General features: G+C 47.1%; 1 protein-coding gene across 1 annotated transcript; it reads left to right on the plus strand.

Moving 5' to 3' along the window:
• Positions 1 to 23,773: 23,773 nt before the first annotated feature.
• LOC119437266 (zinc finger protein Gfi-1) lies at positions 23,774 to 105,580 on the plus strand. Its single transcript, XM_037704305.2, has 5 exons — positions 23,774 to 24,008; positions 50,084 to 50,245; positions 65,659 to 66,032; positions 67,174 to 67,639; positions 100,588 to 105,580. The coding sequence occupies exons 1-5, from the start codon at positions 23,831 to 23,833 to the stop codon at positions 100,773 to 100,775; spliced, it is 1,368 nt and encodes a 455-aa protein (XP_037560233.2). The 5' UTR covers positions 23,774 to 23,830; the 3' UTR covers positions 100,776 to 105,580.
• Positions 105,581 to 144,179: the final 38,599 nt, after the last annotated feature.

Genomic DNA, 144,179 nt, shown 5'->3' on the forward strand with positions numbered 1-144,179 from the left:
TGAGCTGCGAAAGTGGCAGGGACACGGAAATGGGACCAAGTTGATGAGCACACATATACACACGTAGGCTGATGGAAGCCTTTTTCCTTGTTTCCGCCACTTATTGGCGGTGGCGTTTTCTTTTAGTTCTCCTTTCCTCAGGGTGATTCGCAGTGGTGCTAACACGGCTGTGCTTTCTTCGCACGACTGTTATTGCGTTAATGAGGAAAGGGCGGCCTCATCAAGCCCGTCACGGTCAGAGTGACTGTGCGAATGTTTGTACGCCAAAAGACTGGGTTTACTTATAGTGTACGTGTATAAGGAACTCCGTCGGTATTTTAATTTTAAGGCGAAGCTGTGCTTGGGAACCCTCCCGAAACCTCCTCAAAAAAAAAAAGGAAAAAAAAGAACGAAAGAATTAATCACGTGCTTAACAATCGAATCGAACCTCAGTCCCCCAGCCTGGGAGCCCGATATCTATACATTAGGCCACAGTGGCACGTATACTGGCGTCTTTGCCAACACTAACTAGCTCCTTGAGATGATCGCCGCGTACGTGTGTCGCATTAATTGTGTATCATACGCATGAGTGCGCGAGAGCACATGCGTGACTGTCAGTTTCCTTTACGCCAGAGACGCCGGAATGAAATGGCCAATTTTACAACATTTAAATAACCGCTGCACAAGAACATCGCCCCACATACAGATTCCAAGATGTGCACAGTAGGTCCGCATAATGTTTTTTTTTTTTTCTTTTTCTTTTTTTTTTTTTTTTGTAGCGCCTGCGATCTGCCTCTGCAGTCAGTCGCATTAAGGTGCTCGATAAGTTGATGTCCGACGCAGATCGCCGGTGTCATATCGCGAAACAATAATTAGTTCAGTCCAGGTTTTTCGACATCACCACATGGTGCTACGGGCGCTCTGTAATGATGTTGCTAATGAAATGAACATGCTATAAGGCGTTGTGTGAGCTGCAACACCATATCGCGAGCATAAATTTGATTTACAGCAGAAATTTCATTTTGGCAAATCAGTTCTGCAGAAGCCCGCAAGGTGCAGGAAAGTTCGTGAATGAGATAAATTGCGAAACCCGTATGGGCTTCACAAAGCAGACGAAATGCAAAAATGCTCGAGCACTTCGATTTAGGGGCACGTTAACAAATCCATGCGGTCAAAAGTATTCTGCAGTCCTCTACTATGGCCTGCCTCATAATCAGAATAAATTGTGGGGTTTTACGTAAGACCCCAGAATTTATTTGGCCTTCTTTTCTTCCTTTCTCTCTCTCACTCTCTCTTAAATTTTGTGGTCGCGAGCCACAGACACCGCACCGTTTTGTGTCTCTCTACACTTCTGTTTTCGCGCTGTTTTGGAGTAATATTAAAGAGAGACGGCGAAATTAGACATTTTTTTTGTGTGGTTCTTGGTTCGTTTGTTTTCGCAGAGAGGCAGGAAACAATTATTCGAGTTCTGAACCCAGTACGCAATACAAGTGCCCAATAATGGCTGTTAAGCAGCGCTAATGTCAAGCCGCGATGAAGGTTGTTGGTGTTACCGAAGCAGACGTGATTTCGTTTACCGTACTCTCGGTGCCCATTGTCTCTGGGTGCAGAAATTCGAATCAATCTTAAAGCTTGCTTGGTGTCTTTATTACTTTGTGAGCTCTCTACCTTAATTCATCGTCGTACCAGCTCTAAGTTTTGAGCAAGCCCGTGCGTCCAATAAAGTAGTAGGACGCGCTATTTAAAGATATAGCCCAAACTTTCAATTACGAACGAATTCTGTCTTAAGCGTCACAAATGGCCAAACGTACTGCAGCTTCACCCGCCTTTCTTCATCTTCATAGATCAGATAATGCTTAATAACTTAATGCTCACAAGGAGAGTAACTGTTGCTGCATATTACGCGAGGCGCTCTGGAGAACTTCTTGAACGCGGTGAGATAACGCTCCCAATTTGTGCGCAATGCTACCGTGAACATGAGAGTCAGATTTTATTACGCTGCATGCAGCAGGATACGTATACACTATCGCGTAATAGATCGCTTGCTCTATACTGCAGCTTTTGAAAAAAATGCTCCAACCGTTAATTAACTTTTCGCCCACTGCGACATCAGCGATAACGTTAAAGCGGGTACGACGGCCCATGGAGGCCAGCCATTCAGCTCACGTTTATCACCAAAGAATTACTCGCGCGTACAAAAGCTCGCGCACACGGGATCACCTTTCCACATCTCCCATAGAAAACGGGGAAGTGGCGGTTGGTTAACACGGGAGGGGGTCTCACCCATGCTGTCAACGCTTTTATGTCGCTACCGGGTACCCTTCGTCAGACGACACCCTCGAAAGGCTAACATCAATGCCCTGCAGAAAGAAAAAAAAATGAAAAAGTAGCGATAGGTGAGGCATTGCTATCTGTGTCCCCCAGCTTAGAGGAACCGATGAGTTGAGGAGGAATGGAAAAGTAACATTGCGCTTTTTATATCTCCAATGAAGTTACATACCTTTAAAAAATCTTTTGGAAAGGAAGGAAAATAAGAGGTGAAAGGCAGAGAGGTTAACCAGGTTAAGTGTCCGGTTGGCTACTCTTCACAGGGGGATGGGGTAAGTAATGTATTCCTTGAACGGCGTGGTACTCATTACGTGAGACTAGTAGTGCGAAATAGACACGACAAAGAGAAGAGACGGACAGCGTGGTCGTGTTTTTTAAAGCGAAGCTTTCTTTGTCTTTGTATTATCTTTTTCTTTGTCTATGTATTTTCACGAAATTTCTCTTGAATACGTGCACAGAGTCGGCAATACAGAAAGCTGGACAAGAAGGCGTGGATCCTCTAAAGTCTGCGTCGTCGTCGTCATTTTTGTTGTTGTTGTTGCTCCTCTGCACGTACGGCACATGCCCAGCGTGGGGGATCGGCCAAGAATTTGGCAGCTTAGCGAAAATGGCGTACTCAGTCTAAACTTCTTCTTTATCAGTGCCTGCAATCTTCCAGAGCGCGCGTCCCAGTCTTAACTTCTTACTTAGCGCTGGCTCGCAACACCTCGTGGCATTATTACCCGGCCAAAAGAAAGGCATCGTCCTATGCTCACTAAATTAGAAAGCACAGAAGAAGAAAGCAGTGCGCGCACAGGAAGCGCCGGATAACACGGAACTTTCTGCGAAGTGAAACTGGAGAACTCGCGTGAAGTCAGGATAGCGCCACATTAAGGCGCGAAATATGGTTTGAGGCCAACAACGCGGACTATCTCTCAGTGGTGCTGTCGACGCCGAGGCGATGCGGCATGGTCTGGAATAACTTCGTAGCTGACTTCAATAATGAGGAGTAGCACTTTGTGAGGTCGAAAGTGTCGACTGAGCATCTTCCTGAGCGCGCGTCCCCGCAGTCTCAACTCTTTGCTGAGAGCTGGCTCGTGACACATTTAGTGCCAATATCCCACCCCGGTTTCGCGTCCGTCGGTTGATCGGTGTCTCGCAGGATAATATACGGGGCGTTCAAAATCAAGCTTTACGGAATTTTTAAAAGTCGCCTGTGGCAGGTAGCATAATTCTTATCGTTCAGCTGGGTTATTCGAAGAGGCGGACATTAGTAGCACGAGAAATCGTAACACATATTCAACTAATTAACAAAAATTGACTAAATAACTTCCTTCTTTGTTAATTACTGTACGACACATATTGTAATTTACGAATTGCAGCCGGTGAGTTTGCGAGACGCATCCACGTGAAATGAATTTCCACAATGACACCAGTTTCATATTATTTGCCAAAGTGTGTGACGAAATACATGGGTGTTCCGGTTACTTTTGTGCTTCAATGCATATAACCGAATTTTGGTAAATAAAGTAAGTGGAACAACAGTGCATTTTTACAGTAAGTTTGATGGCGCATATCTCCAAACTGGTGTCATTCTGGAAATTAATTCCAAGTGGATACGCCTGCTCCCTGCCACAGGCGATTTCTAAAAATTCCGTAAAACTTAAAAATGAACACCCTGTATATGCGTGTGTGTGTGTGAGAGAGAGAGAGAGAGAGAGAGAGCGTAAGCGTACATGCGCACCAAGTACAAGTTCCAGCAAACCGGCCTATATAAGCACTAGTAAGCTGACATACGAAGTAGCGCCAGCGATCGAGCACAGGTGTGTTGCGCGTACACAAACTATAAATCACGACATAAAACCTGTACACCTAATGCGACCTCATAGCTATATTTAATCCAAACAGACCTCTTAGTAGAATAGCGCATATTTTTAACAGCTTCTTTGAAATTTCTTACAGTTGGCCTACTCCCATTCAAGGGCCACTGCGTATTTGCCCATTCTTGGCCGCTTCCGCAGAATTAATATGTGAGGGTTATATCACGCATGTGTCATTCTTCTCACTGCCCTCCCCTCCTCCTCTCCCCCCTCCCCGTATGCCTCTTCTCACCACATCGCTACGTCGTCGTCTCAGAGTGTTTAACCACCTGATCTGGTGTTTATATTTCAGCATAGCTTGTGAACGGTGTAGTGAATAAAATGAAGCATTGCACTCATGGCGTTTATTTGCAGTGTCCAAATATTAAATGAGGTTAGACGTTGTATAAAATCAGAATAAAGATAAATCTACGCATCCCATTTAGTTGTACACCACTTGATTAACTGCATGCAAGATAGCTTCGCCCAAACTACATTCCAATATGCGCGTTCAATCAGCATAACTCTCGTTTATTTATTTATTTATTTATTTATTTATTTATTTATTTATTTATTTATTTATTTATTTATTTATTTATTTATTTATTTGTTTTTCGCGCTGCTTGACTCAAGAATGAAATATCAACTCGCCCAGCAAACCACCCTTCTGAAACAATCGTTGCAGCATCTTGCTGGGAATTCAAGAAAAGTTATTTCAGGGGACCTTTTGAGAAACCATGTGGTATATTTTTTACTCAGGGAAAGCGTCGAGCTAAGTGGCGAAGCCATCGAAACTATGGCTGAATTCCAATACTCACCCTAGAGGGCTAAATAGACAGCTAAGCGGACAGCGGCTATCTGAAATCTCGTTCTAATGTTACAAATCTGATGAAGCCAGCAAAAGAGACAGCTTCACGAAGACAGCATGATATTCGTAGATGTAGACGTAGACGTAGATATACCTTTTAGGTTGCCTCTGCCTTGATGATAGCACCTACCCTCGTAGCTGCGTGGTTCACTCGGAAAGGCACAGACCTCTAAACTTCACGAGAAGTTCTGAATTTGTTCGTGTGTACTGGACCGCTGCCTCTTAATGACGCTTGTGATCGCTTGACAAAATCATTTTGTTTCTGCCATTCGACTTTGGTCCAGTATGGTCGACTTCACGTACACGCTGTAGTCAAAATACACTATTTATCCTGACTGCGTCTCGAATATACTGTTGACTATATATAACGGGAAATTAAAACGTTGCTCTCCACGAGCTCATGTGCTGACGCATAGAAGCAAGAATGTGCTGTTGGGATAGTTGATTTGACTTAGGGCTATTTCCCACCGCATAAACGGGACAACGTAAACACTAGACAAGACAAAGCGCTAAGTATCAACACACAAGTTGATAAGCAACGCCGCCCCCCCCCCCCCCTCCACCCATAGCCCCATGGAAGCATCAATCTTCACTTTGTAACGATGGGGGTGTGCGAACATTAAAAATATTTAATGCGAATCGAATATTTCTTGATATCCGATTCGGTTTACATTCGAGTATTCACTATTCGAAATTCTCAAATGTTTGTTTCTTTCGAATATTTAAGGGACAGACAACAACACTCACTGAAGTCTCAAAGGGGAGAGAACGATGAAAGTGCGGACTGTTCCGAATGATTGCGCTGCAGGAGAGCTGCGGACGCTGCGCAGAGGCACGAGTTCCTGAGCCAACGCACGGGGGAACATAAATCATGCTCAATTATTTTCGGCCATTAATTATGAATGACGTACGTTCAGACAGCTTTTAGGCGAAATTATGGTCTCGTTTTAGGCAAAGCAATTTGTTATTCGGCCATTCGCACCATGTTTCCATTCCTTCCAAACAATATGCGGGGCTGTAGTAATCAACTTCTTTCCTTGAACGAACTCAACATTCTACGTGCATCTGGTGACATGCTATTTGCTTTTTTTATTATTCTCATTGTCATGGTGCACTAGATTACTGAAAGCAGTTGTTTCTCATTTACAAGCTCCTCAGTTGACCGGACGTCAATTTGTGAACAGTATTACACGTATTTAAATGTGTCTGTAAATAAGCAAATCTCAATACGCTTTATCTTGCAAGATGATTACACGAAAACTTTACACTTAAATGTGTTTAGAAATTAAATATTCTAGATTTGATATTCAGAGGTTGTTTATCTCGAATATTCGTATGCGATTTGATTCAGAAACTTCACTATTTGAACACGTACTTACTGAAAACATTAAAACGTTCTTTCTTTATGAAATTTTATACTTTCATATGCCAATACCGATCGGCACTTTAAAAAACACGAAATATCTCCAATAAAATATTTATTCGCACACACACTCTTTCAAAAGTGTTTGGACAGAGAAGAGCCAACTTCCAAAGCTTTGAGGACACATATCACAAAAAAGAAACTCCTTATAATCTTGGACTTGGCTTAATTGAAACACCTATAGAGTGTGGACATATATAGTGAAACTGCGATACCAACTGGTTTCTTTGATTCCGGGATTGCTCTGTCCGTTTTATGTCAGTGTGTTGGATGTGTTCAATGATGCATTAGGCTTGCAATGTATACGTCTTCCACAATACAAATACGAAAAATGTCATTTCTTGTTTAGTCAAGTGGTATGGAGTGTCCAAGTGTTTTTTTTTTCTCGACTTACTATATGGCATGTAATGGCATAGTGGTTTATGATTTCACTATATTTAATCTGTGTAATTGTTTCGTTTCATACAATGCCTGTGGTTGCTGCCTTTGGTGCTACCACCTGATACCTAATCTCACCTTTTCTCCCACACAAAGAGACCTTACGAAGTCAGCTTTCATCGGCAAGAACACAAATGAAGGCTTCCTGTGGCATCAGATGCGAAGAACTGCGAGGAACTGAAACACAGATGAGCAAAAAGAAATGTACTACCCGAGACTATTTCTTAATAACTGCGCTTTCTTTACACCAATGAAAGAAGAAAGAAAGAAAACACCTCCTCATTAGATTTTTGTGATTGCAAACGGTGTACGTCAGCAACCGAATACGCGCGCAAAAGACGTTAGCGCTGTTCTCTCAAGATTGAAACCACAGCTGTGGTGACCCACGCCGGGCGCGAAGACGTCGAACGACGATGCCGCGGCGCCAAGCACGAGGAGGCGCTTTGAAACCGACCGGGCGAGACGACGCTGCTGGCGGCAAGGGAAACACCTGAAAGGGCGCTTTCTCGGCAGTGCGCCGCCGTGATTGGGGAAAGTGGCGCTTAAGGCGGGACGCGATCCGCCGATGGCGCAGCGGGCGCCGACGCCCATGCAATCCATAGGCGGGGTCCCCGTGCCGCAGGCGTCAATGGCCTGGCAACTCCACCACTTCCGTCCCCCACCACCTCCTTGTCGAAGCGGAGATGCGCGCACTTGTCGCGCGCTAAAAGCAGTCGCAGGAGAAACAGAGCGAGGGATGGGTTATCTCCCGTTTGAACAACCATTGCTTTCGGCTCCGATTTATTAAGAGCGTTGTGTGTAGCGGGACGTACTATATGTAATGAACCCCCCCCCCCCCCCCCTTCCTCCCTAGCTTAGGCACCTGCTTAGCGTCAGTCGACCGTAAGACCGCTGGGCTGCCTCTGGGTTTCCTAGGCCTGTGGGAGGGATGTAGATTTACGATTGATTTTTTTTATTGTCATGTAAATTTGTTCTTAAGGCACCTTTTTGAAAACGGCGCGAGGAGTAACACAACCGATGTACTCAATTTAATCCACGTGTGCACTCTGCAAAATGAATGCCTTAAAACCCACGGCACCGCTTTCAAGAGGACAAATTGGCCATTAATTTTCTTTAAGAGAGCAAACGTCAGCCGCAGAACTGACTCAAGCTGTAGAAATGGTATTCCAGTGAGTCCTGGTACATACCGGCACAGAATGAAAAGAAATCGCGGATTAGCTGGCAAACGCGGGTAATCAAAGTTAAGAGCGTATCCTCGTTCCCTTATCACCACATGGTATACAGGGCACGTCCTGGAACGCATCGACAAGGTGGTTGTGTACATGAACCTGATTCACAAACTGAACGAAAGTGTCGATTCTTAACTAAGTGGGCCCACACCTGGACTTACCTTTAGGTCTTGAGATACCCAGAGGCGCTGACAGTCTCTTTACAGCTTGCATAAATCACTCACTGTACAGCGTCGAGATGGTCTCCTCCCCCCTTCTTATTCCTGCGCTCACGACGACGATGAGATATGTCATCTGTACTGCTCAACTCCTATGTAGTCCTCGCACTGGCGACGACCACAAAACATCAACTTGACGTCCGCCATCCACGTTGGCTTTCGACTGCTTCCAACCTACTTGGCCTATGGATATTGCAACCACCATGGCCGAAATGCTGCGCACGTGTTTGAATGTTTTTTTTTCTTCGAACAGCGGTTAAAGTCAATCCACTTTAATGTACCTATGCAATGTACCTATGTATATTTAGCGTAACAATAAATAATAAATAAATAAATAAATAAATAATAAATAAATAAATAAATAAATAAATAAATGACCGCAGCTGTGTAAGTAATCCGCATTTAGTGAGTTCATAAATGCAGTGATGTACATGGCGACTTTAGATTTGTTATTTTTTTTCTTGTAAAGTCCTTTCGTCTGGTACTCTCGGCATTTATGTATGTAAGGACGTGTGCTTGTATTGTGTTTTCTGGCCATGCAAAGTTTGGAACACATTTGGACTCACTATGTGCTTCCTTTCGTCTCCTTGAGTTCGATCAAGACTTGCTCAGCAAGGCCACGTGGTGCGGGTTTGCATTTTCTCTCTTTCTCATGTTTTCTCCCTTTTATCTTTTCATACTCTTACTTTGTATGCCTATATAGGAAAGGCGTAGCTGTCTCTACTTCAAAGTGATTACGTCTCGTTGTTACGTTCATTTTATATTTTTTAAATGATCGGTAATTTCGTCACTCGCATTCGAAAATATGGCGAAAAAGTAAATACTACAATATTGTAGCGGTGTTCAAGGCTATTCTTTACAGTGGCGCATAATGTAGAATGACGCCATTTATTTGGAGCAGCTGTGCGCACATGCTTCTTATTTGCTTCAGCTTGTTAACGAACAGTGCCATGTAATCGGGCCACATCACAATATTTCCGCAGCGATTTTCAAGCAGTGGCAGCGGTCCCTCAACTCTGCTGTACCGTGTATATTTTATTGCATAAAACGACGTTTTTTTCATCTTGAAGCCAGCATGGCCTTTGGTATGAGTGGCACTGGCTAAAGCTGCCTTGTACATATATGCAAGTACCCAAGAAAGTGTCTGGAAGGACGGCCACCGTGGTAGCTTAATTGGTAAAGCACAGCAATCGTAATGCGGAAGGTGTGGGTTCGGCTCGTAACTATACAGCATGTTATCTTTGCGTCCATTTTCATTTTCCGTTACGTTATTATTTCTACACTTCAGCTAAAAGTAACAATTAAATTGCCCTTATGCTTTCTATGATTTCACTGCCTGCTTCGTCGCATGGCTGTGACTAACAGAAAATTGAGCCCCTTGGATCCCGTTGGTCTTCTTGCGCCTTCCACCTTTTTGCGTTTACCCGGGAGTCAATGTCTGCATACGACATATCAATCAATGAACAAGTGATATCGTTCAGCAGGAGTCACAGGTTCTTGGGAGTTGTGATTGACAGAGATCTGTCCTGGACTCCTCACGTTCACCATGTGAGAAAGCGCCTGATGCTACTTGTCATCTGATCAAGTTCCTTGCAGAAAAGAACTGGGGGGTGTCCACACATTCCATGTTACAGCTATACAGGGTGTTGTTTGTTGGGTTCCTCCGGTACAGCCTGCCTGTTATATCCAAAACCTGCAAAACTAATTTGCGTACAATTCAGAGCGTTCAGGCACAAGCTCTTATGATATGACTTGGAGTACCACGCAGTGCGTCAACGGCTGAAACTATCAGCATTGCTCAAGACTATTCAATCACGACGTATATCGCCGTCGAGACAATGCGTGCAGATGTCAGGCACATTGCCCGGACCCCTTGCCACCACCTCGCCGCACTCACCGTGGAAAGACCACGCACGTCATATAGCACAACTATCAGTGCATATCGTGACTCGCTTACGTCGAGGTACGCACCTGCGGCCAGGCCGGTGGCTCCTCCATGGTGTTTGTGCCGTCCTGAAGTGCAGATCAGAATTCCAGGACTTCCGAAAAAGTCAGATCTATCACCGTCTGCAATAAAACAATTGAGCTTACTCCTATTGTACGAGATATACAGTACCCACGTGCACGTCTATACGGACGTGCATGTATACATCGACCAGTTCTGGCGGTGCTGTGTTTATACTGACGAGAGGAGTAACACTGCGATTCAAGACGTGACATGTCGTGACGTCCACGGCTGCAGAGTTCACGGCTCTGCGCAGTGCACTTCAGTTTATTGACGCAGAGAGTTCTCGTGCAGGGGCAGTGTTTTCCGACTCTAGACCAGCTTTACACAGTCTGCAGTCAGCTTCACAACGTGGAACTCACGAACAGCTAACGTACGAAATTATCAAACTTCACCACGACGTCAAACAGAAAGGCCACGAAATTATTTTCGTGCGGCTACCTGGCCATTGCGGGATCAGCGAAAATGATCACGCAGACAAAGCTGCCTGAGAGTCACATCAAGAAGAACACACTGCAGCGTTCCGATTCCTCTTTCTAGGACAGACGCTCAAGTCAGCTTCGTCACCTGACACGCAAGCTCTATTTAACAGAGTGGAACACACCAAATATAAGGCGCACCAGGCTACACGAACTGAACCCTTCGCTTCAACTCCGACCTCCACCCGGGATTCACCGACGTGAGGCATCGCTTCTATACCGACTGCGGTTGGGAGTGGCTTTCACGAAGGCGTACTCTGCTTCGATTGGAATGACCTAAAGTGCTGCGTGCGACGTCTGCGGCAGCGAAGAGAAAATCGAGCATTTATTGTGTCACTGCGATCGATTTCATTCGGAAAAACAAACATTATCGAACGCATGGCGACGACTGGATGATCGGCCGTTGTGCGTGCAGGTGCGATTGGAGACCGTCCCCATCGGTCGTCGGCCCACAAAGCTGTTAAGGCACTGTGGTCTTTCTTGAGGGCGACTGGCCTATGCGAACCCCTTTGACTTGCTCAGGCCCTACGCGCGCGTGCGCGAGCTCACCGTGTCCTTCCTCCCCGCCCTCCTCTCTATATCTCATCTTTCTATTACCACGTTCGCGTCCCCCAGAGTAGGGTAGCCAACCAGACGCATTTCTGGTTAACATCCCTGCCTTCTCTCTTTCTCTCCTCCACCACCACCTTGGTTATTACAAATGAATCACTTTCTTTAATACCCCCCGCCCTTACTGTTTTTAACCAGTAATTTCATATTTACAGCATGTGTAATCAACTTATTCTCACCCTTGAGGAACGTCAGCCGCTATCCTCTGTGAAAAATATGAGATGAACACGCTTGCATGAATCTGTCCTGAAAGACCAAAGAAAAATGAAAATAGAGAGAACGAGACAAAAGCTACAATGAACGGCACAGAACCATGAAGGCATGCTCGGGCATGGTGCAATAAAGTGCCGACTCTCCATGCATTTAAAAACAGATTCAATGGTTTGATTTGGAGCGGCGTATTTTTTTTAAAATGGTCATAAGCAAGAACCTATACGTTCCAAACTTTTTATCCTATCTACCCGACATCAAGTTCCTGCTTAATTACTTCTTTGTTTCTATCTCCTACCATATCTCAGGCCCACGTTGGCCTTGTTTTCGACGCAAGCTCACAAGATTTTGATTTTATGCAGACAATCATTGCCTGGCAGAGCCTTGCCACCATTACAGTGCAGTATAATTAAATCAGTGTTTTGCTGAGTACAAAGACATTGCTGGAACGTAGCCGGAAATTTCAGACTAAGTGCCGCTAATGCGTATGTTACCAGAAGGATGTACCCTCTCGACGTTGCTAACCGAAAGTTGTTGAAGTACGGCTGATCTTTTGAAATATTTCATTTTAAAAGTGCTGCCAATTGTGTTATCGTGATGCATTGCGGTGGCGTTCAACAAATTTCCGAAGGCGCAATGTCCAGAACTCCTGGACATGACTGAGGCTGAGTACTCTCAGAGGTTATTTACTGCACCACACAGAACGACCGTTATCTTCGCTTCCAAATCTACAGCATTTGATAAAGCAACAGCCGATCTCGCGGTATCTTGGAACAGTCTATATATCTGCATGGCATCCCGGCAGCAGCAGCAGCAGCAGCAGCAGAGCGAGAGCCCTCACACTGCCCCCGTGGTTCGCGGCCATGCCTGGAGGGGGAGCGACTGCTTCCCTGCACGGCAGTTTCGATCGAGCCGCGAGGCGTGCGCAGGGGGCGCCAGGCCGTGGCGAATTGAGTGCGCACGCCCTCTCGTTGGCGCGTGTTGCACGTGCGGAGACTACGAGTCGCGCTGCACGTGCCTGCCACGCGATCTCCGTGCGCTGCGTGCAGCCAAAGTTACACCGCTGCGCCCCCCTCTTCCCCACCTTTAGGGGTACACACCTGCAGCCCAGCAGGCGTCAGCAGTTGCTCTCTGTGGCTGCCCTCTAACCTATGCGCCAGTGGCGACAAGGGGCACATGACTGCGCATACGACATCGCGTTGTTACCGACCGAGGGCCCTGTTGCTATAGCTGACGCAAAGCAGTGTCGAGAAAAAAAGAAAAATATGCCCGCAGCGGTTGCGTATCGGTTCGTACAAGGTTATGCTTTTCGATTTGATATAACAATATGCTGTTTTTTTATCTTTATTCATTGTGTTTAACGTCCCAAATCAAAATTGGGGCAATGTTTGACGCGTATACAGCGCAGGGGTTGAACTGTGATCATCTGGTATTCCTTAACGTCAACCTTAATCTAAGTACATGAGCATTTTTTCCCTTCGCCGCCATCAAAATCTGGCCGCTGGGACCGGGAATCGAACCCACGACCTCGTTCTTAGCAAGTGTTTTTTTAATCAGAACTGATTTTTTAAAAATACTGGAGGAGGCGTACAATATATGGATCAGATGTCACTGTAAATAGTCTGAGAGTTAAGGAAGTTTGAGTATTTATTCCCTTTAGAGTACATGTTCCGAATGACGACTTGAAGTCAGTGAGTTCTCAAACACATTCACCGTTGGATCCAGTTTTCAAACTATAGAACCAGTTTGCGGGAAAATTCAATTTGTTTTAGTAACTTTTTATTTAACAATCAGTTCAAAGCTAATCAGTTCAAAGCAAACTTAACTTGAACATGAATGCATTTTTCTCCCTCAATTTGGAAGCAGCATATCTTCTCAGCCTTATAATCCTTTGAGTGTGAATGTTGTCTTGTAAACAACTAACCGACTCCAATTGGTAAATTGGTATACATGTGTGGCCAAAGTGATTAATTGAAAGTGCAGTGAAAATTCGTGAAACTTTCCTGATTAGGCAATGACGCATTATGGTTGTTCGTGTGAGTATAATGTCTCTTCGGGTAATCAAGCTCAAGGATGCTATCTGCCTCAGGGTTGCCAGTAAACTTTCCAGTAAATTGTCAGTAAATTTAGCCACTACAAAAGCTGCCGGCGATTGCTCCGCCCGAACGCCACTTATTAAAGACAGTTTTAGCTGTACAACGCTTATCCTGCGCTCCAGTCAATTTCACGTGCTGAGACGCCGCAGGGAACTGCGTAGATTTCGCATTTGATAAGCGCTTCTTGCCGAGACGCGAGCGACCCACTATCAGCTCGGCTGCAAAACGACCGAGAAGCCAAGCGAACGCGCGCTCGCGCTCCGTTCAATCGGTTTTTTTATAAGTGTTGCGAGAGAAGCGATCTTCGTATATCGCTGCCGGGATGAGCGTTGTGCGCAAGCGGACTATAGCGTTCCCGCTAAGCGCGCTTGTGGGGAAATTGCTATTCCTATCTGAGCGTAGCTGACCATAAACGGTCAGCTATTAAGCGCTGCTAAATAGCGTCTGAAGCCCGTCACAATGCATCGGCAGCACAACGCATATACATATGTGGCCATGAGCGAGATGAATGCGGGGGTCACAGGGTCTCGACGTTTTTTTGTTATTCACGATCACACGCAATGAAGCCAGGGAAACTGCAGGGGAAATGAAATACTATGCTTAATTTTAAAAGAGAAATAATGAAGTAAATGGGAAATTAAGTGCACGGAAAGATCACTTGCAGCAGGTGGGAGCCGAACGCACATAATTAATCCGCTTTACGCCGTGTGGTGCTTCACCTATCAAGCTACTGAGGTGACCATTCGCCCGTTCACTTTCGTGGGCACTTGTAGAAGATTAGCGCTGAGATGTGAAACGTCTTTAGCCGCAAGCGTCACCTATAGTACGTGAGCTTATACTGTACAGCAGGAAATTGGGCCAATAAACCCTCGTATTCTGTATACCTCATGGCAACAAGACCGCCAAATTCGAGACTCTCAAATTAAGAATCTGGTAAGTAATACAGGAAACGAGTACTGGAGACCTGCCACCTTAGCTCAGTGGATATAACTTTGCGCTGCTGAGCACTGTAGGTCGCGGGATCGATCCAGGCCGCAGCGACCGCATTTCGATGGGGGCGCAATAAAAAAACGCTCGTGTACCGAGCATTGGGTGCACGGTAAAAAAACCTCAGGCCACCAAAATTAATTTGGGAGTACCCCACTGCTGCGTGCCTCATAATCTGATTAGCGGTTATAGCACGCAAAACCCCAAAATGTAGTTATAAATTGTAAGATTAATGGGCGAGGGCAGATTTCTGTCTGGGAACAACAGACCGCGCCGTCCGTACCACGTTGCGCTGATATCCCCCCCCCCCCCCTCATACCCACACACACCCACACACGATACACCATTCACATTGCAGCTCAGGATCAGGAAGAAATTTGCGGACAAGTTCTTGGAAACGTAAACCATTATTTGTTGATTGTCCAGAGTTTCACCAAAAGCATTTCATCACTCCAGCGTTAGCACAGCCTATGCTTAACAAGATAATTTCCAATAGAATCAGGGCAACACTTGACTTCAGCCAATCAAGAGAACAGGCTGGCTTCAGGAAGGGATATTCTACGATGGATCATATCCATGCCATCAATCAGGTAATCCAGAAACCTGCGGAGTACAGTCAACCTCTCTATATGAAAGAGCGTCAGTTTGGGCATGTTGCTATTCCATGACTTTTACTTTTTAGCGCACGAAAAGGGACGAGAGACAGAGGTATGACGTGGACACAGCGCTAACTTCCAACAATTTTTTTATTCTACGAAGCGGTGTACATATACGTATATAGGAACAGACAGCAGCGCACGCATGCGCATATGTACTGGTTTTGAAGAAATAAGACAGCAACGTGGCACGTGTAATGGAAAGTTAAGATGATATCGAAGATAAATAAGGCAACCATAAATAGCCAAAAGATTTTGTAGCTGCAAGATTAAGATGCTATCTCCATCACGCCACTGCCACTGTGCCACGTTTAAAAAATTGATTTTTTTTAAAGATCAATTGAAGGCGCGCTAATACAAGCGTTTCCCAAACTAGCGATCGCTTTCATAGATTAGGAAAAGGCATTTCATTCAGTAGAGATACCAGCAGTCATAGAGGCATTGCGTAATCAAGGAGTACAGGAGGCATACGTGAATATCTTGGCAAATATCTACAAGGCTTCCACAGCTAACTTGGTTCTCCACAATAAAAGTAGAAAGTTACCTATCAAGAAGGGGTCAGGCAAGGAGACACAATCTCTCCAATGCTATTCACTGCATGCTTAGAAGACGTATTCAAGCTCTAGACTGCGAAGGATTAGGAGTGAGGATCAACGTCGAATGTCTCAGCAACCTCCGGTCTGCAGATGACATTGTCCTATTCAGCAACAATGGGGACGAATTACAGCAAATGATTGAGGACCTTAACCGAGAAAGTGTAAGAGTGGAGTTGAAGATTAATATGCAGAAGACAAAGATAATGTTAAATGGCCTGGCAATGGAACAAGAATTCAGGATCGACAGTCAGCCTCTAGAGTCTGTAAAGGAGTATGTTTACTTAGGTCAATTACTCACAGGAGACCCTGATCATGAGAAGTAAATTTACAGAAGAATAAAATTATGTTGTAGTGCATACGGCAAGTACGACCAAATCCTGACTGGGAGCTTACCACTGTCATTGAAAAGAAAAGTGTAAAATCATTGCATTCTACCGGTGCTAACATATGGGCCAGAAACTTGGAGGTTAACAAAGAAGCTCGAGAACAAGTTAAGGACTGCACAAATAGCGATGGAACGAAAAATGTTAGGCCTAACGTTAAGAGACTGGAAGAGAGCGGTGTGGATCAGAGAACAAACATGGATAACCGATAATCTAGTTGACATGAAGAGGAAAATGTGAAGCTGGCTAGACAATCAGCTAGCGCAAGACAGGGGTAATTGGAGATCGCAGGAAGAGGTCTTTGTCCTGCAGTGGACATAAATATAGGCTGATGATGATGGTGATGGTGATGACGATGATGATGCTGAACATCTGGATGCCGCGCGTGCGTTTTATTCAATACACTTTATTGATGTATGACGCGTCCGCAAAATAACTGCTAAGACGAGAAAAAAGGCAGCAGGGCAGCCTGCGAGTAATTTGTGTATGTACAGATGCGTGTCCTTCCGTGGCGTGATCCGAGCATATGAGTGCATTTATCGCACAGAACTCTGCCTGTACCTAACGTGTGCAAAAAGAAACATGGTGTGCATGTTAAATAAAAGTAATCTGAGGAAAAAAAAACAACAATATTGCAATGAAGCAAACGGGTAGCTTTGGGTTTGAGTATTTAAACTCCAGCTCATATAATGATAGACAATATGCACGTTACACGTGTGCTCAGCGTGTACGGCTGGAAGATAATTTAAACGCTTCAAGTATAGGGGTTATTGTTGGTTGCCGGCTGACACACAAAAAAGTAATTTATAGTGGCACTTAAGTGACATGGTAGGAAATCAAGTTTATCGACGACAACACGACGGACCATAAGGGCGGCAGGCGATGATTGTTTCCATATGCCATTGCTTTCTCAATTAGACAATTTGGGGCTCTTGAAGTTATTAAGATGCGCGAAAGGAACACACACACACACACACACACACACACACACACACACACACACACACACACACACACACACACACACACACACACACACACACACACACACACACACACACACACACACACACACACACACACACACACACACACACACACACGCACGCACGCACGCACGCACGCACGCACGCACGCACGCACGCACGCACGCACGCACGCACGCACGCACGCACGCACGCACGCACGCACGCACGCACGCACGCACACAACACACACACACACACACACACACACACACACACACACACACACACACACACACACACACACACACACACGCACGCACGCACGCACGCACGCACGCACGCACGCACGCACACACGCACGCACACACACACACACACACACACACACGCGCGCGCACAGACACAACGCGGACGTATGCGAGAGTCCGCACTTTCTGCAAAGCTTCGTTATGCTTCTGATCTGTTCTCCACCGTATATAGCGTCTCCTCCAACATCTTCAACGGCCGACTCCGATGCAGCCCCGATGGTGAAGCCCATCATGGTACATAAAGGTGCCATGATGGTGCGTGCATAGAACGGGAGGCACCTGAGTGGTACTGCCTTGCAAACCAGAACGAGACGTATATATGTATGCGTATGGAGCCATCAGCCTCGCGCCTCTTGCTCTTATTGTGGTTCTTTTTCTTCTTATTTTCTCGCGCCTATAGGTGAGAGAGAGAGCGTGAGTGAAAGGTGTTGCCCGTTGCCACTAAGCGACGGCCGGTGACTTTATTCGGACGCGCGGCCGAAAGGTGCCGGCGGGATTCCGACCGGAGTCTGTTGATTGACGACTCTATTGATCGGTAATCTGCTCGCGGAACTGCGAGCCGGGCTTCTTTTTCCCCGGGGGATGACCCGAAAGCCTGCGAGAGAAAACACACGGCGAGAATGAAAATAGCACGAAGAAAAGAAAAAAAAAACAACGTTAAAGGCAACGAAGGGTGGCGCAGGAATAAATGAAGGAAGGGCGAAGAACAAAGGGCCGCTGCTTGCTCTCCAATCTCCCGTTTTCCTTCACTGATCTCAAGGCGCACAGGCTCGGGCGCTTTCGCCTTTCTTGTCTTTCCTTTCCTTTTCTTCTACTTCCTCTTTCTTTTGTTCACTTCCACTGCACTCTACGGCTCTCATGACAAGATTTTTAAGACGCACGCCCGATTGGAGCTCAGCTTTCTCGCGGGGAGCTCCACGCTCGCTGTATAATGTACATCCCACATTGCACGCACGCAGACGAACTTACCACCGCTTCCTATGTATAGACAATGTATGCAAAATTCTTTAAGCGTCTTTTCTTTTTTGTTTGTATCTGGTTCGCCAGGGAAATGCAAATCCGAGCACCTTCTGGCGCTGGTCGCAGGCAGGCGCTCCTCGTGATTTCATTGTTATCATCATAAGAGGCTAAAAGGTTAAAGTTTGAACCTGCATGCAGCGCAGCGTGTCGCGGATGGTGTGAGGTGAGAAAACGCCTGCCTCATTTCATTTACGCTCCTTGGGGAGACTCAGTATATACCGGGTGTATCGCCGATGACTTTGAGTAATGCTTTAAAAAGCATCGCAGTGAAGGTAAAGGATCTATTTGTTCGGCTGAACATTATTTGTGCCCGCGTACATCAGGAATTGTGCGATAATCTCTACCTCAAATCGAAGAATTCAGTTTTTTACTTATTACTGCAAGAAACATGCTGCGAGCCAGTCATGGATGAAGACGTGTGCGCTTAGCAGGAATCCTGAGTTTTGAGATATCCGTAGGCGAGCTTTAGGCCAGAATATGTTGGCTTCCAAATTACTGTGTTCAAAGAAAGCCGCCCCTTTGCACGGCAGTGCGCCAGAACAGTGCGGATTGCCAACGGGCTTCGAGGCAGATTTTGAAGGCTAATGTCAGGAAACTGGTGGTCGTTTCAAGATCCTTTCTGTGTGCACGTTCGAGTGCAGCATGTGCTGTAAATGGCATTATTTGAACAGATAATGAAACAATGAAAGTTACCACTTTACACAGCGGTATGTTGAACTCCTTCATTCCTTTTCGTTTTCATCTCTCCATTTTAGGTGGAAACATAGACATCATCACGCATTTGTATACCTGTTAGGAAGCAGATGCTTGTAAATAAGAAACCGAGGAAGGTATGCATTCATATCTGGACTATCATGGAGTCCAGATATGCATATTACAGTAAGGAAATAAAGTAATGAAATTACAGTATTATGAAATAAAGTAAGAGCACGTCACCAGATCCATGTAGTACAGTATGTAAAAAATAATTTATTGGGTTTTACGTGCCAAAACCACCATATGATTATGAGGCACGCCGTAGTGGGGGACTCCGGAATAAATTGGAGCAACTGGGGTTCTTTAACGTGCGTAGCACAGTGTGTAGAGCTCGTCGATTGAGTTAAGAATATCTACTACAGCCTCGTGCATCGTTTCGAAGGAATTCAAACAAAGTGAAATTGGCGAAATAATAAATTCGTTTGCTGAAATCAAGAAAGTGAGTTGGTAGGCTGCCTAAGGTAAGAAATGCTTACTTAACGGCTAATTATTGTGCACAAGTGACCTCCATGCGTTCGCCTGCTCAACAATCACGGTTCTCCGGATGCAGAATCATCAGGAAGAGCACTTGCATCAGTATTGATCTCTGTACACTGCAAGAACTGTTGTTGTTCCTTCTAGTGTTCGAACAAAACGAATTTCGGCAACTACGAATAGTAAATTCTTGAATCGAAAAGCGAACACTATTCGATCCGTATTCGAAATTTCGAACATTGTTACAGCCTTACGTATAAGTCAATGCTCTTAGCATAAATAATACGTTTAGGAAATAACAATATCGTGCAAGTAATAAAAGTAAATTACTGTTTTTATATCTTACCACTTGCGACGGATAAGCTGGGCTACTAGATATAGATAGATAATGTAGAAAAGATAAAATAGATAAGATATAAACAGATATTTTGCCATTAAAGCCTGAGAAGGTAACAGTATCATAAATTTTTAAAAACTTGCAGGACGGTTACGAGTGCGTAACGCGAATGTTTAAACGTTAGCTGTGGTGTGGGCTAGACGTTTTCGCACCCGATCTTGACAGTGAGGGAGAACATGTTAATGTGAGAAAAGCAGAGAGGTTGGCTGAAGCAGCTATGTCTTTGGCCTGCTACTCGGTGTAAGGGAAAGGGAGAAGGAGAGAGAGATAGAGCTACTTGCCATTGACGATGATAGTATACGCTGAAGTACGTACACGTGCGATATGCACGTTCTGCGAACGCGCCTCACCCGCGTCACAATGCGCATTGTGACCCGATCTGAAGGTTCTGAAGGTTCTGCTGCCTCCATGATATTTCAGTGTAAAAGTTGTTTAACAGCGTACCGGTTTAAACGAATATACATTCCTCTCTCCGGCTTTCCATGCATACAAGGAGGCGCACCCGAAAGTGGTATATGACGACGGCATGACGAATATGGGATGACGACGAGTGTATGACGACGACGACAGCATAAATAGAATCAGATGACGGAGCTGGAATTATCGTGACGCTTTGACAACAAATTCATGCCCACGATTGCACGACGAAGGCGCAATGATGACTACGACATGACAACGACGTCGTAATCCAGATGGAATAACGACAACATGTTTACGATGTTATGACGGAAAAAGGAATGACGTTGATGGAACGGTGCTTCTGCGTCTGGAACCGATGAATAATCTATAGCTTACGTCGTCTTACTGCTGCGTCCACGGCACGCAAGGCAGATCTGTTTTGGTGGGCTCAGCGTTTCTGCTTCGCAATCTCGATCGAGCTCATCGGATCGCTTAGGGGTCTGAAGGTCCTGCTTCCTCATGACATTCCTCGATACTGTGGCCGCAATCGGTTGGTTTCCGCCGCCCTTGAAGAGATGAGGGCAAGACGATCTGGCGGTGCTCACGGGAACCGAGCGTCGCGCCACCTTCGCCGAACTGTCCTCTCTCATTGGTGGAAGCGCACGCTTCACCGCATGCGCTTCAATAAATGGAAGCACCTTCTGGTGCACTAACAAGGTCTCCGCCTGCGAACGGTGCGAAACTGGGCAACGCAGCGTCGCATGCTCTCTCTCGCGCGCACGATCTCACAGCATGCAGAGGGCGCCTACAGCGCGAAAGTGAGCAGCGAGCTAAGAAAAAAATAACGGGACGGGGAAGGAAACCCGGCCATGGCGGTTTCAAATCATACGTATTATTCCCGTTTCTTTCGCGAATTCGTAGAGGGCCAGGATTAGTAACTGGGTTTGCGGAGTTATCCATTCGTCCAGCGTTGGTATTGTCCCCGCGCTGTTCGATCGACAGGATGGTTGCTGATGGATTCACTTGGCTTGGACATTTTAATAAAGCTGAAAACTGGGCTAGTTGGTTTACATTAAGCATGACGGCATAAGTATAGCGCGACGAAACGGCACGCAAGAACGAAGACGAGACACACACAAAGCGCTTTGTGTGTATCTCGCCTTTCACGAGGTTTTCACATGTTTTTCACGAGGCACCAGACGGCACCCTATCTTCTAACGTCTTCTTTACCCCCGTTTCCGTTCCCGTACCTTAAACTAAAAGTCTTCAACTGATGCCCAGTAGCATCCCGCAAGGATCTTGAGTTTAACAGATACGTAAGGTGCTATAGACACTATTGTAAAACTGCCTAATATGGGGACGTAGAAAATGAAGTAATTCAGGAAGAATAATGCACTCTGCACTGAAAGGCATTTTACTAGGCGACTAGCGCTATAGTCATTGTCGCGTACCTTTAAGCGCTGTTTACTGAGGCTTCGGCTATTGCATGCGTTACGGAAGATGACAGTAATACAAGTTTCTTTTTCTCTTAATGCGATTAGGATTCTTGTGATACTTCACTTTCCGGTATCTATACTTGTCTGTCTCTAACCTCTTTGATGCCAACTTGGGTCACGGTGTATATGTGCCGCAGTTCAATGAAAAAAAGAAGGAAGTGCGAGAGAAGAGCCCGGCCACTCCCTGTGCCTCGTCAATCTCATGAATAGACACCCCACACTTCTGCTTCTCTCCATCTACAACTCTCTCCATCATTCCATATATTCGTCACAATAATCCTCGTGACATATAAAACATATCGTCACTGTTTAGACACCCTTGATAATACACACATATTGGCGACCTGTGTTTAAGTTTTCTTCATTCAACCTCCCTGCCTTCTGTCTTTCTCTTTCCTCCTCCTCCTCTTGCTTGCGACCTTAAGCGAAACATCTTTATTTCCATTCTGCAGCCAATTCCGCTCATGCATTAACGCCAGATCTCTATACGGGTGTAAGTGCCAGTTCTACCAATAACAACACGACGAAAGGGCATCGGACCCGTGCTCAAAAAAACAACAGCCTGAGCAAGCCGCACTAACACCAGTCGGGGAAAATGTGAATTTGTGTAATTCGAGTTTCCTTTACAAGCATTCAATTTACTGTCCGACCCCTCCGTATCATTATGGTAGCTGAATCGTCAAGGTCCGTGTGCGTTGCAGGTCCCTGTGTACTTGGTCTTCTTATGAGAGTTTCAAGCAACCGATCTGCAATCTTCTTCGGCCTTGAATACAGACTCCTCTGCAGGACAGCATACATAAAGAGCAAGCTGCGGGAAGTCCTGGCGCCTAACGTATTGTGACCGTGATGTGTGTGACATGCTTTGTGTTTCCGAAATGCACGCATAAAGGCATTCGTTTCCCCCTATAACTTCTCATCACGCATTTCTCTCTAACTTGCACACGGATAAGGGCCGAAAGCGAAACAGCCCCATAACGAGCTTCGCCCTGCGAGTAAACACGCAGATCTCTGACGCCTGGAGAGAAAAGCAAAGCTCAAGACCGTGAAGCATGAAAGTAAAGACCGAGCCTTGGCCGCAGCCAAATCCACCACGCGCCTGGCCACACACGGAACGAAGAAAGGGGAGAAAATCAGGGCGTCGTTTGCACGGCGGAGAAAAAAAAAAAAAAAAAGAGCGGTGGGTGTTGGGTGGGGGGGACGAGACGGGGAAGGTATAGAGAAGGGGGAAGGCGAACGAAATCGCGGGCGCGCCTAAACAAAAACAGGCAGAGCTGAAATGGCGCCTGGCCGCCGCCAAGAGCGAAGGCGCGCAATGAAGGACGGACACGGGAGGAATCGATCCCTTTGCCGCCCCCCTCCACCCCCCCTGGCCCGCGTGGTGTTCCTTTTTCCTTTCGATCTTATTAACATTCGCGTCCGCCATTGGCCCGCTTTGAGCGGCCCTGATTGGCGTGGGCGGGGCTTCGTGCGCGGAGCGGCGGGGCCATGCGGCGGCGCGCTGTTCCCCCCTTCCGGTGGACCCCCCACCAGCGCCGCTCGACCAGCAAGCACGGCCGGAGTTTTGGAAAGAGGAAGGCGTGTGTGTGCACGCGCCGTGCCACTCGAACGCGCGTGCGGCTCGGCAGCAGCTGCGCGTGTTGGCCGCCGTGCTTGTTCCTCTTCTTCCTTACATGGCCAAGTCTCCCGAGAGGATGACGGCCGCTGCCAAGGAGGACGGCGGCTCCTGTCAGGCCACAGCCGCGCTCGAAGCCGCGGCCGGCTTCGGCAGCGCCGGCCACCGCGGCAGCATGCCCCGCGAACTGGGAGGCTCGGCCTTCCGGGTGGTCACCCCCAAGCACAGCTTCACCGGTGAGCACAGCTCTTTTGAACAACGACTACGCAGTCTCTTGGCGTGCTCCATGCGCGAGGGAAAGTTGCACGCGCGCCACTTGGCCAGAATCACTTGGAATTTCAGCACTGCCGCTGCTCGTTCGTTTATTTCGGGGGCGGGGGGGACGGTGGGGCCGTTCTCACCGCTGCCTCGAAAGCTAACTGATGAAGCTCATCATGTAGCTTCGAGACAGTGCTCCGAGCATGCCGCGCACTGCCTAAAAGACAGACGGGAAGTGTAACTTTTTGGTCACACGTGGTCTGCGCAAAAGAAATGTTGATTTCTTTCTTTTTTTAATTATGCGGTGATTGCATTAGTTTGATTGCTTCGAACGTATACCTCTAAGAATAGCGAATTCAGATTTGTATGGGTAAGCACCCGTTTTCAAAAGCGCGAATCTGACGGGAAGTATCGGTATAGTATCGGTGCTATTCCTTGGTGCCTGCGCTTGCGAGGCAACTTCACTAACAGTGTGTTAAGAATTTTCTTGCCAGACTCATTAAAGACATGTTGACGAAACAAAGTGAATAAATAAGCCCGGAGGAGATCTAGTGAAATGGAGTTTCTGAATATATATGTTTCTGTCATGGTCGCGCAAATATTACGAACAGTAAGGATTCCTCTCATTGATGTTCAGCAGGGATGCCGTACAGACATTTACGCCACTCGAAAGCGATTGACGAGTGACAGCGGCTAATCAGTTTTATTGACTCCCACGCGTTATACGTTTGTAAATTCAGCAGTGCAAAAAAAATCTATGGCCAGATTCACAAATTTTGTCGTTCGTAAGTAATGTTTGTAATTCGCCAGCCGTCTTCGCTGATAATATATCCACCGTAACAATTGCCTGGCATTTGCTCTTACGAACAATTTTAGCGTTAGAATATTTTTGTGAATGCGAGCCCCGACCGTTCGATTGAATTTGCTCCCACTTAGTGTATTTACCCTTGGCACAAGCAACACATTCTGGGGAAAAAAATTAACCTCTATTTCTTTGCATCCTTCGCACATCCGGCAAATTGAGTGTCTAAAGGGATTTCTTTTTTTTAATCTTTCAAATGAGAGCTCCGACGCACGTTATCTCAGCTGTCAGCACTATAACGCCGCCCGAGGCAGCGAGTTCAGCGGGCCGGTATTCACAGAAACAAAAAAAAATGTTATTAAGCTGGAATTATTTGTAGGAGTACATGGGCCAATAAATCTTGATCTTTGATATAGAATTTCTGAAGACCGCCAACCAATGGTAAACAGCGCACAGCGATAAAGTTTGTGTATTCGGCCTCGCAACGTGAATCGCTGATATGAAAGTATTTTAAAAATTCGGAGTGATAAAATAATGACGAGGCATCACAGTCTCGTCAGATAGTTCCAGTGTACACTGTGGCGCCGTCCGATTTAATTTGCTCCCACTTATCAACAACGGTTCACATAAGTTTGTCAGGGACCAATTTTACGACGCTGTGTGATCCCCACAGTGTTGTCCAAACGTCACTCTCGCGAAAAAATGTTTGCCCAACACTGTGTTACGTCAGTTAGAAGACAAGAAAGTCTATTTCTTGTTTGATAAGTTGACATTTTTCGTACAGGCGCACATCCAAAATGTTTGGTTCGGCACATTTCACTCCCACCTGTTTGGGTGCGCGAGCGCGTTATAGGCAGAGGTTATAAGCGTGTTCTGATACGTGTGTTCGCGTATCAGTTTCTTGCAGGTGGATGATTTCGTGATAGACAATGCCTTTTTTATTTAACAGTCGGCGAAAGAGCCGTCATGGATACGAAATCTAAATTTTTACTGCTCAAGCTGAGTTGAGCGATCTGTAGTGTTTCTGCAATTCTTTTTTAAAGTCACTACGAAATCGTCGCACTAATCGAAGAAGAATAAAAGCGGCAGTCGACGTAAGCACCATGTACCATTATCGAAGAAATGCAACAGCTCTCGAGAGCTTTTAATAAATGGGGTACAAACCAGTGTGCCTATAGTTCATAATTCTCGGAGTGAAGCGATCGGAAATTGGATAAGGAGATTCAAAAGAGAAAGCCAAACACGACTGAACTTAATTCTACCAAGCCCATACGTTGCGCGCTGCAGAACCAAATTAGAGCGTCAGATGCAGTAGACGATTTGCATGCACAGTTTTCTTATTTTTGTTTTTCAGCTTTAAGTGTTGTATATTTCTCGCCTAGGCTTTGAACGACTTTGAATGCGACTGAAATAAGTCGGTCAGGTTTGTGCAGGAAGGAAGTGGTGTTATAAGGGTTTTTATGAAAGCATATTTATAACATTATTGATGAGCTCATCGAAAAATTTCCAGTGTTACTGCAAAAGATATAAGGTCTGATAAGGTACAAGAGCTATCTCAACGTACTGTGTGTGCATTCACGCAGGACGGCAGGTGTTTCTTTCTTCCTTTCTTTCTTTCTTTCTGTCTGTCTTTTTTTTCCGTAAGTGCGAGTTTTATAGCCAATAATTTATTCACTGCAAGATGTGATTATTTGATTGACACTTATCACTATTGATTAGTGGGAAGGAAAAGAAATACATCCTTACGTTAGGCTTCTTAGAGCGGCATGGATGACGACTGCACTCTTATTTAGTGGCTAACCAAAATACGAGAGGAAGGGGGTGGATGGGTGGGGAGGCGTAGTGTAATTAACAATTTATTTATTTATTTATTTATTTATTTATTTATTTATTTATTTATTTATTTATTTATTTATTTATTTATTTATTTATTTAGCTATCTTGATAAACGACCACCTGACTAAATAGTAGTGCACAGTCGAAAAGGCACGTGTCCTCCGCTAAACGGGCCGTTCGCGCCGCGCATTGGACCACGCACGTTCGCCCCCTTGTTAACGTTTGTCTTTCTCTTCGCGTACACACGGCCGTTTTTAGTGCGGCAACAGTTCAACTTCACTAGAGCAATTAACGAACTGATATATGACGCGCGCAATGTGGACTATGGTGCACGTTGGTCTGAAAGCGATCCCATTAACATTCTGTCAAACAGAAGTAAGGCCGGTCTGCTCAACGCACTTCTGTTTACTTCTCTCGTGTTTATGCGATGGTGAGAATATCGCGCTCTCGCAGTTCTAGCTCTGGATCCTCCGTTCTGCGCTGGTACTTTCACATACGTTGACGCTTCAGGAGCAACTTCTGGAAAGATGCGGCCGGCCACCTTGAAAACGCTTCAGGCTTTATTGCTATCGTGTATATGCTTTCCCTCCGAAACAGGAAACGCTTCTTTGAAACAGGCAGATTCGTGTTTATGGGTTGCCTTGTCATTATTATTACCGTATTCTGACTTAAAACAATAACATTGAAAAAAGATTCAGTTGGAGAGGAGTGGCGAAACGCCTGCCTGCAATGAAAAAAGGTGCATTGAAAAAATGAGAGTAAGCGAAGAATAGGAGGAGCAGATCAAAAGAATAAAAAAGGAGGATGATATTAAGTGAAAAAGAGGAGAAGAAGTGGAAGAAAAAAAAAAAAAGAGGTGGGAAATGCTTTGTGGGAAAGCAGGCATTTCAATCTACAGTATGTACACTTCCGTTAAAACGAACTCGAAGGGACCATGAAAATCTGGGCAGTCCGCTCACCATCATTATGAGCCTGCAGAGGCAGCTAGAACACCTTATGATTTACTGTTTCCTTTGTGTCAGCACTGCATGCTTCCACGCAGACCAGCGGTTATGTGTTCTACGCATTGCATAACCGGCCCAACTTCACCTCGTCATCTTAACCTCTACTATAATATCGTACATATTTGATCTGAGGTTCGTACAGCCGTCTTCAAGCTGTCTATTAGCGTTACGCGTAGAACATTTTGGTTCACATGGTTAATTCTTAGCTTCTTCATAGGTTTCTTCGTCATTGTCGAAATTCTGCCCCGTAGATTAGTACTGACAAGATAGACTGATTATATGTATATACTCTTCCATCAGCGGTATCGGCAATCTGGGCATTCATTCTGTTGGCCTCACCCATGTTCCATAACCTCCATAATATTGAGCATCAGTTTTCTTTCTGACAAATAACCTTGAAACCTACATGTAGGCTTTGCTGGTTTAGGTTGTCAACGATTTGTCGTAAGTCATTTGCACTGGTGCTGAACCTGACAATGTTATCGGCAAACTGGAAACTCACGCTGTACGCCATTATTATTTATCGGGCTTTGCTTCGAGCTTACACTATAATGCTGCAGCCCTTGTTGAAGTTACTTCCCCAAATAAATATCATTCGCAGCAGATGTGGCAAATCTTGACGCCAGAAGTCTCCCAAGTGAGCGTAAATATCGCGTCAGATTTAGGCTTGTATAAAGGCTTAAATCCCAAGAGGTGAATATCTTTCATGTGCTTATGACGGCCAGCTTACTTGTAAATGTTTTTGCCGCTATTTCTTTTGTTTTTAACTTTTCTTACGGTTATGACACGTACTACATGCGCAATTTGGCGTACGGTGCGATGCTGACAATTTTGAAGCTGGCTTCTCCGCTACATCACAGTAAGTGCGGAGAAGCCCACTTCTGTAATCCCTATCATTAGTGATTATATCACCGCTACATCCAGTACTTCGGAAAACAACACAATGCTTCGCAACGCAGAAGTGTGAAGAGCGCCGAGTGCTGAACGCTCATAAGCATTACCGCTCCATTAGCATGGTAAGAAGCGGGGTTGACGAAAGGGCGTATCAGGACATCAGAGGCAAAGTGAAGACTTGTAAGGCATCGCGGGGTCTAGTGTGAAGTGTGCCGGGAGTATTAGGGCAAACCCACAATCCACCCCCCTTCCCCATAAAAAAAAGACGTGTCAATTGTAGCCGGGGAGAGAAATGTGCGGGACGCTTCGGAAGTGGGCGCTCCGATGGTGCGTAGGACAGGCTCGGCATAGGACCGGATCGGCGTTGGACAGGATACGTTACAGGCGTAGGTAACAATACAATGTAGAAATAGAGATTTCAAGGCAGACATAAAAGACTAAGGAGACATAGACAACATTCTAGACTGAAATATATATATATATATATATATATATATATATATATATATATATATATATATATATATATAGATATATATATATACATTACTTGATTAGCTCAAGCAGACTAGGTGACTATTTGTCGCCACCCCGTTTCGAAGGGGATGTCCATAAAGCAGCATCGTCGAACTTTCTTAAGAGTGTTCACTGTCGCCTATCCAATAATCGTCATTGTAGAGTGAGGAAGGTGTGCATATTTATTTGCACAGTCGGTATGAACATAGTTTCCTTAAAATTAAGCATCAACATCGGGGACTGCTGACTGCTCTTCACAGTATCCGTTTGTTCGCGCCTTTGAGGAAGTAAATCACGCTTCAGTGACATGGTTGCGCTGCGCCTACAGTTATCGTTCGTTTTTTTTTTAATCTAGACAGTTCCGTAGATTTCTCGGTGCCGAAAAGCACGCCTTTGTATTGCGGCGGCCTGCGGCTGCCTGAGGCTTATATGCAATAAAATAGCGGGCACGTTTGTGTTTACCGTGCCTGAAAGATGAGATAAGGGGACGCCGAGAGCGTAGCCGAGGCATGTACCTTGTGTACCTTGTTCAGACTACGTTGGTACTGATAAGTTTGCGCCACTGCCAGCATTATTGGCCGCGGCTCTCGCTGCACGAGATATATAACGTACATCATAGAAAGCCGCACGCGCTCCTTGACAGCACTGAAGCGGTGGAGGGGCAGTCTGCTTTGGGACTTTAATCAGTGCCCTCGGCCATTGCACTCGAGTGCGTAAGCGCTGCTCAATGCTTCAGCGGCGTCTGTTCTGGTGCTCTGTGTTGTAACAACGGCTCGCGTGCCCGAACCAGTGTCATATGTGGGATGCAACTTTCAGCTACTTACACCGTCCGTCGCATCTCCTGCGGATTTTCGGGCATGGGTGGCGCTTGTTGTCTGTGATTCCCTGCAAGGAACCAACAGGATTCGAAAGCCGAAACAATTTAACGCGCAAGAACAGCTTGACACTTGGTTGTTTCTTAGTTGCCTTCTCGTTCGCCGTCACGACTGGATCCCACTGGTTCTCACGACTCGATTTGCGTTGTTGTTTTTTTTTTGTTATTTATAATGCGAAGCATTATTGGGTTCGTTGCTTGAGTTTCTTCGTATACGGTGATCCGGGCAGTATGGTTTAATTCAGCCGACTAGGTAGTGCCATTACGCGCAACTGTGATACTATTTCTCCGCAGGGGGACAACAAATCAGCCATCGTGCCATCACCATCATACAATATCGTCGTCACCGTCGTCGTCGTGTTGCTGCTGTCACCACACTCACAATTTTTCGCCATACACAAGCCATGCTCGATAACCAGCTATCTGCAAAATGGCTCGCATAGCATTGATTCGATCTACAACACTTTGTTTTTTTCGGTGTAACCGATTGTCTCGTGAATGGGAGCTCCACAGCGGAGATACGCAAGAACTTCGTCGTACGTACGGTTCATGAAACCGGATGCAGGCAAATTGTAGTATAGAAATAATTCACAGAGAAGACGACTGATAGCGACAAATTGTTCTTCTCAGCAAAAGTACTGGCCCCATTATGTATTGGCATTGTTTCCGTTCGCTTACGCTGATGGAGATTGATCAGAGAACGATCGTGGAGCAAAAGTAATGAATGATTAAACAGAAGTGACGTGCACGGTATACAGAGCTTATGTTTGTAGTCAACGGAAATTTGCAAGTCAATGTTCGGATAAGTTCGCTGTCTGCCACGATCGTATCGCACCTACATGAAGTATCGACATGGATTGCTTTTCTTAGAACTCTTAACCCCCCGAGGTTTCGATTGACTCCTATAAGTCATTTAGAGCAACGTAGCTTTACCAGAGGCACGTCCAAGATTCACCAGGCACCTTAATAAATGATATACAAGCGGCGAATAAAAAACGAAAAAAAAAAAATACGACACTGACCTTCAATAGACAACCGTTACAAAAAAACTTTCGCATCGCTGTACCATGCACTGATCGACATTATTTTGCTTTGGGCCGAGAAAACACTTGCACCACTCAAATGGAAGTATAAAAATGTGAGAGAAACAGTTTCCTGTGGCTTTTTTAAAGCTTCACAGTTGGGGACCTGCACAATGATGGCGACAAAAAGGACAATAATTCTAAAAAAAAAAAGCTTTAGGAACAGTTCTGCGTGCTGATTTCGCGCACTTTTAAAATGAAGTTTGCGTTGTGGAAACAGAGGCGAACATTAGCACAGCCTACCCTTCGGAAGACTCATTATGCGTTATTTTTTCGTGTCAAATTATATTTGGAATCAGAATAAAATGCAATTAAAGCCAGAAGACGCCATCGTTTAGGAGAGGTTGCTTCATCAAATGTAGGTCCCATTTTAACGCATTTTTAAATATAGCCCCTGCCCAGCCGGAAGCCATATACGACAGTTTGCTGCGATACCTGTTGAGGAACCTAATCCACACTCAAATAGAGACGTATGATGAGTTATACTGGCTTTCCTGTACCTCAGTTGTTGTGTACCTAAGTGGCAGCCGAGACAGGTGAGCTTGTGCCGTTCCGAGCAGTGACTCGGAAAGGCACAAGCGTATTACGGCTGTTTTAGAAAATACAGAAATAAGACCGGACCTAAATAATATTGCTTTCAATATCATTTCGGTATAAGCTACAGAGGATGGGGAGGAATTTTTTGGTAGCGATGCCACGGCACGAAAGTAAAACTATATAGGTGCAATATGATTATGATGATTTGATTTCAATTGTCCTATAGGAGTAGGCAGGCGTTGTGCCCCTCTCGGTGGCAGTTGTCAGCTTGCTCCCTCCTTAATCCCTTTGTGTCCTTGTGTGTATATGTGTATAAATCAAATAATAATAATAATAATAATTTCGCCTTTCGCCAGTGGTCTTTACTACGCTTCGGCTACATTATCACCAGGATCAGTCGGTCGTAACCAGTGGACAACAAGAAAGGAATGGAATCGAGCGAGAGGAATCGCTACATTATGCCGGCATAGCTTTGCAACAATAAATGACGGCTTTTGAGCTCCAGAAGTCGTGATCTGTGAGGGTCGCCATAGTGAGGTACTGTGGTTCAATGTGGGCCACCAAGGTTTGTTAAACACCTAAATATAAGTACACGTGAGCTTTTTTTTTTTTTGCATTTCACTCCCGTCGTAGCACCATCGACATATGGTCCGAATTCGTGCCTGTGACTGCGTGCTTAGCAGCAGAACATAATTACTGCCCGGAAACGTATACCCTCTCGTTCAAGAGTGACAGGCACCACATGTTTTGACCAACCCCCTCCCCCCAACCCACCATTGTTCTTTTTTTTTTTTCGAGTGCCGTAGAGAAAAAGAAGGTGGTGTTGCCCTTTTTCTATTCAGCAAGGCCGCTACTCTACAAGCAACACCGAAAAAGATGGCGGACGATTATAGGCGTACTTGAGGAAGTAAAAGGGTGTTCTCTTATTTTATATTTTTTAAAGAAGGAAGAAGACGACATGCTAGTTTAAACAGGCACAATTCTCGTTGGCAGCCTTACACGATGAAACAATGAAAGAAGACACGCATGAACTATATTAGGGCCTCCTATATTAGAAGGTCCTAATTGCAGTTTTGACTTTTGGGCCTCCTTCTGTATATACACTATGAACAATGTAATGCAAACATGAAATAAACAACTTGATTGATTGATTGATTGAAGGAGACGGTACGGTGTTGTACATTACTGTATGATAGGTGAGGGCGCGCATCATTCAGTGAAGAACGATAACCTAAACCGAGTCACCTAACCTAATCGGATCGTCACTGAAACGTTCATGACTACTGCGAAAACGTAACCTTCCCTAGAAATGCAGTTCCCATTTGTTAGCTTACTTCCCCCCCCCCTTTTTTTTTTCTCCTGTTCACAAAATTTCCTCGGAGCACTTGACGCTTAATCGATACTCCGAAAAAGAGACATTTTCAATTACAAGGACGGGAACGTCGGTATAAGGGGTATACTTGAACTTCGAGGAACGCCTCAAACCAAAACGCTATGTGGTACCTCAAGGAAAGCCCCCTCGTACAAGCGGGTGATGCAGCTAAAAAAAAATTAAGACAACAAAACAACGCCGCCAAATGAGAACCAACCCATACGTTCTTCGCAGACAATAATAATGCTGCCTGACAGGATAGCGCGTACGCACATAGCATGCAGCCTACAATCCCGCTTCACTTGGCTTCGTGTACGTAACTGCGGTGGGGTCTCTTCGATCGGCCTCTGGCTCTTTCGCCCCGAGTTGTTTATGGGCTGCCAAAGGACAACGTTGTGGCCATATACCTCCGTTCATTCTCGCGTTCTTGCTCTTGCTTTTCTTTTTTTTACCGCGTGAGTGCCTCTCAAGCCTCTGAATTGAGTGATTACAAATCGACGCCACGCGGACAACAGCAGCGACGCAGAGGCGGGGATGACTCTGGCTGCACCGTCGATCCGTGGAGTATAGGGGTGAAAGCGGGGCCGCAGGGGGCGAGGAGTTCCTCTCGGCGCCGCGCTATGCTCCACGCTCTATGCGCGGTGCTCGCACGGGTGCGCGGCACCGTCGTGGCGAGATTGGTTCGTTCGCGTCGTCCATTCGATCTGAATGCTGGCGTGCGCGGCGCAGCAGTTCCGACCCCGGCCATTCGTCGGCGGCGGCGGCCGCCGCGAGAAAAAGGTTTCGACAGGGCCTTTTACACGCCGAACGACTGCATAGGCGCGTGCGCGATGCCTGTCCTTGCTCCCTGCGGCGTTCGATGTAATTGCCGGGTAATAGCGCTCTTCAACCTCGCCACCTTTCCTCCCCATAAAGAAGCGGCTTTCCCCGCCGGTCGCCCTCTCCCCCCCCCCCCCCCTCCTCCGCTCGTTCTGCAGCAGTCGCACTGTTCTATATAATAAAGTGATCTCGAAGCGACCGACGAATTTGAGACGTGCCTCCAAGAGTTCGCCAGTTTGCATCGATTCGCACGCGTTCTCCCCCATTACGCTGGTGTGTGTGCGCGCGTGTGTGAGGCGAGATGAACTTGTCGTTCGCTTTATGTCGGTCATTAAGTCGGGGCCAAAATGCGCGTCAGCACTCTTGCTTTTTTTTTCGTTTTTTTTTTTCTTCTTCGTGAGGTTTCGAAGTAGACCTCAGAATTTACTCGGTTTACTCGATCAGCGTGCTCAGTGGAGACGGTTCGATGTTCTTGCGCACCCGGTCCTTTGTTAACGTTCTGTTTCTGAAATGAGACTGCTGCCTGAGAGAGAGAGAGAGAGAGAGAGTGAAGGAAGGAAATTTGAGGAAGGTTCGCCACAGACGAGCCCACTTGGCTATACACTTGGAAAAATGGAGGAGGGGACACGAAAAAATAAAACGAATGAAAGACAGAGATTCACTACGCGTCAAGGAATGTTCATGCATGTCAAGGACTGTTCGCTAACATATTAGAAAGCATTCGTGGAGTGCACATATCTTCAAGAAGCGTAGTAGCGCGTTTTGAAGACACCTTCACTCCACGTCTGTCTTATAGCTGCACTCCAGCTATGAGGCATTCGTGGAGGTGCTCTCCGACTGCCTTACACTGCAGCTGCACTCCAAGAATACGTTATACGTGATCTAGTTCCTTAGTTTTTGTCGTAACGCTTTTTCTGTCGTCTAAGCGACCGAGCCTGGCCCTGAGGGGCGCTCGTTCGGCTATAATGAAAATTAAGGACAATGGCAGAAAAGTAGTTTATTCTTTTGTCTCATTCGTAGGAGTTGCATGCAAATCGAACCATGCTGTAAGCTCTTCTGAGATGGAAAGAGTAGGAGATTTGTTGCTTGACCAGAAGTCCTGACCTCGATGTCACACACAGTCTTATTAGGCACCGTGAGCGCACGATGAAGAAACTATCTGGTAGCATAACGTTAGGCACCTGTGCCTGTTGAATAAACGCGAGTTACCTAGTTTAAGAAAGCCTCCAAACGGGGCAAAACAAGGGATCAAAAAGGTGAGACGATCGTCACACTGACAACTGAATTTTCCAGTCCAACGTTCGTCTCACCTGTTGGTGACCTTTGGCGAGCGTGGAGTGAAAGTCATTCAGCGGCCTTTGCACCTACTCTTGTTCTTTGCGTCCCAAACAGCTGTCCTATTGGGAGGGTTCAAAGCTGGTCTCCTGCGTCACGGACCTAACTTGATTCTCGGGTAGTGACTTCAATCAAATTACTTTTGTTGCCTGCATGCGACTGGTATTTGCCACAGCTTATGCCATTCGCAGATTTCGAGCGAGGAGACAACTTATAACTGCCAGCACTGTTGAATATAAAATGGTCATGGTTACTAAAGGCAAGGGACATGTTTAACACGTGTTAAGGCGCATATAATGATGCAAAGCTGCGTCTTCTCCGTTCTTATTTGTCGCTGTTTTCTCTATTGATTTGCCACCTTGTTTTAACGAGGATCAGTACGTTTTCTGTCGACCAGCACACACCAAACTAATACGCTGTACATAGCATACCTAAAATTACTCTGTAAAGAACACTTCAGCCAAAGTTATGGTGGAATGGTCTTGTATGCTCTCCCAGGTTTACTAATATCCGAGCTCCAGGCACTTGGAGCACTAAGTTATGCATCGTGCTTTCCCCCGAGCTGAAGCTTTCTCGGCTACATCTTACCGGCGTGAGTCTACGGGTGAGACGAGATCCAGTACCATGGCGTTACGCCATAGCAGTGCTTTTCACTTCTGCTAAGGATTGAGGCCCCGCTCTACTATTAGCACAGCGATTCCGCACCAGGCGCCATGGCTGCATTATCGCCATGGCTCCTGCGGCAATCAAAAACGGCCGCACTGAGGCCACCGGGAATCCGAGTGTCTTCTCAAATGTGTATGCTTCTTGCGATGCATCAAGCAATAATATTTGGTGGATATAATAATAAAACTGATTCATACCGGTTTAGAGGATTTCATGAATAACTTCAAGAAGTGCTAACGAAGAAGCTCAGTCTCTAAAAGAGGAAAAAAAGAAAATGCAAATTCGCGTCACTTCAGACAAAAAAAAGACAAAATGCGTAGACTATGCGCAAAATGCGTTGAACGTTTCTGCATGGATTTTCAGGACTAAGTATGCTTCGTATCTATAGTGTGACTGAGTTTCCTGAGTATTTTGAAACTAGTTCCAGCTGTATCGCTTTTGCTGAGGCGGCCATTGAGAGACACGTTCTCCACAACCTCATTACAGGCGCACGTCGCCTGCTGGCGGCGAGAATGATTGATCGGCATGTTTACCGACGCGTTGGCTTGAATATTAAAAAAAATGCTCGTTTCGCATCTTTCAACTGGAGAAAAGTATTTCAATGAGGCTCAAATCTCTGTTTATTGTATAAATGCTTGCCGAATACAGCTATTTTTGCATGTTTGGCGAAGCCAAAACATCTACGGAATGTTGCCATATTTTGGCGTGGTTCGTTAAGGCAAGAACGTAATTTAGAAAGAAGCGGACACCCGACCTCCAAAGCTTTAGTAGAGGCTTCGGTCCTCTCTCTCACGCGTCTACTGTAACACGGAGGCGCAATATGCCTGTTCCATATCGGACCCAGTGGAGTCTTAATCGCAGTGGTAGACAAAGTAGACTAAGTTTTGCTTTACGCCCTCTTCTGGCTACCCTCCGCACGTTTTTCCCACGTTTGCATGTATCTTTTGACATGTTGCGACAACTCCACTTCTGCCTTCAAGCCGTTAAATATCATGCGTTCTTACATGAGCAGGTCTGCTTGCTTTAAAGGCCTACGAGGTGACTATGTATATATACTAAGAAGGTATTATATATGCTCTAATTTATTGTTTATTATGTGGAACATATATGGACTCACTGAGAACCTTGTGTCAAAATGCCCTTCCATATAAGCCGGTTTGCTGAGATTTAGATCGTCCGCAGCGCGACAAAATTAGCAGTGGTGATAGACCATGTTTTATTTTTCTTTGCGTCGTGACGACCGTGAAACTCCGGATGACGAGGCGGCCTGACGACGGCACTTAATGGCATTGCCGGCCGTCGTCAGCGTAACGGAGTGGGCGGAAGGACGGACAAAGCTAGCCCTGTTTCGCGCTCTTAACTGCTGTAACAGAAAAGCAAAGCAGCCTTAGCTTCGCCGCTGTATGCCACCGTGAAAAAGAGTAATTGCTCCAGATGGGGATTCGTGTATTTCCTCAAGTGCAGCAACTTATCTTAATATCATAGCATTTTAGGTGATCTTCACCTAATTTGGAGGTACCTAACAACAAATATGGGCCGATCCTGAAGGTAGTGCTGTCTAACACAGCGCCTCAAAGCGCTAGCTGTCACGAGACCATGTTCCTTTCTTATCAACAACCGCTCATGAGCAGGTGATCCTGGTAGTCATACTAGAGGGAAGCTCCCCACGAACAACTGATGAAGCGCAAAAAAAAAAAAAAAATTGGACAGCATCATTAGATTATCCTGGACGAGGGGCCGAATTCACGTTGCTTTACCTTAGTAAGTGTTGCTTGCCATTGAATGCCCACCTTCGCGATTAATATACCCGACATAACGTATAAATGTCATGTGCAGTTTCGAACAATTCTAGCGTAACATTTTTTTACAGCAGAAGCAGTTTCCTCGAGGTCACCCGCAGACATCCGACGTCGCCCGACGTGGCTCACTTAACATATAACAGCGCACAAATAAAGTGTCGGCGTATACGTAACATGTACTATCATTACAGATGCACTGGTCACCGCGGATTGGTTCTCTACGGAATTACGCAGCGAAACAACAAACGCTACCTAAATATCATCACTGCAACACGTACACGTCGCCAGGCGTATATTTATTTGCTCTAATGAACGGAATTCCTTACTAACTTGAATTGATTTCTTAGTAACTTTCTCACGCATTCTAAAGCAAATGTTTTTCTTTGGCTCTGCCACCCCGTTCACGCTCTCGGTCTTTCTCCGCTAAGGGCACGCGCCCTCGCACAACCGAGTTGCGGGGCCGTAAACAAGTGCTTTCGCGCGAGAACATTTTCGAGTCTCAAGTTTTAGTTGCTGTGATCGGTGGCATCACTGTGTCGTGTTTCTCAGCCGCTGGGGCTGACGGTTTTGGCGCACGCGTTTGTCGAAGTCCGCTGCGCCTCTCTTGTTGAGATGCGCCGAAAAGTATACTCTTCGTCCATCGGTAATACTCATTTTAGTGGGATATACTTGCAATCTCATTTGTCGCTACTTTCACTGTTTCTATGGAACACTGTGGCCGCAGCCTGTGCGGTATACCCTGGTTTGGTTCAGAAATCGAAAAAGCCTAATTTTTTGAGAATAAGGTCCTCTTGCGGAAAGCATGGTTGGTATCGAAGGTTTGCACTGACGTCATCGTGGCCGCCCCCTTGTGGTACTAGCACGTCGAGCAGCTGCGTAAAAAACAAGAAACGTGACAGCACGACACGATGGCAGGTGCGTCTTCCGCAGACAAACCGATGACAACGATAATCCGCTGAAAAACGGTCGTCATCGAAAAGCAAAACCATGTAAGCGTGACAATAACTCTCTCCGATTTAACTGCACTTACTGCACTGTAGCTCCGTTATATACGGTACCGTGCGAGTGCAGCAGGGTGCCAGTTCGGAAAGTACAAGTGCAGTGCCTGCACGAGCGCTGCATGTTAATTTAGAAAATGAATAGCAGCAAAATGCAAGCTTTTCTGTCCGCGAGGCGCATTTCGCTCGTTTCGCGCATTGCGTCGTAGCGTCTTCCCTTGCGACTCACCAAAGCGTGCTGCGGGGTACGTCGTAGCGTCGATCTGTCGTCGCCACATCGTCCATGCAGGCGCTTTTTGAGTCGGTGCTGCCCCCTCGCGTCTCGAGGAACGTTTTCCTTTCAAGTATGCTGCGCTCAAAGTTTGGCTCCTGTGTGGACGTGCTTCTGCAATCAGGCAGAATATCTCATAAACTTAGTGCTGGCCTGTCGAGAACCTTTTCAACAAAACTGCATGCAGCGAAAGCACAGCGTATTTTCTTTTCGTTGTCGCAATAATCGCTATCGTGGTTGTACGTCGCGAGAACTGAATGGGTGGGCGTGGATGCTGTTTTTTTTTTCGCCAGAAAACGCATGCGATCGAAAACAATTTGACGCCTCACGTGACTTTACTAAGCTGCCCTCACAACCATTCAGGTATCGAACGTGCACCTCACATTCTTATGCCAGCTATGGAACTGTTGTAACCAAAGCGAGAGATACTTACGTCCGTGCACCATTGTTCGAGTAGCTGCTGCGCCATATCGTCTGCTACGTAGAGCTGGCACGATGCCTACACTTAAAAAAGTAGCGAGTGTAGACGAACCGTGAACTCGTGCAGAACTTCCCTTGCGCGAAGTCAAATCGAAGCTGCGCCGCGCAGGCGGAGCGCTGCACTGTAAAATCGAGGGGAAAAGTACTGTACTCCCTGAACTGTAGTGCAGAAAGTGGGCCCAAATCGAAGAGACCAAATATGATGCACTGACGAGATCGTGACTACCATGCACGGTGACAACCTGCGCCAGCGACGCCACTTGAAAATTATCTTTAGGTTTTCTTACTCGGTGTATCATACACAGATATGTGAACGCTATACCCGTATACACATACGTGAACCTTTCTTTGCAACATACGCGGCGTTGAGGCAATATAAGTACGTCTCAAGAGCTCCATCCGAAAGTCTAAGCACAATGGCAGCCTATATGGAGTCCTGCAGCAGCGGAGGCGGCTAGCTCGCTCGCTCCGAAACGAATGGGCAGAGATTAGCGGGCGCGTCGGGGCCAGTGCACGTAGGCGCCCCTTAGTTTCGGGCGATGGGCATGCGAAGCGCGTCTCCGAATCCCGGCGTTTGGGCTCTCGCGCGCGCCCGGTGAGTGGCAGCCTGTCGCAGGGTTGGCGCCGCCGACATCCAGGCCGTAACCCGATTAGGGGCGGCCGAGACGAGCGCCGGCGTTGTGCGACCCTGCGCTTTAATGGCCGTCTTGGATGGCGCTCGCTCGCTTGGCCCAGCTCGGCGGATTGCTCCACGCCGATCAGGCTTCTCGCAGCGCCCTGGTTCTCCCTCCCACTTTGCCGCTCTCTTTTGTCAGACAAGCTATTCGTACACAATCCATGCTTCGCGAAGCACGCAGCCGTCAGGTGCAGCGACCTTGGTCAGCAAATAGGCCCCACTCTGTGATCTCTGCCTCTTCTCAATGGAAGTCTAGTGGCTTTCCTGACTTTCTTATCTTCCCTATGGGTTTGCATTATTTAGTTGACCCTTTTTACCTTTCCCTCTGTCTCCTTGCTCCTTCCCTTTTTCTCCCTTATTTTTCTATCCTTAACCATCTTCTTAACCCGGCAAAGGATAGCAAACCGCATTCCAGTCCAATTTGTTATCCTTCCCGGAGTTTGAAGGTGGATATATATATATATATATATATATATATATATATATATATATATATATGTGTGTGTGTGTGTGTGTGTGTGTGTGTGTGTGTGTGTGTGTGTGTGTGTGTGTGTGTGTGTGTGTGTGTGTGTGTGTGTGTGTGTGTGTGTGCGTGCGTGCGTGCGTGCGTGCGTGCGGGTTGAAGGCGACCACGCAATGAGAAGCGGCACTTCCGAAGGCACAGTTTTGAGATAATAAGCTTCATATTCTAATAATCAACGGTGTTTTCATAGTCTCTTCTGCTGCTTGTTTTTCGATAATTTTCTTTTCTTTTTCATAAAAATAGTTTCTGTCTTGTTATTTCTTTTCGGATGATAGTGCTAATTACCTGTTTTAAGACCCCGGTCGACATCACACAGCTTTTCGTTCGTGAGTGCTGAGTGTCACTGGCCAGTCGCATTCACAGATTTATGTCCGTAGTCGTCGTTGTCGTTGGCTCCTTACGAACAGTTTTAGCTAAAGTCCTTTTTTGCGAATACGGGCCCCGGCCAATGCTCAAGAAATGTCTACCTCAATTTCTAAGACTAATGCCAATTTCAAGATATCCGACACCAAAATCACTGACTAGATATTTAAGCCTTTTACATAGCTTGTAACATTTTGCCGCTAACTGGCCCTTCGCGCTTAAATATTATATAGTCGACTAATTCTGCTTTATGCGGCTGCTTCGCGTGAACTCTAAGCATGGTTCCGCTAACAGTTACAGGATAATAGACGTGAATTCATGGTGATAAACATTCACCTCAAGACAGTTCTAAAATTGCCCGTCTATCTTCGGTAGAACCATTCTTAGAAAATATCCCTCTATCACTGGTAAGCGTAAGCGCCTGCCAACCAGCTGCGGATTTTTACGATGGTGAACAGAGCACCCAGTTTCTGCTTGGGTTTCGCTGAGGCCCAAGCCGCTTGCGTGCGCAAACTGTTCGCGTACCGTGGTCTGAAGCTTGCTCCGCTGAACACGAGAGCGCTGAAAGTACATGGATATAACAGCGATCAACAGCTGTCGAACAGCGGATGTCGCTGGAGCCAACGTTTCCAAAGTTCGACTATAGTGGACTTGCCTTCGCCAGAGCAACATTTACCGTCAGGACAACACGCCCCCCCTCTGCATTGTGTACACATCGGGGATCACTTCACAAGGTGCAGAACATTTGAGGAGCTGCCACAATTTCGAGGAGACGTTTCATCCGACGGAGGCGGAACAGCAGTTGTAATTAATAAAAATGGCAGCCACAATGTTTAGTGCCTTCGGCGACTCGAAAAAAACCACACAGCTTTATACACTTCCGCCTCAGTGTAAACACCCTATATTAAGGCGTCAGTTGCAAGCATAAGGTCGCGCGCATGGTACTTTTAAACGCGAACCATATCCAAACTGAGTGCGCACCCTTGCGCTTGCGCAATGAGAAGTACGCATATACTTTAGAGCGTGGTATGTTTCAAGACGCCCGATAATCACCCGCCGCATTTCGACGCTCACAGATTATCTACCGCACACGTTACAGTACGCAATATATGTGGGCTGGTAGTCACGAGCACGAAGAGCCAGAGAGAGGCAAAAGAACAGGGCCTCGCTTCTGCAGGCTTTCATGCACCGACGTACTCAGAATTGCGCCCGGCCCCGCGAGCTTTTCGCCGCAAAAAAGAAACACGCTGGAACAGAAAGAAAGCAGAAGCAAGCTAAAGAAAAAAAGCCCACAGCAGCACCTCGAGCGATCGCCGCCGCAGGAGCTACAGCAGCAGGCCAGCCAGGCAGCGCAATCGGACCTAAGCGTCCGCGCGCACCGCCCGTGTTACCAATCTGCTGCGAGTAATAAGCTTGTTAACGCCCTGCTTCCCGGAAGCCGCCGCCACCGCGGACGGGCGAGCAGCGAGAGGGCTGGACCAGGAGAGCGGCCGAATTTAATCCTGCGCCGCTCGTGCTTGCTCGGCCACCGGAACCACTGCAAGCCAGGAACTGCACACAGCCATCGCCGCCCGCTCATCGGTCGCCGTTGCCTGCCGCCGCCGCCGCCGGGTAGTGCGAGCGCACAAACATACACACTATACGAGTGGTATAGAGGGATAGCTCAGACGCCTGCCAGTAGCTTCACTCCCCCCCCCCCCCCCTCTCATCTTGCACACCCTCCGCGGTCTCTCTTTTCTTCGGCTCTCCTCATAGACCGCAATTAATTTGTGGCCTGGGGGGGAATCCCCGAGCTCAAAGACAAATCATTCCCCTCTCTTCTTAAGCCCTCGGCGGCGGCGAGGTGAGAACAACGGAACCGGAGGATTTTCGCCGTTCGCGAGAGGCGCCAGGCGAGACGGGAAGGAAAACCCGCGGGTGAAAGAAAAAAAAAAAAAAAAAGATAAAGGAGAGCAAACTCGGTTCGGGCGTCACGGCACAGCCGCTATCTCGCCACGCGTGCCTGTCTTCTCTCTCTCTCTCTCAATCCAGCCTTGCGCGCTAGGTGCTTTGTTTTCCTTCGCCTCCTTGTGTTTGCCACCCGTCTTCGGGTTCGCTTCTCCGCACAACCTTTCTTTTCTATTTTTTTGGTCGTATTTCGCCCTGAAGTTTCATTGTTCTTCGTGGTTTCCTGCAAAAGCCTGCAACATACAGAGAAGGCGCGTAGAGAGTGCTTTGTTGCGCTTGCCTGCGTCTATCCGTCTTAAGCGTACTTGCTTTTCTTCTTTCTTTCTTTTTTTCTTTTCCCGCCCCTTCGATTCATCGGCTCCCAGCTTGCGGTTGCAGCTCCGGCTTGCCAGGGCGCATTTCGACGCATGCTTTGCGGCTCTCCTTTCATTACGGGTACGCCAGCGTGTCTTCATTCTTGGCAAACCGACGTGTCTTTATTTTTCTTCCTCCGTTTTTTTTTTTCTTCTTTTTTCGTTTCACCCCTATCCTATGTACACCGCTTCAACTGCGGAAGTGGTAGCATTCTAAGGTATACAGTGGATGAAACAAAAAAATGAGAAAAAGAATTACAAGATATATCGCGGTGCGCTTTTCCAAAGTCAGCCGCCACCCAGTGGCGTGAAGATTTTCAAGCCTGACCACATATCTGTGCTCCATAATCTCTGCTCCTCTCGGAAAGTCGTCTGCACTTTATTACAGTTTTCCCCCTCGTGTGGCTGCAGCGTTATCGGGTTTTCAGGTCCCAGCGCTCTTGTTGTATTGTTGTGATGTAGTATGGAAGGCAGGATTTGAAATGAAGGTGCGCTTTTTTTCTTTTCTCGTTATTCTATCCGCCCTGCTGTCTTGCATCTGAATGTAAAACTAAGAAGGGCCTCGCTTCCGTTCTGCTGTCATGAGGACTCCAGACGCTGCTTTACGGAATTCTTCAACGTGAATCCGCAACTTGTATGTAAGTTTTCAGTCTAGGGATATCAGGCGAATATTTTACGTGTCAGTAGAGAATGACTGCTTTCCCTTCGTATATATGGAAAAAGACAGAGCCTACGGCTGCAGTGTTCGAACTTAGGGGCCTGTGATGTATGAAGTGCGCGCATGGAACAAGATTGCGATCCTCAAATAAGTGGCACAAAGCCGACGTGTAACAGCCTTGTTTCAAGTTACGGCGTGGGCGGACTCGCGACAGGTGTGAGCTGCAGTAGCAGAGAAGTACAATACGACGCCCCCCCCCCCCCCTTCCCTTCCCCTCCCACCCACCTCCCCCCTTTCCGCCGTCTTTGTTTCTCGGCCCAGCTCCAGAGCCACGGAAGTATGCCGCAAATGAGGGATCGTCTCCTGTCGGGATAAAATCTGCTGTCGGATTACGCCCGTGGCTCGCTTTTCAGTCGGGTTCTTGTAGAAAAGAAGACAGAGAGAGGGCGAAAACAAAAACAAAAAAACTTAAGCGTCTGATTGGCCTCGTCACGGAGGTATCATTCACAATACCCATATTCCGTTCTAGAAGTGTCTTTATTGTCTATCATTTGCAAGGAGAAACTTTGCTCAACTTTTTATGTCGAATAATATATGGGGCACTGCATCTGCCCCGTATATGAGTCGCACTAGTCCTAATCAAAGTTTGTTCCATTGAGAATGTGTGTTTCCGGCATCGGAGCGTTCACTAAAATATATTCTTTTCGGCTTGACCCGATTGCATAGGAATTAAAATTTTCACATGGTTCAGCTTCTAATCAAAAGCTGCGCGCGCCACGGTCACAGAGTCACAGGCTGTAGATATAGATACTGCTGTGTTCATATTGTTCCTTCAGGCGTGTACTTCAGGCGTGTAGATTTCGTTAAATACTTGTTGAGCACTAGGAAAGAAATAGCCGAAACACTCCCCAGGGCCCGTATTAAAAAAAACGTTCCTACGCTGAAATTGATCGTACAGAGCAAATTCTATAGCCAATCGTGATGTTGTACATATAATTAGCTAAGTCGGTCGGCCAATGGCAAACAGCACTTACAAACGAAAAGCTTTGTCAATTCTATCTTACGGGCCAAATTCACGAATCCACAGAGGTCAGATATATACATGCTGCTCCTATACCATTCATGTTACAATTCTGCTGATCCCACACATTACGGAAGCCGTTCGAAGCAAAACTGTGGCGAGTCAGCAAGACGAACCGGCGCATTTGGACAAGAGATGCGCAGCCGCCTACGGCAACGAACGCAACCAGCATAGCCAGGGGGCTGAAAAACGCCACACAGCGCCAGCTCCAACCACAGTATCTAAATCTCCAGACTCCTCAAAGCTCTCGCTGGAGAGCACGTGCGTCTCAAAGAGCTGGTTGGGAGTTCAGGCGACGAACGCGCCCCTCAAGCTCCGTTAAATAAATCACGCGCTCGCGCACTGTGCTTTCTATCGGAAAGATATATGTACCCGGCCAGCGCCGAACATTCACGGCAGCCAAATAAATCCCTTCGCTTTAAAGCTTATGTCGTAGATAAGGAGAATTTCCTTACATGAAAAGCTGAGAAGAAAAAGAAAATACGTAGGTTTCACACACTGTTGGAATCGATTATAATTATCCGAAGCATTTTGGCGGGTTATTCATTTTGGCCGGGTTATTCATTTTGCGGGCGGACCTTGTCACGTCACGTCGTGGGACTGCCACGTGCACCCGACATCCCGAAAGGAAGTAGCGACTAACTTTTATTGTTCCTTTTCCACGCCCATAAAAGATTTTAAACATGAAATATTTTTTCGTGGCTGGTAGTTCCGTCCTTTAATTGTTGTTTTAGGCGTGATTGACCTAATATGGAAACACGACATCGTATCTTGTTCTTTATACTACAGCTCGTACAGCTAACAAAACAGACGAACGTCGACCAAATCGAGCGAGAACTCCTCCCTGAGAGTAATTGTGCGGCATATGGAAGCTGCCATTATACACCTTCCTTAATCAGCTCACTGTTTCAGGTGGTATAGCCACAGCCGTAAACTGTGCAAGAGCTTTCAAACTTGCAGTCAGTTTCCAATTTCAGGGGGGGGGGGGGGGGGGGGGGCGTAACTAGTAAACAGCAGTCAGAATGCGATATAGTATTGGTGTACATCAGCCAACAGCCAATGCGCTTATATCTCCCGCGGACCACCTGATGCGGTGCATTTCGGTGTCGAGGGGGAGGGGGAGGGAGGGGGGGGTTCACTACTCCTATAAAAGTAATATGGCAGCATCCAATTAGGGTTTACAGTCATAGCTGGTATGCATAAATGCGAACTTCGTACACATCTTAGATATCTTCTACGCGTGAGATATGCTTAAATATCTTCTCCGTTATGACTTTGTCCATACAAGTACAACGTACTGGCAGACACAAAAGTGCACGAGGAATATGCTGCTGTCACCGAGGTTAAACTCGCAATTTTGACGAGAATTTCCCGGCAGGAGGCGCACGGAGCTTCGAAGAATGCACACCATGAAATGTACCAAACAGAAACGATGGCCACAAACAAGCGTTGTGCCAAAACAAGCAAACAAAAAAAGAAGAAGGAAAAGCAACGACATAGAAAACAAAAGCAGGTACACCCGAGCGCTCTGCCAAAGCTTCGCCGACGGCGGACTCTCCGCGCTATGAGCGATTTGCTGCATTATAAAAATAGCGTTTGCACCGAGCACTGTCCATGCCGCCCGGCACGCAGACAAGTGGACTCGCCTTCTCTCTTGCTCCAGTCCCCGCGCGAGGTGGCGTACACCCCTGACAAAGGCGAACCCAAGCGCCGCCAGGCTCCCCCTCCCTCCCCGCCGCAAAAGCGTCGCGTCCTGTTACTGGGACAATCTGTTATCAGCGCGAGCCGGTGCGCCGATAAACAGAGACGTCGGCGGTGTCGGCGGCGGAGCAGCTCGCAGCCGATGTTTAGGACGCCGGACGGACGGGACTCCTGTGGCGGCGGCAGCAGCGCTTACTCTGATGGCGCTGAATATTTGATCAGCTCCAATACGCACGCTTCCGCGTGTGTTCTAGTGCGATCGTCTTTTTCCAAATGCCATTACAGCCGCGGGCCGCGCCTCCACGCCCACCCTTTCCGGGGCCTTGTACACGTTTATGGTCCACCGCGGCGCTGCCGCTAAGAGCAGAGGAGGAGGGGGGGGGGGGGGGGAGGGTGCGCGCAACGCGCTGCTGCACAAAACGACGCCCCACTGGCGGCGTCAACCTGGCTCTTCCATTCGGCCGATGGGCGCTCACACGCCGCCGGAAGACCCAGAGCGTTCCATTATAAAACGCCGTTGTTGCAACTCGGCGGCAGTCAGACACCGGAAGAGAAAGGAAACTGCTGAGCTTATTGGCAGTTTCCGTTCCTTGCGGCTTGCGGGAGCATCTCTTTTTTCGGGGAAGACAGAATGCGGCAGACCCGAGATAGGGGCGGCACGGCAAGACTGCCTTGTCTTGTTATTTGGCGTCATTGTTCTTTTATTTGTTTTTTGTTTATTATCCACCAGCAAAGGGGTCCAACGGTCATTACAGTCTTGCTGACAAATGAATTTGTAATGGCATGGAATGTTAGCATCTTTATTGTTGTCCATCTTGCGCGCGCTTCATTTTTTTCCCCTTTTCTGTCGCGTCTTTTGAGTATCCATGTACGGCACGGGGACCGTCGTATTAGCTTGATATATTACGAGGTAAAAGGATTAATGATGGAGCCGATCGCAGTGGGGTCCAGATGAGCAGGGATGACTATTAAACCTCGTGATAGCGCATCGGCCGGCTAAAGAAATGATCATCAAACACGCAAAAAACAATTTGCTAGTTGTCGTAGTACGTTCACTCGTAAAACAAAGCGGAAGCCAGTGCAATAAATGGGCAACTTCGAACAAGCCTCGCTCACGCACATAAAGTCTCCTTGCAGATGTATTCGCCACTTTCCGTTGATGCTCCAACTTTTTTTTTTCACAAATGTAGTAAAACGAAGCTACATTATTGCACGAATGTAAATAGAAACCGCAGGGGGGAAATTCTGTTGTTTTACGTGCTAATATCACCATATGATTATTAAGGACGCCGTTGTGGAGACTCTGATATAATATTGACCACGTGGAGTTCTGTAACGTGCACCTAGATCTAAGTATACACGGGCGTTTTTGCATTTTGCCTCGATCAAAATGCGGCCACGCGCGGCCGGGATCGAACCCGCGACTTGGCGCTTAGCAGCGCAACGCCATAGACACTATGATACGCTACCACGGCGGGTCTGCAGGAAAATGATACCGATGATTATTTACGAGCGCGTGCTTCAGCTTAGTGGCTTCGGCACAAACGTTGGTTTGCGAAGGGTATCCATCTCGCCCTAGCCTGAAATAATATTGCTTAACGCTCATGTGTGGAGACATAACAGCCTTGAGAATCAAACACTCCACTTTAGCCTAACCCCCTTACTTCACCTCCCACCCAGCCCCTCCCGCCCAGTAGGGGCAAAAAGAAGTAATAAAGCATATGTAGTATATACATCCAACTCAAATTTGGAATCTACGTGAAGCGGTGCCTTCGTGAAGCAGTTAGTTAAATCTTATAAAACTAACCGCGAATTGTACAACTGCCTTTATTTGAATCCACTGAATAACGTGTAATCTCACGCAAGAAACTGCGCGTATCCACCACGAAGGTCGCGACTTTCACCACATGAAATGTTTATGCTTATGTCTTACACAGCTCACAACCTATTTATATATTTATTTATTTCATATACCTCACAGGCTCCAGATGGAGTATTGCGTGAGGGGGGGGGGGGGGGGTGCGGAACAGATAACAATTGTGGAGCAAGAACATGTTATACGGTGACATAAATAAGAACACAACGAGAATCAAAGAATAAACAAAGAATGCAAAATAAAAACAAAAGAAAGGAAGGTAAACTAACAATTGTTAGCTTTCCAGTATGCAGTAAAGCAAACAATCTTAGCACAAATGCTTACATAAATACACAACAATGAAGTTAAGAACAACAAAACTAAAACAGACACTGATTTTTAGCCAAGTACTAGCCGAAATGACCGGTTCGACAACTGGGCCATATACATTGTCGGGTTCATTTAAACGCAGATAGAGTGGTGTTCTCTTATAATGGGACAACACGTCACTTTGCAGTGGAGCGTTCCACAGGTGACAGCAGCACCAGAGTACGCAGCCTATAGCGTACACACACTTCCGATAGCCTATTCTGGGGCAAAAGTGCCCGAAATATGCGGATGCTCAACTAAGCTGACCACGAAGCAATAAGGGTGGATGGATGCGCTCAAACGTGTAAGCACGAACGCCTGGGCGGAGCTCGGCGCATAACACTTGGTTTTCAATGTCATTCCCTTCAAAGCCTGGTGTACACCAAGTGACACTGATGGTATAAATAAAAGTGTCTCAGTGCTATCTTCATGGCTGGTGCAGGGTGCCTATGCGCTGCCCAGCTGTAGGTGGGAATCTGTCCATCGCAATATCGCAATGGTGTCTATATAATATGCTAATCTTCGGGAATCCCAGCGCATAAAGACGCCCTCGGCGTGAGCATTAAGTTCAAAAATTTTTTTTTGCCTCGTGAGTGGGTGAAGCTGTGCCTGATACGGCGGGCGGCGCATGCGTACTAAAGATGGCTGCTACAGCCGTTGGAACCTGTTTAGTGGCGGTGAAAATGCCTCTAAGAATATCTATGACCTCATTGTCTGTCAAGGCATAGGCGAAAGTATCGCACACCTTGTATCATATTAGGGAGACTAACTTGATCTCCCAGATGTAGAAGAGGAGCATGCGCCGGGATGCACCATTTAGCAGTTCCTGTGGGCTTTTTTTGTGTCGAGTGCTCCTCCCGGCTTGGACGGCGGCCGGGCAAGTCCATAGCAGGTGTCACGAGAAAGTTCGGTAATAAAAGACGGCAGTGCTTTTTCAACGGGCCGAAAAGTATAGACAACAGACGAGCGCCAGCATGTGCAGGACACCTGCTTGCATTTCCCGCTGAAAATGCTGTCTTCTTTCATTACCTAAGTGAGTACACAATTAGCTCAAAATAAAAGAAAAGAAAAGAAGTTTGCCAGCTGAAATTTCGGGCTGTGGTCGTCAATATAGACGGACTACAGTCAGTTCGACTATACATCGGACCGTACGCAGAAACGTATACCATTTGACCATATGCGTCCTGTCATTACCAGCGCGTGCGGGCGGCTTGCTTTAAAAGTGATGTTTACCTGGTTTAGGAGGCCTGCCGACCCTGTCGGGCCTTCCCCGTCCGGGCAACTGGCTCCTGGACCCACTGTTGCCCCCGCTGTGGCCGATCGGTCTGCGGGCAGACCAGCCGCCTCCGCTGTGGCCCTTCCTGCACCTCTACCCGCCTTCGGATGGCCACCTGCTTTCTCCCGGTGAGTGCATGCGCTTGTCGCGTGCGCATCTGGTGTTTGATTCTGCGGTGCAGGTCTTCTAATAGTACATTTGACTGGATCCTATACCGCGCATCACAACTATGTAGAGCACGCTCGAGATCAGCCAGAGAAAACGTTCTCGAGCCGAACGTTCCGCCACTTGCCGAAGCAATCGGAGGCTGTAAATGGGAACACGTCAGCGCTGCTTCCGTTGCAAACATTGGCGGACACGCAAAGCGCGCTGCCGCGACGGTGCCTATGATAGCTGTGGCGACAACTGAAGTTTCAGCATCCACCCGATCAGATCTCCACCATATCTCCGCCGCGCTTCGAGTGCTAAACTGAGAGCGCCTGCGAGCGCTTTGAGCTTGAGCGCGCACTCTGAGAATCGTTCTGAATAAACCAGGAGAATGTGTTCCGAGTGCTCGATTTGGACGATCCGAATGTGAAGAGCGCTGTGAGAGCACTACAGAGCACTATAAAGCGCTCAGAGGTAGTTAGTGAAAGAAACCCGCGAATACACGCAAAGTGGCTCGAGCGGCCAGTCACGCGGCAATATTGCGTGTATTCGCGGGGTTCTTTCACGCTCGGAAAAACACTTTTTCAAGCGAAGCTTGTATACGCTAGCCTGCACCGGCGATGTAACGCTAAATAAACCAGCTGCTCTCAGAGCTGCACAGGAGGTCGGCACGCGCTCGTACCACTGCTCCCGCGTTCGTCGTCGTCGTCTGCTTCCACAGCTGGCTGTGTTGCCGCTAATCATTCCAGCGTAGAATTTCACTTCTCTTCTGTAGTCGTAATGGGGAGGCCGCGTTTACGGGGGTATGAGCCATTGCTTAAGGGGGTATGAGCCATTCATTGTCTTACATAACGGAAATAGTTAGTTTTGAAGAAATTTTATGGAAATCCATCCAGATTGAACGCGCTCGGGAAAGGGCTCATCGTCGACGTGCCGATTCTAGCGTAAGGGCTTCCGAAGCCCAGGCGAAACGTCAGCGAAGAGCCGCGGACCCCCAGTTGAAGGAGCGCGATGTTGAGGACAAACGTCAGCGAAGAGCCGCCGACCCCGAGTTGCGGGAGCGCGATGTTAAGGTCAAACGTCAGCGTCGTCTAGCCTCCAGGAACCCGACAACAATGGTGCACCCCTCGGCAACGCTAGCGCCAACTTCCCCGGTGCGATGGCCAGGTTTAACGCGAGTTTCTCAACCGGAACTTCGGAGCCCGCTGCAGTGCGTGTCACCGGTTGTGGTTCGGGCACAACGTGGTACTCGTCAGTGCAATTCGTTCGGAGTAACACCGAAGAAACACACGACCAGCTTTGCTCACCCCCATCTCCTCGACACGGGAGGGGCTACTGATTTTTATGTAGCACTTATTGAGCAACAGAAAGCTGTATCGGGAGTTTTTCATGTTGCTATACTATTTTCTCATTGACACTTTGATACTTAGGACAGTACTTTTTGAGTTAGATAATTAACTACAATTACCTAATTAAATATCAGTAACGAAAAATTACTGGCGGCTACTTCATTGTACTGGAAACAATGTGCACTAGGTTTTCTTTGAGTAACGCAATTGCTTTTTTAAATTTTGGTGCATGATAGTAGGGACACCCTCGATATATATTATACATTCAAGTTGACCGCAGCGAGGAAGTACGCGTAGTCACCTTTCTTATCTCAATATCGTGCGTCTGCTTACTTCGGAAAGATTAAGGGCTCTGCTGTCGCCACGCCACCAACTAAAAACAATTTTCTCTGTTATCAACTTTAATATAACGTACGAGACTACATATGTGTGCTAAGCATCTAATGACCTGTAAATATTTATTGTTATCTATACAATATGCGTGTAGAGGTAACTGTGCATGGTTCTCGTCTCTACAAAAGGAGTTTTTTTTCTTTGTAATCGGAAGAGCTTTTGCTCGTATAAGATTGGTGTAATTTTATCTCCGTTTTTTTTTTGTGGCCTTATGTTTACAATTTTTATTCCGCTCAGATTTCCTATGCTATAGCGGGTCCGCATAGCAAAAGCATGACTTCCATGGTTTGATAACACAACCGGGAAAGTTTGAATTCGACAGCGTAACGCCAGAGCTGCTCTTATTTTACTCTGCTCTTTCTTCCTGAAGAGCGGAACCGCGTGGAATGTCTCGGGATTTCACGATAATTCTCGTTTCGCTCTCTCTTTACGTAGACATATATGACGCCTGAAAGCGCGGCTTGTTAGCTTTTCCGTGAGTCGTAAAATATGGCACAATAAACAGTTCGCTCCGCTGCAAGTGGATCAAGCACGGCGTGAGTATTACAGGCATGACTGCCTGAGATAAGCGCTTGCGAATAAATCTGTCTCGCTTTGGGGTTCGCCAGATCCTCTTTAGTCGTCGTTGTGAACGAGACCGATAACGACATCAAAGACCAGCGCCTGAAGCCGACACCCGCAATCTTTATTGGTATCTCCACATGTTGCATTAAAATAACCAACAGAGCGACGACGCGCGGTGTCCAAATATGTTCCTATTCAATAACTTTGTCAATGGCTTTCGCCAAATCTCGTTTTACAACCTTCACGCTGACTCATAGGACGTCAGGATGAAAGCTTCTACTAGCTGGGTCGGTGTAAGAAATGGTAAATCAGCCCAAAAGACATGGACAGAGGAAGGCGTAAGACACAGCGCCTGTGTGTGTCCTTGTTTTCATTTCGTCCACGTCTTTGGCGCTACCTTATAGTTTTCAAGATGCGTCCAAAAAGAATGAAATTCAGCCAACATGCCAAAACTACGATCTGATTATGAAGCACGCCGTAGTGGGAGACTTCATTATTATTTCGACCACCTGGGGTTCTTTAACGTGCACGTAAGTCAAACCACAGGAGCATTTTTGCATTTCGTCACCATGGAAATGCGGCCACTGTGGCCAGGACCGAACCTTCGACCTCGAGCTCAGCAGCGCAACGTCACTGCCACTGAGTTACTGCGGCGGGTAAGATGCGTCTTTGATTGCAAACATCGGGCTTGTCCACTGGAGCACGTGGAAGAACAAAGCCAACGAAAATTTGTAATCCGCTAGCGGCATTGGCAAACAAATCAGCCCGCTGTAGTGGTTAAGTGGTTTCGGCATCATGATGCCAAGCAGGAGGTTGTGGGTCAAATACGTGTGAGTCAAATACAGATGGCAAGACGAATAGGAAACACAACCCCCCGATATACTCTGTCCTGTGGCGATGTCTTGCATATTGTCCCGAAATATCTGCAGGCTTCTGCGATTTCTCCCTCCTGCCCCATAAATATTTGCTCAGAAATGAGTATAAGCTCTTCCAGCGGACACCACCATCGTCTTTTTTTATGAGATGCTCCCAAAAGTCGTTTTCGTCCAATTCTCTATTGCCTGCGGTGGCCTCCAAAATGCACACACAAGTGCCACCACTCTCTGAGTCTGCCTGGCGGGCTAAATTCCGCACAAGTTGCCAGGCGCCGCATTTCCACGACAGCACAGTAATTATAGCACGTCCAGCTCCAATCTGCACGGGAAATGCGTTTTGTTTGTGGCTTGCCCCTCTATTATTATTATTTTTTATTGACAGGATGTAATAAGTGAGGTTGGCACCTTTATAAGTGGCCCCGGTTGCTCCTGTTCGCTCGTTAAACAAAATCAAGTCGCTAAACATGGCGAAAAACACTGAATGATATCAAATAGCATGAACACAAAGTTATGCCCATGAGTCCAAAAAGCCACAGAGAGAAAGCTTCCACAGCTGTATCATGGAAATAAAAGTACTTCTAATTGTTCGAGAACACATGCAAAAGCACTGTTGTGTGAACGAATACACAAAATGTCAGTACACATGCATAACTAAGGTCTAACTACTTGACAACATAAAGAAGATAATAGACTTACTCCACACATGTGTCTTTCAGCTGACACTGAAATCTTGCATTCCATGTTAAATAAGGTGGTGACCCGTCTGCTTTCGGTCTTTATCAACACTCTGCTGCACTTATAGCGTCCTCACAGGCATCTTGGGTGCTATGCCTGACGCTGTCAAATACGACAGTGAACTAATCAGAGAGGCAATCAGAGTTGACAATAGGGCTTTTATTATTTTTTTCGCAATATTCGCGGCATTTAACAGCGTGCCGAATGGCAGCTGCCTGTCCGTGAAGAGAGGACCACCGAAAACAACGGCGATTATTATGATGATAATGACATGATGATGATGATGACGAAGACGAGGAAGCCGAAGAGGAGGAGGAGGAAACGAGCTGGTAGTGAATCGTTTTACCAAAACCTTTACGAGGATGTTTTTTTATCTGTGTTAGACATTGCAAAAACATCGAAAAATAGCAAGAGATAACAGATAGTAAGAAGAAGAATGTATAAAAGTCAGTGTTCGGACTACTATCTAGAACGAGGGCCCCTTTGCCAACTTCCCACCTCTCCCCGCCACTTCACTGGGCGTAAAATCACTTGACCCTAAGCTTTGCAGGTTTTTTGTGATAATATTTTCGCACACAAGCGTGCACATCACACAATTGCGCGAACACACAGACAAACACGCAATACACACACACGCACACACACAGAGACAAGCATGAAAAAAATATCTGCAAGGATGACCACACGTATTTCAACGTTCAGCCTATTGGCAACGTAAGTAAGTTACGAGAGAAAATGCAGCGTTTCTAATACGGTTACATGGCGATAGCACTTCACCAAACAAGTGCGTCATCCCTAGCTCGTCATGAACTGCGGGGAGCCCACCCGTGCTTTCGAATAATAATAAAAAAGCAATCTTTATAGAACCCCGCCCCTTTACCTCAGCTAAAGTATTTCGTAGAGGGGGGGCAGAAAGTCGATTGAAATGCCCTCCTGCTTGCACAAACCAAGAGAATAGAAACTTCCGAGAGCAGTAGTGTATGGAGCGACAACTTGACTCTCAAGTGCTGAGCAACTGCTACATTCTCGTACGGCCACTTGTGAATGAATGCTATATCGCAAGATCAAAAGGACAGAAGCAGAAGTTGTGTTCCTTCGGCTTCGGTACTAAAAGTACACTGTGCGCGTGACAGCGTAGCCGTTCTTTTTTGCTTAAGCAACACACGGATACATGCTGAAAATTTAAATATGCGCCGCTGTGAACGTATCTACGAAATATGTTGTTTCCAGCGTAAGTGAGGAGTGTGAGAACGGCATACTTGATAGGTTTCGCATTAACTTCATGCCTCTCTTGGTTTTCCCCATCTGGTTCCCTTTTTCCTTTTATCAAAATCCCCTTCGACGTGCAGCATGTATAAGAAGCTGGACTTTGGAACTGTGCCCTTCTGGGGCTGAACTCGCTGCTGGAGACAACGGTACGTGTCATCTTTGTGACCTTGCGATCAGTGTCAGAGCTCTTCAGCCGCTGAGCCGTCGTGCTGAGCGCCTATACACAAAGTCGATGTGATGCCTTTCCAATTACCTTTCCAACCACTCGGAAAATTTTCAAATCTCAGTTGACTCGGGATGGACGCTTGCTGAAAGTGTTTGCAAAGTGGGTAGAAAGAAACGACGCGAATAGCTGCTTCGTCTTGAATGCCCTGATAGTAAAGCATCAAGCATCAGTAATGCTTATAGTTCAAGCGAAGCGTCGCTAGCCGGACACTTGAGACTGCGTGTATGCGGAAAAGCAAAAGTCTAGAAGCCCTCATTTACCCGCTGCCAGGAACAGCGGACGGAGCTGGGGGTGTGAGATCAGACTACGCGCATATCGCGAACGTCCTAGCCAGCAGTATTTTGTATGAACAAAGCTAATTGTATTGTCTGTCTTTGATGCGTGCACGCTTTTCCCCGCACTGCCTCTCAAAAGCATCTTACCGCGTCACCCGAGTGGAACTCGAGTGCAGTTTGGGCTGGTCGCCGCGTGCGCCGGTCGTTCAGACAGCGACAGAAGGCAACGGGGGAACATCGTTCGTGGAAGATCTAAAAAGAAAAAAAGAGAAAGAAAACAAGCAGCCACGTATGTGGATCCAACACCGAGATCAGTTCTTCGTGCAACTCCTCTTCAATCTCCGGCCGCTCGCTCTACCTGGGAGGGGAAACAATAATATTATCTTTCGATAAGCGCGAAACGGGTTCGCGGAGATCAGTCTACACAACCACGCACTCGATGTGTGCGTAGACACTTCCTTTTCCTCCTTCGCATCCCAATCGACGCCCCTCGCGACCCCGTCGTATAGAGATGGGGCAAACGCGTAGAGGACCTCTCCATCGAGCGCGCGCGGAGAGGCAGCGGAGTGCGCGGAACGTTGTTTTGTGGCACCGTCTGGCTCAACGTGAATTTGATTGCTCGCTGTCGGCGCTTGCTTCTTATTTTCCGTTCATAGCCGTTCACAACACCAACGTTCTGGTTCTCCTTGACGCCACAGTTAAAGTATATAGGTCTTGCGTTACCCGCCTCTGAGTTCTAAAGTGACTCTATGTGCTTCCTCCCGCACTCTTTTTCTTTTTTAGATTTCTTCCCCTGCACATGCGTTTCGATGACGACCTTTCCACACCCAGCACAGCGGATACGTGTTTATCACCTTCGCAGGTCGAGACAGATAAATTTTTAGCCTTAACCCTTTCTCTTTCTCTCTCTCTCTCTCTGTTTCTTTTTTCTGCGGGAGTCAGTGAAGCATTCACGCGAAGAGCAATTCCACCCGACGACGACGTGGGCCCTGCTGCTGCCATCTGGTCGCTCGCAGAGCCGCAGCCCGAGCCCGGCCGGGAACGAGTCTCGCGCCCGCTCTCGCCACCCCGGGCTGAGTGGCGCGGCAGCCTTGGCGACGCACCGAGCTCGCCGGCGCCGCGGAACCCCGACGCAGCGGTCTGCGCGCGCGCGCGCGCGCGCGCTCTTTTCTAATGTTGTGTCAATAGCCCGGGGCGAGCCTCTGGGACACAAAGCAGGCGCACGACCAATCCAATCAATCTCTTCCGTTACATAGCCTCGTTCCCTTCTCCGGCGCCACACGAGACCCACGCTTTGGTTCTTTAGGCCTGCCTTGAATATACACGCCACCGCGCGGAGCACCGGGGCCAGGGAGAACCCGCTGACGACGGTCGCCTCTCTTCCAAGCTGGGCTCGCGTGGAGCTTCGTCTGTTTTGTTTTCTTTTCATTACAATGAAAAGAAAAGAAAGTAACCAAACGACGCAATGTAGGTGAACGGCTGGTGCGGTGTATTTAGAGTAACTTCTATTGCCGGATATAAGGCCTACAAATAGCTGCATCTACCTCGGATTTATCATTTTTGTCTCACACAAAACACGCGGCTTGTAACCTACTTGCGACGATTGCAAGCATAGATTACTAATTGCCCCTCTCAAATTTGCGCGAGCCATTTTTGCGGTTGGGAACGGCTCATTATGGTGCGGCGTCTGATGTAGCGGTTCTGCGGCCACATTCGCTGTGTTTTTCGCTCGTAGAGAGAGAGAGAGAGAGAGAGAAATGACATGCGAGAGACATTTTCCGCCTGTAAGAGCTGCTTGTCGTTGATCGCCCTGCTTTGCTAATTAGTACTTCCAACGGGACTTAAAGGCTGACCCATATTCTTACGAATAGTTCTAGCGTAACGATTCTGTGAATAGTCACTGGTTAACAAGACTGCTGTGTTGTTTGAACAGGCGGCGTTCGCTATGAGTGAGCATTCTAACCCCGTCACCATTTATTCAGCTGCCTTGCTAGGGCTTTGGTGTTGTAAATTGCTTGAAGGAAAACGTTTTCCTGTGCTGAGTTTAGCGTCAGCGGCATAACACTTTCACATCGAGGGCCCAGAGCACTACCTCCACCGGAAGCCGGAGCTTCGGTTATTTATTATATTTAAGCACCGTTGGGTATACGTACCATAAAATTCCGGAAAATTGAAAGCCATCTGTTGTTTTTTCTTTTTTATCAAGAACGTGACCAGTGCTTATGACTGCCTGTTTCTTATAACCACTCAGAATAATAGCATGGGAAATGTTTTCCTTTTAAATATTTTGCTTGAATCATGCTCAAGCATGAATCAGCACTGCATGAATCTTTAATCATGCTTTAATAACGATTGAAGAGCAGTCAAGCCTTCTCTTCAATCAAGCTCATCAGCATGAATCAGCACTAGCTGAATGAATCACTGTCATTTGCTCTCAATAAAAATAGTGACACAGCAGTGTGAAATGAGCTGCTTTTAGATGAAAAATTGGGCAGAACACATCTTAAAAAAAGAAAGAAAGGAGGCGGTGTACTTGTCAAGAAAAGGCTAGCGCATCTTGTCAAGAATACAACCTGTGCTCAGTTGTGCACAGAATGCACAGCTGAGCAGAATGTTTTTTTCTAGAAATTGATAAACATCAGTGAGAAAAACGCTTCAGGTACATTTATACAATATCGGCTACGAAGTGTCGTTCTACGAGGGCAAGCAGTAGTTCCTAACAAAACAATACTAGCGAGATTATTTTTATCTATGGTTTGACACACCTCCGGACCTTACTTCATAATAAAGCCCCTCGAGGTCGAGTGCACTAGATAAAGTTCTCGGTAATGAAATGCCATAGCCGACCCTCGTCTCCCATGGTGCAGCAGGGTTTCACGCGCGTCCCTGTGAGACTCAGATTGAGAGCAAACGGGCTTTGCTGGAGAGCCCTCTTGACCTTTGCACTGTTGACTCGGAGCCGCGCTATTCCTTTATGTGTGCGAAAAGGCCCGCTTGTATTTGTCGGCGCTTCTTGTTAGTGTGATATCAGCTTATGGTGAGGCGTCATAGAAGAACGTCACAGTCAAGTACTGTGTTCCTTACTTTAACTGGCACCGGGAATAATTCGGATTTTACTTATCCGATACTACTTTCGTAGAGTGCGTTCTCTTATTTCCTAAGAAAGGAGGGCAGAAAACTGTGTTACGTGGTATAGGTACCGCAATAAAATTATCGCTACAATCAACTAAATGTCATCTCCCCGAGGCTTTGTGACTGATTTCGATGAAAAGAAATTAAAAAAAAGCTTACTTATGTTTGACGTTCTGTCTTTTGCTGCAATATGGGGCGCTATAACGTACAGCGATTCTAAACGATTTCTAGTTCCATTTCTGCAATATGCCCTCCGCGATTGGTCAAACAATTTTCTGGTCACCCACACTTCGCCTATCTGTCCCGAAAACATCGAAAACTCCCCATCTGAAATGACGTGTACACACGGATCATGTATGCTTAGACAGAAGAAAATAAAAATAATTATTTATGATTATACGCCTTTTTCACTGTTAACTCACCGCTATTGGTCAACTTTCTTTCAGGCTGCACCAACTTTGCAAGTCTGCCACGCGACGTCGCAAAACCGCGCAATCTCACCGCGCAATTTCTCTCGGAATACCCGGAGACTACCCCGTTCCGAAATAAATAGAAGATGGCTGCCCGCCAATCGCTCTGAGAGTGACTACTCGGAGCTACCGGGGAGAATGCATTTATTTGTGTATAATAGAAAGTTTTGCGTCGTAGTATAACGTTGTGGAGGCCTTTCGGCCACGTATACAACATCCCTCTGCCAACTGATCTTCGCTGAGGATCCGTTTTAGCGGCATTTTTAACCGTCCGTTGCACGTCGCTGCGATTTTCGGCCAACCACGGCAAGCTAAGCAAGGGGAAGCGCGGACCAATCCCAGACGCCGGCAGCTAGCTAGGTCCAGCCAAATCCCTCTCTACTTGTGCGTGCTCCTCGCCTCTTGTCAGCCAATTAGATCAGAAAAACCAGTGAAGGTAGGCAATGCTATTTTCTTTGAAAGCCAATAAAAGGGACCTCCTATAAACTAGGAGAGCGTTTGATTGGACTGTGCAAACAACGCTGCAGGTCACCGCCCGATGCTTGGTTACGTCAATTTGACGTCGGGCGATTGGAATAAAAAACAGATTGGAATAGTTTAACATTATAGGGCCCATGGTTGCGACTAAAAAGGCATTTTCATTGAGCACAAATATGTAAAGGTAAATTACCTAATTGTAAAAAGCCCGCGATGCCATCGGCCAATGGCGGACGGCAGTTAAAGAGGCGTTTTGCGGAAACGTTCCTACGTCCATGGCGGGACAGCACACGACGGTGGTGGAAGCATCCTAAGCGGAGCGATCGTGCTTCGTGGGACCATCGGGAATTAACGTGCAACATGGTGTTGCTCTCACTTTCAAGCAAATAAGATTGGTGCTGAAGCATTTTGAACAATTACCTTCACTTTATTCATTGTTTTCCGGCTGGCATGTGGCCAGGCACTGGTACATTAACAGACGATTTTTTTTTGTTTTATCGCTTCCTCTGAGATACATGGTGCAGTATTCCACCAGAGTGTCAAAATGCGGGCCATTGGAAACGGTGACTTCTACGTCCCGAATATACTTTTGTACAGTGGGTGCGCATTGCTACCCACTGGTGAGTGGAGTATGGGTCAGGGTTCCCAAAAACCAACAACATTTATTTCTACTCAATCAACTATGTTCCCGGTCAAAGTCTGCCGAAAAATGTCACCGCTTTCTCCACTTCCAACCCCAGGCGTGGCATGCAAGTAGCCTCTAGTAGGCACCCGCCGTGGTTGCTTGGTGGCTATGGCGTTGGGCTGCTGAGCACGAGATCGCGGGATCGAATCCCGGCCACGGCGGACGCATTTCGATGAAGGCGAGATGTGAAAACACCCGTGTGCTTAGATTTAGGTGCACGTTAAAGAACCCCAGGTGGTCCAAATTATTCCGGAGTCTCCCACTAAGGCGTGCATCATAATCAGATCGTGGTTTTGGCACGTAAAACCCCATAATTAAGCCTATAGTAGGCTCGTCACGGGAATCGCACATTTATGTGAGCAGCTGCATACAATGAAGTGATCAATTGTGTGAACGTGCGCGAAAAGTGGTTATGGCGTGAATTCCTGCAGTGGTCACTGTTTCGTCAATCCATCTGCGGAATACTGTTCATACGCTACTCTCGTTGCGCTCTCCTCTCCGGTTCACAGAAGCAATGAGCATTTCGAACTAAACCAGTAAAAAATTGATGTACCTAGGACCACCGTTGTACCTCACGTTATCGCCCCCGAGATGACAGAACACGCAGATGAAATCTTCTCATCAGGAAAGTTGTTGTCTCTCAAGTTATTCACAATCTGCGATTAACTTCTTGCGCTCCTTGCGCGTGTACTGCGCTTCTTTGGATTGCGTTGAAGGCAAAGCAAAACAAACAAAGCTTGTTGACCAGAGTTCATCCTATCGTGCCTTCCCTACGCTTAGCAATATCCCCGTGGTTTACGGTGTCGAAAAGGTAGAGCACAATTTCCCTACCCATCCAGAGTTGCTCTCGCTGTCTGCATCGCCGCTCGTGAGGAGATGTAGGCCGCGGCGTTTCGCCGTTTGAGCTGCTTCCCAGCTCCGATCTCGGCGCTCCCCACGAGCTCGGGCGCGCGTGCTCTCGCTGCTGTAGCAGCATCGTCGGTGGCAGCGCGCGTCCGTCCCCTGGTCCTGAGGGACCCCTGGGCTGAAAGCGATACTGCTTTTTGCTCTCCCCGCCAGACAGGGCGCTAATTTCATTGCACGCCGGCCGAGGCCTCCCCAGCGTGGCCCGTTTCCAAGCGTAGCACGCTCGAGGAGGGGGAGAGACGCCTGTTGCTGGAAGTGTAGCGCTCGCGTGATTAACGTGGACGTGTGGACGTCCCGGCAAGCGCCAACTTTTCGCTCCGACAACCTGCTGCTGTTTCTTCTGTCGGGGCGCGGGGGCGACTCTCTTTTGTTCCACATCCCGTGCTGCGCGCACTTCGCTCGATCGCGCTGTCTCCTGGGGACGGCGTGGACGCTGCCTGCGTGCGCACTGCTTGATTTCGCTCCATTTTTTTTTCTATTTCTTTTCCCTTTTGTGTCCAGATTGTCTTCGCGTTTCTCGCGCCTTTTTTACTTTTTATCTGTCTGTCAGAATACTTTTTTGTCTTCTTTTGTTTTGGCGCTCTTGCCGTGTTCGCGGCAGCTACCCGCCACACAGTGCACGCGAGGTTGTGGCGGGCTCTGTGTCCTCGGGGCGATTGATCGATTATACACCTGACTGGCTGCCTTTAAAAAAGGCGAGTGGACCGGGCTTTTTGCAGTGTTCTGTTCCTTCACTTATGCTCCATTTGTTGCTGGGTTCTTTTTTTTTTCCGAGAGGAGGGTGGTGGTGTTGCTACAGGCGATGTTAGCCTGGCAGACTGAGGCGACAAGTGCTCCGCTTCAGCATCTCTTTCCATGCCATGATGTGTCACAATGAGTTCATCAATTCCGACTCTCACAGCATTGTGAGTAGAATGCGCGGCACCTCTTTGCCCACTAAGTGCTGTCCTTCTGGGCATACTAACTGTTCTGCACGCGCGTGAGCGAATGCTCTTCTCATCATGCCCAGAAGTATAATCATTCGAAGCATTATTTGGCGTTTGCCAGCCAATTTGCGCCCGTGACATCTCTGGCCTTGTATGGTGCCGGAAAAATAAATTAATAGTAAGTGCCGGGCCCGGTGGTGGGATTTAAAGGAGAGCACCTCAGCGCAGCAGCCGGACGCGCTACCTCTAGGCAGCAGAGGCATGGATACCTCCCTTGCGCCAACTAGCGCTTTGAGACGATTGACTGGAGCGTCATCTCGCATAGCAACGATCTGCTTCTAAAATCTAAAGCACCCAGGCAAGCGCAGCTTTACCCACGTCTCCGTGGCGAGAAATTAGTGCGGTGGCATGCAGAGCAAGTTTCATGCAATCATCGTCGCCCTTGTCATCGAGCCATCATTGTTGAAGTCGTCCTCATGCCAATTCCGTCGTCGGGATGCCATCATCCTCCCCGTTATGCCGTTGCCGTCATGCTGTTGATGTTAAGGCTATCATCGTCATCATCACTCTGAAGCCGACGTGGTTGTGTCCTCGTCTTCTCATCATCAGACACGCGGTCGCGTCACAAACACGCACAGTTGCGTGCCTTACGGAAGCACGTTTCATTTGGTAAAACTTTGCGCAACCCCAATCGATAGTAGATAGCCAGCTTCCCGTAAACTGCGTTGCAAAATATTTATTCGTACACTGGGTGGGCTCTGCATAATTTTTGTGCCAACGTTAGAGATGTGTCTTCCTCGCATCCGCAACCACGCTCTTCCAGCGTGGAATCCTTTAAAGCGTGCTCTGCCGCATAGACGAGTTGCTAGTGGCGAAGCTTTACTTAAGATATGTAGGTTAAAAAACGAGACACAAATGATACTTAGCAAGGTAGCGAGGTTAGGCAGAGGTAATTCTGGTTGGCTACCCTGAACATAGTGAGGGAGGTACAGGGATAAAAAAGAGAAAGATATCATTAGGGGTAGATAATAAATACAGCGATAGCAAGCGGCGTGATTAAAGTCTGCTTTGTAGGCCTTCCCAGGACCTTCATTAGCGCCGATACAGACTTGTGAGCGGAGCTTCTTTGGGAGCACTGGCCTAGAATTATCTGCTCGGGTAGTGAGTGATTGGATGGTCTTTCAAGCACTTTGCACATCACTTACCTCGTGGCACTAGCCTGTGTAGACAAACAGAAGGGCGGAATGTCTCGTCATTCACTCACACTACGATGTTTAATACTATTATATTTTGGTAGAGCTCTATGTCTTTATACTCTCTCCTTTCCAGTTTTTGCGATGTCTGTAAACAAATTAATTTCCGTTTTAAGCTACAAAAAGACCCTTTTTCTGGCCTGGAAAAAATCTTGTGTCACCTTTAATGGGGGCGCTGCGACACTTGTCTGCATCCATCGCTGGGCTTCAAGTTTTTTAGTAATGTTCCGGGGTTGCACTTGGGTTAGGATGCGCACAAGGGATACGCAGCATGTTTTCGCTTGATTGGCCCACCGTTCACGGTCAAACGAGCATGCAGGGGCGGAAAGGTGTAGCGCGCAAAATGTGCAGATGCGAAGCAACGATTGTGTTCGTAAAAAGGCATTGCATAAAGCGAGAAAAATGGAGCCATTCTGCTCGTTTCTGTGGTTACAATAGTCTTGCTTACGTGCATTATCATTTGTTAATTCCTTGTCATTAATTAGCAATCATACAGGAAGCACTTTGTCACAAGTTTACTGACTCAGTAGTTATCGCAGTTTGTCGACGTGCGGCAAATGGCTTCTTCCCTTCCTCCCCCCCTTGAAACCTCACAAGAAATAAAAACAGTGTCAACAGCAATAGGAGCTCCAATACGAGTGCAAGCAGCAATAGGAGTGCCAATGAGTATATGTGCAATTGACACTGTGTCGTATCAGTAGAGCAAGTTGCCGAAAGCAGAGTTTTGATATCTAAATAATTTAGCAACGCAGACTTACCCATCGCACCAAGTCCTGCTGTAGTTATTGGGTATATCAGGCTTATGTTACACATCCTATTCTAAAGCAAATGTCCTCATTCACTCATAAACTTTCTTCTAAAAAATTTGGCTATTTTTCAACTCAATTTCCTTATTGTAAATAGAAGTGTTCACGGATTACCACCCATACGGCAGAAAATACCTTCTAAGCCTCAATGTAAAACGCGTGTGCAATCGGCAGAAAAATACCTGACAATTATTTAATTAAAACACTTTAATTGTTCATCACATTGCAAAACGCTCATTTACTTTGTGACTCGCACTGTTAAGAAACCCAATTCATTACTAAGACATCGCTGCCACAAGGTTGATGCAAAAAGAAAGAAAGGAAGAAAGAAAGGAAAATATTTCATTCGTACCTCTGTCATGTGGTTTCGCTCATCCGTGAAGTATCCACAACCCGCTAAGTTGCTCTTTTTATGCAATTTCAGGCTACTTTACAATATACGAGTGGGTGGTTGAATGCTTAGGATCGTTTTCTAAATTTCCAGATAAACCATCGCTGAAAGCTGGGACCTCATCACCTGCATGCTTAACCAATGCTTTTTGCATCGTGTCATAATGGCGTGGGGAAATAAATTACAATTTAGCATTACGAAATAAAGCAGGCGTTCGACTGCGCAAACAGGAGAATTGTTCTTAAAGCTGTTGTATCGCACAAATTCCTCCAGGCTCTTTTTTTCAAGGACATGGTTAGCAGATAGTCTCAGCATACCGACTGCTTTCGTGCGAATATTTTGCAATATGATTGGGTAAATGCGTAATTTAGGCCACTGAGCTTAAAAAGCAATAGTCGCGCAAAACGACACAAGGGAACGGGGACGAAGTTGGTCTGTCGCCTGTGACCGCTTCCCCTACATGCTCGTCAACCCATGCGACGCACGCGAAAGAGAGCTAACACACTTGCACGCAACACGAGCGCTGAGACTATCAACGGCGGAAACTTGCAAACGTTGACTGGTTAGTTGATAGTCAGCGGCCTTGTTGAGCTTATATTTGCCCTCTTTTTTGCATAGATATAAACTTGACACGGCCGCGACGTGACCGTGTTCTTCCACAGGCGGCGGCAAGGCTGGGGTGGCAGTTACTGACTCGTCCAAGCTGTTCAGCGCTGCGGCGGCGGCACAGGGTCTGTCGGCGCTTCACTTGAGGCCTTTCGCCCTGAGCTCGCTCACATGCGACCTGCGGCTAGGCGCCGTCAAGCCGTGGCTGTTCGCCGACGCGGTCGCGCCACCTCCAGCCGCCCCGCCGCCCCCTCCTCATGGTCTGCCGCCGGCCTCCACCACCACCTCGAGTCCCGCACAGGGTCCTCTGGGACTCGGCAGCGCGGCATCCTCGCCGCCGACGCCACCGTCCCAGGCGGCCAAGACTCCCAGCCGCCAAGCCCTCAGTCCTTCTTCCGGCGAGCCCGGTGGAGGACTCATAACCTCCATGGTAGGAGCCTTTAGCTGCAGCTTCGCGATGGCATGGGACAATACTGTGACGTTAGATAGATAGATAGATAGATAGATAGATAGATAGATAGATAGATAGATAGATAGATAGATAGATAGATAGATAGATAGATAGATAGATAGATAGATAGATAGATAGATAGATAGATAGATAGATAGATAGATAGATAGATAGATAGATAGATAGATAGATAGATAGATAGATAGATAGATAGATAGATAGATAGATGCAGCTAACCCTTTGTTCCCCACAATGTTGTCACGTAAGCCTCCCTTTAGGGTCGGTATTCACAACACTTCTCTCATGTGCGTGTCGTTTAAGATTGGCCATCGTCGAGGCAGTCGTCTAGTGATCACACTAATTGCAGTCATCAGTGGCGGGCGCCTTAACGCCGGCCATTGTGAAAATGCTCTAGCGTTACAGAAGTCTTGTGAATACGGGCCCTGACTACAATTTCCTACCTTGCCTTCAAGGCCTGTAACACACGCGCGGTAGCGGCAACAGTTGTTGCCGAGGGTGAAAAATAATTCTGGAGTACAATGTAAGTTTTGTTTAAAAAAATGTTCTATGTTGTGAGAGAATGTACCACGATTTGTGCTGTCGAAAGTACACCGCTAAGACAAAGACAGCACGACATGTCGCGCGTCGTCAGATACGACTATTATATTCAACACAGGAACAAATAAGTGAGATCAGCATGGTGTATACGAACTGATACTTATTGGATTATGCCTCCAAGAGTAGTAGATGAACGCTAAATACAGCACGAGCTAAAGGTTACCTGTGTGTTCATATTTTTTTTTGGGGGGGGAGGGGGGGGAAAATTACATTAGCACTTGTGCGACATGCGTGTTCTGTGAGGTGGATTATGTATTAGTCTAATTAAAAGCTTGTACACGAAGGTATCTGTTGTATTTTCAAGAATCTCATCACTTATGAGGACGTGTGATCGCAGACAAGAAGCAGGGCACGCGCATATATATGTTAGAGCAGAGTTTCTTAATTAAGTTCAACAACGATGCCGCAAAATGTAAAGGGAGAAAGGTGAATAACTTGCCTTCCGAATATGCGTGCGTAGCTTGAGACGAGCTTGAGTTTTGGGTGCGTTCTTTTTGCGCAGTCACCGTGCAGCCGACTCGATCTGGGCCCTCGGCTGAGCCCGCAGTCCCTGTCGGCGGCCGGCCTGCTGTCGGCGGCGCACCACCACCACCACCTGCACCACTTGCACCACCTGCACCAGCACCCGCTGTCTGACGTGTACTCCTGCCTCAAGTGCGACAAGATGTTCTCCACGGCCCACGGACTCGAGGTGCACGCGCGGCGCTCGCACAGCGGAAAGCGGCCCTTCGCCTGCGAGCTCTGCAACAAGACGTTCGGCCACGAGGTCAGCCTCAGCCAGCACCGCGCCGTGCACACGTCCGAGCGTACTTTCGAGTGCAAGCAGTGCGGCAAGACGTTCAAGCGCTCCTCGACGCTGTCGACGCACCTGCTCATCCACTCGGACACGCGGCCCTACCCGTGCGAGTACTGCGGCAAGCGCTTCCATCAGAAGTCGGACATGAAGAAGCACACGTACATACACACCGGTGAGTGCTCGCTCGACTGTTGCGCACGTCGCTCCATGATGCCCTTGGTTTGAACGAAGCCTACTTGGACTACGTCCACGGCTTTGGGGAGTAATTATCAAGGCACTGCACTTGCGGCGAGAACTGTTGTTATAGGCCGCGTAGTGGCCTTCTTGTAGCAGTGCTGGCTACAATCTGTTACAGGCATAGGCAAAAGGTACAAGGTAGATATAGAAGTTTTAAGTAAGATTTGAAAGATTAAGGAGATGTAGACAGAATATCAGACTGAACATACCTGATTGGATCAAGCAGGCTAGGTGACAATTTGTCGCGATGCCGTTTCAAAGCAGATGCCAATAAACCATGATCATCATCATCATCACGCTCAAGAGTTGTGCACGATGAGGCCAAGAGTCCTCGCTCGCCTCCAGTACCATAAAAGCGTGTAACTGCTAGACTCGCTACGTGACACGCGGTCAACAATGATCACGTGCCACCGTTGGTATCGCAGCCTCTCACAACGACGACACGCAGCATAGGAATTGCAGGAAGAACAATGGCGGAATTAAATGCGTCAACGGACACGTAAGTGCTGACGCACGTGGAAGCGTGGCTGCATTCGTTCGCATGCATTTCTGAAAGTGACGTTGCTAAGCAGGGACCATTGCTTGGTTCAGCCAGTTGAGCCAGCTAATGCAGAATGGCAAAAATGAGAAAGATTACAGTGGTGACACTGTCATCTTTGTCAGTGGTTACAGTGTCAGGGTCAGTGGCGACAGTGATGATTTGTGGCGGTCAACAGGTCCAGATAAGCGTTTAACTAAAATCATAAATTTGAATTTTATAACTTGCCACTTCCCAGCTGGCCTCCCAAACTGTGATCACTGCAGAATATTCTCGGCCCCTATAATCTGACCTGGAATGACTGGCCACGATGGGACATGATTGAACAATGTCATATACTAGCGCCTCTGTACATTTTCTCTCACTCGCATCAAGCGTTGGGAACTTTCTTAGTCCAAACATCTGTTGCAGTGACAAACACCGCGAAGAATAAGATTTATTTGAAGATTTGCTTTTCCTTGCACCTTTTGTATGAGTGAAGCGTGCATACGTGCGTAATATTGCCTCGTCTAAGCAACAACTTATGAAATTTTATAATAATATCAGGTCACCCATCTGGCGGCACATTTAGAAATTAATCCGAAATGCCAGCGATTCTCTACACCCCTATAATTTTTTCATGTGTTTTTATCGAGCCGCGTAATCGCGAATGACTTCGGTCCCATAAAAATACACTGTTTCCGATATGGGCACTCAAAATTTCTTTTGCGGCGGATAGTGTCATTTGTGCATTTTTTTAACAGCGTTAGTTCTCAAGAGCACTTCAGCAAATTTTCATGGTGCTTGTCGCAGATATTATTCTCATCAATATTTCTTTTACAGAAGTCCCCAGAGAAGAAATAAATCTCTCCGGCGGCTAATAACTATTAATAATCTATTCCGGCGGCTGCTGCGTATAGCGCGGCCGCGCGGGCCCTATCTTGAAAGTTATCTTCGATCACTTTCAAGATAGGGCCCGCGCGGTCACGAAGCTATCAAGATAGGGCCCGAGCGCACACGAAGACGAAAATAGGGCCCGAGCTCACACGAAGCTATCAGCCGAGTGCTCATAGCTTCGCGTGCGCTGTGTTTTCGCCGCTTAGTTCGCGTTGAAGCGAGAGGCAGCACGAAGGTGAATTCACTCGATGCTTCGTCACGCTTGCTCACCCCAGCGTTTTGACAGCAAGTTTCCGCGGTCATCGAGTGAGATGTGTTCACGTTTGCTTGTGCGCTCGTGACACCATGCTTGTTAATTTAGTTAGTAAGCAATGCTTTACAAGTTTACACGGCCGATAAGACTACTATCCTTACTTCGCATAGCTGTATTAACTAATTTGCTATCGCAATCGATGCTCCATCTATCGGCTAAAACTGCGACTTTTTTATGTTGATCGAAGTTCTCAGTTCCATTTCTTTCGTATACCGTTATCTGAGCTTGATGGCTTTCTCAGAAGATGACTATTCGCACCATGTGAATTGTTGTAGTCCATATGCACTCATCCGGAGTACGCACTTTATAACCCTCTAAGACAAACTTCACGCGCGCGCATTTTACGAAAAATTCTCGCGCCTTACAATCGCCACTTTGCCCACGCTCTATCTCATCTGGGCTCTTCTCTTGTGACAGGAATCTTTCTTCCGAGACGAATACCAGGCTCAGAATAAAAGTTACGCGCCCGACAGAGAGAGAAGGGGAAATAAAAAAAAACGGGGGAGGGATGGGGCGGCGAAAGCTTTCCTCGCCTCCTCTACAGCTTTTCGTATTTCCCGGATTCTTCTCATTTCTGCCTTCCTGAGAAAGCTGTAGAAAGCAATCTACTCCCGCCATGCGAATAAAGATGAGGGTCGAGCACGCCGGGAATAGAATCCCCTAGCCCTGTGCGAGATGAGCGGGCACGAGACAATCATATTCAGGCGCCCTCCGTTCGTATATTCGCGCCGGCGTTGAACTGTAGAATACGGCGAACCTCTCTCTCTCGGTGGCGGCAAGAGAAAATAAATAAATAAGAGGCACGGCACGCAGAGAGAGAGAGAGAGCCAGTGCAGGCGGCGGCGTCTCTCTCCAGCACCGCGTCAAAGGATTCCAGTTCGCTGCATTCTCGTCCCACATTGAAGGGCGGCTCCACATCTCGGCGGCGACGAGAGTGCGCGACGTAGGCCCGAGCGCCGAGCGCGCCCAACAAAAATCCCGTCGGACTTGGTCGAACTGAATGCGAAAGGGGAATGTTGAAGAGGTGAGAAAAGTTTTCCGGCACCCATATCAGCGCGGCTTGATGCGGCTGCCGCTGCCGCCGCCGCCGTGGAGGCGCCCTTTCGCGGGCTGTCTCTATCATATCGAGCGGACGGCGCGGCGGCAAAGCTATTCCCGACCAACGAGCGCTGAAAAGAAGCGCTCGTCGGTCCCACGCGAAGCCGAGCAATGACTAGTTCATTCGGTAGGCGCCGCGAATCGGCCGGCACCAGCTCTGGGCCCGCGGCACTTTCCGTGAAAGTGCCACCGCTGAGAGAGCGATCGCCGCCCGAAAATGCCGCGCGCGAAAGCGCGCAGTGTGCGTGATGATGGTCGGGAACGAAAGTGGCGCATATCGTTTCTTCGGAATCCAAATGGCGAAGCCTCTTGATGGCGCACTTCGCAGCGCCGCGGTTCCCGCGCGTTTCTCGGTGGGGGAAGGAGGGACATTTCAGGTAACGCGGAGACGCGAGTTGTTCGTGTCGTCAGTGTATACTCGCGATCCTGGAGCCCGCGGGAAAAAACTTGCACTTCAAGTTTTAGACGTGCCAGCATTGCACGGCATCGTCGATGTTCACAAATGCCCGATTCTGTCCGATGTTGCGTGTAGTATGAAAGTGACAAAGCCATCGCGACGATTCACATGAGGCATAGCGATTCTTTTGTTGTTGTTTTAGTTCAGCGCTAGCGAGCATATTGTCACGTTGTAGTGACGGTGAAGAACAGGACACTGCCGAAAGCGTGTCTTATGGAGTGAACTTGGGCCTAGGAATTTAAATAACACTCAAAACACAACATCAGCGACAAGCACAATCGTCGGGTCCTTGAAATGGTATCTAAGGGTCAAGTCCATCGGCTATTTACACATGACTCATCGGACATTACAGCGTAATCAGTGGTACGTGCGTACGTTCGAGAATGTGTGTACGTCACTATTTGCGTCGCTCACGCAACCTTTTAAAACAAGGTTCTTTTGCTGTAGAATCGCCGGAAACATTCGGGGGAAGTTACGATACATGTAGGCGCGTCTTCCACCGAGCGATAACTTTGTAACAGTGGTCAGCCGGTGAAAGACTGTCACACAATAAAGATAAGTAATGTGCGCGTATCAATGTCCCCCTCTTAAAAAGCATCGTCCCGCTGCTGCAAACAGAGCATGAAAGTGATGAAATACACGTAAATATAGAACATAACAAACCAAGTAACAATTAAAGTTTTACAGTTCGTTAAATAGCGTAGAACGGCTTAAGATGCGGACGACTTCAGGTCGTGTATGCAGCCGCTTTGTTTGCGAAACACCGTAGGGCACGACCTCATAGTGCACCAAGACATCGCAGCATCTTGTATGACACAAAATAGCGTCGCAGACGTTTTAAGCATAAAATGATTTTAGCTCCCGTTGTCGGCGACCTTCAAGACACCTTGAGCGAAAATACAGAGCCGTTATTCGGGCACTCAAGACGAGAATTGGCGCGAGAACGAAACGAGAACCTGCGAGAACATCCGGGCATTGTTGCGAGAGCAAAACGAGATCATCCGGGCAACCAGTTGAAACTTAAGAAAATGTGGTCTCTGGCCCGCAACCCCTTGTACAGGGCCGCATTACATACGCTAATTACTGCCCAAACAACGTACAAAAAATAATGCTTCCAATTTTTTCCCAATGTTTGTTCACACTATCACTCAAGCTGTAACTTCTAGTACGTTGAAGTTTAATTTGTCATTTCCAATGGCGACGTTCAAAAGGCAGATACAGTGCACCATACACTTAATTGTGATCTTTTGCGCTGAGACAGGGTTGCCTGTGCTCTTTTCAACGCCAGCGTTCTGTGAGTTCCGCGGCGCGGGTTTTGCGCCACCTCCTTCGAGAGATGGCGCCACGCTTCGTGACCAGGTCGGCAGCGACCGGCGCGGCGCGGATGGTTGTTTAACCGAGACGAGACTTGCAACGAGGTTCAGTTCAAAACAGCTTCATTTCGGCTCAGTAAGCTTTCAGCTCTGCGTCGCGGCACGAATATGCTTTGCCGGTAGCCATTTCATGCTTAAATCTACTCTCGGTGACGGGAGAGCCAGCAGTTTTTTTCACTGGGCACACGTCGGCGTGTTGGTGCGCAGACCTAAAAAAAAATGTCACAGTTTCGCCCTAAGGGCGAAGCAATGAATGCGATAGCAACACAGCAATGTCATACGAAGTAAGGTGAGCGGCTTTGGTAGCAATATGAATTGTAGTAAACATGAGCTGATTAAGTAAGCAGGTGTGCTGCGGCGTAAGTAGACCGACATGAAGAGAGACTCGATGACCACGAGAAGGCGCGTGTGAAACGGTGGTGTTGATGAGAAGCGCTTCCCGTGGGCAGCGCGTGCGAAGGGACACACCTGTAGCGCTGCACTGCCGATCCGGGCAGCATTGCGTGTGTAGCGTGCGTTGGAAAATGTGGCCCGACTATTACGAACTGAATGAACAAGCGTGGTGTGAGCGCGCACAAACACGAAGAGATCACACTGAATGACAGCAGACAACGACTGTCAAAACGCTGGCAGCAAGCATACGCTGCAGCGGGCGAAGGTACGTGCGGTCTATTGCTTCAACGGAAACTGAGCGGCGAATGCACTTAAAGGTCAGAGCCGTGTGGAGATAAGAGACGGTGCGAGCGAGCGACGAGCGCGGTTGTTGGCAGAGAAGTGCGCCCCCCCCCCCCCCCCTTGCTCCCTCCGGCGCTGGCTTCCTGCTTCCTTGCTTGCGCGTGGGAGATTGAGTGCGTTCGCTCTCCGTGATAGCGCGCGTCTCCGCACGCTTCCTCTCGGGCATACGGCGCGCGGCGAAGATATTATCTATAGGGAACCTCACGGCGACGGCGACGGCGACGGCGACGACGACGGCGACGACGACGCCGACGGCAGAAATCCGGTTCAAGTGTCCATATAATTGCTATCGCAATAAAATGTTCGCCGGACTGGTATTCCTCATAGTGCCGTAGAAGATTGAAGTGCCGGCTGTCGGTTCTTTGCTGGTTCTTGATGCGCATGCGGGCGAGTTGTCGGGCTTCTTCGGCGTGCTGGAGGTAGCCAGCGACGTCGATGCTGTCTTCGTCTCTGGCATTCGGTAGAATGCCGCCAAGTGTGGTAAGGGGGTTTCTTCCGTAAACCAGCTTGAATAACGTCATATGTATTGTTTCTTGCACTGCCGCATTGCAGGCAGCAACGAAGATGACGCCATGCAACGAAGCGTGCACACAGTACCGCAGACAAGCATTTTGAATTATCATGTTCCTTCATACTGGCACACATGAGTGACCTAATGATCTAATGTTTAAATGTTCTAGGTTGTGTGCGCGTGTGCGTGCGTGCGTGCGTGCGTGTTGTGTGCGTGTGTAATAATAACCTTATGAAGCTCATATCAGTTTTAACCCTCGGCCTAAGGAAACAATGTGTTGCAGCTACCGTCAAAACTTCAAGTGTTAGCGACTTACCACCGGGCTACATTTTACGTGGAATGGGCATCACAATTTTTGTACTGTGACTTCAGCTTTCCTCCATTTCGTTTGTTATAGTTAATGAACAAAAGCAAAATATTGCTGCTTCAAGTAACAGAGAGTATTATAAAGATTAGGGACAAGTGTCTATTTATTTATATTCATTTATTCAAAATGCCCTTAAAGGCCCTCAATAGCTATTACATGAGAAGCGGGGGGGGGGGGGCGGGGGGGGGGGGATCGAGGTAAGGCATTAACATGGGAACCAGAATAGTTACTCAATAATAGTGTGACTGAAGTGGGCGAATGAATAGTGTTAGTAGACATGACGCCAGACAGCGCTTGCGCCGTGTCTAATATGTAAATCTTGGCCTTAATTGGTCGCGTTATTCGCCACTGGCCATAACGCTACCAAGCCCCTTAAACTGGACGTTCACTACTTCTCATTTAGCTTACTTTCGTAACGCTTCCGTGTCGTGCAAAAATAAGAATATAGACAACCGATGAAAATGGGCCCTGACGACAGCCAACTTTGGCTGCGTTGACGTGATGCTGCTTGTACAGTCCACCCTGTTTCATTTCTCAAGGAGGCAGGTAGGGAGGGAGGAAGCAGGAAAAGAAAACGTGTACTTCAGGGAAAAAGGAAAAGGAGGGGGTGGGGTGGGAGGGGAGGCTTGCCTACGCGCTAGCTTATCTTTGTCCCAATGAAGCAAATAAAACAAAAAATTATGACATGGCCAGACGAGGCCGCTGCAAAGCAAGTGTTCGTGTGGGGAGGAGGCGTAGCAATCATTTCTTGCATTCCGGCAAGCATTGCAACGTTGCGAAAAAAAGAACAAGACACCTCTCGGGAGAGTGCTGCCGCGCAGTGCAGAAACGAGCAGCGCAAGACGGCGCCGGATTCAATGAGAGGCAAACACGGCGCCGTGCTTCTCTTCGGATGGCGACTCTCGCAAGGAGCAGGACTGAATTCCCGCGCGCGCTGGTTTCGCCGCTGGCAGGAGGGTATGGGAAGCAAGCCAAAGCAGCGCGCGAGACAAGAGTTGAGCGCCGCAGAGAGCACGCATGATGAACCCGGGGGAAAACAAAAGCGGCTGCAAATTGTAGGGAAATCCGATTGTGTGTGCGCGCCGCCGTCCGAGAGAGGGACCTCGGGGAAAAGCTCGCTTGGCGGTGGCTGCCGCGCTTGGCGGCCGCCGCCGCCTGCCGAGGGTGGAAGGCGGCCGGCTTTAAAATTTGATCAGACGTCTCGCCCGTTTTCTCGGCGCGACCCTCTTGCTGTCGGCCCGACGGCAGCCCCCCCCCCCCCCCTCCCCCCTCCCGCGTCAGGCAACCGTCGCACGACGCGCGCGCGAGCACGCAGAGACAATAGCGCTCGCCAACGGAGGTGGGGTCGCCCATTAAGAATTCAGTGACCAATTAAGGGCCGGAAAAGTGTGCTTGGTGTCTCCCCCACTTGCCGGTGTGAGCGCTCGACAGACCGCGTTACGGGCTAACCCACAGGCCTGGCAAGCAAGCGCATCCGAGGGGGAAACGACGCTAGCTCTGATTCTGCGAGCCTGCCGCGACCGGAGTCATCCACCATCCTTTTACTGTCGCCTCGCGTCCTGTCGCCCCTGACACACGGCGCGGACTCGCGTTTTAAACCGCCCCTGCGGCGCGGGCTACTCGCGCGCGCGCGCGACACCCCACCCACCCACTTCTAGGAGGAGCGCGGGCATTCCACTTTAAAAACCGGGGTGCGTGCATGCCCCCCCACTCCCAACCACCTCTTCTCTCTGCCGCTCTCTCTCTCTCTCTCGCTGCCTGAACAATCGCAAAGAAAGCGCTTACGTGTGCGCGCGCGCAGGGAACGGCAGAGGGCGCAAGCATCTCCCGTGTAGGGGGGCTGCGTGTGCGCCTCGTGCGCGCTTTCGAGAGAGAGGCGCGCGCGCGCACACACACAATAATCGCGGCCGGAAGTCATAGCCCGGCCCGACCCGAAGCGCACACAAATCCAATTTGGTGGGCCATTTGTCTTGCAATGGCGCCCCTCTCCGGAACATCGCGCGGGTTTCCCTCGGGCGCGCAGGTTGGCTCCCCGTCGGAGGTTTGAGCGGGTCGTTTAGCCCCTGTGGCACGCGCGGCCCGCGCCGGACTCGGGCTTTTAGCCCCGGTATAAATTATACAGCGCCGCTCGGGCCTGGCCCCGATTGCCGCGGCAGCGAGCAGCCCGGTTGTTGGCAAGCGCGCGCACCTTGGAGCGCCAGGCGCCGAATTCCGAAATCCTTCTTTGCGATCGCCCCGCCGCTCCAAGGTACACACGCGCACTTGCAGGCCAGGCCTATTTAATAAAAGCCAGCAGCCCGGGCCGGACCGGGGAAAGAAAGTGGTGCAGTCTCGATCCCTCGGCTACTACCCCCCGCCCTCCCCTTACGTCCGTGCTCGTCGGGCAGCCGCTTAAGAGCCCATCGGGCCGATATCGCGCGCCGGACGGTTTGTTGTCTCTGACAGCGGCGGCCAGGCCCGTCGCGAAGCCCCCTCGTGGCTGACTCAAAAGGCCGTCCCCGGCCGCCGCCGAAATTGCGGGTGAGAATTACGATCCGTGTTCTGTTCTGGCCAAACGGATCGCTGCCTGTTTTCCGCGGATTTATTCTCCGATTCGGACACATATATATACCGGTCTCTCTTCTCCGTTACTTTATTTCATCTTCTTTTGACCCGCCTTTCGCGCGTGCACCGCCCTCTATACTTCTTGAGTTGCCTTTATTTTCGACCACCTCACTCTGCTTCATTCCTTTCCCGCGGCTAACCTCGTTATCTGACATTGCCGTGACTCGTAGCCGCCAGTGTTCTGGTAGCAAATCGATGATGCGCAGAGGCGACTGGAGATGAGAGAAGAATATAAAGAAGAGGCTTGGGAGCCGACAAACGCTACACTTGTCCAGCGTGACCTTTCTCGTGGCAGCAAGCGTGCCAATCGGAAGCGGTGCATGTCACAGAGTGGGGTGTGTTTTCTTTTTATTATTTCTTTTTCTCAGTCCGACGGGTCTCTCTACTATAACAGCACCTCGGCATCCGGAAAACGCACGTAGCGTTGTAAAGTAGTGGACTTTATGTGTCAAGTTCTTTTTTAAAAAAAAACTTTAGAAGGACGCAGAAGAAGAAGAAAGCAAAAACGTTCGCGAGCTACAAACTTGTGCCTTTTATTCAATTTTTTTTTTTCATTTAAAGGTTTGCACTTACGTGCACCACATATGCGTTTCTTTGCTCGAGCTCATCTAAAGACACGGTGATCTTTAGCCCGCAGTGTCCATCAGACCCTATGGGGGAGATGCTAAACCCGCATGTTGCTACAATTCATCCCCACCACCACCACAACTTATTCCAACTTTTTTGGCACGACAAATAGAGCGAAAAGATACAAATGTCAAGTTGAGCGTGACTGAGATACTCTCGGGCAAAGAGCATACTGCGATATGGATGTGACTCTGTAACCTTCTTTTTCTACTATACTGCAAAAATAAACAGTGACCCTCTGTTTCCCAAGTGAAATTTCGCTATCTCGATGCAGCTATAGTTCAACTGGAGAAGCAACTCGAGACGTGGACATTTCAGCCAGCCCGTCCTCGCTTCACCATGAAGCCGGCAGGGGGTGGTTAGCAGACACTTCTACATTAAAAGTATTTTGTCGCTTGTGACCGCGGAAGCTTGCTGCTTCGCTCAATTCTCTATGGTTGCACGTAGTGTTGAAAACGTTACCGACTGCTACGATAGGGACGAGACACAGGTACCGTGATGGCTGCGGGAAGATGCTAATGGATACCTTTAGCTATTTCGTGCGTGTTCAAGCATTGTCGTGCCATAGCAAGCGAGTGAGAGAGAGTATTATCGCAGAGAGTAGTCGCAATGACGGAGACCTGCAGTGCCGAAACAGCCTAGAATAGCAGCACTGCTACAGTGTTGTGTCTAATCACAAAAAAGTTCGAAATTATCTTGTGCTGCACGCGTGGTCTCTCTCTTCAAAAATTTAGGAGTAAATAAAATATTCGTGGTTATTACGTCAGAGCCAACACGGTTATGCTGGCAGAAATGTGGAACCTAATCACTCACTGAAACAAGAAATGCTACACGTTTTGTTTCAGCACAGCGTCAGAATTCAACGAATCATTCAGCGCCATGAATTCCCCAGTAAAGCTGGGTAAATGCTACGGTGTTTAGTTTATCTTGAATTTAGGTTCGCCGATCTTTTCATTGTCATGAGAACTATTACGAGAAAATATCGGCAAAATATCACTCTCACACTGTCTCTGCGCTCATAATATCTGAGTGCTTGATCGCGTATAGCAACTGCTGTCTGATGGTGCTGATATAGTGCCGCACTAGCGGAGTGGAAGGGAAACAGCAAGATAGTTTTTACAAATTTGGAGGTTCAAAAGGCTACTCATGGTGCGCCATTTAAAAAGCACCAAGAAGAATAGGATGTGCAATTACACTGCAGATGTTAACTGGTATACACGGCGCGCGTAACCATCATCGTGGCTTAAGTTTACATTACACTACATTCACAATCGCTGTTACTTCTACGAGTATTCCTTTATACAACGACCTTATCAGGAGTCTGAGAAAATCCCAAGGCCACGAATTGAAATATACACAGGTTAAGGCGGTTGCGTCCATCGCGTCTACGCGTGCGGTTAAGAGTGCGACCATCGCTTGAGTCATTACCCCGCGTTCGCGACGCGAGAACGCCAACTTCCGGACGCACGTCAGCGACGAAAGAACGGAGGCCGCACCGTCATAAACAACGCTGTTTACACATTGCAATCGCGTGTTTGTGGGCCGAGGGCAGTCGTGATGGGCCGCCCCAGAACCAACCGCGCGGGGGTAAGGGGGTTTGAACAGCTACACATTGAATGGGGCCCGGAGCATGTCGTGCGTGTGGGGCGACCGCCGTGACGGCTTTGACTCATCGCGTGTATCGACGTTGACGCAGAGAGCGAGCGGCTCGCGAAATGCGCGCAGCCCGGCAGCAAGGTTGTGCCGAGCAGGACAAACAACGGGAGTCCAGATCCGTTAACCGGATTACAAGTCGCAATTTGCGCGCGCTCTCTCAACCCGAGAGCCTCGGGAAAGATTGAATTTCAGCGGGCCCTTGGAACTTGATTCAAAGGAGGGGCCTTCTCCACCTTGCCTTGGGGGATTTTGACCGCACACGAGCACACACGCCGAGACAGGGACGATGCTGCTCACGCCCTCCCCTTCGTGGCCTTTGGTGCCTTCGCGCTTGCTTTGTTTTGCTTGGCTGCTAAGGAGGATAGGGAAGGAATGGAGGGGTTTGGTGGGACACGGGGACCCAGAGGGCGCGCGCTTGTTGTGGACAGCCGGGCGCGAGCGTGGACCGCGCTTCTTGCAGGTCGCTATAGTGACCGCCGCGACTTTGTTTGCCTGTCTCTCATACGGCTGGCGCTTCGGATGAAGTCATGATTATGGCGACAGCTTGAGCGATCCCTTTGTTGATGTAGTATTCTTCTGTTCTTTGTTGTTTTATTTATTAACTTAAGTTCTTTCGCCACGTAGGTGAATTATGTTGAAACTCATCGCTCGCGCCACAGAAATGAAGTAAAGTTGCTGCGTTCAAGTGTCTCTGTCTGGGAAACGTAGTTGAGAAATGGAGCAAAATATATTTTTTTAACGGAAAGAGTCAGAAAACTAGTAAAGATCAACAAGTTGTAAGCGCAAAAATATGTCACTAATGAACACGGTTAACAGGTTATTGAAGTCTGAACGCGCTTCGGGAGCACCTATGGAAGGGGGATCAAAATACTCCCCAACCAGTGGTTGCAGCTGGTTAGGCCAGCAAAACGAATAGAACTTATCCGGTGTAAAATGACGTGGCGTTGTGCTACTTGGTGAGCTTTAGAAATAAACATGTGTGTGAAATGGACAAGGCAAAGCAGAAGATGGAGACAACAAAGTGCTACTACTAACTGATTTTATGAATGCTTGATCAGCACCAATATATACACGAACTCATAGCAAGAGAAACAACAAAGCACAAATACCCAGACATGACGCCTTCCTTTACATCACATCACGCGTATGGTGCAGCTCATGCGACCATATGTGACATTGCGATTGCGAAAAAGCGAACATCACTGGCGAACACTTCCCAAGCTATCCACGCGGCAACGAGAACCTGCGAGCGTTTACCTGCTAACGTATTCCTGTGCATATCTTTTGTACACAGAACTGCTACGCAGACTTTCTTCAGAACATAGTGAAGCTCTTTTAGAAGGTACTCCCTGTCTCTGTCTACTGACTTTCCAAAGAGATACGCAGTACCCTCCAATAATTTCTCACCCATTAAGTCTCAAGTTATTTACGGGGGAAAAATGAGTCAGACGTTTTACAGTGACAGCTCTTATGGGCTTGTTCCCCTGGTCATTGTGATTGACGCCGGTGACCGCCTCCGTCCACCACTGGAATCCCAAAATCCTTCGTGATAGAATGACAAAGGAAGAAAAATACTCATTGCGCCGCGAGCATTCGAAATTACGACCAGCAGATTGCTAGCCTAGCTATCAGCCACTCTGCCCGATGCTACATAGGTGAATTAAGTTGAAACTCATCGCTCGGGCCACAGAAATGACCCTGAGAATACTGATACTGGAGCGCGCGATCGCACCAGCAGGAGCTATAATTGGCTAACGCTCGCTCAACGTCTGTGTGTGTTTCGTGTAGCCTTCCCAGTTGCGGGGACGATCCAAAATTAAGTTTTCTTCTTCTGCATGTAATATCAATGATTGAGCGCGTCTGCTTCGTGTTCATTAGTCTTCTAATTCTTCTATACATCTCGTCTTCGTCTCATGTTCATTGGATGGCACTGACGTCGGCTTCTTTTCTTCAAGGGTATATAGCTGATGCCTATTAATTGGGTAGTCCAAACATAAACTTAAGAAAAGCCGAACGAATCCAGCGGTAGGGACCTAAAGGGTTGATTTAGTAGAGACAAATGGAAGTCTGGATAGGTAAGAGGCGGAACAAAAGCCGGGTCTCTGCACTTCAACACCGGTAGGTGCATCTTCCACAAACGAATGCAGCTCACACTATTTGACTTCTCGGAAGAAGATTGTTCGTTTGCACCTGCGAATGTTCACTACAACAAATACCACAGGAAAGAGACTAAGCAAAAACTTACTCTGCATTGTATTTCTCCCGCTATTGCGTCACAGATTCGCGTTACGGGCGAAACTGCAACTTTAATGTGAGTAGCATGCTTAGGGTTCTTGACGCCCTTTCCGGAGTCTGTCTGAGTGTCGAACCGTTTTCCCGAGCACTTGGGTCACTAAGAGTGGGTAGTCTACGTGATCTAATGGACAGTGCATCAGGCTGCTATGCTGTGGGAACATGGTGCGAGACGAACCGTCGGGCCAACTTGGGTACACTGGTTATGTGCCGCTGTTAAATGAACCTCTCTGATGCCAACTTGGAGCTCTGGGTATCTTCAGCGAACCGGACGCCAACTTGAGTGACTGGTATATGCCACTATAGTTATGTGCCACTTTTCAATTAATCTCTTTGAGACCAACTTACGTAACTGGGCATGTGTCACTGCGTATGTGCCGATCTTCAATGACTAGAAATATCTTTTAAAAGTTATCCGGTGGTCAGCGGAATCAAGCCCGCGCTATGCGCGGAATTCGCGGCTATCGATATTTTCTGAGCCTTTATTCACGAAAAGCCCTTAAGCTAGGATTGTTCGCAAAGAAAACTTTTGCTAACCCTGATTCCCCTGATGCTTAGCAAAAATGGCCGGCCTATGGCAGAAAGCGCTTATGAACAAGACGTTTGGTGAATTCGGCCCCTGGACATTTGTACCTTCAAATATTTTGTCTATGTTTATTAACTGTGACAGTATGAGAAGTTTGATTATTCGACGGACCGTTGTTCCAAAATTGTAGCTAAATACAAATAAAGAAAACTCGCACAACAACATTATTAAAAAAAAAACTTCAAATAGCGAAAACCTTTCACAATCGCTTACGGTGAATGAAACACACTACATGCACTGTATAAACTTAGCTAGAAAGTGAAATAAAGTTGCAAATGTATACAAATCAAGCCTACTGCACAGTCGGCGCAGGACCTGCGACAAGCACGAGTAGTGACGGTTGATGGTGAAGTAGTTCTGTTCACAGCAAAGCGCTGAAGAAGTCACTAACGCAGGAAAGTTATCATGTCATTAAATGAACTGTGGAGAAAAAAAAGAACAACGCAACAAGGCGCATACCATGTCAGTGACACGAGAAAGCCATCGCGACGTTACCTTGTTTCTTCAATACCATCGAGGACAGACACACGCACGCACACACGCGCACACACACGCTCGCACACCCACGCACGCACACGCACACTCACACACACGCACACACACACGCAAACACACACGTATACACACACGCACGCACACGCGCGCGCGAGCGAGTGAAATTTAGGTGCTCACCAATCGAACAGATCGGCCATTGGCTTCCGTCGAGGCGATAAGCCCATAGACGCATCGCACTTGCTGTGGACTTGCCTGTCTAGAAACTTCTGTTTGTTTGTAATGCGATTCTTTTCATTTTCGCGCTTCCTCAATGGCCCAAGTCGTGCTCCACCTGTATTATACCCAGCATCGGTGAGTCGTGAGATAAGAAAGTACTAGAGGTCACATTGTAACTGCCCAAGATGAAACCGGCCTGCAGGCATCGCGAGACACATCTCCCCTACAACTGTTTATCCGGTTCGCACTCCCTGAAGTGAACGGCGTGAGACAGTATTTTTATACTATCGCCTTATAGGCCTTGAAGACATCCCCTGAACATTAAAGGCACTTTTACTACTATTTTTCACTTCAAGTACTGCCTTTCAGTTTCATGCGGTTCCAATCAGTAGCTGTACTGCGTTTTCAGCTTCGGTTTGCTTCAAATATCGCTTCATTAGCTTTTTTTTCTCTTTTCTTTTTCTTTTTTTAATTGTATTTCCTACTGTGGCCGTTCAAGGAAGCTTCACACAAAATCAAGCGCACGATGCATGACTGGAAGAGTTGCTTAAATAGAGACAATGTCATAATGAATGACAACCCGACTTCATATGTTCGATGTGAAGGTTGGATTATATATCATACGCGCACATAATACCCATCACAAGCACGGTACAACTCATTTTGTTATGCTAACGTGAATACTAGCTTATCGACATGAGTGAACTTGCACATGTGTTCACACGGGGCATGTGTCGACATTTTCGGACTACAAACGATAAACTCACATTTCTGATGTTAAAGTGACACAACCAGCACTTTGCCACTATAAAAGATCCGCAATGGCACTCGTCGTTTCAGCATACGTTTTACTTTCATCATTCATCGGGTCGTTTCTCGCACCAAGCGAAGTCGGTCTGCGCCTTCAAAAGAAAGAGTAATTGCACGTCCTGTGAGATTTTGTGCTCCGCAGTATAGTCCGGCCTGGATGCCCATCTTCGCACACTTTCATTCGCAAAACGGCGCGCCTAAATTGTTCGTTATTGAAGCTGTGCGAGCGTTCGCATTTCGCATACAAACGTTACGTATGCACTGTTTGGCTAATTTAAGCGCAGTGAACCGCAGAGATCCGCAGAGATCCGCTTCACTACGCATAGAGGGTACGCTGAACTATCACAGGCGTTTTTATTATTATAAGGGGGGGGGGGGGGGGGCGCAGCGTTTTGCGAGCCGAGAGCCAGTGAACAGAATAGCAAGAGGAATCACGTGAGGCACAGAAGCGTTGGACATAAATAAATCAAATAAAAAAATAACGGAACGAAGAGGCGGACGAACCCGAGGCAAAGTGCACGCGATGAATAAACGAAGGGTCCAGCGCGGCGTTACCGGCTACGCATGTGCGCGAGATTGGAGAACTCGCTGATGAAGGCGGAGAGAGCCCGCTCATCATCATAATCATCACCGCGGAGGCGTCATTAGCCGTCGAGGGCCGCTGATTAGCGAACATGCAAATGCACCGCGCTAGATTTCGGACGGCGGACTCTCGCGCTGCCTGGCACAGGCCAGGAGCAGCGGAAAAAAATATGCACAGATGAAGCGAGCAGCGCACGGAGAGAAAATGGAAGGGGGGGGGGGGGGGGGTAGAAGGGTCATTTGCATGCAAGTGCGCCCGGGAATTGACCCGCACGTTCCGGTGCCCGCAGCTGCAACCCCGGAGCCGAGAGGCTCTCGGTCTGCGAGGCGAGAATCCGTGGCCAGCTGAAACGCGCAACGCGCTCCTGCCGCTGCTGCACCCCGGCAAAGGACACTCGTGGAGCCGTTTCCGAAGCTCGACGCACATATGTCCACGCTGCGGGCTGGACACGGCGCCGTAAGGAACAAATCCAAGCTCCAGAGTCTCCTAAAGGCGCGCTAAAAGGCCGTGGTTGTCGCCCGTGGTAGTACTCATTTGTAAGCTTGCCACTCGGTGGAGCGCGTTCTTTTTTTTCCCCCCCTTTTGAGTGCGCTTGTGCGTGCGCCTGTGTGTATTATGTGAAAGAAGTTCACCCAAACGCAGCTTTTTTTGCGGTGCCATTGTCTTACTGGCAGTTGCCCTGGTAAGAAAACAGCGTAGTTGTTGAGAGACTAATATGCAATGCCTGCGGGCCTTTAATGCTGGCTTAATTAAATAAAACAAAAACAAATGAGCAGTATGTACAAGCATAGAGATAGCAGCAACTATCTATTGATTTGTGACCTTTAACGACTCAAGGTTACACTGCAATGCAATATAATGTTAACATACGGCGTAATTAGTCTAATAATTACAGGGAGGTGATATGCACATGGCGCATTCAACCTTAGAAATGTCCACGTCCACTCCCCTTACCACTCCAACTGTCAGAATTATTGAAAGTTGGGCTAATTGATATGGGGTTTATTTTGGTGCGATGGCGACAAGAAAGTAAACGAATACGGATAAACAAACGCTGGACACAAGGGCCAACTATGAAGGCAAGCTTAAATAAGAAACAGACAGAATATATGGCAACACGCGGTAAGTTCAAGTGATCTTGTCCATTCAAAAACCGAAATTATTTTTTATGCAGAGCAGTTCATGGATGACTGATGCATTTGTCTTTTTCTTTTGTCTTTTTTTTAATGAATGCGGCAACTTTTAATTATCTCGCGCGTTTTCTGGTCATAATGTGTGGGTACGACGCGAGTTTTGTGCATGGAACATGGGCGAACAGCCACGTTTCTTGCAGTGTGTCGCGATGTGCGATTGAGAGCGTACACAAACTCCTGAGTTGCGTACGGACGACTGCTCCTGCTTCCTCAAACCCAGATTAATACAGCGTCCCGCCAGTCCAATGTATACGCGTGACCACATGACAACGGCAGATTGTATACAACCCCGTGGAGCAGGTGTGAATTGTGCCGTATGCCACAATCAATCTATCGCATTTTTTATGCTTTCGCCTTTCTTCTCACGTCAGCGCAAATCCCTCCTAGCTGGTTCGGAATGAAAAAAAAAAACTTTTACTTAGTAGCGACCAGCTACGTTCTTTAAAGGAAGCGCATGCAATACAGGACAAGTGCGAGATTTTTTTTATTATTATTATTATTTCGGCTCTTTTTCGTGGTTCTTTATAACCCAGTGACAGGAGTTGGCATCAAATAGGTTTATTGAAGAGCGGCATATATACAGTGGCACATGCGCAGTGACACAAGTCGATGGGACGGTCGGCGTTGAAACCGCTTTCCCCAGCACAGCAGCCCATTTGACCATAGATTACGTGGCTTAAGTTGCTAATAACATTAAAAAATAAAAGCTGGTACAATATACCATTATGAGACCTACGGTGTTGTGTCACCACACCTCATCCACCACCAAGATAACTTTTGTATGCTAGTAATCCATCTAATTAAAGAAGTTTAATTAAAAACATTTATTATTTGAATTCAGAGCGTGGCTTCCGATGGGAAAGCTGTCATTACGTCCCAGAACATCTCATTCAGTCGTGTTTATCGCGCTGCATCCTGCGAAATTGTGCGCTTTACTTATAGCGCGCGAAATTCGCCACGTGACTGCACACCCGCGTGCCCCGGCACCCATGGTCACAATAGCGCATTGAAGGAACTAACTTCTCTGACCAATCAGCTGCCTGCTCATTGTGTAGGCTGCTATCGTCACTGGGAGCACGCAGCTCACGACGAGCGGAAGCAGTCATCTTTTAGCTCGCCACGTATTAAATGGTGCCGAGTCGAATAATGAGTGGAGTTACGCGTTTTCAAATCTCTTTTCGGACCGCTGGTATTCTTCCCGTATTTCTCGTAGTACGCAAGCTACGAGTAAAGCGCGGAAAAAACAATTTTACGGGACAGAGCGCAATGAAAATGACTGCGTGGGTTGTTTTAGGACGCAATAACACCTTTTCCATAGAAAGCCACCCCCGAAATACAAAAATTAAAAATTGTATATCTTCTGATTAGCCGGATAATTTAAAAAATATACAGGTGGCGGAACAAGACGAATGACTGAATACCATAGGCCTCATAATCGTATAATGTACCAGTCCTTTTTAACAGCTTGGCTAACGTTAGATAGACACACTGTATAATCTTACAACTTTCGTTCGAAATTCTTCACGCGTAAAACTACAGATCAAAATGTTGATTGCGCTATTCTGGCCAGTTAGATTTATCTAAATAATTCAGCCTGAAGCAGTGCTTCTGTTTCTCAAGCACGGCTTCTTGCTTCTTAAAGCATGTCCTCCTTTGAGTGATGCCCACTATAGTCAGCTGACGTTCGGAAATTTGTTTGTAAACGTAAACTCTGTTTCATAAATTTTGCAACTACTCGCTCACTATCCGCACTGAAATTTCCCACCCTGCGAAGTGTTATAGCGACAACTGGCTCCAGTTATTAAAAACAGGGGATCCGAAACAGAATGATAACTTTTTGGGTCAAAATTCATGGCAGTGGCGTACACATGAAATTATGCCATATTGGTCAATTAGCTGTCGAAGAAAAAAAAACTTTCACCTGTTTACATCTTAATTATCAAGATTTGCGCTGGCACATCAGTTGTGGAATTAAATGTGCGCAACGCTCAAAGTACGTGAAATCATTAGGAATCCTGAGACGATTCCCATTCTTCAGACATCCCTATCCAATATCAGCGACAAAATACATTCCCGCTTCGTATATTTTTATTCTGGAAAGATTGAAGATTTGTAGAGGAAAATGATTAGTTCACTACCAACGTATATCACCGCTGGTTTAACGACTCATACTCCAAACAGGTGGTGGTCTCATGGCTCCTGCTTAGCGGAAACTATTGGTGGACTCGGTGGTTTCAAGTTTATATTTACGATATGTACGCAACATATAGCAATTAAAATTGAATAAAATTAATTCTGAAAAGCTGATTGGCCTTTATGACAAAGTTAATGATGTCCACTACTGCTATCAACTTCTGCCAGCGAAATATGTCACTCGCTCTCAAATCACAATTTTTTTATATAATTAAAGGTTGATATCACTGAAATATATGGGACAATAGATGCTTTATGAACGTTCTGTTTTTTTTTCTTGTCTTCTTTTCCTTCACGGTTTCGCAATTTCGCATGAACGGAAGTGTCCCGACGAATAATTTGTGCGCGACGATTCAGTTGCATTTTCGTACGCATTATGCAAAAAAAAAGTTAATTTCATCTTTCAAAATCTTCTGCCAAGGTGACGACGCCAACTTGCAATTCCAGCACAAGTTACCTATGACGTTAGAAGTCTTGGCAGTCTATTCGCGCATAGCTATTTGTTATTATTAAACAAATTGCGAAACGAGGGGGAACACAGCCTAGCAACGTTTGCCCGCTCCCCGCTGCTCCCTCCCTTTTACAATAAGATCGCTCGAGTATGTGAACACACCGCGAAATATGTGACATCATAACCACGCCAAGGACGCCGCTGTTTGAGCATGAAATTCAAAGTAAAAAGGCTCCCCCTTAATTTCCCCGCTAATAGGCAACATTTCGTCGCTGTAAAACGCGAATAAATACTTGGAAGAGTGATGTAGCAATGTTTCAATGTTTCTCTTTAGCGTCCATTCAACATAGTTAAAATGACATTAAAGGGCGTAATGAACGAGAAGAAGGGCAACCGAGGGGCTATTGTTTGTTTGTCACAACCATACGAAGCCAACAGATAATGAAGCCAAGGAAAGCATAGGGGAAATTATTCGCCGTTCTAATTGAATAGTAGAAATGGTAAGCTAAAGGGATATAAAAATGGACGAAAAAAAAGAAAAAGAAAACTTGCTGCCGGTGGAAGCCGAACCCAGAACCTCCGCCTAACGCGTGCAACGTAGCGCTACCAATTAAAGAGCGTAATGTGATTACCAGTGGGCGAACAAGAAAAGCCTGAGGCTGGAGCCAACCTTTGCACAAGGAGACTTGTATTTGCCGCGGCGTCAAATTCGATAACTCTCCGAAACTCTTACTGAGTGTTGTTAAACTAATTGGAACATATTCCATAATTGTTCTATTTGGCTATTGTGCAAATCACTATTTGCACACTCCTAACTTTTAAAGTAAGTGGAAAACAGTTCACAAACAATTTATAGGCTTGTGCATGACACCAGTGGAAGCTGCTTCTTGACGCTATGGTTAAAAAAGAAGGAAAAGAAGAAGACAATTAAGCGAAAGACCAATCTTTTGAACCGTGGTATTACATTGTGAATATTATCCAAGCAGAGTAAAATAACTTTGTTCAACTAGACACGAAACAGCTTGAAAGTTTCAGAAGCAGCAGTAAACGCGCAACAGGCGTTGTTTCGTCAAATTAGCCTTGACTAAATGAGTGCAGAGGGCACAAGGTATTAATCCTCGCGTTGGGGCTAATTGAATAGCATTGTTGTGCACTAACACAAGGAATAAATCGCAGCCGAGCAGCGTGGAAGATTAGTGCTCTAGCGGGCCTAGTGCCTAGGTCACATATCCTTTATCAAAGATTGGTTCCACCAAGTCGCCTGTTATTGAGGCGGATTGGTGCGCTTAGCAGGAATGGAACTTAAGCCGCGGGGTGGGCAAGCTTCGCGGAGACATGTGAGTGATATGAAAAGGGAGGGCAAAGTAAGAGGAGAGGCGGCGAGGGGGGGGGGGGGGGGGGAGGCATGCTCTTCGCGCCTGAAGCCCTCAATCACCACCGCGTTCGCGGAACGATGCGTTCGCGCTGTGTAATAATCTCGCCAGCGCCAACGACGACAGGCCCCGACCGCAGGCGACGCCCACGAGAACGTCAGTGGAATCTCGCCCACTTTCCGCCGCACGTCAGCCTCCGACGTGCATTCGCCAACATTCCTCCCCCCCCCCCCCCCTTCTTCAGAGCGCCGCAGAGTTTCGATAAAAACTTTCCTCGAGTACTGAAAAGAGAGGGAGTGGGAAGCGGAGAGAAAAAAAGAAACGCGAACAGAAATATTACGCTTCTTGATTTATTGCCAATAAGACGCGCCAACTTTGGCGCCTTCAAATTGTCCCCATTCTAGATTTTCTTTCACATTCTTTTTTTATCCTTCCTAGTGCGCCATTTTTATTTCTTCTTTTTTTTTTGATGATTTCAGTTCGTCCTCTTAAGCTTATCTTTCTTCTTGTATGGGCATAGGCGAACGCACACAGATGTTGAAGAAATGCTGTGTGACGAAAGAAAGAAAAAAAAGGAAAAGACAAATTCTGCAGGCATGAAGAGATTCTCCAAGTTATAGCAGAAAGGAGCTCTCTTTCGTCTTCCTCTTACTTTCTTTCACCCTGTTTTCGCTATCACCTCGGTCGAGAGACGAGGATATAGAACGCGCCGCGCTCGCACAGAAGTATAAGTGGATCCCAGGCTGCAGATTATGTTTTATTGCTTACTCTAAACGCGCACCAGCCGCATCCTATTCCTCAAAGAGTACTCGTCTAAATGTCGTCTGGAATCTCATTTCGACTCTCATCCTTATCGCGGACTTATAACACTGACGCCTCAGCGTGGCTCAGAAAGAAAAGAAAGACGAAAGATAGCGCAACGGAGCCGAGGAATTCACCGAGTGCCTTTCTCGCTTCTGTTTCCGAACATTCATTTTTTTTTTTTTTTTTTTCTGGCATTGCCGCTACCATCTTCGCCCTGTAAAAGCGGCGGTCGCTTTCCACACTGTCGGCTTCACTGCGAGGTGATTCGTGGTGCGGCGAAAACCGCTTTCTGCGGTTGAAAAAGGCCCGCGTTGCGGCGCGGAATGGCAGAACATTGGGGGCGAGAGAGCGCAGCTACGGTCGGCCGCAGAAGACGCAAGGAGAAAAAAAATAAGATGGCAAGAGGAAGACGAGGCAGAGAATGGAATTTCCGCGCTCTCGTGGAAGGAAACAAGAGCGCGCCGAGAATTGTCTTCAAATGTCTCCTCCCGCCCCTTTTCTCTACACCTCGGAGGTCATTGGCTGCCCTGGCGCCGAATCGAAGGCACGCGCGGCTGCATTCCGCCGACCGCCCAAAAGTACTTCTCTTCTCAGCCTCTCTCTCTCTCTCTTTCTCGAATTCCGAGCGCACATTGTCAACTTGCACAGACAAAGAGTAGCATTTTTTTAAACAGTAATACTGCTATTATTCACTGCTGTGGCTAGCGCTGCTATATGGTACGTCTTGCTTAATTCCTGCCAGAGCTTCGGATACGTATACGCAAAAAAGGTTTTGATGCTAAAACTTTTTGTAAGAGCAGTTGCCAAAGAATCGTGCAGTCGAACACGTTATGACCGAAGGCGGCCAATTAATGGCAAAGACGTTTTACGAACGGAAAGCTTTCTGAATTTGTCATGAAATGGTATCTGGATAGCGCAATGATGTCTGGATACCGTTTGTGAATTTTGGTCCTTGAAGTAATCTGGGGCCGTATTCACAAAGGTCATTTTTCGTAAGTGCTCGGTGCCATTCACCGGCGGCGTTGGCTAATAAGTATGTCCAGCATCATGATTGGCTGGAAGTTGCTCTTACGAAAAATTCTAACGTAAGAGTTATGATTTTTCTGCGAATTGGGGCCAAGATGCTTGCAATCACGTGGTCGGTGTGAGAATATCGAGCTGTGCAAGCGTAAATGCAAAAAAGAAAAAAGAAATTCTTTGTGTCTTGTTGCACCAAGCACCGGAGCTGAGGCTTGGAAGAGAGAGAGGACAAATGCAGGGCGTGAATCTGAGAATGATTTTATTTGAAACTTGGCAAAAATATCTTGAATGACTTATCTACATAATTTATGTGGACGCGACAGACAAAAAGCAACCAGAAAAACAAGACAATGAGAGTTTAGTGTACCTGACACAACACAACACAACACGATCATCAGCATCACCATCATTATTAACCTACTTTCATGCCCACTTCAGGACGAAGGCCTCTCCCAGCGATGTCCAATTACCCCTGTATTGCGCTAGCGGATTCCAAGTTCTGCCTGCAAATTTCCTAATTTGATCACCGCACCTAAACTTCTGCCGTCCTCGACAGCGCTTCCCTTCCCTGGTCGGGCTCGATCAGGCAACGCAGGATGGCCCACGTCTTCGCCGTACTCAGGGTACCTTTGAGCGAGGTGCAAAACTGGACCCAATTTTGCTGCGTCAGCTTTGTGCCCCTGCCATCAAATTACTGCGACCGACTCGAAATCCAGCGACTCAACCGCAGGATTTATCCTCCCCCTCACAAAAATCTCAGCACTGAAGAGGCAATAGCCCTCAGACTTATCCAAACAAACACATTCCCAAACCTACACAGATACAGCAAAATATACCCACAAACATATCGCTGCATCTGCCCCTGGTGCGCCGACACACGCCCTACACTCTTTCACATCTCGTGGGGGTGCGGGGGCAAACCTCAACATTTAAAGACGCCTAACACGTCATTTTAGCGGTGGGAGGTACAGCTGACCGGCGATGCCCTGGCGGGACAACAAGCTCTCGTCCAGCAAGTACGTCGAGCAGCCATGGCCAGTGGAGTCCTGGAATGAGGACACCACCCACTCGTCCTCAAGATCAACGATCTGAATGGTCTAAATAAATGTTTTTCTCTCTCTCTCTCTCTTCCCTGGGCACCCGCTCTCCAACTCTTCTGGACCACCGGTTATCTGTCGTACGAATTACAAGTGCATTTTTTCATCTTAATGCCAACTAGAACATCGGCTAGCTCCGTTTGCTCTCTGACCCACACCGCTCTCTTCCTGTCTCTTGAAGTTACACCTAACATTTTTCGTTCCATCACTCGTTGCGAGGTCTTTAACTTATTCTCAAGCTTTTTTGTTAATGTCCAACTTTCTCCCCATATGTGCGTATATCGGTAGAATGCAGTGGCGATACAATTTTATTTTCAGCGATAGACATAACACACAACTAAATTTCTTTTCGCGAAAGCGCTATGCAAACGGCGCTCACGTGAACTTCCTCTAGAGGTCGTATTTCTGATGCGTCCGTAACCTCTCTACTTATCACGGTCCGTATTCACAAAAAGTGTCTTACGCTGTAATTCTTCGTAAGAAAAACTTCCAGCCTATCCTGATGCTGGACATATTACTAGCGAAGGTAACCGGCCAATGGCAAAGAACCCTTAGGAACGAAAAGCGTTATCACTTCGGCCCCTGACTTGGGTGCTTAGCTGGGATAGTGCCAAAATGATGGGATAAATACAATCGCTGCAGTGAAAGACTGCAGATGTTTGGGACAGCCTAACAGACCTTAAGATAAGACTTACCAAGCCTAGTGTTCAGAGGACCTAAATAGGTCTTGCCACACCAGACAGTGAGAACACACGCACGGCCACACTCTATTCATAAAGCAATACGATATATTGTCTGTGCACTAGACTTTTTGCGCATTGTTAAAGAGTTTACTTAGCTTGACAGGCGCAGAGGAGGATGACCTTAACGCCCGCATGGTCGCCTACCTTTTTGAAACGGCGCGAGCGATGCTCTAGGAGAAAATAAACCTTAGCATTCACTTTAACCATGTTCCGTACGTCTCGCAGACCAAACGATTTAATTTACTGTGTGAGGATTGTGCATAGACCAACTTCAGTCCGAAAATGACATTTCACAGCCGTGTTTTAAGACGTCTCGCAACATTTCTCTTCTCCATTGCCTGTGTTGCATTCCTTCGTCGCGACATTCCTGTCTGAACGCACACAGTAGTATCGCTGAAAAATCAAGACATCACTGGCCCAATTACTTGAGCCGGAAAATAAAGCACGCTGATATGCACATCTGCGAAAAAGATGCGAATGACTGACTCGGTAACCTAAGCTCTTAATACGGACATGCACAGCCCCAATCAAGTTTTCTTTAAAGCTGCAAGACATCTTTTTATGACGTCTTTGTTTTTCTCTCAGTTCCGTCATTTGTGAAATTTCGTTTTTGGCAACGGTGTTCTAACACATCTACAGTTCTACCTCACCTTAAATTAGTCGGTATAGGAGAAGGAGGAGGAAAAAAGGAAAGGAAAGATAGATAGGTTAACCAGACGTACCTCCGGTTTGCTATACCCTACACGGGGGAAGGGGTTTAACGGATGAAAAAAAAAGGAGAGGGAGGGAAGAAGGTACTCTAAGTGTGGACACGCGCGGTTGTCCCTCACTTCACAATTGGTCACTGAGGCCAGTCATGCTCATGAGTAGTAGCAATGCCCGCGTCGCTTTGTAAGCCTGAGACGCGTGTAGCCATGGTCCAAGAATCTTTGTTTCTGAAAATGGTCTGCTGTCTAATTGGTTTAACACACTCCGAAGAACATCGCTTTCAATGTCATAAAGATTATAAACACAACACGTGCCCTATCGTCTCTTCACAGTTGCATGAGTCACAGATCGGTGTGTCCGACATTCCAATAAGGAATGAGTAGGCATTCCTAAAAGCCACCCCTAACCAGAGGCGTCAAAGTAAAGTTGCATCACGGCGGGAGATGTTCAATGGAATCTGCAGCCGGTATACCTGCTGTATACGCATTATAAGCTTCCTCTGTGAAAGGCTGTTAAGTGGTGATGTTAGTTATTGTAAATTATCTTGAAAAAGTAACAGAAAGTTTGGACACCGTGTCTTCATTAAGGATCTATGCTGCGAAAAGATAACAAGAAAGACGCGGTGTGAAGATGTGTGGAAAACCGACCGGAACTACAATTTCATCGTACCATTTTCTCAGTTGGTGCTTGCGCTGAAAAAAATCGAAAAAAAAATCAATCCTACAAGCTAATCTTTACGAAATGATTTTACGCGACATTACTATATTGATAATACGATGGTCCTATTAATCGCTTCTTGTCGTCTTCTCGGATTGGCTCGATGAAGATCTTGCGCCGTCTATTTCATCAATCCTTCGGAACGTCTGCAATTTAATTATCTCTTTCTATTGTAGCTGACCTAGCCGACCACGCCTTTAATCACCCGATTTCGGAAATGACGGGAAAAAACGCCGAAAAGACCGAAAGAATCCACTAAATAATTGATTTGACAGTAATAAAGACCACTGCGAAAAAATCGTCAAAGGTACAGCTAGCGGGTGAAAAACGCAGTGACGCGTTTCAGACCGGTTGCCACGCGACCACAGCGCGAAGCTTGAGTCGCCCCGGCCCCCCCCCCCCCCCCCCCCTCGACACCCCCTACCACCCACACCGCGCCCAAAAAGAACCCGTCCCATCTCCTCACCATTCCCTCGCCGTTCCTTCTTTCCTAGTCACGTTGTACATACCACGTGTGATTGAATGCAGATGGCCAGATTACTTAATTGCCCTGGGGACGTGTTGCGCCCCATAAGGGCGCTGCGCTGCGCGTTCTTCGCCGGCCAACCCCGCTGTGCCCCGCTGCTATTACGCCATCGGCGAGGCACACACAATCAGGCTGGCCATTAACAATGCACGCCACCAGGGTCGCTGCCTGCCAAGGCCCCTGGAGGAAGGGGATGCTGCGAGGAGGAGGCCGGGAGGGGGTGGTGCTGCTGTGAATAGGCACGTGATTCCTCCGCGCTCGGATGTACAGTCACGGGGCCATCGCCTAGAGCTAAAGCCCTCGGCGGGTGTGTGCACCTTCAGAACGGAAGGTTGTACCATAAGCTTACTGTGGTCATTACTTGCGTAATGACCACTTCCTCGGCACTCTTTGGCGGGTATCACCTGTCCTGCGCATCGTTTCTTTATTAGTGAAATTGTTATGCCAGGCGATGCGAGAATATTTAAGCGGGGGCAGCACCGGCTTGTTGTGCCTTCTCGCTATTCTCGATGTTATTTTTATTTCCAGAATACGACACACGCCTACTGTTGGGAGATGGGCAAATAATCAGGTGGCGAGAAGCCGCAGAACCTGATTTTATATTTAGTTATATACACAGTACAACGGACACAGTGTCATAGCAGACATGGGCAATCTAATACTTAGAGGTAAAATATGATAGCGCAGCCTAGTAAACGAAACATCGCATTATCGGTGGAGACAACACTTATTGTTCCAAACAAAATTAGAGGTAACGCTGAAATTTGTGCAGGCGGCTTTAGAGTGATGAGCTTGAATAATATTGTTTCAAGGGTAACTGCCTGTTTTCAATTGAATATTGAATTTTTATTAGACAAACTAAGGTAATAAAAAAACATGTTGAGTAGCATCTGGATCCGTAGCATCAAGCTAATGTGGATCCATGCATAAATAGTAACAACAATACTTGAATAAACATACAGGCAGGAGACACCTTTATACAGCACATAAGCAGCATATCAGATTAGCATACAAAACAGCGTTTCAATAACTAATACAGCTGTTTGTAATAACGTTTAAGCATCACAAAAAAAACCTTTATTAGTTAGCTGAGCAGGAAGATTGCTCTATAAAGAAAAACGAGCACTAGAAGTATACGACAGCGATGCCATTACTCCAAGTCGGCAGTCTGTCCCAAGAAACAACAGGCTGTTCTTTGAATTCCAAGTATCCTGCTTGTGTATGAGATTAAGCACTTCTCCCTCAGTCAGCCTTATCATATGCGTGTGCACTGCGTCAATTTTCGCAGTTTAGCTGTGAAGACGCTTTGAATGCTGAGTTGCCCTTTTTTCTTCTCATTATCAAGTGCATTGATCGTGATTATGAAATCGTGCATAACTCACCATAACGGGGGAGATTAATGTTCCTCAGATCGTTACCACTAGCTTTGAATTGATACTTATTGAACTTAAAGCTCCTATAAGTTTCAATGGAAGTCGGAAACACAGGTCACTTTTTTTTTACTAACAGTACCTAGAGTCCCAAATCAGGGCAGTTAGTTCATGTTCAAACGTTCAGCCAATATCCCAGGCAACATCACGTACACTGTTGTTTTTCTTTTACTTCTCTAAAACAAGTATGCATCACAAATTGGTCGATTTAAGTGCACTTTTGCTTCACTGTAGAGAATGACTAAGTACCTGTATTAGTGACGTTGAGTGGCATCGTCGACGGCATCCCTGAGTTCATAACGGCATAAAAGTAATAGCTCAAATTGTTGGGTACCATTATACTTAACCTGTACTATGCATACAGAGCCTCTTATTTATGTTATTCTGAGTAGCTCATCATAACGTATCTATTGCACATAGAAAGTGATTGTTGTCTAAACCATCGTGCAGTTAATCCAAGCCACATGATGTGACGTGCTGCTGTCTGCAACAAACGTAGTATAATTTTATTTGTTCAGTTGGCCTCTGATATCTGCCTTGATTTATATGAAACATCTGAGGCCGTAGTCACCTAAGCTGCTTTTCGTCCGTACGTGCTTTTAGTCATTGGCCGGCCACTTCCGGAAATATGTATACACAGCATAAGGAGTGGCCGGAATTGATTCTTACGAACAACTATATCGTGTACGGTCGCTTACTGCAAAACAACTGGAACGCTGTAGAAAACGCCGGCGTACAACCTCACCTGCCTTTCTATCACCTTCGACGTTCTATACAATAGGCAATAATTTTGCGACAAATATTTCGTCTGGCTGTTATGAGCACCACTTCATTACCTCCAATCGACGTTTCTTCTCTTCTCAATAAAATGAAGCGAGGATATGACAGGGGAGCCGAAGCGACGCAGACCCCGCGCTACTATACACCGTTTCGCGTTCCCGGCACCCGAAGCGGCGTCACGGCGCGTTTTGTTCGTTGCTCCTTACACCGAACCTGGTTCCACCACAGGCGCTCCCAGTCCAACGCTCGCGAGCCTTCCTCACGGCGCGCCCCCGCTAGGGTTCACTGTCGATAGCTATTCACTGAAACTGGGCCCATTCATCTTGGGAGCCCGCGGCTGAACATGCCGCGCCTGAAAGACCCCGAGGGGGGGTGCCTCCCCGGAGTGTCCCTCTCCTCGCCCTCGGGGTCGCCGGCGTAGCCGCGGCACAGCGATGGCTCCCACGAAAAATTACTCGCTGATTTAGTCATTGAGAGCAAGAGGGGCTGCCGCCGCCGCCACCGCACAAAAGAGCAACGGAAGAAAACAAGAGCAGCAGCTCGACATATTGAATGTGTTACGCGATGGGTTCGTTGCGACGTGACACGTCGGCTGCGTCCCCCTCCCCCCTCGGCCGGGCGCGGGCGCGCGCTCTGGCGGACGAAGGCGGGGAAGTGTGTGCCCCCCCCTCCCTGCACACCCTGTCTGCCTCATGAGGCGCACTGATCGCGGCAATCGTCGGCCCAATTGCTCTTTTACATGCCGCAGAGGGGGAGCTGGCTGAGGGTAGCATTCGCTGTCTCGCGCGCTTTTCTTTTATTATATTCTTTTCGAACGGGCGCGCGAGGTGTTCTATACGCATATACCGACAAAGTGGCGACAGTGATCGCTAGAATAATTTTAGTTGCCGCCTCCAGAAGACCGGAGACCACTCGGTATTCATGGTGCATGCGCTGCCAAGTTGTCTCAATATCCCTGACGGCAGGTATTAGAGATTCTTGAATGGCGCTGCGTTTTGAGGCCGTTCTTTTTGCCGTTGTAGTTGCCGGTATGCACTATATTTCTTCTTGCTCGTCTTTTAGTGTAACTACGTAACAAATCGTCAGATGGCATAAGTCAATCTGCTTCTTCTTGGCCGGATTTCTATCTGTCGTTCTGTTTTCTTCAGCTGTTTGACTACCAAGTCAGAGCTGTACTCGTTCTACCGCTTGTCCCACGTAACTTGAGCCAACTTTAAAAATCTGCGGAATGCGACGTAGCTGGACAGAACCAAGGTAATGTTGATTGTCGTCGCTTGGAGATAAAAACTACCGCGCGACTGGCCGCTCGAGACAGTTTGCGTGTATTTGCGGGCGTCTTTCACGCTCGAAAAAACACTTTCATATAGCACGTATTGAGCAACAGAAAGCTGCATCGGGAGTATCTCATGTCACCCTACAATCTTCTAATTGACACTTTTCATCTAACTACAATAATGTAAAAGTGATTAATTAATTAGGACTATTTTTCTAATTAGGGGGAATGCAAAAAATAATCTGAGTATCTCCAAGCGACGACAAACAACGTTACCTTGGTTCTGTCCAGCAACGTGGTATTTGCATATTTTTAAAGTTTGGATCAAGCTACGTGGGACACTATATAGCTGCTTGTATCGCAATATTGGAGCCGTACTCGTCCAGGCTTCTCGTGCTTTGCTTGCCAGAGACGAGCTGAGCTCGTGAATGACACGAATGACGAGCTGAGCTCGTCATTCGTTTGAGTTTCGCCGCTTGTGCGCATGCTTGAGCCCTATAACGTGAAACTATTCCAATTAGTTTTTTCTTCCAATCTCCTAACGTCAGATTTACGTAACCGCCGAAGCAAGCATCGGGACGGTGACTCGCGGCGTTGTTTGAACTGACCTATGAAACACTCTCCTCGTTTATAGGAGGCCACCTTTGTTTGCTTTCAAAGCAAATAGCATGGCCTTACTTGACAGGTTTTTTCCTATCTAATTGGCTACCCAGAGGCAAGGAGCACGCAGAAGTGGGAGGATTTCGGTGGGTCCGGGCTAGCGAAGCTAAAGTACATAACCTGATGAGGAGGGTTGTGCCGGCGTCTGTAATTGGCCCGCTTCTTCTTGCTTTGCTTTCGATACCTGGTAGAAAATCGCGGTGTCATGCCACGTAAGGGTAAAAATGCAGCTGGAACGGATCCTGAGCGAAGAACATTTAGCATAGCGATATCAAGTACGGGTCAAAAGGGCCCAACAACGTTATACTGCCACGCAAAAAATGTTATTATACGTAAATAAATTCATTCTCCCCGGCAGCTCCGACTAGCCAGTGCCAGAGCGATCGGCGGGCAGTCACCTTCTATTCATTTCGGAACAGGGCAGTCTCCGGCTATTCACGAAAAAGAATCATATGTTGTTTATCATATTAATATTAACGCGGTGAGTTTTCGCGGTTTTGTGACATCGCGTGACAGACAGGCGAAGTGCTCGCAGCCCGAAAGCTTTTGACCAATTGTGGGCAGCTGATGGTGAAACATGCGTAGAATCGTAAATAATTATTTTTTTTGATTGGTCTAATCATGCATGATCAGTGTGTACACTTCATATCAGATGAGGATCTTCTGTAGTTTTCCTGATGTCGCGTAACGGACAATCAAAGTGGGGGTGGCCCGAGAAACGTTTAACCAATCGTGGAGGGCTGACAGCAGAAATGGTATAGAAACGTTTGGAATAGCTTAACGTTATAGCACCCCTTCAATGATTTAGATTCCTTTGCTGGCTTACTTCATGCCAGCATATTCTACGACACTTCATATTCTTTGATTTTATTCCAGGTAAAAACGCCGACTCCTACAGGTGTATCATGGGAAATCCTCATTTTCAGAGCAGATATATTTCAATAATTTGTTTTAGTGAATATAAGAGTTAAACGGCACATGTATTGTATTTTTAATACGGATATAATGAGTAATAGTTTTATGGAATAAAAAAAAAACTGTGACTTTCTACACTTTTTTTACGGAAGATCTTGGTTAGGTTAGGTTAGGTTAGGCTTTTGACCTACATACAGCATATACTCGAGGGTGCTCGAGTATATACTGTATTGAAATCTTCTGACGGACACTGTGTACTGACGGCATTGTCGTAAAATTAGCTTTTTTTCAGCATGTTTATGCATCGTCAGTTTGTCGTACACATTGTCTACAGCATTAACGGCGCGATTAGAACAAGCTTGAATGACAGATACGTAAATCAGACAGCTGCAAACGACCACCACGAACTCACACCTCGTAATAAAGACTTGCGCTAGATAAGTTTTTATAAACATAACGCACTTGATTACTATATTCCTATACAAGTCAAGAGAAATGAGGCGTTTCCCTGTCAAAGGACCCCCCTCCGGCCAATGGTGTCGCTCCGTGAACATGACGTCGCGGCCGTTACGCAATGGGTGCTAAGAGAAAAGAAGCACAGTCAACGACGGCATACCTTAGTGGTTTGATGAAACGAGGAAATTTGGAGATGTACGAAGCGTCCGCTGGCGCAATACTGGGGTAATTGGAGATCGCTATCCCGGAGAATCCGTCGTCCTTCAGTGAACATAAAAAATGATGATGACGGTGATGATGATGATGATGAAGCACGCTTTCAACACTGGCTTTGTTATGCAGAAATGAGAAGAAGGTATTCAGCGGTTGCTCCTGCTCACATGTGCCTGTCCTCTTGTCGTTCGCAGGTGAAAAGCCGCACAAGTGCGCCGTGTGCGGCAAGGCGTTCAGCCAGTCCTCGAACCTGATCACCCACAGCCGCAAGCACACGGGCTTCAAGCCGTTCGCTTGCGATGTGTGCGGCCGGGCCTTCCAGAGGAAAGTGGACCTGCGCAGGCACAAGGAGACACAGCACGCCGACATCCGGCCCATCTAACACGCCGGAATCTCGACCGCGCATCGCCGCCGCTGCTGCTGCTGCTGCTGTTGCTGCAGCCACCACCAGGACGTGCTGCCTGTGTACCGCGCGGATCAGCGCGGGCAGCAATGTAACGGTTGCAGATTGGGACAGCTTAGAACCGGAATTTGGCACCAATCGCTGGCAGAGACAACAGCGTTCACAAGAAGCGAGCGTCCTTGGTACCCACGGGCGGCGCAGAAGACCCCTCGAATTGCGAGTGCATCACGACGCGAAGAAAATAGGGGATGCCATTGTAACGTGTCGTTGTGCACCACACATGTCCGTCTTTCTTGTGTGCGTTCTTGCGCGTACGCGGTGCGGATTTGCTTCTCTTACCCCCAATGTTGCGCAGTGCTGCTTGTGGTTGAAAGATGAAACGATCTGGTGTACAGAAATGGTGAATCGTGCTTGACATAGTGAGCGTGAGCTGTACTCAATGGACGGCGTTGTTTGAAGTGATCGGCAAGGGTAACAATTGAGTGCGAAGCTGCAACCATTAATGATTTGATACAGTCTTGTCGATTTAGCGGCGCACATTGTAATACCGGTCACAAATTTCACGTTTATCGATATGCTGTCTAAGTTATGGCCTGGTTTTCGCCACACATGCACAGCTGCCTTTACGTCTCTTCAATGCAGCGCAGCAGAGGTCACGGAGTGGGTTACTTTTTTTTGCGTTCGTGACACGCCCCATCGCAAGGTTTCGGATTCTTGAAAACGCGCGATCGTAACGCGTGTCAGCGAAGCACAGTGACTATTTTTTTTTGTCGATGTAAGGCACTGCCTTCCACTTTTTCGAGTCAAACTGGAGTGTTGCGTGAATGAACGTTCTAGAATATAGGGATTAGACATATGAGCCCCATATCAGAAAGATAGCCGGGCATGTACACCACGCGCCGTGCCATCTGTGGCACATATTAAATGTATTGGATGGCCTAATATAACGCTCCATATGCAGACCTGCATATTACGGACCTGTCAACATACTCCTTTGTGAGCATAGATTGCGCGCACAGTACCACAATTCTCATAATTCAAAAGTTCTCGCCCCGTGACACATTGTCACTGTGAGCATGCTGACCGTGTCTATGTGGTGACCGGTATGAAACTATGACTTACAGTTCTTCGTAGAAGCGTAGGAAGCGTTTCAAAGCACGTGAAGGTCGCTTAAAAAGACGCTAACTTAAACACGTTGGTGTATTACACTTTATGAGCACCGAACCGGTAAGTCTTATGGCGTTCGGCAGCTTGCTATATAAGCAAAAAGCACGGAAAAGCTAAAAACTGCGGTCGGCACCCCCTCGGAATTACCGCACTGGTTCCCAGTGATGTGATAGATTTTGAAATTGCATACACGCTGCCAAATAGCTGTTTACGAAGAAAGTATAAAAATGTTGCGTCAGAAACCAAGCTAATGATCAACCTCACAAATTACGGGAAATATAATTGTACAAAAGGCACGAGAAAATCCTGAAATCCGCAACATCATAATGATGTCAGTGAAGTCTAGGCAAACGTGCGAAATTCAAAAATTGAATATGTACTTTAATTTTCGTGATTAAAATCAGCGTTTGTCAAAAATAATATTAAATTGAGCTGCTAAACAATAATGATCCCATCTAAACTGATTTGATGTTTCTTTTTAGTGCCCCTTTAAACGGCCCGTAAGTGCCCTTCGCCTCGCCCTTTATTCGACCACATTACGCCTGGGAAATGATCAAAATACTCATGATGTAATCAAGCTGGAATCATTAGCGTCAGTTTTCAAGAGAACCTAAGTGTCCCCTTTTCAATGGTAAATAAATTGAGAAGGTAACATCTGTAATAATTACAACCCGAATGCATGGCAATGGTGGAGACCTCTAAATTTCTGATGCTGCGTGGTGAGGAACATTTTGGCACTGAGAATGCCAAACCATATTAAATAACCCTTGACATTATTGCAACTTGCACCAGAGCGTTTTAAAAAGTTATAATGTATGAAGTTTCCCTTCTTCGTAAAATTTTTCTGCTTTGTTAAGACGTGAGTAAATTAGCATTTTCGCTTTGCCTGAGAACGTGCGATGTGCGTATCATGAAGGTAATAGTTACAGTTATCTCGTATCTCGTCCAGCGATGCACCAACATAAGTTACGTTATGGGTTATTCTAGTCATACAAAGTCAGCTTGTCGCCAACAATCGCTTCACTTCTCCGCATCGCCTTGACCAAAGCCTTGCGATTCACTTCGGCAAATGCCATATCTTTAGATAAATCAAGAAGAAAGTTAAGAGTACCTCAACATGTCTTACAATTGGCAATACTGCATCCTTGAGGAAACTGCTTGTATGAAAGGCGTGTTTTCTCATGTAATAATAAGAGTGGAATTTTAGCAGGCTGTGTCCAGCGTGTGGGATAGCTTACATGTAGGTAGCCGTTCTTCAACGTGCATCCGCCCTGTATATAAAACACATAAATAAGGCTTCTTTGTGGACACTGGAGAAGTCTGCGGGGTCATAAGGCGTGGCTTGATAGCTTATATAATATAATAATATGGCATATTGAAATTACATATATGGGGATACGGCAGGACACAGGTGTTCAGCGTACACAAGCCCGAAAAGTGGAACAAGTCCGAGGAGTGCCAGGCAGTGTCTTATGCTCAAAACGAAAATCGTTTCAAATCTGAAATGACCGGGACTCTAAATAATCTCATAAAGGGCTTCTTAATCTTCCCTGAAACGACCTAGATATTATTTCGAAAGCTGTGATGGTTAGTGTTTATTAAGAAGCTATTGTGAAATTTACGATACACAGTATTGCTCCTAAACACTGTTGTACTTAATTTACAAGCCCTTGTGGTTAAAAATCCCGAAAGCTCAAATATAGACTTTTTCGTGCCACATTTTTTTTCATTCTGTACATCAATACGAAGTTAACCGTGTGCACGCAGTTAAAAGTGCAATATCGTTGTAACCACGGAGCAATACTTAGCATCACAATTCAAATAACACTTAAGTGAAAAAAATGCAGATCATCCTCGAAAAAAAAGGAAGAAGAAGAGAAAAGCGAGTGGACAATAATTTGCATCCTCAGCAGAGTAAACATAAGTACAAGAACTTTAATTAGGTGCTCTTACAATTTTTACTTCTCTTTTTTTAGGGGTTATATTAAAGGCAGTCAAGATTTTTCAGTTAGTTTAGATCTAAAACTGGGCTTTTAATTAATGCGACTGCATGAATACACGTTGTAAAACATTCAGATGAAATCGAGCAGACGCGACGCTGAAATTAAAGATATATCTATCCCGGTTGATTCGAAGCTACAGTTTATCGCATGTTGTTGCAGCAAATAAATTTCACCCAAGCTGTTGCAGCAAAACTTACGGCAATTAATTTTTTCCCACAGCGTGATGCAGAAACTGGGCTTGGATAGTCTTGAATAAACCAGCCCTTAGATAATTGCGTCGCTCGAGAACCACCCTCGTGTTCAATGCCCGAGTTTTGACGTGCAATTAGTTGTTACTCAAACTGTTTCAAAAGTCAACTGCACACATTTTGATCTTTAGAAATTGAGATCAGAGGAACGATGATACGCTCAAATCTGGGGCTTTCTGCGGTAGCGTATTTTGGCCTCCATAACAGACTGAAAGTTGGCTTTCTCCTAGTGTCGTTAACGCGATCCTAATTTAGCAGTAATTATAAACGTTGCGCCTACTTTGGGATATATTCGAACCGAAAACTTTCGGAGATGAACTTCAAAGCTCGCATGTATTAACAGAAGCATTGAACGGGGCCATTATTTAAAAAGAAAATATCTTCTTACGCGTTAATTGTCCGTAAGAGCGGTTGCCGGCCAGTAGTGACCGTTTAACCAAATATTAGCGAAGGTGGCCGGCCAATGAGAAGCAGCTCTTACGAACGAAATGTTTTTGAATTCGGCCTCAGAATCACGGCAAAGCGGGTTAGTTTGGTGCGATGCAAGAATAGAAGAGCGCCGAACACAGAACAATGCCGAAGGAGGTGTGACGAGCGCTGATTTGCAGTCAATGTATCTTAATTTCTGGCCAAGCTGACAGTAGACTCCTTGCACAGCGTGTGCGCGTCGGCATAGATCGGCGTCCACTTGTGCAGTTTGGCAAGCGCATATCATTGTAGCGGATGAAATTGCATGTTTAATAAAAAATATTTCTCAAATTGAGCGCTCGTTTCATCCCCTTCGCTAAGGTCATATTAAGCGTTAAATCGTATTTTGCAGACCCGTACTATGTGTGACATTGTACGCGACAAGCTGGTTCACGAACTGACGACACGTTCCAAAGCAATGCTTTATGCCGGAACCTGCACGCTTTGTTTAACTGACGCAGGCAGTTATTAGCAAGGTGTAACTGGTTTCAGTCAACAGGCAATGCGTCGCCTGATTTCGAGCCGCGGAGCTGCTGGCGAGCTAAGACGGCGAGCTGCGCTTGCGCCACGTATCCAGCAGCGTCGCTACATGCATGCCAGTGAGCCTCGCGTCCTTGTAAATAGCCTCTCCCATGAACGGGTTGCGTGTTTTCACGTGTACAGCATACGCCAACGTAGTTTGAAAACTTGCTGCTGTTTGTCATTGCTGTCTAGTCTTGCTTTAGTACACGAACACGAATCGAAAAAAAAAAGTGAAAATGGCGCAGCACTTATAAGCAACACCAAAGATTGTGAAAGTCAGCGACTACGCCTGTGTGTCTACTGTAAAGACGCGTTGTTTTTGTTTTTGTTTTATTTTCATGGCGACCATGTTACTGAATAAATTTCCTTTGTGTTTGACAGAAATATCACGGGCTTTGCTGTCTTCTTACTTTTCAAAGGTACTTGTCTATTGCACTCTCTTCCATGCTGACTGGCCGGACCCGAAAGACTCGCAAGATACTCCTGTAATTATCTTCAGCCTGCCGATTCATCTGGGATGAACGATAATCTGCTGCGGCACGGGCGGATTAAATGTGGTGGGAGAGAGGGTGCAACCACGCTTTTTTTTTTTTTTGTGCCAGACCTCTGTCAAGTATATATAGAGGGTGTTTCACTTAACTTGGGCCAGACTTTAAAAATATGCAAATGGCTACGTAGGTGGACAGAAGCAAGGTAATGTTGTTTGCCGTCGCTTGGAGATATTCAGATTATTTTTTACATTCTGCCTTATAACTTAATAAGTCTTAATTATTTATTACCTTCACAAACAATATACTTAGATGAAAAATGTCGATGAGAAAATTGTAGAGCAACATAAAAAACTTTCGATACAGCTTTCTTTTGCTCAATGCAATAAAAGTGTTTTTAGGAGCGTGAAAGAAGCCCGCGAATACACGCAATATTGCCGCGCGACTGGCCGCTCGAGGTACCTTGCCAAGGATCGTTGCAGGAGCGGTCGGGAGTGAACGCGCGCTGGCAAGCATACGTGTGGTCTGACCTTAAGGTTCGCGTGGTTCGAGGCTTGTACAACATCAATAGAAATTAGTGAGGCCCAACGGCTACGACTCCGATAAGCAGTGTGGTCACGCAGGCGGCCGCGGCCGTGCGTGAGCAGACATGGTAGGATTCTTCCAGAAGTGCATAATTCTTATCTGAATTCGAAGCGCAGATTTTCTTAGATATCAGCCTTTTTATTGAACTGCGTCAATAAATACGCACAATAACAACAGCAAGAATCGCACTGATCCAAACACCATTTTTGTTGATGTCAGCTTTGGGCCAATGACAGCGCTCTGTGGGAATCTGCCCGCTGATGTCAAGGGGCAGCCGCCGGCAGCCCGAAAGGGTGAGAACAAGGCCTCTGTTGAAGAGAGTGTTAAAAAAGGTGCCCTCACGCACCGCTTGTGAGCCTTACGCGCAGCGCGCTAGTGCGAAATTTGGCTGAGAAAAGGAAGCAGTTATGCGGCTCCGGTGTTTAATAAATTGAAAGAAGTGCAGGCGCACGTAAAGAAGCAAGAACATACATTTAATTTAGGCGCGTCGGCGGGGTGTTTCACGTGCGCTTGCACTTCTTTCAATTTATATATAAATATATAGGTCAATCAGCACTGGAGAGAGCGCGTGAAAAACCGCGAACTCTGCGCGCAAATGTTCTTGTTCAACTCCCTCGTCTTCCATCAGCCTGACTGGTACATGAGATGGCATTAGCCGCAATTTCAGATTCCCTAGAAGAATCACACGGAATTGTTCACAGTGCAGGGTAGTAAACCGGAAACTCGCATCTCGTTAATCTGTCTGCTTTTCCGCTCCAGATATACATTTATCTCTCCTCACTTCAATCCCGGCCGTGTAAATGATGAAACTCTGAAGGAACGCCGTGATGAAATATGGTTTTGAGTCCCTACAGGATAACGTGGAGAGAAATGAGAACCGTAGAAAGACGCGTATATCTAGAGAGACACAAAGCAAGACAACAACAAGAAAAAATAACGATGCAATGAACAGGGCACAGGAAGCGAAGTTTCATGCAAGGAGCAAAAAGGAGTGCGAAGGCACGAGCACCACTGTGTGAACTATGGTTTGAGGGCTACGACGTGCACAGCTTCCGGACGAGGCTGTCAACGTGAAGACCACGTGACACCATCCCGCAAGACCTCGTATGTAACGTCAGTGACGCGTCTCCGGACCTTGTATGGTCCGAAATACCGGCTTACGAGCTTCTCAAAAAGGCTGAGCGGTGGGCAAGGCTTCACACCCAGACTCAGTCGCCAGATTGGTAATTGACGTCGCGGTGACGGAAGTTGTAACAACAGGCATCTTGCTGCATGCTGACGGAAATGTATGCGTCTGTCGCTCTGACGGGTGTGTACGCGGGCAAGCTGAGGAACTTCTTCAGCGTTCTGAGCACATTGCACGGTGTCTGGAGCAAGGCTGTCATCGTTGTCGTACGGTAGCACTAAGGCAGCGTTAAAGAAGATTTGGCCGTTACGCCAGTAGACAAGGTGGAATGGCGTAAAATGCGTTTTCTGCGGCATTGCAGTGTCGCATGCAAATGTGGTGTATGGAAGAATCTCGTCCCAGGTTTTGTGCAGGACGTTCACGTACATTGATAGCATGTCTGCAGTGCTCTTATTCAACCTCTCAGTCAGCCAGTTCGTCTGAGGATGGTAGGCGCTTGTTTTGCGGTGGCTGGTACAAATTAGTTTGAAAACGTTTTCTATCGTGTGCGCTGTAAATGTCGTTCCTCTGTCTGTGATTACGTGTGACGGGGAGCCATGCGTCAGAACGATGTTGTGCATGAAGAACTGTGCTACGAGGTAATGCCTTGGTATCTGCATAACGAGTCAAGTAGCCCGTTGCGACTACAGTCCATTTGTTTACTGTGGACGACAAGGGGAAGTGTCCCAGAAGGTCCATACCCACGAGGTTGAATGGTTCCCTGGACAGCGTAATCTATTGAAGTAACCCTGCGGGCTTCATAAGCGGCCACTTGTGGCACTGACACTCGCGGCAGCCTTTCGCGTAGCATTGCACACAAATGGATAGTCGTGGCCAGTTCTACACCTGGTGTACCCTGGGCTAGAGTCCGTGAAAAGCCGAGGTTACCCGATGCGGATTCGTCGTCATAGGTGAAGAGGATGTCGTGAGATGATCGGTGTGTACAAGGATAATATAGGCTCTGTCGCTGTCACGGGGGCTCTTCTTGTAGAAGGTTCCTCTAATCAGGCAGAACAAGGACAGTCCGCCAAAAATGTGTCGAGGAAGGGAGACGTGGCGACCTTCTAGGGGACCAATGAGAGATCTTAATTCTTCATCAGTTCGCGGCCGTGACTTCAAGTAAGAGACGCGGCCCCGAGAAAACCACTCTCCTCCTCCATTTCTCCGTTTCTGGAGCGACAGTTGACACTTGTGTGCCAGAAAGCGTGTTGGCGTCTTCGCGTTGCGACCAGACTTGAATACAATAGAAGAGGAAGAAAACAAGAGGTGAAAGGCAGAGAGGCTGAACCAGATTAAGTGTCCGGTTGGTTACTCTACACAGGGGGATAGGGTAAGGGTAGAAAAGATAAGAAAATACAATAGAGATATCAAATTCTGTCAACCGCTGGCTCCAACGAGCGAGACGCCCGGATGGGTCTCTGAGGTTGGCTGGCCAGCATAAAGAGTGATTTTCAGTCAAAGCTTTTAAGGGTTGACCGTAGAAGGTAAGGTCGTTACCCCCACTACCGCGAGGCACTCCTTTTCGGATGTAAAAAAGTTGCATTCAACTCTAAAGAGAGTGCGACTAGCGTAAGCTATACCGTGTTCAACGCCGTCTTGCTGCTGTACCAGAACACTCCCAAGTCCGACGTCGCTGGAATGTGTGTGAACCTCTATAGGAGCACAAGAGATGACTGCAGGCATTGCCGTAGCTCTCTAAAAGCAGTCTCTTGCTCAGTGGCCCAGAAGAACGGGGTGCCGTCTTGAGTAAGCCAAGTGAGTGGTGCGGCGATCTTAGAAAAGTTGGTGGTGAATCGACGATAATACCTCCACAAGCCAAGGAAGCGTCTTACAGCCTTTTTGTCCGATAGAACATAAAAGCAATCTGGGGAATGCGGCCTCTGTGCGCACGAATTATGCTCACGAGGCGGAGGAGGCGGCTATCGCCCTGGCCATACACAGCGTACATTCTCCCCTCTTCGTCTTCTCGGATTCCCGTACAGCCTGTTAGGTCCTTTTCGGCGGCGCGCCTATCGAAACGGGCGCATAGGATTGCGATCAACACGCTCACTAATTTTGGTCAAGTCGGCACGGAAGCATATTTCACATTTCATGGTTCCCGGCCCACCTGGGGGACTCGCTTCAACCGCACGGCTGTAACCCCAACGAACGGGCTCACCGGCTGGCGCGTGATTTCACGACCCGCGCAGCCGTCAACGGCTATCCTCGTAACGAGGCTTGCATCCAGAAAGACCCAGTGTGCACCTTTCACGAGATCGTCTCACACTACCGCTTGGAAAGAAGGTGGTTCTCTCCTCCTCACAAAAACATAATAAACCACAAGCTAGCACGCTGAGATTGCTATAAACCCACTCGTACCCCACTCCGTGGTCCCTTAGCACGATAGACCCAGACTTCCCGCAGTCGTGCCCGAAATGCGGAGCTGATTCATGTTCTTTTGATCATATGCTCTGGCTGTACCCAGCCATAGAAAACTCTATACTTGCCACAAAGGAACAGTGGGAGGAGTTCCTAAGAAGCGACCACCACCACATCCAGCTCCAGGCAGTCCAGAGGGCCCACGACATCGCAAGGGGATTTCGCCTCCCGGTGCCTTTGTGGGCGGAGCCACCGACTTGACCTGAGGGAGCCTTCGGCTCCCCTTGGCCACAGTTTCTCAGGACCAATAAAAGTTCTTGTCACTGTCAGCGGTAGCTTTGGCGGGGTCGGGTCGAACTCCCTCAGCCCTCACGAGGGGACGGAGAAATTTGAGCTCCTCGTAACCTAAATGGCACTTCTGAGGCTGCAACCTGAGCTCAGCTGAGCAAATGGCTCCGAGCACCTTTCTAAGGCGCTTCAGATGGCCTTCAAAACTCTTCTTAATGATGAACATGTCATCATGGTATATAACGCAGTTTTGCAACTTTAAGCCCGCGAAAGCGGTGTACATCATTTGCTAGAATGTGGCTGGAGCAGTACATGGACCGAAAGGGAGTATTCTAAATTAGTGCTTTATTAAGTTACTATGCACTATGTGTTCCATTATTTTCAAAGCATAGCATGACAAGCAGATTTATCGGTGCTGTTGAACAAATTTGTTTATCCTTGCTTACGGACAGGACTACATGAGCCAGTTTTCATTCATCTGGCAAAGCTACTTCACATATTGACTTCAGATACAATGCGTAAAAATATTCCTAAAAGAGTCAGCGCATTCCTTGAGCACTCGGTTTGGTATGGCATCGCGCCCTGTTGCTTTAGCGATATCTCGGTTGTTAAGGAGCTGAAAACACCATTTAGTGACAGAATAACACCGGAAGTTTGCTCATATACTGCGACGCAGGCTGGCAAAGTGGACCTGGGCATTGGTGAAATGCTCGAAAACGTGGACTTAAATAGTCATTGAAAGTGGTGGTTTACAGTCCATCATTTGTTATGGTGTTATTCTCTGACACAAGATCAGATATTTCTACCTTTCTGTCTTGCTTTGTTTTTCACAAGTCTGCATATGATCTTATTATTGGCTTGTACCTTTGCATCTATACATAATTTACTAAGGTAGGCGTTGTGCCCCTTCTGGTGTCAGCCTTGCTCCTCGCTTTCGGATCCCTTTCCTGTGTATATGTTTTCAAGTCAAATAATAATCAATCAATCAATCAATCAATCAATCATGTTTATTTAACGTGCCCAGGAACAACCCTAAGGTCTGAGTGCTGGCGCACGCATACATTACAAAGCAAAAACAAGACACTCAGGGAAAAATCATTAAAAAATAAATGAATAAAAATAAAAATTCTGAAAAGAAGAGAGTACGAACAACAAAGCGCAAAGTAAATACAAAAGAAAAAGGAGGAGAAGGGCGCTTGAACAATACATGAAATTATAATACAAGGCAAAGCTCGGAAAAGAACGATGACAAGGAATTATGAAAGATATCAAGTTCACGAAAGTAAGCGTTATAAAGATTCTGTATTCTGTGGACAGTTGAGTGTTCGTGATGACAGGCAGGAACATGGAAAGGTCTATGTTCTCTGGTGATCTTGCGTGGGATGCGGAACATGACACAGCTGAGAAGTTCGGGACATGTGAGGTTACCATGAAGGAGTTTAAAGAGAAACAGAAGGTCAGCGCGATTACGTCGGTCGCGAAGTGAAGGCAATGACAACAATCCAACAGTGCCAGTACAGGGTGCAATGTCCTGGTTTGCAAAGCGGTGATTATATATGCTTAGAAACTTCTTCTGGACACGATCTATAATGTCACTGTTGGATTTAGAAGAGCCATTCCAGACGACCGACGCATATTCGAGTTGAGGAAGACAAATGGTTGTGTATAATTTGCGGAACGGTGTAGGAGACTTGAATTCTCTCGATAGTCTGCATACAGAACCAAGAGAGCGCATACCCCGCATTGCAACACGCTTAGCGTGAGCCGAAAAGTGTAAGGTTGCATCAAAAAGTACACCAAGATCATTGATCTCGCAGACCTTACACAACGGCACAGAATCTATAGAATAAGAAAAAGAAATACTTGCTGTTTTGCGTGTGAAAGTCATGACTTTGGTCTTAGCAGCATTCAAGGTAAGGTTATTATCCTTGCGCCATTTAGAAAAGGAAAACAGGTCAGACTGCAGGGCGCGACAGTCATCAACAGTGTGAATTTTCTTAAAAATCTTGATGTCATCGGCATATAGGAGGAAAGAAGAGTTCCGAATAACAGAAAGAACGTCATTAATAAAAATTAAAAAAAGGAGTGGTCCTAATACTGACCCTTGAGGGACGCCGCTAGTTGCCAAGTACGAAGAAGATGTTTGGCCATTGACGTTAATATAACACGATCTATCAAGAAGATAACTGCGCAAGAGATTCACAACTGACGAGTCAACATCAAAGTGCGTAAGCTTGAGCAGAAGCAGCGAGTGGCTGACTACATCAAAAGCCTTGCTGAGATCACAGTAAATGGTGTCAACTTGCCCCCTTTGAAGTACCGGCGTGGAGATCTGTGTCATGAAACTTGCGAGATTTGTGATAGTGGAGCGGCCGGTGAGAAATCTATGCTGATTCGGAATGAGCGAGTTCTTCACAGTAAAAGACAATATGTTGTGAAGAGCAAGCTCAAAAATCTTGGACGTAGCACAGAGAAGAGAAATTGGGCGGTAATTCGACACATCTGATTTACATCCAGACTTAAATACAGGAAAAACACGAGCAGTTTTCCACATGTGAGGGAAAGTGGAAGTAGTCAAAGAGTTATTAAATATAGATGTCAATACTGGAGCAAATATACTGCCGTAAGCTTTTAGAATTGCGGAGGGGATGCCGTCAGGGCCGGAGGATAGGGAAGGCTTCAAGCGCTTAAGGCAATCGTGGACAAGCTCTTCATCAAACAACACCGCACTAGATGTAGGAACCGTCGTGTGCTGCTGACTGACACCAGCGTTGAAACCTGCATCTTTATATAAGGAAGAGAAATGGGCTGCAAAACAATCCGCGACTGCTCGGACTTCTGCTCCTCTAGAGTCAAGTAAGCGAAAACCCTCTCCATGTTTATTGGAACGCTTACGTATATAATTCCAAAATTTTGCCGGCCGGTCGGAGGCGCTTTTTTCCAAGAATGCCATATATGAATCTTGATCCCGCTAATAGAGACGTTTACAGAGAGCCCGAAAAAAGCGGAATTCTTCTCTGTACTCATTAGGCAACGGAATTCTGGATTTTCGGTGTGCGCGATCTTTATGCTTTAGGGCAATTATGAGTTCAGACGAAAACCAATGGGGATATCTAGAGCGTCTAGGCCTGTACTGGGGAATGTATTTGCGCATACTGCTCAAAACAAGCTCTGTAAACTGATCTACTTGGTCATTAACATTGCTTTTGTCGGTAACCAGTGACCAGTCGGTGGTGGACAAGGAATTATATAAACCAAGATAATCACCACGCTTGAAAGCAAAGCGTGGGGATTCATTTACGCCCCTGGAGGAGCTCTGCCTCAGTGCTGACACAGAGGCAGATATCTTTAGTGGCGGATGAAACTTATCGGTACGCACAAGGAAAATTTCGGAACGAGAGACATCTAAAACCTGAGCATTCGAGATGCAAAGATCTAAGACGTTGCCACAGGAATTGGCGACTAAGTTATGCTGTTGAAGGGAACAGAAAGACAGAAAGTCCAACAACAGGCTGCATTTCTTCTCTGTGTAATGATTGTAATGAGAATATCTAAGTGTGTTCCAATCAATACCTGGTGTATTAAAATCACCAAGAAGAATTACTTTGTGCTTACTATGGGAGGTTATTACACTTTCAATGGAAGATATGACCTCATCATACAAAACAGGGGAAATATTCGGCTGTACATAGAACGATCCAATCAACAATTTTTCACATCGGGCTAAGCTGACTTCTAGCCATATCGACTCCCGTACACTTTCTATATCGATGCGCCGTACACATCTCAGTGAATTGTCAACTGCAATTAGCACGCCACCACCTTTTTGTTGAGATCCACTGAAGTCCCGATCACTGCGGAAGGCGTTGTAGTGCGGTGGAAAGAAGTCTGAAGACGAAATGTCACCACACAGCCAAGTTTCAGAAATAACAAAAATAGGAAAAGAAGATGAGATTACATTGCAAAAAAATTCGCGTGCTTTGGTGCGAAGTCCGCGAGCGTTTTGGTAAAAAATTTCCAAATTACACGCCACTTTGATCCTTGGGGGTTGTTATTTCAGTAGCATGAATCATGTCATCGTGTAGCACACCACGGAACGGCTTGAACAAGCAACCCATTGGCCACATTGACGGGTCGTTCAAGCGCTTAAGTGCTTCTTCGTCAACGGCTACATGAAAAGAAGAATACGATTGATATTTAGTTCTAAGTCGCCGGCAGGAGAGGGGAGAAATATTCAAGACCTTTAAGTGGTTGGTCAGGTCGGAAGAGGTTGTTTCAGAGCTCAATTTAGAAACAAAAATAGCCTTAGGTCGATGCTGCCGTTGAGCTACAGATAATGTGGAAGTCTTTCGCGCTCCAACCGAGGCAGGACTCTTGTTTTTTTGTGTAGTCTCGGGTGCTTTTTCAGTGGACGACGCGAAATCACGTGGGGAAACAGCATCTCGTCGTTCAGCAGTGCGTCGTAACACAGGTACAATAGCTTGCGTTGAGGCAGGAGTAGAAGTAGTAAGGCTGGATGACTTTCCGGAGTTGGCAGGTGTCTTCAGAGGCATGGCAGTTGCACGTCGCGACAGCTCGTCGCGCAGGCAGCGAACCTCCGCTCGAAGGGAGGCGACGACTTGGGTCTGTTGCTCCACGCCGCGGGAATGGTCCTTACGAAGGCGTTCATTCTCCTCTCGCAGTTGGGAAACTTCTTCGCTCAGGAACGAGATTCCCTCCAGCGCGTCGAGGAGGAGGCGCCGCAGACCTGCCAGGCTGCCGTCAAGGTCACCCGGTGGGGCACAAGAGGAGAAGGGGGAACCAGTTTGGGAAAGGGAAAGCTGCGGGGAGCACGCCGTCGGGTCGTTGTCGCTAGGCTTAACACCCTGCTGGTTTAACTCACACAAATTGCAGCAAAAGGAGCGCGATCCCGACTTCAAAAGATCCAGTTCATCGTCTGGCCAGGTCACACATTTCGCATGCACACGTTTGTCACACTTTTCACAGCGAAAGAACTGCTGTTTTCCGAAAAAACGGCACGAGCAGAGCAAGCATGCGTCCTTACTGGGCGCCATGCTGCGGGACTAATAATAATAATAATAATAATAATAATAATAATAATAATAATAATAATAATAATAATAATGTTTATTCACGAAAAAAAATACAGAGCAACACAAACAGGCCGGTCTAAGCCTCAATTGGCTTGTAGGACCGTGCCATGAACATAATACAAACGGTAAATAAAAAGATGTTGATGAGACAGAAAGACATAGAAAAAAAAAATGACCAGAAAAAAATAAGATAACATTTGGTTATTCTACGTGAAACAGAAGTTGAAGCAGTGAAAATTATGATGACAAAGCGTTGTGGAAGTTAGTTTCACCATGACTCCTTCAATAGTTCTTTCAGCATGCTTTTTGAAGTAGCGTTAAAAATTTCATTCGGTAACTTGTTAAAAATATCCGGCACATATGCACAGCGTCTGGCCGCACCATACTTTGTGGATGAACGAGGAACCATATAGCGGACGTGTTTACGAAGTTCCCTTGTGGAGGTATTTTTTTGTTTGAAAGCGGAAGTCCAAAAGTGTTTTATGACAACTGTTTCAACGAGCAAAGAATGAAAATTAGGCAGACCAAGTTCACGGAAGATGTTTGCAGCTGTTACTGTTTGGGAATTGTAGGCAACATTTATAAGAATATTTTTTATAATCCTGTCTACCCTGCATCTCCAACGATCCGAACAGAATCCGAAGACCGTAATACCATATCTCAATACACTATAACCCAATGCATGCACAATCAATTTTTTTACAGAGAGAGGCGCAATACTTTTCATATTAAACATCAGCCAAGCGACTGACCTCAGTTTTGAACAAATGAGTGATAAGTGATGTTGCCATGATAAGTTGCTATCGAAAAATATTCCAAGATATTTAACACAATCTACGTATGGAATAGGAGTACACTTACAAGGAACACAGTTAGACTTATGTAAGTAGAGAGGCAAGTTATTCACAGTAGTCTTGAGTGGAGAGCGAAAACATACCAGTTGTGTTTTTTGGGCATTGACAGCCATTCCATTGTTACTGAACCAAAGCATCGCATTGTACACGTCATTTTGCAACATTTCAGTTGACATTTTGTAAGATAGATGTTTTGCTAGTAACACAGTGTCGTCAGCATACTGTAATAATAATAATAATAATAATAATAATAATAATAATAATAATAATAATAATAATAATATTATTATTATTATTATTATTATTATTATATTATTATTATTATTATTATTATTATTATTATTATTATTATTATTATTATTATTATTATTATTATTATTGCACTGCGTTTTTTTTTCTATTTTTGCCTTACATATTTCATGTAGGAAAACCATTTCTTCAAGAATAAATGGCCTTTTACATTTACGGAAATTTCCTAAGAGTCGGCGTATTTTTCTCGTAAGTCAGCGAATGTTATTGGTCACCCATGACTTATTAGCCCTACGCCTTGCACTTAACAGTTTTGATGGTATATATGTTCTGAAATATACGCAAGTATCTTGTCTTTTAGAATGCTCAAAGCACTAATAATGTTGCGTTGGCCGCATACATCTCTACAACCAGGGGTAAAACTGTTTAGTTCTGTGTTCATTATTGTTTATAATTTCCCTTGTCTATAGAAGAGAGAGAGAAAACATTTATTTGAACCATCGAGGTTGTTATCTTGAGGACGAGTGGGTGGTGTCCTCATTCCAGGACTCCACTGGCCATGGCTGCTCGACGTACATAGAAATGCTATACAAGTTTTCGATGGAGCTCGGCTTTATTATGGTGTGGAGAAGAAACCTTTAATTTCATTTCATTTTACTACTTTAAAGACCCCATTCTGAGTATTAGATATGGAGTGGTTACCATGTTTACACAAGAAAATGCAGGTGTTACGGTGAAATACAAGTTTGAATAGTTTCCGAGAATTCTGAAGGACATGTGATGGCAGCGGCATTGATGGGTAGGTCGTTCCAGTCTCTGGCAGCCCGAGGAAAAACATGAAGCCTGAAATATGACAGTTCGTGTGCGAGGACGAGCAACTTGCACTTGATGGCTGGTGCGCTGTGACATGCGTGAAGATGATGGCGTGATGTAAGGTGGGCAGCTTAGCGAGCTGTAAAAGAATTTGTGATAGAGAGCATGGCGATATAGCGACGAAAAGCAAGAGATGCCAAACTGAATTCTGTCTTTAAGCGTGAAATGCTGATGCTGTATGAATATGAACAATGGGTGAATCTTGTCGCACGATTCTGAACTGATTCGAGTGTATTGATGATAGATGTTTGGTGAGGGTTCCAGATGGCGGCTGCATATTCCAGTTGTGGTCTGACAAATTATTTATATGCGAGTAATTTGACGTGCTGCGGAGCATGACGAAGGTGACGTCTAATCAACCCTAGGGTCTTGTTAGCAGGCGAAATTACGTTAGTCGCATGCGCATTCCAGGAAAGGTTGTGGGACAGGGTTATGCCTAAGTACTTATATGCTAGAACTGATTCCACTGGGACGTTTGCGATTGCTTAAGTAGATAGATAGGGATTGCGACGGCGATGGGAAATTGAAATAAATTTGCATTTGTTAGGGTTCAAAGGCATTTGCCAACGGACGTTGCACCAGTTTTGCACGTTATGAAGGTCATTCTGCAGAGATGTCTGGTCAGAGATGTTGGTGACAGTAGGATAAATCACACAGTTGTCAGCGAACATACGAATAGGACAAGATACATGCAGCGGAAGATCGTTAATGTAGATTAAGAAAAGAAGCGGTCCCAAGACTGAACCTTGAGGGACGCCTGAAGTGACAGGGAGGGTTTCGGAGGAGTAGGTATTAACAAGGACGAACGGGGGGGGGGGGGGGGGCGATTAGTTAGGAATTATTTTATTCACTGTACCACGTGATGATCCAAGTTCAATCGGGATCATTTTATTAGTCAGCAGATCATGAAGGAAAATACCTAGTTGTGTTTCGCATGAAAGCCCCTTACGAAAACCATGTTGAGAAGGATGCAAAAAGTTTACCGAGTCTAAAAAGTTCATAATATGCGAGTATATGACATGTTCCAAGATTTTGCAAGGGGCACTAGTTAATGAAATGGGGCGGTAGTTAAAGGGGGTCTTTGTTACCTGCTTTGAAGACTGGAACGACCTTCCCCACTTTCCAATCACATGGTAAGGTACCTGTAGACAATTACTGCGAGAATAATAGAGTGAAAAATGCCGCGGACAAATGCTTAGTATTCTTTAGAATCTTTGAGTTGATTTCGTCTACACCAGAAGTACATAATTTGGTTTTTTCAATGATTGACAGAATGCCATCTGTCGAAAACACAATGTACGGCATATGCGATGATATGTTAGTAGGTAGCGGAAAGCGTGGGGGGTAGTTTCTTTTGTAAACAAGGAAAAAAATGCTTTATTGAAAATATCAGCGCACTCGGCATCTGTGGCTGTTTCGCCTGCTGCATTCGTCACGCTGATAGTGCGAGCTTCTTGAGGATTTAAAATGCGCCAGAATTGCCGAGGAGTTCGACTAAGTAGTTGGGTTAGGTCAACGTTGAAAAAAAAATATTTTTTTAGCAGTACGAACGGCACTACAGTAGGCGTTCTCTGCGTTGTAGTAGTTTGACCATGCCTCGGTGCTTCCATGGCGCGTGACTAGTCGGAATCGACGTTTCTTTTTGTTTTCAAGTGCCCTTAGTGCTTTGGTGAATCATGGATTATTTTGATTCGTGCGCATCGTTATTCTTGGTATATATCTGTTAACGAGTTCATTTATCTTGTTTCTAAATACTGTCCAGTTTTCTTGAAGTGAGTGCATAGGGAATAATGTCTGGAAGGTTGAAAAGAAGTCGCCTAGTTCATTATAAATAGCTTCGTAGTTTCCTTTATCATATAAGCATATAGTTTTGTTGGATTTTTGTTGTGGCATGGGTTGAAAAGTGAAGGTGGCATGGATTACTTTATGATCGCTTACCTCACGCAGGTAAGTTATCGATGATAGACTGTCGGGATGGCTGGTTAGTATAAGGTCGAGTACATTAGAGGTGTCTTCTGTAACCCGCGTAGGCTCTATAATAAGTTGAGTTAGACTGAAATTAAGGCACACATGAACAAATTCTTTAGCAGCATCATTCCCAACGATTAAATCAGTATTGTTAGTCCAGTTGATTTGCGGAAAATTAAAGTCACCAAAAAGCAGGATCTCTTCGTTAGGGTGTTTTTCACTTATTTCGCTCAAGGTGGTAATAAGTATATAAAAGGTTATGTGGTGGTCTGTAGCAAACGCCCAAGAGAACAGTCTGCGGTGAAGCGCGGCAGATTATCCCTAATATTTCCAAGTCAGTCTCGATGGTTGCTAGCGAGCACGATAAATGATGATGCGCGGCGATAAGCACACCACCACCACCTCGTGAGATTTTGCGGTCTTTTCGGTAAAGACAGAAGTTCGGCAGATCAGCAAGAACCTCGCTATCGGTAATCATGTTAGTTAGCCAGGTTTAAGTAATTATCAGCAAATTACTGTTAGACGACAACACGAGGTTAGATAGAATATCGCGTTTAAGAGGGAAGCTGCGTGCGTTGGCGAAGATCACGGAAAAGCAAAGGTTAGCTCGTGTCGATACTGTAGGGCAGGGGGGTTTCCCGCGGCGAGGTGGCTGCTATTGCAATTCTTTCACACTCTGTGTGCGTTATTCAAAAACGTAGCGCTTGAACAGCCATGAACAGGGTTTCAAACGTAGCCTTGAACAGGGTTTCAAAGTGCAGAGAATAAGGTGCCGATTTGCTTGTTGAGAATGCAACTAGGGGCGCTATAACGTAAAATGATTCCAAACTGTTATGATTCTAAACTCCTGACGTCAAATATACGTAACCACCGACGCAAGCATCGGGCGGTGACCCACAGCGTCGTCTGAACAACCCAATCAAACACTCTCTTTGTTTATAGGAAGTGACCTTTGTTCGCTTTCAAAACCAATAACATTGTCTACACTCAGCGGTTTTTCTTATCTAATTGGCTGACAAGAGGCGAGTAGCACGCTCTAGTGGAGAGCGTTCCGATGGGGCCGAGCCAGCACAGTGAAAATAGATAACCGCATGAAGAGGGAGGTACCGGCTTCTCCGATTGGTCCGCTTCGCCTTACTTAGCTTGCGGTGGCTGGTCGAAAATCGCGGCGGTGTGCAACGGAAGGATAAAAATGCCGCTAAAAGGAATTCTCAGCAAGGAATAGTTGGCAGAGCGATGTCGTGTGCATGCCGAAAGGGCTCGATAACGTTTTACTGCCACGCAAAAAGGTTTATCATGCGCAAATAAATATATGCTCACCGGCAGGTGCGAGTTGCGAGGGCCTGAGCGATCGGCGGGCAGCCATCTTCTATTTCTTTAGGAACGGGGCAGTCTGTGGCTATTCAGAAAAATTGTCAGTTTTGTTCAGCATATTAATGCATTTTTTTCGCGTACACGTCACTTTGACATGGTGAGTTTTCGCGGTTTTGTGAGGTCGCGTGACTGACGGCTGAAGTGGGCGTAGCCAGAAAACATTGGACCAATAGCAGAGGGCTAATGGTGAAAAGGCGTCGAATCAGGCAGGCAGGCAGGCTGGCAATGAAGTTTATTTGACGAATCAGGAACGATAATTTTTCTTTTGTGCGGTTTAATCCATGCATGATCAGTGTGTACACGTTATATCAGATGGGGAGCTATCGCGGTTTTCGTGACGTTGCGTGACAGACAGGCGAAGTTGGGAGTGGCCCGAAAATGTTTTGACCAATCGCGGAGGCTGATTGCACAAATTAGAATCAAGACAGTTTGGAATAATTTTACGTTATAGCACCCTAGGTGTCTGCGGGCAAATTGAACAGGAGGTGCAAAATCCTCGCCAACGCTGAAGCCTGTTCCCTTAAATTTGCGGCCGTCGGAAAGGACTAGTTCTTTTGTTTTGTGAAATGTGAATTTCACTATTATGGGGCGGTTACGATTACCTGCACGATTTCCCAAGCGGTGTGCACGTTCGATTTCTTTCGGGTAAAGCGTGATGTTCATATGTCTGCGACAGTGGTCAATGATTATATCATCTGATTGTGCGAATGACTCCGCCCCTGAAGACTCAGCAATACCATAGAAAATCAGATTATTGCACCGCGAATGGTTCTCGGCATCATCAATACGCGCTTCCAGCCTCTGGATTGTGTGTGCTGTGCGGGCAGCATCACTTATCACGTTGTTCATCTTGAGACTGCAGCGCGCACACGAGATGAATAGCTACCAACTGGCCCAACTTTCAGTACTTTTACAATTCACTTTTCACGCTTTCTATAGCGGAACGAAGGGGGGGGGGGGGGGGGGGGCTAGGTTATGGTAGTGGGTCTCCAGGTCAGGCATACGCACGCTCAGATCGGATATAGCTTCGACTTAGGCCTTGAATCTCGGTGATAAGTTGCGATTGACCTGCGGATAGATTCTTAAGTTCATTTAGTACGGCTTGAATATCAGGTCCAGGGTTAGTTTCTATGTCACCCGCCAGTAACAATAAAGAGCGAACAACATCACTGCCCTGAACAATAATAGAAAGGCAGCAATACGGGCTCGGCAGCTGTAGCAGAAAGTAATTACTTGACCGTTTTGTAAAAAGACTGTATGGTTTACGAGCCTGCATGTCGAACATCAGCGGATTAGCGCGCTGCGTTGACGCACAGCAGACTGGCCCACAAAGCGCCTCCGTCCGCGCCTGCACTTTTATGCATGACGGGTGAATTGATGTCGGTGGTGATAAGTTTCTGTCGCAAATCGAGTAACGCTGCCGGGTGCAGTGGCGCTGCCAGACAAAGGAACGGGGCCAACGGTCCGGGAACGATGCTAGCGTCCATCGGGTGGTAGAAGCTAGTTTCATCGTAGTTGACGAGCCAGGCAGGATGCGGTTGTGGGGCATCTGCGGAAACTGTAGCCAAGGCAGGGAGCAGAAGGTGCACGATCATGTTAAGTGACACCTGCATGACGAACATCAGTGGATTAGCGTGTTGTGTTGACGCACAGCCGCCGGGTCCACCATGATAACGTGGGCATTAGGGTGTTAGTTACCATGATAACGTGGGCATTACAGGACTAAACAGTTCATCCCGTGAGTTGTCGAATATTGGACCCGATGCCCGGCTCTCTCCATGAAATGCCGTTTACAAATTTCTCTAGGCACTTGAGTCATTCTATGTTTAAATTTACTTCAGAGGTGCAGTATTGAGCTTATATTTGTACTCACTCCTGCAAGCCTTCACCAAGGCTGAAATAAATAAATAAATAAATAAATAAATAAATAAATAAATAAATAAATAAATAAATAAATAAATAAATAAATAAATAAATAAATAAATAAATAAATAAATAAATAAATAAATAAATAAATAAATAAATAAATAAATAAATAAATAAATAAATAAATAAATAAATAAATAAATAAATAAATAAATAAATAAATAAATAAATAAATAAATAAATAAATAAATAAAAATAGGTGTGGGATGGTCCTTTGTGCTAGGCTGCGGACCTTTTCTTGTCTCAGTATTCTGATATCCGATGATCACACCGTCGGGTATGACGACTACAGATGCGAACTGCCTCGCGAACTGCTTCAAATGTATATTGCCGCTGAAGGTGAAGCTGAGAATGAGGCGATGGAGACACATGGAGGAATGGGGCACATGGAGGAAGGAAAGAACGAGAAGGGAGCATGGCGCAACACGGTTGAAGCCAAACGAGCCGGCCTAATGCGCGATCGTCATTTCGGAGAGGGTGTGTATATAGTGCTGCCACACTGCAGGCAGAGCTATGGCTCGGCAGCCGAACAAGTGCGGATTGAAAAAAAATTACCCGGAACCAAACATTCTCGACCAGTACGTTGCGTCTCAGAGGTCCCGAGTAGGGCCGACACTGCGATCAAACTAAGGGAATGGCTTTACGGAGAGTTCGCTTGCCGAGGGCGTATTGTCCCTCCTAGTTTGTTTCCTTCATCCGCGGGGAGGCATAACGACAATGTAACAACGACGCCATAACGCGGCGGTGGTGTAGAGGAAAGGATGCACGCAGAAAACCCTGTTCTGAGCTTCTAAAGGGTCCCTGACCCATCCTGAGATTACATAGGTCAGCGAGAAGTTTCTCACGGACCACCCGCCGCGGTTGCTTAGTCAGCTAAGGCGTTGCGCTGCTGAGCACGAGATCGCGGGACCGAATCCCGGCGGCGACGGCCGCATTTCGATGGAGGCGAAATGCAAAAACGCCCGTGCGCTTGCGTTGTAGTGCACGTTAAGGTACCCCAGGTGGTCAAAATTAATCCGGAGCCCTCCACTACGGCGTGCCTCATAATCAGAACTGGTTTTGGCACGTAAAACCCCAGAAAGAAGAAGTTTCTCACGGACCTTCGTTTTCTTCCCCACGGGTGCTCTTTCCTCCTCGCTGCATAATTGTCAAGAAGGCACGTAGATTACTGCGTCAGTATACCGAAAATATGATTATCATGATCAGCATGCCTGATCATGATAAAGAAATTTACAGAATAAAATTGGGTTGGAGTGCATACGACAGGTACTTCCAAATCCTGACTGGGAGCTTACCACTGTGGTTGAAAAGAGAAGTGTACAATCATTGCATTCTGCTGGTGCTAACATATGGGGCAGAAACTTGGAGGTTAACGAAGAATCTCGCGAACAAGTGAAGGACCACACAAAGATCGATGGACCGAAAAATGTTAGGCCTAACGATAAGAGACAGGAAGTGAGCGGCGTGGATCAGAGAGAAAACGGAAATAGCCGATATTCTAGCTGACATTAAGAGAAAGAAATGGAGCTGGGCAGGCCATGTGATGCGTAGGGTAGATAATCGGTGGACCATTAGAGTCACGGAGTGGGTGCCAAGATAAGGGAAGCGCGTAGAGGGCGGCAGAAAACTAGGTGGGGTGATGAAGTTAGGAAATTCGCAGGCCCAAATTGGAATCAGCTACCACAGGACAGAGGTAGCTCGCAAGGAGAATCCATCGTCCTGCAGTGGACGTAAATATAGGCTGATGATGATGATACCGAATGTCATGATGCCTTTCTGTTGCTCTTTGAAAATACCATCAACTTCCACTTATCAGGACTCTGGGATTTTCAGCTGCACGCTGTCGCCGTCGGCCGTCTCACGTACAGTGGAAAACACAAAAAACCCGAGATTTTTTTTTCCTTTTTTTACATGAGATAAAATTAGTTGATCGCACACGACAGGGGCTAACGAGACAAGGAGAAGAGATGACTTGTGACTGCACGCCATAGGCATGCTAGCAGATCGATCGAACTGATGTCTCATATATGGGCCATTCGATTGGCAGCTTCTATCCTGCTGGCGTCACGTGTATGATTCTGTTGGCGTCGGGAGGTGAGAAGAAGAGAGCGGAAAAGCCAATTGTTCTTTTTTTTAATTCGTCACTAGGGGTTTTGGATCTCTTTAACTGAAGTCGCCTTAAAATCAGAAGACAGGAGATTAAAGAAAATGCAATTGCAAATACGAAGCACTGGTACATGCACATACATCAGCACATCTCCACAAGCAACTCGGGCAGGTTGGCCCGGAATTATGTGGCGATCGTAGATCAGTTGTAATCATTATCGCGCACAGTCATTGGACCAATCCTCGCGTACGTTATCACGAGTATCTGCCAGTGAGGTGTGGTGGAGAATAAATAACAAATATAATAGGGTCCAATATATATAATCGATACGTTATGCCGGCTCTGATAACCAACCCATGGAAAAGTTCAGTCACACGCACACTAAACTATTCGCGTCACGCAGCAAACACGAAATAAAAGTTGCGTATGGGAGAGCGGAGTGAGGGGGACATCTTATGTGTGTGATACATCTTTGTATATTCCTACACCGCTGTTGAAACCAAAGAAAAAACACATAACTGTGCGAAAGACGACAATTAGGGGAAATTGTTCGGTGCTCTAGTTGTCAGCCATCTTGTTTAGCGTGTCTTCGCTAGAACATAGTCACAGTCTGTGTAATATATATTTATGTGACAAATTTTGTAGAACTGTGCGCGTACAAGTTTCGAACCGGTCGCGTAACACGAATCGTTTGAGACGCGTATGCAAGATCGTGTAAAACTCTTGATACCCGCCGACATTCTGTTTGAATTTTTTTGTAACACGAGATATGGAACCTCCTCAAAACACCCGTAAGGCGAAATGCCGCTTTCTTTTGCACATCATATCTGCAGGCATTTCTTGCGCATCACCAAAGACGTAAGCATTGCAGCGCAGCTTTGCTTTCTGTCCAACTGCTCTAGAGGAGGTGTGGCGTATGTGAAACACGTATCGTGCAACTTACCCAAAGGGGTCTGTAGCTGAAGAGCTGGAATGTGCGGGGCTGCAGTGAAGAAAACGAACGCAAAATGACGAAGAAATGTTCTAAAAAGAAAAAAAAAATAATACAAAAAAGGACTACAGATACGAACAGTCAACCCGTATATATGCTTCGGACGAATAACTTCGGCTCGTTCTGTTTTCTGTCCATGCGCTCAAACTGCCAAATCGATAAACAAGTGTACGATGAAGATCTGTACTCTCGCCGCTCCCCGTTCCTAGATGCCGTGCAAGATAAGGGTCAAAAAAGTTCTGTATGTCGTCCATGCACAGCTGCGAAGCGTTCCGGTCCCTCGGATGTTTATACAACATGTCGAACTCAACGAAGCTTGGCCAATATACATACACCATTGGCAGCACGCCCCAGCCATCTGAGCCCGCCTGTGGCTATCTCCACGCTTTGCCTTTCTCGGCACAGTATAGTCCTACAAAAGCCAATACAACTCGCCGGCCGCTGTCCATGCTTGGAATCCTCGCCTCGAGAATGGAACACGCAGACTGAACTTGGGATTCTGAAGGTGACTCGAAATGGTATTCTAAGAGAAATGATAAGTGAGAAAGGAAAAGAACGATCAAGAAGTCGTACAATCGAGACAGCACAAGCCTTCCGCTATCGTTTTTCTTGTAAGGTTATGTTTCAAGGCTTCTATCACGTTCTTAGAGCCTATGCCAACAACAAAGATTCAGTGTACCGTTATATATCTCTCTTATTGCGCGTGTATTTTTTTTGTCAGGCAAATGGGCGACATCACTCCCACCATAAAGCGTCTTCTGCGAATGGCTGTCGTCAAGAATCATGCGTGTAGGTGAAAGTTTGTATGCTGCTGAAACGGAAAGATATTCGCGTAAAATAGTGACCGACTCCGCTGTAATTTCCATAAGACGGGAAAATGACATTTATAAGATTAATTGAAATGGCAATTGTACTTTTTGATCATTATTTCAAGAGGCAATGATACAATACGTAAAAACGAAGCCTTAAGTAAAGCCGCTAATAAAAATTGAATCTTCAGGACAATTTATGGGGCTAACCTAGCCCGCATACCCTTCCGTGCGACAATATCTTTCAGCACGCATGAATCCGGTTTATTTGATATCTTTACTGTATTTCCTGTTGCAATCATGAATAGTCATATCTGCATTTAGATTATGACAAAAAAAGCTTTATTTAGGTTATTGTTCCTACTGGACTAACCCGGAAACGTGTTAGTGCGACAATGGCTATCAGCATGTTTGTATTCCGTTTCGTTTGTGTTTACATTGCATTTCTGGTAGTAGGAACAGTAAGACTGCAACGGTTTTAAAGCGAAGCTTTCTATGTCTCACTGATTCGTCCGTGAGCACCGAAAACGCACTGCAGGAAAGCCAACTTGCACATTGGAACTATCTGCGCATTTGCGCACACAACAGAACAACGGCGCACGACATACGTATCGTAGAACACTACAGTTTACATTCGCAGTTGTACCGATAAGAACAATGGGAACTGCAACGCCATGCTACCCAGACGAACTGTGTATATCTGCATTGCATTACGCGCGTCACGCAATGCATTCGCGGCTGTCTGTCACCGTGGATAGGCCGCGGGTGCAGCGCACGGCAGAAGAAGCTGCCGTACGCGAACGTAAGCGCCATCGCGATCGTGCTAGTATACATAAGGCTGGTCCCATGTATCGGCAACGTCAGAGACTCTGACTGTCTACCACCGCGATCACGAGGCAATACTGTAAACGTGTAGAGTCGTCCATGAAAGTGTGAGTGTGTGCGTGTAATCAACGGCTACATGATCTAAAATAAAGGCTATTCAACTTAACGAAATGTGTCTTCATTAAACTTCAGCATTCAAAAAATGCAATCCTAAAGAAGCAATCAAATCACATATGCATCGCATCGGGTCGCTCTGCATTTGTTGGGTTCGTTGCGTGGTCGTTGGATTTGGACTTTGACTTTGATTCAGTTTGCATGGGAGAAAGCTTTGCATTCAACCGTCTTTCTTTAAAAAAGGAGCTTTAATTTTTTCAGGTGCATTGGTGATAGCCGAGGTAAGGAAAGGGATCAGCGTGGTTGCCGGCAACGGCGTAAATATTCCGGGCGTTATGCGTAATGCGTCCGGGTTCTCCCCCTTAAGAAAGCTTTCATATGTCAAGGGTAACCTGCGGTCGCGCATGTGGCGAGCGATACTTGCAGTACCGTCCCGTGATAAACTTCTGTACGTTACCGGCTAGATCGCACGCATTCGTAGTGCGATAATCACAGCAGAGACATGCTGTGCGTGCTTTTATATTTTTTGAGAAGACGCAAGTGTTGCCTGCATTCGTGCTGTCAAAATAGCGTGTAATAAAGAGGGAACACGCGAAAAAAATAAGAATGCCCTCGCCGCTTTTTAGCTTGCAGGCTGAATCACTATAGCTACCTAGGGCAATTGTTTTGTTCATGAACAGTTAGTGCGCGTCGGCTTTGCTTTTCAGCAAGGTCACTATAGCAACCTTTCATTTCTTATCCTAACGCCGGCGGCCGTTACGAGGAAACCGACGAGCGCGACTCACACACTATTCACCAACAATATTTCAGCGCAGACGCATTATCGCAGTGTCCAGGCTTACGATGACCAAGCCTGAAATTTCGTCGAACGCGGATTGTTTTTGCGAGATGGTACTCTGAGATCGCAGGTCACGCAGTCACGCGGAACTATCAATGTCTTGGAGTTCTGCATACATCTTGATCGGCGCAAAGGAAAAGGTGGCAGCGGCGGGCAGCTATATATAGCATGCATTTACCTATTCAGGGCAAAAGCTGTTCTAGCCCATGCGCTCAGGTGCACCGCCAGACGATTTGGTGCCAATCAGATTTGGTGACATCAGCCTTCCTAAGCGGGCATGAGGCTGTGTACCAACAAACTGATCGCGCCTTCGATACGCTCAGTCATTGTCTACGCCTGCATGTGGCCTACACGCCTTGCTTTATACACAGAATCAAGAATAGATCGTCAGCAGCTGTAATCCTGCTACATACCATATGTATCATCTGAGTATTGGCACATTGAATGCTCCGAGTACGAGCGACAGTGGGTGAACCTGCAAAGCCACTTGAATCTGCTATAGGCTCCGTACAGTCGAGTTTGCGGCTGCTCTGGCGCCATCTGCCGCAGCGACGCGACAGTATTGGGAAGGTGGCTCCGCAGCTCGGCCGGCAAGATGCGTATTCTTTCCCGCGCGCAACACTTCGTCTCGACCACGTTTGAAGCCGTTTTGCTTTGTTCACCAACCTCCCTTATTTTTTTTTTTTTGGATACGTCTTGCGACGGTGCAATGGCATGCGCTTCATCGGCAAGCGTCGAAATTGACGGGGGCGAAAAAAAAAAGGCAAGTGGAACCGGCGATACTGCTGCGTAAAGGACAGCCACAACCACGAAGGGCAGCCCGAGATAAAATTGTACAGGTTTCCTGGCAAGTCTTACGAAATCAAACGGCGAATGAAATGGATCGCAGCTGTGAGGAGAGTAAAATAAGTCAGCTTCTTTCATATTTGTGAGAAGGGTTTGTTTTGTAAATCGTGCTACACATGCGCGTTTCACAGCTCGTTGTGCGACGCCAGCGGCCATGGCCAGCTGCTGAACATTTAAAAGAAATTTGTCACGATTGTGCTGATTTGACGACTGCTTGCCGTCGCCTTAGCATTCGGTATGATCAGCATTGCACTGGCATGTGCGATGAGCAATATTTTATGCCAAGGAAGCCTATTTTGTGCTGGCGAGCGCTAATTCATAGACGATCCTCGTTTCGGCCGCTGGCGCTCGAGAGGCGTGGTTTCACATGGTGCGATTTTTCTTCTGATTTACATTTGCGATATAGCATTGCAAAAGCAAAGCTCGTATGCAAGCAAAGAAATAAGCAAGCGAAATTGTATCTTGTGAAAGGGGCCTAATGAGCCTCGATCGTTGTACAGGGTGAAAAACGAACATTCGCGTCATGTAAATTAAGATCACCTAGTTAATCACCCCTTACTCCTTACTCAATGCCCTTTGGGCCTGTAAGGTATTTTTAAATAAATAAATAAATAAATAAATAAATAAATAAATAAATAAATAAACAATAAATCTCGTTTTTCAGCGCTGTAGATGGCACACAGACAATTTCAATCAAGATGGCGCCCGATCCGGATCATATTTCTCAATTTCGATCCAGCATAGTCACTGACACATGGTCCAACAATCCGAATCGAGTTAGTTTAGCTCACTTGACATGACTGTGCTGACGACCGCCTACGAGTGAGCGTATATATAGCTTCAGGCGGTCCAGATCGAGCTGTATGACAATCTAAAGTAACAGTGTGACATCAAATGATTGGCCGCGGCGTACAACGCGCCGGAGCGAAATGAGAAATGCATTGCCAACAGTGAGGCGTCGATTAAAAATCGGTCAACTACAGCGTTTTCAGGGTGCCAGTTTAGTGACTTCAATTTTAGTGTAACCGTATAGGCTTTACTCACGTGAAGGATGATTTCGTATAGCTGCTTTCCCTGCTGCGAACGGCACTTCGCGTGAATGTCCACTTCTTTCACAGAGGTAACATGCGAAGCAGCGTAGAGCTTGTCTCCGCTGGCTAACGCTGCACAGTGAAAGCACTCGCCTATTCCTGTAATAGGCCTGAACCCCGCAAAAACTATTTGTGACATCACAGAGGGCCACGCTTGCACTTTCACGTACACACACGCACAAAAAAAGACGGAGGATCGCGGATTCACGTGTGGCTTTCGGAGACGTGTATATGTAGCTTCGAAATCTCGCGGTCTTCCTACCTTCCCAGTTTTGCGTCTCCCGCCACATGCGGCGCAGAGCATCGCGGCACCGCTGCTGTGCAGCGGTGCCGCCTGTTCACTGTACGGAGCCTATATACAGGCCCCCTGCGGTCAAGCTTTGCAGAGTAGACAGCAGCGCCTGAACACACAGCCTAACGAGTGGCGGAAGCAAAACTGGAGGGACGCTGCATACATTTGCCGTGACACTTTTGATCGCTTATCACGGGGCAAGAGTGTCCGAGTTGTGAAAACGTTGAAAGTGCGCATGCGCAGGGCATAACACTCAGACGAGCAATGAAATGACCGCTATCGTCTGGAATGGCGTATAATTTTCATCACCTCTCTAGCGGCCGGGGTCCACGACGCTGGGGCGAAAAATGAAAACGTCGTAGCACCCTCTGAAGAGTGCAGGGTGCCCATATGGACGTAGTTAATCCGCGGTCAAAATTCCTGCTCCCTGGTTGAGCCTTCATAAACTAAGAGATGCTGTAGCAACACTTCGTGACTTTTTTGTCGACAGTGAGCTTTAATTTATCTCTGAATGACAATCGTGTACTGAATGCGTTCAGAATCTGACCTTGTGCGTGCTTTTATAAACTTAATTGCGCCATAAAGGAACATGCTGCTGACCTAGTTGGTTCACCATAAAAGAACATGCTGCAGAGCTAGTTGGTTCATACTTGCAAGTTTTAACAAGCACACACCTTAAGGCAGGAGTGCCTTTTCTTGCTGTACTGGGTCTGCCTTCTTTCATCTTGCCTTAAGGTGTGCGCTCGTTAAAAAAAATGCGCCCATCTTGTTTCTTTTAACTGTACTGCCACTGACTTTCGAGTAGTATCTATAGGGATGTGCTTTTATTCAGCGCCGCGCAAGAACGCATGTTTTTTTTTTTTATATATACTGCCATAGCCTTACGTGTACTGACTACACAGATGTGTTCGCTACCTACGCTGAAGTTCGAGGTTCATGTGCTGCAGATATTTCGTGCTCTGTAACCATGCATAGATTAAGGCAGGTCATGCTAGACGTAAATGGGTCTTTATTCCTTAGATCAGTTTTTCGTCCTGCCCTGTTGTTTTTGTTTCGTTTGTTGTTTCCTTTTTTTACATTCCTTGTTCACAGGGTTTAATTTTTAACGTTTGTGGGATAGCGTGTTCTTCAGTGCTTATTTTCCCAGGTTTCCAATATTTAATAAGCACAACAAACAATAAACACAGCAACAATAAACAACAACAGCCTCTGGTCGGATCATTTCGTTGAACAATCAGCTCTGCTTCCTTACATGCACCAACTAAGACACGATCGCGTTGTATTTGTTTCCGAAGTACAATTCCAGCTGAAGTGACAGCGCACGAATACGAAACCATTTCCACTTCCACCTTGCTTCTGCGCGTTTAGCTGTCGGAAATGCAATTGAGTTTTCGCTAACGCACTGAGCTCCAATCATGCTGGATTGAATCATGTAGATTGAAGACGTGTGCAGTAGTTGGCTGCAAAAATAGTGACTGGCATATTAAGGAATGGAATGAATCTGTGTGGCCAAGTTCGCAGACCGCTGCTGCAACTGTCCGTGTGTGTTTCCGGCACTTCGAGATGTACAGCTTTCCTCCAGGATACACAAATTTGCTCATCCTCCATCGTTGTATCGCTAACCTTCAAAGAAAGGGCTTCAGTCCCGGAACGTCGGCAAGAGTGAGTACGGCCCGTTAAACAATCACAAAGAGAATAGCGCCGCTTCCTGTCATACTAGGTTTCGCGCACCGTATCTACACACATCTACGCCAAGTGGCACGGAAACTTACGCCCACTTCATCGCCAACGTGTCAAGAATAACTGAAAGGGCGCACACTTGAATATATGCGCACTGTATACGCACAATAAATGACGGTACTACACCGATAGCGAACGAATGGTCGAAGCTGAATGTTTGGTGACGGTCCACAACAGTAAGCGAGTTACTAGCGATAATACGTCTTTGCTACAAGGCATTACATTGTACAGAACAGCTACGTTTCAAGCCTTGTGCGCCGCAAGAACAAATCTATCGGAACTGAGTACGCCCGCGAGCGATTAGGCAGAAAATAATCAGATAGTGACCACACCGAGGAACTTTACTGACTCAGAAACGTCACAAGCCGCTGCTTCAAAATATTTGCCAAATAAAGAACGAAGAGAAAAACGCACTAATTCTTATTCAACTCATGAGGGGAAAGTATGGATAGCTTGGAATGCATATTTAGCCCCGCTTTTAGAACAAGCACCATATACGTTGTTCGCGCCGTTTGGACATAGCTTAATCAGCTCCGAAAGCGCTTTCGCATGTTCTCTGAAGCTGCGGCCAATGCTTGGGGTCATCCACCCAGACGATTGCTAAGCCGCACCTGCGTCATAAACATCCCTTTAAACACGGAGGCAACGGAGGAAGTTGAAGCAAGCAATGGACGCGTCACTGCGTGATCAAACAAGGCAGCGCCCAAGGGATCGCCGCGAAAAGGGTCAATATTTGACGAATACCACAAATTCCTTGCGGCCACATCTGTGCAGATGCTGTGGTTTGAACACAGCCGGTGCTTTATGCTGTATAAATGATTATTACTAACTTGTAAGGTTGTAGCGATAATTTCTCGCACTAAACGCCACATGAGAAGAAGAGAAAATCAATTGAGCTATTCTGTCCTGTAGACACAATAGTTCATCTGTGTCAGACAGTACTGGGGCCCAATCGTATAAGAATTATTTTCGTCCGATTCCGTTCGTTTCTGATAATTCGTTGGTCTGAGTGACTGGTCTCGCCGATAGTCGTGGTGCGGCATCGTGCGAACCAATTACGAAGGGCAGAAAGAGAGGCAAAATGAAACGAATTGTTACATGATAAAATCTCGGAAGCATTGCTGGGGCTAGTCACATAAGAGGGGTTGATACAAAACGCTGCAACAACCAGGCGGACATCTTCATTCCTCTTCCTCAAGAAGACAGGTCTTGTATAGCGAAATTAGCGGTACACTCGTACTGACGACGTGAGAGGCCCCATCCAAATGCAACTTGTATAGCGTGGCATTTCATGCCACTAGAGCACTTATGTGTGCGTTTACACTCGTTTACTATGCAAGTATAGTGTATACAATCTACCACTTTTGTACGCACCCGCCGCGGTAGTCCAGTGGCTACGGTGTTGCCCTGCTGATCGCGAGGACGCCGGTTCGATCCCGGCCGCGGCGGCCGCATTCCGATGGGCGGAATGCTGACCCGCTGCTCGCTTGCCGTCCATTAAGTGCACGTTAAAGAACTCCAGGCGGTCGTCAAAATAAATGCGGAGTCTGCCCACTAATATGTGCCTCATAATCAGATCGTGGTAATGAAATGTAAAACCACAATTCTTTTTTTTTTTTTGCGCCAGTGATTCCTCCAAAATTGTACTTCACCGACTTGCCCAGCTTTTCAGGCCGAATAGAGGTGGAGTGGGCATATAAACAATAACACCGCTCCCTTTCGTTATTTTTCTTCTTTGTTTTTCAAGACGGCCACTAGAGCAGGACTTGCTTCCAGCGAACAGCTATGGCCACACCCCTTGGTCAACACTCGAGGGGCACGGCGAGTCCCGCGCGACCGCACGGGGTCGGGTACGGGACTGCTGGTCTCGGCACACTTGCCTGGGCGGCGGCGGTTTTCCCTAACAAGCTCGTAGCAGTCGTGAGGACGCCCGCGTATCCGCTCAAACCAACAATCGGCAGCAGCAGCAGCGTACCCAATGAAGAAGGACAAGGCGGCCCCGCGTGTCTCGCCTGGCTGGGCTGTCTGACCCCCCCAGCTACGCTAGCTGGCGGCTCGCGCGCCCGGCTCGCCGTGCAGGGCCCGGGCTAATGAAATCACAGGGCCCAGATCTCGTGGGATTTGCGAGCGGCGCTGGCTCCGCGATGCTCGAGCTTGTTGGCTCGCACTCACTGCGCGCGAGGCCCAGCGCCGGGCGCGCCGCTCTCTCCGCGTTTATTCAACTTGTGTGCCCGAACGCGATCTTGTCTCCTCGTTGGCTCTCTTCGAGTACTCCTCTTTTGACTTTGCTTTCTTCTACGCTTGTGAGTGTAGTTCTCGTTTCGTACTCTCTTTTCCGCGTTCTTCCCCCTTTCCACTGAGAAAAAGGAAGACGAGAGGACACTGAGAATTACGCATGCATAGTATTCATTCTCGTATGTACTCGCCCCATTTCGACCACTGATCCTTCACGTGCAGCAAAGTGGTCTGTGACGTTCTGCTGCAGAGAACGACGTCGCAGGCACGATTCCTTCTCGAGGAAGCCGAATCCCAGGGCGCAGTTTAAAACCACCCTTGTACTGAGACTTCTGTGTAAGCAACCGAAGATGCTAAAATTAATGCTGACCCCCTCGTTATGGCATCTTCCACAGCCAGATGTTCGCTTAATTAGTTATTTTCACGTGAATTTAGTTACCTGCTGTCAAAACAGCCAAATATATTTTAATCATCGCATGCTTTCTCAAGCTTAAAATTTATCATACTGTTCAAGTCCTTTAAGGACGCAATGGAGAGTGACAGAAGCAAAAGAGGAAGACAGTAGTTGTCAGGTAAGGAATCTACTGTAGTAATTTGGAGCCGGATTAAGAACCCTTACATTAGCAAAAATGTGTTTCTCATTGCCCCTCGCCCTCGCGAGCGTCTTGTTTATTTCGTGATTGCCGTATATCACATGTACTTCTTTTTTTTTAGCCTTAGCACATTTTTCAGGAATCGGCTCCAGCAGATAGCATTGTTTTGTCTTTACAGGTGTATTTATGGAACAGGCAGAAATTACCTGTAAGAGGAATCGCAATATCCAGGCAGCTAATTGAAATATTCACTAATATCCTTTTTAATTATTCACTTTAGGGCACATACTGCAATTGCGAAATTGAAGCTGAGTAGCATCAAGTCATGCTTGCTTAGCAGAAATCCCAAGACTATAGCACCGATTGCTGCGCGCACATTCTTTTAAGATGCGTTTGAACTAAAACACACATACGCGGGCGCGTGTACACATATACACTCGCACACATCATTACAAACTGGTCTTGCGCAGATGCACTCTCGTGAATCTGTATGGCACTGGAGAGATTATCTCCTTGCATGACCTCTTTCTTGATCGTTATTTTCGAGCTTTTCCAGTAAGAAATTAAGATAACTGTGGAATCTTTATAGATATCCGCAAAGATATTCACGTGTGCTTCCTGTAGTCCTTGACCACGCAATGTCTCCATCACTGCTGATATCTCTAATGAATGACATGCATTATCGTAATCTGGAAGTCATGTATATATATATATGAGATTGTCTGACAGCTTGTATATCAGACAACAGCCTACCATCCACAAACAAACGGACTAACAGAGCGCCTGAACAAAACACTCGAAAACATGCTTTCCATGTACGTGAATATAGAGCACAACGATTGGCACGAGGCTCTGCCTTATATCACGTTTGCTCATAACACGGCTAAACACGGATGACTCCATTCAGCCTTGTCCACGGACGCGAAGTAAGGACGATGCTCGACGCCATGCTACCACACGAGCCTGACGACATTAACACGGATGCCGATGCGTTTAGGCAACGTGCAGAAGAAGCCAGGCAGCTCGCACGCGTGCGAATACACCAGCAGCAAGCATACGATGCAGGTCGCTATAACGCCCATCATAGGCCTGTAACTTACGAAACCGGTGACAGAGTATGGGTGTGGACGCCTATACGAAAACGGGGACTATACGACAAGCTGCTGAGGCGATATTTCGGACCCTCTAAAGTGCTGCGTCGGCTAAGTGACGTCACATATGAGGTCGTTCCAGATAGCCCTTACTGCACAAGGCGCCGCCAACACCGTTCTGAACTTGTGCACGTAGTGCGCATGAAGCCCTACGTCATCGAGTGACTGTACGAGCGACTTTAATTTTCACCAAGCAAACTTTATTGTCTAGCATCGGGGCGATGCTCTTTTAGAGAGAGAGCAAATGACGCGTACTCTAGCTAGACGTTTAAACGACGATGACAATATGCAATTTAACTGGTTCCGAGTGGTAGGACAGGGTAATTCGAAGACGAAGAAGATGTCTTTGTTCTGGTTATTTCTAGAGCTGTGCCGCCGTCTTGTTCAACGTGTTGTCTCTTGTTCGCGTTGACACGTGACTATATATATATAGGTTGGTTGTATTCCGCAGATTTCTGTATTATCAAATTGATGACATAAGATCAGAGTTCCTGGTGACTAATTTGCTTAGATAACCATATCCTCGCCCAGATTTTAGGGAACTGATTGCCAATCACGAGTTATGAATTACCAGGCTATTGGTCATTATTACTTCCTCACAATCATGTGCAAGTAGACAGATTTGAATAGGTGCCTCAATCCAAAACTAATATCATTCATGTACATAAGAAATCAAAGAGGCACAAGAGACTCCGAATTTACATCCAAACAATCAACATACTTGTATCCACTGCAACACATTGTTTTCGACACTTCGTATAAATGCGGAGATACAGGACATTAATGCTGCTTAATGTCAAATAGCAAGCGTTTTGCAGTCAGGTCATCGTGAGAAACTACATCGAATGTTTTGGAGAAGTCTAAGAAGATTGCGTCAATTTGACTCCTGACTTTTCTTCGATTAAAAAAGTCATGTGTTATCTTAGCAAGTTGAGGTACACTAGACAGACGGTCTCTAAAACCATTCTGTGAACATAAATAATGTTGTCAGTGTTTTTTAAGTGTCTCATGATCGCTTTGTAGATTATATGTTCCATTATCTTACAGCTTGTACACGTCGATGATATTGGACGATAGTTTCCCGCTTCAAATTTAGCCCATTTGTGTATTGGAATAATTTTTGCTCTATGCCATGCATCTGGAATTACCTAGGTTTGTATGAATGCAGCGAATGTTTCACATTAAGCTGCTAAGCGCGAGGTTGTGGGATCGAATCCCGGCCATGGCGGCAGCATTTTGATCCGGGCGAAATGCAGAAAACACCCATGTACAGTGCTCACGGATTGGAACGGGACAGGCAAATTTTAGGTACAACTCCTTTTCTGTGCAATTACTCGAAAGTACCATGCCTTGTTGCTTCGAATCTGGTCACGAAAGGTGACTTGGACTCTGATCTAAGCGTACGAGTCGAGATTGCGCCGATGTCACAAACTACCGACGGTGGAAACAAAAGCATGCGCATTGGTTAGACCTAAATTGTCGCGTTTCAATCCGTGAGCACTGTACTTAGATCTAGGTGCACGTTAAAGAACCCCAGGTGGTCCAAATTAAAGCGTAGTCCCCCACTACGGCGTGCCTCATAATCAGATGGTGGGTTTGGCACGTAAAACTACATAATTATTTAATGAATGTTTCACAGAGGTATTTCGACACACAGACTGCGTAACGGCTTAAGAAAGTGCTTGTAATGAAATCGAGGCCGGGAGACGTTTGCAGTCTAGGCTCTTAAAGGAATAAGGACACCACACTTATTTAAGGTTGAGGCTATTTGTGACGCTCTAAACAATAAATGGGTAATGAGGCATGCGAGTTTGTTCGTGTAAATACTGATTGAAAAAGACTGTAAAAATTTCATGATGATTACGATACTCCCTAATGCGAAATTTGAGCGCAGCTATATACGTGTTTTCATTTCGCGATATATTGGCTGGCGCGGAAAGTCTGTCTCGTGCGGTGCGAAAGTGTGGCGCGATTGCCTCACTAATCCGGAGATCGCGAGAGCGTGGGTGACGCGTGGGCGCGATTGACAGCAGCCTCCACAGACAGAGCTCCACTCATGCAGTGCTTTGTTTCCATATATAATATCGTTGGCCTCATCGCTGAACGGATGACATGCACTACTATGGCGCCATCTCGTAGCCATCGTTGCCGTAGAGCCCATCTTGCACGGCACTACGCTTCTCTTCTTACGCTTTCGCCATACCCTCCTCCTCCGCTTTCTTCTTCTCACTCTCTTCGCTATCGCCGTCTTTCATCCCCCGGTGCGCTCCGCGTTCGCTGTTTCATCTTCCGCTGTGCTCATTCGCTCGGTTACAAGGGACGCCTACGCTCACCGCAGCAACGGGCGCCTAAGAGCGGCGCTCTAAAACATACTATCCTGTATCACCATAGAGTGTGTTTCTGTAGATCGCACGCATCTAGCACGTGCATGCTACGGAAACAGCTATGCTATCAGTGACATCACGCTAGCGAGTAGTCGGCCGCAGAAGCTACGAACGGCGCTCCGATCCACGGGTAAAGAAACAGATTGAGAGATGTGAACTAGCTATGAGCCTGAGCTGGATCACGCCTGTGCGCATGCGTGATCCAATTTTTTGTTTCCGCCCAAGGCAGCTAGAAGTCACTGAGGTGTAGTTTTCCCACAGCACCCGTGTTCCATTTACTTATGGCAGCACCTGTACTGTCAGCAAAAATCGAAAATGCGAACAGCGGACCGCATGCATGGAGCGTAACTGAACGGACAGTGAGCGCCGTCGGCCAGTTATCACCGTAGACAGGCGTGCACATACGGTTTGCCCACCGGATGCTCGCCCTACTGCAATTGATAGCTTTCACGTGATGCCGCTAATCCAGCTTATCACCGTGCTGGTGCACGACCATGGCGGCGGCTACGATAACATCAGTGCAAGCCATCTTATTGATAGCTTTCACGTGACGTCACGGACCCAGTTTATCACCATGCCAGTGCACCATCATGGCGACCACGATGACATCACTGCAAGCCATCTATAATTTTTCTCCTGTTTTCTTTGATTTCAAAGCGAGAAAACAAGAATGAAAGAAAACAAAAGCAAAATTATTGCAGGAGGATGAGCATCCTCGCATCCGCCGGTTAAATCAGAATGTGCATGCCAGTCTCTGGTGATGACTGGCCGACGACGCGCACTGTATCTTTAGTTATACTTCGGGTATGCACTCCATTGTTGTCAATTCAATTTTTGCTTATAGTAAAGCTTGTCGTCGATCATCAGTTTATCACATTAAGGCTAGACTTCAGCACCCTTTGCCCTAACATCCACTGTCAACTGCCCTAGTTTCGCGTGCAAATCTTTCTCTTTCTCATTGTGGTGCATCCGCACTGACCCAAGATGACGAGAGTGTAAGGAAGAAGTGCCGGTTAGCCAGGTGCATCTCCGGTGTATGAAATACGACGAAGAAGTGACGGTCAGTCAGGCGCATCACCAGCGCTTTTACGCACGGGGCTTGTCCTGACTGCTCGCAGGGTTCTGACTGCCGTACCGAGTTCGACCTCTCAATCCTGTCAATAAACACCTTGACATTTGGTGGAGGTGCGGGGTACGACTCCATCAACGCTGGAACTTCGAAGCCGAACCCTTCAATCATCTCGGCCCATGCCGGACGATCCAGCCCAGTCTTCTCGAACCATGCCTGACGATCCAGCCCAAGAAGCTGCAGTCACGGCACCAACTGTCATCTGTCCTGGCGTGCAGCGTCAGCGGGATCCTGCGATTTTTGCGGGTACCGGTGATCAGGACGTCGAGGACTGGCTCGCCTCGTACGACAGAGTCAGCAGGCACAACCACTGGGACGATAGGGAAAAGCTCAACAACGTAATTTTCTACTTGAGCCACGTTGCGCACTTGTGGTATCGGAACCACGAATCCGACATCTCGACATGGTCGGCGTTCAAGACCAACTTTACGGAAATCTTTGGTCGTCCTGCTGTACGTAAACTTCAGGCCGAACAACGCCTGCGCGGACGCGCCCAGCAACCAGGTGCGAATTTCACCAGCTATATCGAAGACGCCGTTAATCTGTGCAACAGAGTCGACGCAACGATGCCAGACGCCGATAAGATCCGGCATATCCTCAAGGGAATTGGGGACGACGCCTTCCAGATGTTGGTCGCCCGGAACCCAACCACAGTGTCTGTCGTCATTGCGCTGTGTCAAAGTTACGACGAACTTCGAAGGCAGCGAGTTGTCACACGATACCCGCCCTCAGAATTCGCCCCTGTCTCAGGTCTGACGCTAGGTGTTGACGAGTCGCCTCTAATGCACCAGATAAAGGAGTTCGTGCGAGAAGAAGTTGCTCGGCAGCTTTCCCTGGTGCCCTTTACGAACGCGCAACCACACTCCCCACTGACACGGGGGTTACAGACCGTCATCAAGGAGCAAGTCGCTGAGTGCCGGCCAGCTGCTATTTCACCGCCTGCCGTCGCGGCACCCTTGACATACGCTGACGTCGCTGCAAGGCCGCCCTTCGCTCCACGTCCACCTCTCCAAGCTGTTGCGCGACCGCCCCCAATTCCCTTCTCGCCGCCTGCACCACAGCTACCACGCCAGCCAAATCCTTGGCGCACAGCCGACAACCGCCCAATTTGCTACCATTGTGGTATTCCGGGTCACGTTGCCCACTTTTGTCGACGCCTTATGCAGCCGCCTAGTTATCATTACCGCCGACCCATGAACAGTTACGCCCCTCGACAGCTACAATCCCCTGTGCCGCCAGATGAAACCCCTGTTCCCTACACTACTCGTCGTTCGCAATCCCCACGCCGCCGTTCCATCTCATCGATGAGACGCCGGCCAAGCCCTCTGCCTCCGGGAAACTAAGTGTCGCAGTTACCGAGGCGAGAACTGCGTTCCCTTCGCTTTACCCAAGGCCACGAAATCACCCCTGCAACGTAATTGAGGTATACGTCGAAGGGATTCCAGCATTCGCACTGGTCAATACGGGCGCAGCAATCTCGGTGTTACGCGCCGGACTTTGCCGACGGATAGGAAAAGTTACGACGTCACTTTCCGGACTGTATTTGAGTACTGCGAGCGCACAGCCTGTCGAACCTTTGGGAGCCTGCACTGCTCGTGTTGTAATCGCGGAATCTCTTCATGTCATTGAGTTCGTTGTCCTGCCGTCCTGCTCCCACGATGTCAATCTAGGCTGGGATTTCCTTTCGTCTAACAATGCCATCATTGACTGCGCCCGCGCCGAGGTGGAGTTATCGTTTCCTTCCGCTGCAGCCGTGGACCAAGATCCTGTGACGCCTCCAAAAATGATTGTGGCCGAAGTTACCGATATCCCTCCTCAGACCGCCGCCGTCGTCTCTGTGTCTTGCGTATCTGCACGTGACGCAACCGTCTTATTTACGCCATGTGACTTGTTCGCCCGTCACCGTTCCCTTCCGCTGCCCTTTGCCGTCATCGCCATCAGTGCTGGCCGTGGTGTGATGTGTGTGTGCAATGTGTCTTTCCTGCCGGTTACTTTGCATCCCGGAGAGTGCCTCGGTTACGCTCAAATTGTGGATTCTTGAATGCTCTTCGATGCTCCCGACACCGCGCATTCGACATCCCTCGCCGCGCTCGACAATGCGACTCAACCGCCGTTGGAGTGCTTCCAACCGTCAATCTCCGGTGATTTGACAACCACACAACGCGCGCAACTTGTCAGCCTGCTACGCGAATTTGCCGCCTCCTTCGACTGCCATCAACATTCTCTCAGCCGCACCACCACAGTGTCGCACAGCATCAACACCGGTTCGCACGCCCCACTCCGGCAGCGTCCTTACCGTGTCTAAGCTTCTGAACGCCGCGTCATCGACGAACAAGTGAGCGATATGCTTCGGCGTCGCGCGATTCAGCCGTCCCATAGCCTGTGGGCTTCGCCTATTGTCCTCGTAAAAAAGAAAGATGGTTCTATTCGCTCCTGCGTTGATTACAGACGTCTTAACAAAATTACGCGCAAAGACGTATATCCCTTACCGCGCATAGACGATGCTCTTGACTGTTTGCAAGGTGCCCAGTTCTTTTCCTCTTTGGATTTGCGGTCTGGATATTGGCAAGTCCCCATGGCAGAGGCTGACCGCTCCAAAACTGCCTTCGTTACACCTGCCGGATTATACGAATTTAATGTCATGCCATTCGGCCTATGTAATGCGCCCGCTACGTTCGAGCGTATGATGGACAATATCTTGCGCGGTCTCAAGTGGCACACGCGTCTGTGCTACCTAGATGATGTCGTTGTCTTCTCACCTGATTTCTCGACTCACCTCCAACGACTAAGAGAGGTATTAAGCTGTCTGACTAAGGCTGGCCTGCAACTTAACATCAAAAAATGCTTCTTTGCTGCTCGTAAGCTTACCATCTTAGGCCACGTCGTATCCAAAGAAGGCGTGCTTCCGGATCCTGCAAAACTCCGTACAGTTGCCGAGTTCCCCAAGCCCACTAATCTGAAGACACTACACAGTTTCGTCGGCCTCTGCTCCTATTTTCGCCGCTTTGTGAAGAACTTCGCCATGATCATCGCCCCTTTGACTCAAGTGCTGGCTGGAGACAACGCCCTATCCGCCTGGTCGAAAGCATGCGATGACGCGTTCACGACCCTTCGCCATCTGCTCACCTCTCCTCCTATTCTGCGGCATTTTGACCCCGATGCCCCAACTGAAGTCCATACAGATGCTAGTGGAGTCGGCCTTGGGGCGGTTCTTGCCCAACGCAAAAGTGGTCTTGTGGAATACGTCGTTGCTTATGCTAGCCGCACGCTGACAAAGTCGGAGCTAACTACTCTGTTACAGAAAAGGAGTGTTTAGCCATACTGTGGGCCCTTACGAAATTTCGACCTTATTTACACGGCCGCCAATTTGATGTAGTAAAGGACCACCATGCGCTGTGCTGGCTCTCCTCATTGAAAGACCCCTCTGGCCGCCTCGCAAGCTGGGCACTCCGTTTGCAAGAGTACGACATCCGGGTTGTGTACCGCTCTGGACGCAAGCACACTGATGCCGGCGCTCTCTCCCGCTCGCCAATATCACCTGACCCTGATCCTGATAGTCTTTGCCCACTCAACTTTGTCCTCTCAGCACTTGCCATCGATGACATGCGCTCTGAGCAGAGCAAAGACCCGTGGATTTCTTCGTTTTTGGAGTTTCTCTGTGATCCTACCACTGTTACATCGTCTATAGGACTCTATGGCGGCAGCCGCATCACTTTGTTATTCGCGATCAACTCCTATACCGTCGCAATTATCTCCCCGAGGGTCGGCAATGGCTCCTAGTAATACCGCGTCATCTTCGGGCTGATTTATGCGCATCGTTTCACACTGATCCCCAATGTGCACACGGTGGCGTGTTAAAGACCTACACCCGCCTTAGGCTCCGGTATTACTGGCCTGGCATGTACAAGTTCGTTCGGAAGTACGTCCGCTGCTGCCTCGACTGCCAGCGCCGAAAGTCGGCCCCTACTTCCACTGCCGCACCCTTGCAGCCGCTTCCTTGCCCATCCCGTCCTTTTGATCGGGTCGGAATCGACCTTTACGGCCCGCTTCCTTGTACTGGTGCTGGCAACCGCTGGATTATCGTTGCAGTGGATCACCTCACACGCTATGCAGAAACCGCTGCACTTGCATCTGCAACTGCCCAAGATGTTGCATCCTTCATACTGCGGCATTTTTGTTCTTCGTCACGGAGCCCCTCGGGAACTTCTCAGTGATCGAGGCCGCGCATTTCTATCTGAAGTCGTGACGTCGCTTCTGAAGGAGTGTCACATCATCCACAGGACCACTAGCGCATGTCATCTACAGACGAACGGGCTGACGGAGCGTTTCAACCGTACTCTTGGCGACACGCTCGCCATGTACGTCGCGTCCGACCATTCCAACTGGGACGCTGTGCTTCCGTTCGTCACGTTCGCCTATAATACTGCCACTCAAGCTACCACTGGTTTTTCTTCGTTTTTCTTACTGTACGGCCGTGAACCTCCCTGCACCATCGATACCATGCTACCCTACCAGCCTGATTCATCGGAATGTGTTCCTGTGTCTCAAGCTGCGCAGCATGCTGAAGAATGCAGACAACTCGCCCGTTGTCTTACCACCGCAGATTAGA

This window comes from Dermacentor silvarum, chromosome 1 (genome assembly GCF_013339745.2).
Source record: "Dermacentor silvarum isolate Dsil-2018 chromosome 1, BIME_Dsil_1.4, whole genome shotgun sequence".
In the NCBI taxonomy this organism is placed as follows: Eukaryota; Metazoa; Arthropoda; class Arachnida; order Ixodida; family Ixodidae; genus Dermacentor; species Dermacentor silvarum.

Excerpts from the sequence above, each read along its gene's own strand:
- LOC119437266 (XM_037704305.2), top strand. The coding sequence starts at position 23,831 with ATGGCCAAGTCTCCCGAGAGGATGACGGCCGCTGCCAAGGAGGACGGC. Across the intron at positions 24,009-50,083 it reads CCCCAAGCACAGCTTCACCG|GAGGCCTGCCGACCCTGTCG; the intron begins GTGAGCACAGCT and ends TACCTGGTTTAG. Across the intron at positions 50,246-65,658 it reads TGGCCACCTGCTTTCTCCCG|GCGGCGGCAAGGCTGGGGTG; the intron begins GTGAGTGCATGC and ends GTTCTTCCACAG.